The following is a 114797-nucleotide window of genomic DNA, read 5'->3' on the forward strand; positions in this document are numbered from 1 at the left end:
AAATACAAACACTACCTTTCTAAAGAGATTCGATTGTCTATTATTTCACACTTTTCCATCATATCCAAGAATAGTTCTAATATTCTAATATTTATCTATCACTCATTATTGTCAGAAGGAAGGATCATCTACCTCATTTAATATTGGGTGAATTATTCTCCTTATTTACTTTAATGCCATATATTATGATTTATTGCTCAACATTCTCCAATCATTAATCATCTTGAAACATTGAATGCACACCGCATTTAATCTCCTACTAATACTGTTCTACGTTATTTGTGTTAATCGATTATAGATCTAAGATTATTAACACTAGCTAAGTTTAACCCCTCGTCATATAATATTAATTAGTTTAATCAAGGATTTACACTTTTTGGTCAAATAATTTGGCACCGTCTGTGGTGATTTTTTAGTTAAAATTTTAGTTTTTTTCAGATCTATAACGGGCACACTTTACCCAAAAAAAGGGTAAAAACAAAAAACACAAAACCCGTACTTTCTTGTACACACGGATCTGACATGGCAGGTAACGAAGAAGAAAGGATGAAGGTAGTGGACGACCTCACCACCAACCTCTTAAACACCATCAATGAGATTTTCGAAACCGAAGGCGAAGATGTAACGCCTAATGCCTATCCGAGACGAAGTGGCTCGCCCCTCCCTTATGGCAGCATCATAACATCCCGCGATAAAGGAGCATCCACGTCTACAACAGAAGAGGCGCCACCATCAGTGAAGAAACTACTTGAGGCTTGGCTGATAAACACACTGACCAACATCCTCGACAAGCCCGCCCAAGAGGCGATCAGAGAAAATGCAAAGACTTGCATTACACCAGCAACGGCCGAGCAGCATGGCCCTCCCCCTCTAGTAACAGGGATCACTCACAATGCTAATAATGCAGGTGACGACACCCTCACAGCCATTCTGAGGAATATGGAAGAAATGGAAAATGAAAACAAAGTGCTGCGAGACCAAATGAGAGAGCACCAAGAAAGAGTCGATAATATACCGGGTGCCCCAAAACTCTTGCCAAAAAGAGATGCCGGTCGATTCGTTGAGCAAACCTATAGTGATGAAGCCGCCCCACACGCCATATCCAAGACCTTCAAGATGGTGCCTTACCTGAAAATATACGACGGCACGACCGACCCCGAAGACCATGTGACTCACTATGTCACTGCGGTAAAGGGCAACGATCTCACCAATGAACATGTGTCTTCCATATTGTTGAAGAATTTTGGCGAAACCCTCACTGGATGAGCATTAACTTGGTATTCACAGTTGCCCGCGTGCTCCATCGAAACATTCGAAGAAATAGCCGACAAGTTCGTAACGGCCCATGCCAGGGCTAAAAAGGCGGAGGCAAGAGTGAACGATATATTTACCATCAAACAATATCCTAGAGAGGGGCTTCCTCGCTCGATTCAACCGAGTGAGGATGACCTTGCCAAATGCATCAGAAGGCATGGTTGTAGCAGCTTTCCAAAATAGACTGAACAGGAACGGTTCGAGGGCGACGAAAAAATTATTAAGTTGGCTCATGAAATATCCCCCAACCACTTGGGATGAAATACACAATGCCTATTGTGTCGAAGTCCGTGCCGACAAAGACGATCGGAATGGGCCAACCCATCGGCTGACCTCGGTATAGGCTGAATCTAGGAAATATCGAAGAAACGATGCCGGGAGGGATCTAGCAGCTCCACGACCCAACCGAGAAAGGCATTAGCCATATATCAGGAGCGCCATCATGCCCCCCTCCCGCCACGAAGAAGGCCCATCTAGGCCAAGGACAAGGACTCACCGGAACGAGAAAGGTATGTCCCCTTTACTATCTGCTCACACTTTTTGTGTCTCACCTTCACAAATAGTCTACGCGTTGGAGAAGCTCGGACCAAAAGTGAAATGGCCACAAAAAATGAGGTCAGACCCAAGCACCAGGAAGTCAAACTCCCTCTGCGAATTCCATCAAGAGTAAGGTCACAAACCGAGGATTGCATCGCTCTAAGGCAGGAGGTCGTGAACATGCTTCATTAAGGACACCTCAAAGAATTGTTGAACGACCGAGGGAGAACCAACTTCGCCCGAGGACGTGAACAACACCAAGGACTACCGAAACAACCCTCACCGACTCGTACCATTCAAATGATCACCGTAGGCGGCGGCGATGCCTCGATCAACACTGTAAAATTCACCAATATCCACAAGCTCAAGCGGTCGATCACTCATGAACGGTATGATGAGCTCGAAGAAAGTATCATCTTCGATAAGTCATATACCCACAATTTGGTTTTCCCTCACTATGAAGCCTATGTTATTACTTTATGAATTCTAGACACGGATGTAAGAGGCATTATGGTGGATGATGTGAGTAACGCGTGCATTATCTACCCTCGAGTACTTGCACATATGAAACGCGAGGATAAAATAGTGCGACGCTGAATCACACTAATAAGTTTTAACAATGCAGTTGAACGAACGTCCGGAGAAATCATGCTCCCTGTTCTGGCCGGCGGCGTCACCCTGGAAACCACATTCCACATCACGGACTAGGATACGACGTACAATGCCATAATAGGTCAACCCTGGATATTGATATCCCCCAAACTTACACCATAAATTTAGGTTGCGAGGCGGTCGATGCAATAATAAAAACCCAACGCGAGTCGGGGTCGATTTCACAGGGAGCTTCATGTGGGATTAGGTATATACCTAGTGTGAATGTATGACGTGCCTTAGATTACACTTCCACATTTTTAATTGTTGTTTCTACTGCTACTTTTACGCTAATGCCTGTAATTATAAAGCTAAGAGACAATATTTTTTGGATTTGGTTGTTTTTCAAGTTATACAAGATCTAGGGTTGCTACTTCTGCCTAGTTAGTTGCCTAACGGATTTAGAGCTTTAGGGAATATTTGGTTGATCGGGATATAATATAGCAATCACACGCAATTACTCACTCTATACCTCTTGGTAGTTTGAGTAATTTTGCTAAATTTGGTTTTCTCAAGTCCAAATGGGTATCTCACGAAACAGGTGATAAATGCTCAAGTCGGGTCTTACTATCTCTAGATTCGATCCTTTAATTGGGGCTATTAATTTCTTGAGTTCACCTTAATTTCTTGTTAGCCAAGTTTTTCTAGACTTAGTCACACTTTCTCAAGTATGGAATAAGTCAATTAGGCATGAATCAATGTTTGCAACCATCAATTCCCAAATTCAAGCAAGAACTAGGCTAAATATCATATACCCAATCATAAATAAGCCATAAATCAATGACCCATTAAGTACCCATACTAGGATTGGGTCACAACCCTAGCTAAGGGTTTAGTTACTCATGGAAAATGAAGAAATTAAAGAAGAAAATAAGATAAAATGCATAATAATTGATTAAGGAAAGAAATTCTAATGTTTAAATGCTAAACTAGTACTACCTCCGTTCCAGTTTATGTGAACCTATTTCCTTTTTGGTCTATTCCAAAAAGAATGATCTCTTTCTAAATTTGGAAATAATTTTCCTTAAACTTTCAATTCTACCCTTAATGAGAAGCTTTTATAACCACACAAATACTCTAGGCCCCTTTTTGAATTGTTTAGGACCACAAAATCCAAAAGTCTTCATTTTTTCTTAAACTCCGTGCCCAGTCAAACAGGTTCACATAAATTGGAACGGAGGGAGTACAAAGTTACCCAATACAGTAAATAAAAATGGCTCTAAGTGTTCAGGTGCACCAAACTTAAGCTAAAAATTACAAAAGATCTATTTATACCGAGCTAAAAATATCTGACAAAATTGCCCCTGCGAAGGTTGTGCGGCCGCACAATTTTGTGTGTGGTCCGCACTTTGAGACTGACTGGTCAGGTTGGCTTTCTGCGGTCGCATAAAAGTGAGATGCAGCCGCACTTCCTATAATTATGGGGGCCGTACATTTCTGAGTGTGGCCACACTCTTTCTCTTGGACTGGATATGGGCTTCATTCTACGGACCGCACATTTATGAGTACAGCCGCATTTTGGCATCCTGCGGCCGCACAATAATAGTGCGGTCCGCACATCTTCAAGCTCCCAAACTACAAGTCTCTGAATCTAGTCTTCTGCGGCCACACAATAATTGTGCGGTCCGCACTCTGTTAAGAAATTCTATCAGTGCATCTTCAGAGTTTACGGCTGCACACTGTATTGTGCGGTCCGCATTGTAGCCCTTTTTGCGTTGTTTTGGTTCTTGTCCAATTTTACTCCTTTTTGAGTTGATTTTCACTTCTTTGGCACATTTCATTCCAATTTTAAGCATTTTTGAGCTAAAACGTAAGTAAAAGAGAGCAAATAAGCGGTCAAAATCCCTACTTATCAACACCCCCAAACTTAAGCTTTTGCTTGTCCTCAAACAATTAAGGCAATTTCCCACCTCCACTAGAAAAGGGCTATTTTAGTTTTAGCTGGCCTAAGTTGAATCAAACATAAATCAATTGGCACCAACAATTACCCACACGCTCATGAATCATTAACATGCCTATGATTTGAATGTTAAAGCACAAATGGCTCTAATATGACGCTTGAGCATCAAGGGTTGACTTTGTTTATCAAGGAAGCTCGCACTTTCATGTAGGTCACTGTGGATCCCAAACTCCTCCTCATATACTTTCCGAAAGCTCATCTCACTCACGAATGAAGAATTCAATTTAATGACTCGAGAAAGATTCGCTCATCACTCTCAAAAGAATGTCACAAGCCCGGCTCTAAGTACCATATTCTTGCCCCTCATGTAGATCACCACTAATGTAAGCTTGCTCGGCTAGAAATCACGTAGGGATTTTTCGGCATGTAATGAAGGCTTTTGGACTAAGGAGGGAAATATCAGAATAGAATTGGTTCATCTTTCCTTTAGCACTTCATATTCGCCTTTTGGCTCTTACTTTGCTGATTCTTTGAGTCATTTTCTTTTCCCTTAGGGGGATTAGAGAGATTTGACATCACTCTTTCTTTGTCATGCTATTCATACTTTCCTTCTTTGTTTTCTCCATGCTTTGAACTTTTGCTTTCTTTTGCATTTTTTCAACCCTTTCACATTATTCACTTTCTTTTTGTGTTTTTCTTTTGTTCTTCCTTTCTTTTTCTTTGCCTTTCCTCTTCTTCATTTCTTTTCTCTTTTTGTGCCTTGAAACCATCATTAAACTCCTTGCCTCTCCCCCAAACTTATGTTTTTGCCATTTGAATCACATAAGTGCTAAAGAAAGTTCGGGTGCGAAGAGAGAGTCACTATAAAACGAGTAAAGGCTTGTAATGTGGTTATCGAATAAAAAGGCTTTAGGCTCAAAAGGGTTTACTAAGGATGATATCATTGGTGGGCCATGGAAGGTTTCAAAACGGGTCAAGGAGAGCCTACAATCACTTCTCAAGCCAGGCTAACTTAGAGTTTTGCCTAAAAACACATTTGGGGCAAGTTCAAAACCACTCGCACGGATACTTGGACTTGTAACAAAATACCTCACCTCTCACACAACCGGATTGTCAAAGAGAATAGAGTCGAGGGCCCACAACAACCGCATTCAAGATTGAAAATCGTTAATGGTTCAACTAAACCACCCGGTGATTATCTAAGTTAACACAAGAGTCACAAGGTCACTAACTAGGGCTATATCTGTACAAAAACTTATTTTTAACCATAAGCACGTAGTTAAGTGTATTGGTACCGAGTGAAGCATGTTTGACCCTTATTTATTCATTAATACTACTTGTTTCTACCTAATCATCAAACACTGACTCGATCCCTTAAGAAGGTTGTCGCGTCATCCATCGTTGGGAAGAGCCACCCAGTTCACACAAGACCCACCTTTTGAAAGAACCGTAGCATTAAGAAAACCAAAAGCTTATTGTTCACTAAAACATAAAAAGAAGCTAACAAATCAAAAAGAAGCTATAATATTAAGAAAACAAAATGAATAAGCTTTGAAATAAGGTACTGAAAGTAAGGCAAATGAATATACAAACCGAGGGAAATAGAATATATACATGAGGGATGAATATATACATAATGAGGGAGAAAAAAAATAAAAAAATAAAAAGAGTATTAAAGTCATTACAGGCCCAAAAGTAATCAAATGTCATCAAAATGTCATCACAGTCATCCAAAATGAACCAAAATAGACCACCCTCCCCCCCCCAAATAAGAACAAGCATTGTCCTCAATGCTTAGCAAAATCAAAACAAAAGAGGGTAGAGAGTAAATAAAACTCCCTATGTGGTCTTAGGGTGACTGGTAGCATCACCACCCTCAGTCTCCTCCAAATGTATCTCATCATCACCGGGCTGAGGGACAAAAGGGTTGGTGAACATCTGAAGCATCTCCTCAGCAGTGGGGGCAGTGAGATTTGGATCGTCAGACTGGCCAACTGGTGCCTCTGCTGATGGTGCTGTTGGGTCAGCTGGTACTGATGGATCTGTCTCCATCAGTAGGTCAAAAGGCAAATCACCTGCTGCTGCTATCTTCATTACCTCCTTTTTCAAGCTCTCCACTACTTTCTTTGAAGCCTGGGATTTCCTCATCTTCTTCACTTGCTTGGTCAACTCCTCAATAGCACCCCCGTGAGATACAAGTGTATCCATAATAGTCTTCTGGTTGTCCAGAATCTTCTTCAATGTTTTCTCCACTGACGGAGGGACCTGTGGTGCTGCTGGGGTAGAGGACTTTGCTGCAACAGTACTGGATATGTCAGACATGTTAGAAGTGGTTGTCTGCATCCAGTTGTTCAGGCTCGCCAAAGTCTGGGAGACTCGCAGTGCAGTGAGAGGTTAAGTGGATGAGGCTGGTACTGGTATTACAACTGATGGCCCAGAAGATGAAAGTGTGGCATGGCGGCTATCCCGGTGGAAGGCCCGCCTACTGTGGAAGGCATGAGAGCTGTATATAGCTCATCAGCAGCCTCGGAACCCACCACCGATGGCTCGTAAGACTGACTAACGGTGGTTGTGACCTTACCCTTGAACTTTGGGTTGTCAGCTCCCTGCAGGTGGTACCATGAGAAAGGCTTCTTGGCCTTTACTTTTGTGTCATATATCCTCGGCTCCACCTTGGCATCATTGAAATACTCTGTGAGGGTGTTTGGATAAGGGTAGTAATTTTCACTTTTTTGGACCGCCAATATGATGTTGGTTGACATGATGGCATCCACATTGATCGGGTACCCCGCCATAATAGACGCCACCGCAACTACCCGGGGAAGTGGGAGGTTGTTCTCATTCAAACTCGGATCAATCCGGCTACACACAAAGGTTTGCCACCCTTTAGCTTCAAAATTGAGGGTGGCCCGGAGGATAGGAACTCCTACTGTAATCCATGGTGGTGGTGGTCCTTGGGCGGCCAAAATCTCAGCTAGCCAAGGGCGAGCTGCATCACCCAGAGCCAACTGCTCTAGGTACTGGACTGCTTCCACTTCTTCGAATCCCACATAAGTGTTCAAAGAGCAGGTGTCGAAGCGAACTTTCAAATTTCTCACCTTTGTCACCTTTGTCCCTTTCTTGATGTGAGCCACATTGGCGTAGAACTCCCTGACCAAGTGCTCATTTGCATCGATGACACTGTGGGTGAAATACTTCCACCACTTGTGCTCCCGATACTGTCTAAGGACATTTGGATAATGAATATCCAAATCCTTTATTAAGAACTGTCGCTCATATGTGAGCGACCTTTGGGGCCACAATTCCCGGAACATATTGAAGGATGTCAAGCTCACTAACCGATCCTCCCATATTTCCTTTTTCTTCGACCTCTGAAGGCCGCCCACTTGAGTGTCCCCCCCTACCATCATCCGGGACATCATCATCATCGACATCAATAGCTATTGGTACCGGAGGGGTAGGTGTAGAGGAGGGCTCGGAACCTTGGCTTCCCGCATCAGAACCCCCAGAAGAACTAGATGTAGGTTCGTTGTGCAATTAATAACGCCCAGTGGGTTGGGATGGTTGGGACTGGGCCTCAGGTTGGACCTCCATTGAATGACCCTAGGAGGCTTCCCTGGATGGGGCATAGGAACTGGATTCTGAGGGCTCTGTGGCCGTTCCTCTCCTGGTGGTCGGCTTTTTAGCAATAGGCTTCGATTGTACTCCCAGATGGTGAGTGCCTTTTCCTCTATCTCGGGAGGATTCACCTCTCCCTTTTAATGTATCGCCTCTACCATGTGATCTAACCATTGTCTGCAATACAAGGTACATAGTTCAGTTGAGTTCAAAACAATTCAAACATTTGCAGAACAATTGCAGCACAACAGTCATCAAAGGAGACAGTGCGGACCGTAGAATTCTAAGTGCGACCGCAAACTGTCTAGTGCGGACAGCATAATTTTGAAGTACGGTCTCATACCCTGAAGTGCGGACTGCATAATTGTGAGTGCGGCCGCACATCCTGAAGTGCGGACCGCACAATTTTGAGTGCGGCCGCACAAGTCCAATCCTGAGATATTGATTCTCTGAAATTCAAACGTGCGGTCGCACGCATTTTTATGCGGCCACATAATTTTTCTGCGGACCGCACAATTTTGAGTGCGGTCCACACTTTTCAAGCACAATATTTTCCCTAATCAAGTGGTCTGCAGACCGCACAAATTTGTGTGCGGCCGCATAATTTAAACATTAACGACAGTAAGGTTAGGGTTCATGCAATTTTTCATAATTTAGACATGGCATGCACAAATTAACATGATTAATGATCTACCCAGTTCATAATAAATATATATGAAACTACCCACATGAGTTTTAAGCACATATTAAGAACATTTGACATTTTTAGGCCTAAAAATAACTAAACTAATCAAACAAAACAAAAACAAAAATTAAGAAAAATGGACAAAAATCTAATATGGATTGATCATACCAGTACTGAATGATGCAGGTGAGAAACTAACTTGATGAACTGAGTGTGATTTGTGAACTCTTTTGCGATGCACCGTGTTTTCTTTGGGCTTGGGAATTCAGAGAGCATAAAGTGTGAATAGTGTTGAAAAGCCCTATTTATAGTTTGACCAAGTCGGTCAAAAAGTTAGATGAGTGTGGCCGCATAATTTTGAGTGGGGTTCGCACTCTTTACCTGCTCTTTAAACTAAACTTCTGCGGTCCGCACAAAAGTGAGTGAGGCTGCATAAATTTGTGCGGTCCGCATAATTTTGAGTACGGCCGCATTTTGGCCAATTTTCTGCAAATCCAAACTTCAGAGAGTTCTTGTTTTTTTGGTCTCCAGTTATGCGTCCGCACAAAGAATTGTGCGGCCGTAGAGCCTTCTCTGCGGTTGAAATCATTTTTAGGCGGTCCGCACAATTTTGATGCGATCTGCATAATTTCAACACTTGGCCAATTTTTTCACTTATAGTCCCTGCAATGCACACTTATTCCTGCAATCACTTCAAAACCAGTTAGCTCAATACAAAACCTATCTAAAAAGGAAGAAAATGAAAAACAATGAAAAGAAACATGGGTTGCCTCCCAAGAAGCGCCCGATCTAATGTCGCGGCACGACGCAGGTTACCATTAATCACTTGAAATGAATCAACGCCATAACATGGACATCATCAACCTTGCCAAGATAATATTTCACCCGATGACCATTGACTCTAAACACTTCATCATTCTTGTTCTTTAAGTCTAATACACCAAAGGGTGTCACATGTACAACCTCAAATGGACCACTCCACTTGGACTTCAACTTTCTCAGAAACATCCGCAACCGAGAATTTAACAATAGCACAAGATCGCCTTCTTTGAACTCCTTGTTCCGGATGTAATTGTCATGGAGGTACTTCATCTTGTCTTTGTACAAGGACGAACTTGAATATGAATGGAACCGGAATTCATCAAGCTCATTCAATTGTCCCACTCTTAAGTTAGTGGCGACATCCCATTCAATATTAAGCTTCTTCAATGCCCACATAGCCTTGTGCTCAAGTTCTATCGCTAGGTGACAAGCTTTCCCGAACACTAACCGATATGGAGATACCAATCAGTGTTTTGTAAGCCGTCCTATAAGCCCAAAGAGCATCATCAGGTTTCTTTGACCAATCCGTCCGGTTGGCATTCACGGTCTTTGACAAAATACTATTGATCTCCCAGTTGGAAACTTCAACTTGCGTGCTTACTTGAGGGTGATAGGGGGTCGACACTTTGTGAGTAACACCATACTTTGTAAGTAAGGTATCAAAAGTTTTGTTGCAAAAATGTGATCCCCCATCACTAATAATGGCCCTTGGAGTACAAACCTTGTGAAGATGTTCTTTTTCAAAAATGACACCACACTCCGAGCTTTATTGTTGGGCAAAGCCACGGCTTCAACCCACTTTGACACATAATCCACAACTACCAATATGTAAGTATTCCCACAAAGGCTCACGAACGGACCCATGAAATCAATACCCCACAAATAAAAAATGACAGTCTCCAAGATGGTGGTGAGGGGCATCTCATTCTTCTTAGAAATCCCACCAGCCCTTTGGTATTCATCACAACGCTTGACGAGATCGCTAGCGTCCTTGTAAAGAGTAGGCCAATAGAATCCACAACTCAACACTTTTGTTACCGTTCTAGCTCCACTATGGTGACCACCATATGGCAAAGAGTGTCAAGCCTCAAGAATTTTCAATTGTTCCTCCTCCGGTACACATCGTCGAATCACACCATCGATACAAATCCGGAAGAGATAAGGCTCATCCCAATAATAGCCAAGCCAATCCCGTTTGAGCTTCTTTCTTTGGTTTGAAGAGAACTCATTCGGTACAATGCCACTCACAAGATAATTGGCTAGGTTGGCGAACCATGGCATCCCGGTCATAGAAATGGCTAGGAGTTGCTCGTCGGGAAATGAATCATTTATCTCAAGGCCATCATGTGGCCACCCATCCTCCTCCAAACGAGACCAGTGGTCCGCCACTTGGTTTTCACTACCTTTGCAGTCTTGAATCTCTCTCTTGCAAAAGAAGCACCCACCGCATTAGTCTTGCTTTAGAATCGTTCTTGCTCATCAAATATCAAAGCGCCGCATGGTCGATGTGAACAATAACCTTTGTACCCATCAAGTACGGACGAAACTTCTCCATAGCAAATACAATAGCAATGAGCTCTTTTTCGGTCACTGTGTAGTTGACTTGGGCATCATTCATGGTCTTACTAGCATAGTAGACCGGATGGAAGATTTTGTTGATACGTTTCCCTAACACTGATCCAATCGCCACATCACTTGCATCACACATGAGCTCAAAAGGTAAGCTTCAATCCAGTGTAGTGATAATAAGAGTAGTAGTCAACTTAAACTTGAGCAATTCGAATGCCTTCATACAATCTTCGTTGAAATAAAACTTGGCATCCTTCTCCAAAAGTTTGCACAAGGGGTTTACCACCTTAGAAAAGTCCTTGATGAATCGGTGATAGAACCCCGCATGACCCAAAAATCTCCTCACTCCTTTCACGGATATAGGGGGAGGGAGCTTGGAGATCACCTCAATTTTGGCCTTATCGACCTCAATACCATGCTTTGAAATTTTGTGGCCAAGGACTATGCCTTCCTCGACCATGAAGTGACATTTCTCTCAATTCAAAACCAAGTTTGTTTCCTCACATCTTTCCAATACCTTGTCGAAGTTGTACAAGAACTCATCAAAAGAATTCCCCACTACGGAAAAGTCATCCATGAAGACCTCAAGAAAATCCTCCACCATATCGGTGAAGATGGCCATCATACACCGTTGAAAAGTTGCCGGTGCATTGCATAACCCAAATGGCATCTGCGAGAATGCGAAAGTTCCATAGGGACAAGTGAAAGTAGTCTTCTCTTGGTCCTTAGGAGCAATAAGAATTTGATAGTAGCCGGAGTATCCATCAAGGAAACAATAAAAAGCACGTCCTGCCAACCAATCAAGCATTTGATCAAGAAATAGAAGTGGAAAATGATCTTTCCGAGTGACTTTGTTGAGCTTCCTATAGTCCATGCAAATTCTCCACCCAGTGACCGTCCTTGTGGGGATCAACTCGTTCTTGTCATTTGTTACCACAGTCATGCCCTCTTTCTTTGGGACACATTGCACCAGAGAGGTCCACGAGCTATCGAAAATGGGGTAAACAACCCCGGCATCCAACCATTTAATGATCTCCTTCTTCACTACCTCTTGCATTACTTCATTTAATCTTCTTTGATGTTCAACGGAGGGTTTGGCATCCTCCTCCAAAATAATCTTGTGCATGCAAAAGGCAGGGCTTATACCCCAAATATCCGCCAGTCTCCATCATATAGCTTTCTTTCTGTTTTGGAGCACCGCCAAAGTAGAATCTACATGCACGTTAGTCAAGCAAGAGGAAAGAATAACAAGTAAAGTAGAACATGGGCCAAGAAACTCATACCTGAGATGTGAAGGCAAAGGCTTTAACTCCAAAGTGGGAGGCTCCTCGATTGAGGGCTTTGTTGGAGAAGTCTTTCGGTTCTCAAGATCTAAGGACAATTTTCGGGGTTCAGAGGTGTACGACCCCATTCCTTGAAAAGCATTTACACATTCCACAAAGTCTTCCTTCTCATCATCATCATGATTAAGCAATACGGCTTCCAATGTATCATCAACATTCATCACAACACTAGCATCATTAACAACCAATTCGGTCACTAAGTCCACAAACGAACAAACTTCATTGCTATTCGGTTATCTCATAGATTTGCACACATGGAAAACCACCTATTCATCGCCCACCCGGAAGGTGAGCTCAGTGGATTCTATATCAACAAGAGCCTTCCCCGTAGCAAGGAAAGTTTACCCAAGATAATAGGCACCTCATTGTCAACCTCGCAATCAAGAATCACAAAGTCCGCCGGAAGGATGAACTTATCAACACGAACTAACACATCATCAATAATACCCAGTGATCTCTTCATAGTCCGATCCGCCATTTGCTACCTCATAGATGTGGGTCTTGATTACCCAATTCCCAAAGTTTTGAACACCGAGTAAGGCATCAAGTTGATTCTTTCCCCTAAATCACATAAAGCTTTGGCAAAGTCGGCGCTCCCAATAGTGCAAGGGATTGTGAAAGTGCCGGATCTTCCAATTTCGGAGCCATTGAGTGCACAATAGCACTCACTTAATGTGTCATCTTGATAGTCTAACAATTCATTGATCTTTTCTTTGTCACCAAATCCTTCATGAACTTTGCATAACCGAGCATTTGTTCCAACGCCTCAACCAACGGCACATTAATGGATAAACTCTTCATCATGTCAATAAACTTATTGAATTGGTTCTCACTATTTTGCTTGGCGAGCCTTTGAGGGTATGGAGGAGGAGGCCTTGGTTTGGTACCTTGGCCTTTAGCACTACCGGTTCTGGTATGTCAATCACGTGCTCCCTAGACAGGTTCATTTCATCTTGGGTCTCCTTCACACTTTCGTCATTATCAATCCTCACTTCTTCATTAGCTTGAACCACATTGCTTGGAGTCTCATCTTCTTGAACCAACACATCATCATCACAATTCTTCTTTGAGTTGAGATGGTTGCAACTCCACCTCTTCCACTCCTTGTGGTTACAGCCATGGCATGTACCGTGTTGTTCCCACCCTTCGGGTTCACTGCCGTATCACTAGGTAGTGCCCCCTTAGTGTTGTGGGAGGCTAATTGAGCATCGGAGTCGGCATTTTTCTCCATCATTTATATGAACATATTTTCAATCCGTTGCATTTCATTGTTGGAAGAACTAGGACCTTGAGATGGATAAGAATGCGGGTTGCTTGGTTGTTGACACATCAGGGGCCTTTGAAAGCCTGACCCTCGATTCCCTTGGTTATTATTATTCCAACCCCTTTTATTGTTGCCACCCCAATTGACTTGATTATTGCCTCCCCAATTGCCTTGGTTACCTTGATTATTCCAATTGCCTTAATTATTGTTATTCCCCTAATTACCTTATTTTTGTTACCACCACTCCAATTGCCTTGGTGCCCTTGATTGTTCCAATTTCCTTGATTTCCTTGTGATCTCCATTGTTGTTGATGTTGGCCTTGAGCATTATTTCTTTGGTCTTGATAATTGTTGACATATTGTACTTCTTCTTCTTGCCCATTGTATGAATCACCTTGGTCATACCCACTACCATCTTGCACAAATTGTTCCGAACAGTTTTGCACTTGTTGACCTTTTTTCCATCTCTTGTTCATCATCATATTCACACCTTCCATCGCATTCACTTGCTTCGGCCCTTGAACTAGTTGAAGCTGAGTTTTGGCCAATGGATTCATTGTGGTTGTCAACACGGCAATAGCTTTCCCATGATCATGTAGTTCCTTGTGTAGGTGAATGACATTTGGGTCACCTTGAGGAACATTGGATCTACTTTGCCATGCCTATGAGGTATCTGCCATTTCATCCAAGGTTTCACACGCTTCGGCATATGGCGTGGTCATGAAGTTCCCACTAGCGAGTTGATTTACCACACATTGATTTGTCGTGTTGATCCCCCTGTAGAAGGTTTGTTGGATCATAGGCTCAGTCATATTATTAGTAGGGAACTCTTTAACCATGGTACGATATCTTTCCCAAATCTCGTGCAATGGCTCATTAGGTTCTTGCTTGAACGCTAGAATCTCATCCCGAAGTGTAGCCATATGCCCCGGAGAGAAGAATTTGGCAATGAATTTTTCCGCCAACTCATCCCATGTATGGATGGAATGATTGGGCAATCTCTCTAACCAGTTCAATGCCTTTCCCAATAGAGAAAAGGGAAATAGCCTCAACCGCAACGCATCCTCAGAAACATTGGTTTGTTTGCTCCCCCAACAAGTATCTACAAACCCTTTGAGATGTTTGTAAGCATTTTGACTCGGAGCCCCGGTGAAAAATCCCCGTTGCTCAAGCAGTGTAAGCATCACATTGGTGATTTGGAAGTTGCCCGCCCTAGTGCGGGCGGGACTATGGCACTTGCATAACCCTCGTTCGGCATCGCCTATTTGCTTGAGGTTCGGGATGAACCTCATCACCTTGATCATCGCCCACTTCCTCCCCCAATGGCAAGTTCCCGAGAGGCTCATTGTTGAGAGCCATTCTTGTACCTATAATCAATTCAAAAACAAAATTAGTGACTCGGAAGGAAAAGAAGACAAATCACACACAAACCTAGATATATAGCTAAATCTGTTTAGCTTCCCCGGCAACGACGCCAACATTGATATCGCCCAAACTCACACCATAAATTTAGGTTGCGAGGCGGTCGATGCAATAATAGAAACCCAACGCGAGTCGGGGTCGATTCCACATGGAGCTTGATGTGGGATTAGGTCTATACCTAGTGTGAATGTATGACGTGCCTAAGATTACACATCCACTTTTTCAATTGTTGTTTCTACTTCTACTTTTACGCTAATGCTTGTAATTGTAAAGCTAAGAGACAATGTTTTTTGGATTTGGCTGTTTTTCAAGTTATAAAATATCTAGGGTTGCGACTTCCACCTAGTATGTTGCATAACGGATTTAGAGCTTTAGGGAATGTTTGATTGATCGGGATACAATATAGCAATCACACGCAATTACTCACTCTATACCTCTCGATAGTTTGAGTGATTTTGCCCAATTTGGTTTTCTCAAGTCCAAATGGGTATCTCACGAAACAGGTGATAAATGCTCAAGTCGGGTCTTAATATCTCTAGATTCGACCCTTTAATTGGGGCTATCAATTTCTTGAGCTCACCCTAATTTCTTGTTAGCCAAGTTTTCCTAGACTTAGTCTCACTTTCTCAAGTATAGACTAAGTCAATTAGGCATGAATCAATATTTGCAACCATCAATTCTCAAATTCAAGCAAGAACTAGGCTAAATATCATATACCCAATCATAAATAAACCCTAAATCAATCACCCTTTAAGTGCCCATACTAGGGTTGGGTCACAACCCTAGATAAGGGTTTAGTTACTCATGGAAAATGAAGAAATTAAAGAAGAAACTAAGATAAAATGCATAATAATTGATTAAGGAAAGAAATTCTAATGTTCAAATGCTAAACTAGTACAAATTTACCCAATACAGTAAATAAAAATGACTCTAAGTGTTCAGGTGCACCAAACTTAAGCTAAAAATGACAAAATATCTATTTATACCGAGCTGAAAATATCTGACAAAATTGCCCCTGCGAAAGTTGTGCAGCCGCACAATTCTGTGTGCGCTGCACACTTTGAGACTGACTGGTCAGATTGGCTTTTTGCGGTCGCATTAAAGTGAGATGTGGCCGCACTTCCTCTAATTGTGCGGACGACACATTTCTGAGTGCGGCTGCACTCTTGCTCTTGGACTAAATCTGGGCTTCATTCTGTGGACCGCACATATATGAGTGCAGCCGCATTTTGGCATCCTGCGGCCGCACGATAATAGTGCGGTCCGCACATCTTCAAACTCCCAAACTACAAGTCTCTGAATCTAGTCTTCTGCGGCCGCACAATAATTTTGCGGCCGCACAATTATTGGGAAGAGATAAGGCTCATCCCAATAATAGTCAAGCCAATCCCGTTTGAGCTTCTTCCTTTGGTTTGAAGAGAACTCATTCGGTACAATGCCACTCACAAGATAATTGGCTAGGTTGGCAAACCATGGCATCCCGGTCATAGAAATGGCTAGGAGTTGCTCGTCGGGAAATGAATCATTTATCTCAAGGCCATCATGTGGCCACCCATCCTCCTCCAAACGAGACCAGTGGTCCGCCACTTGGTTTTCACTACCTTTGCAGTCTTGAATCTCTCTCTTGCAAAAGAAGCACCCACCGTATTAATCTTGCTTTAGAATCTTTCTTGCTCATCAAATATCAAAGTGCCGCATGGTCTGTGTGAACAATAACCTTTGTACCCATCAAGTACGGGCGAAACTTCTCCATAGCAAATACAATAGCAATGAGCTCTTTTTCGGTCACTGTGTAGTTGACTTGGGCATCATTCATGGTCTTACTAGCATAGTAGACCGGATGGAAGATTTTGTTGATACGTTGCCCTAACACTGATCCAAACGCCACATCACTTGCATCACACATGAGCTCAAAAGGTAAGCTTCAATCCGGTGTAGTGAAAATAAGAGTAGTAGTCAACTTAAACTTGAGCAATTTGAATGCCTTCATACAATCTTCGTTGAAATAAAACTTGGCATCCTTCTCCAAAAGTTTGCACAAGGGGTTTACTACCTTAGAAAAGTCCTTGATGAATCGGCGATAGAACCCCGCATGACCCAAAAATCTCCTCACTCCTTTCACGGATGTAGGGGGAGGGAGTTTGGAGATCACCTCAATTTTGGCCTTATCGACCTCAATACCATGCTTTGAAATTTTGTGGCCGAGGACTATGCCTTCCTCGACCATGAAGTGACATTTCTCTCAATTCAAAACCAAGTTTGTTTCCTCACATCTTTCCAATACCTTGTCGAAGTTGTACAAGCACTCATCAAAAGAATTCCCCACTACGGAAAAGTCATCCATGAAGACCTCAAGAAAATCCTCCACCATATCGGTGAAGATGGCCATCATACACCGTTGAAAAGTTGCCGGTGCATTGCATAACCCAAATGGCATCTGCGAGAATGCGAAAGTACCATAGGGACAAGTGAAAGTAGTATTCTCTTGGTCCTTAGGAGCAATAAGAATTTAATTATAGCCGGAGTATCCATCAAGGAAATAATAAAAAGCACGTCCTGCCAACCAATCAAGCATTTGATCAAGAAATAGAAGTGGAAAATGATCTTTCCGAGTGACTTTGTTGAGCTTCCTATAGTCCATGCAAATTCTCCACCCAGTGACCGTCCTTGTGGGGATCAACTCGTTCTTGTCATTTGTTACCACAGTCATGCCCTCTTTCTTTGGGACACATTACACCAGAGAGGTCCACGAGCTATCGGAAATGGGGTAAACAATCCCGGCATCCAACCATTTAATGATCTCCTTCTTCACTATCTCTTGCATTACTTCATTTAATCTTATTTGATGTTCAACGGAGGGTTTGGCATCCTCCTCCAAAATAATCTTGTGCATGCAAAAGGCGGGGCTTATACCCCAAATATCCGCCAATCTCCATCATATAGCTTTCTTTCTATTTTGGAGCACCGCCAAAGTAGAATCTACATGCACGTTAGTCAAGCAAGAGGAAAGAATAACAGGTAAAGTAGAACATGGGCCAAGAAACTCATACCTGAGATGTGAAGGCAAAGGCTTTAACTCCAAAGTGGGAGGCTCCTCGATTGAGGGCTTTGTTGGAGGAGTCTTTCGGTTATCAAGATCTAAGGACAATTTTCGGGGTTCATAGGTGTACGACCCCATTCCTTGAAAAGCATTTACACATTCCACAAAGCCTTCCTTCTCATCATCATCATGATTAAGCAATACGGCTTCCAATGTATCATCAACATTCATCACAGCACTAGCATCATTAACAACCAATTCGGTCACTAAGTCCACAAACGAACAAACTTCATTGCTATTCGGTTATCTCATAGATTTGCACACATGGAAAACCACCTTTTCATCGCCCACTCGGAAGGTGAGCTCAGTGGATTCTATATCAACAAGAGCCTTCCCCGTAGCAAGGAAAGTTTACCCAAGATAATAGGCACCTCATAGTCAACCTCGCAATCAAGAATCACAAAGTCCGCCGGAAGGATGAACTTATCAACACGAACTAACACATCATCAATAATACCCAGTGATCTCTTCATAGTCCGATCCGCCATTTGCAACCTCATAGATGTGGGTCTTGATTACCCAATTCCCAAAGTTTTGAACACCGAGTAAGGCATCAAGTTGATACTTTCCCCTAAATCACATAAAGCTTTGGCAAAGTCGGCGCTCCCAATAGTGCAAGGGATTGTGAAAGTGCCGGATCTTCCAATTTCGGAGCCATTGAGTGCACAATAGCACTCACTTAATGTGTCATCTTGATAGTCTCACAATTCATTGATCTTTTCTTTGTCACCAAATCCTTCATCAACTTTGCATAACCGAGCATTTGTTCCAACGCCTCAACCAACGGCACATTAATGGATAAACTCTTCATCATGTCAATAAACTTATTGAATTGGTTCTCACTATTTTGCTTGGCGAGCCTTTGAGGGTATGGAGGAGGAGGCCTTGGTATTGGTACCTTGGCCTTTGGCACTACCGGTTCTGGTATGTCAATCACGTGCTCCCTAGACAGGTTCATTTCATCTTGGGTCTCCTTCACACTTTCGTCATTATCAATCCTCACTTCTTCATTAGCTTGAACCACATTGCTTGGAGTCTCATCTTCTTGAACCAACACATCATCATCATAATTCTTCTTTGAGTTGAGGTGGTTGCAACTCCACCTCTTCCACTCCTTGTGGTTACAGCCATGGCATGTACCGTGTTGTTCCCACCCTTCGGGTTCACTGCCGTATCACTAGGTAGTGCCCCCTTAGTGCTGTGGGAGGCTAATTGAGCATCGGAGTCGGCATTTTTCTCCATCATTTATTTGAACATATTTTCAATCCGTTGCATTTCATTGTTGGAAGAACTAGGACCTTGAGATGGATAAGGATGCGGGTTGCTTGGTTGTTGACACATCAGGGGCCTTTGAAAGCCTGACCCTCGATTCCCTTGGTTATTATTATTCCAACCCCTTTTATTGTTGCCACCCCAATTGACTTGATTATTGCCTTCCCAATTGCCTTGGTTACCTTGATTATTCCAATTGCCTTAATTATTGTTATTCCCCTAATTACCTTATTTTTGTTACCACCACTCCAATTGCCTTGGTGGCCTTGATTGTTCCAATTTTCTTGATTTCCTTGTGATCTCCATTGTTGTTGATGTTGGCCTTGAGCATTATTTCTTTGGCCTTGATAATTGTTGACATATTGTACTTCTTCTTCTTGCTCATTGTATGAAGCACCTTGGTCATACCCACTACCATCTTGCACAAATTGTTCCGGATAGTTTTGCACTTGTTGACCTTTTTTCCATCTCTTATTCATCATCATATCCACACCTTCCATCGCATTCACTTGCTTCGGCCCTTGAACTTGTTGAAGCTGAGTTTTGGCCAATTGATTCATTGTGGTTGTCAACTCGGCAATAGCTTTCCCATGATCATGTGGTTCCTTGTGTAGGTGAATGACATTTGGGTCACCTTGAGGAACATTGGATCTACTTTGCCATGCCTATGAGGTATCCGCCATTTCATCCAAGGTTTCACACGCTTCGGCATATGGCGTGGTCATGAAGTTCCCACTAGCGAGTTGATTTACCACACATTGATTTGTCATGTTGATCCCCCTGTAGAAGGTTTGTTGGATCATGGGCTCAGTCATATTATTAGTCGGGAACTCTTTAACCATGGTACGATATCTTTCCCAAATCTCGTGCAATGGCTCATTAGGTTCTTGCTTGAACGCTAGAATCTCATCCCGAAGTGTAGCCATATGCCCCGGAGAGAAGAATTTGGCAATGAATTTTTCCGCCAACTCATCCCATGTATGGATGGAATGATTGGGCAATCTCTCTAACCAGTTCAATGCCTTTCCCCATAGAGAAAAGGGAAATAGCCTCAACCGCAACGCATCCTCAGAAACATTGGTTTGTTTGCTCCCCCAACAAGTATCTACGAACCCTTTGAGATGTTTGTAAGCATTTTGACTCGGAGCCCCGGTGAAAAATCCCCGTTGCTCAAGCAGTGTAAGCATCACATTGGTAATTTGGAAGTTGCCCACCCTAATGCGGGCGGGACTATGGCACTTGCATAACCCTCGTTCGGCATCGCCTATTTGCTTGAGGTTCGGGATGAACCTCATCACCTTGATCATCGCCCACTTCCTCCCCCAATGGCAAGTTCCCGAGAGGCACATTGTTGAGAGCCATTCTTGTACCTATAATCAATTCAAAACAAAATTAGTGACTCGGAAGCAAAAGAAGACAAATCACACACAAACCTAGATATATAGCTAAATCTGTTTAGCTTCCCCGGCAACGATGCCAAAATTGATATCGCCCAAACTCACACCATAAATTTAGGTTGCGAGGCGGTCGATGCAATAATAGAAACCCAACGCGAGTCGGGGTCGATTCCACATGGAGTTTGATGTGGGATTAGGTCTATACCTAGTGTGAATGTATGACGTGCCTAAGATTACACATCCACATTTTCAATTGTTGTTTCTACTTCTACTTTTACGCCAATGCTTGTAATTGTAAAGCTAAGAGACAATATTTTTTGGATTTGGCTGTTTTTCAAGTTATAAAATATCTAGGGTTGCGACTTCCACCTAGTTGGTTGCATAACGGATTTAGAGCTTTAGGGAATGTTTGATTGATCGGGATACAATATAGCAATCACACGCAATTACTCACTCTATACCTCTCGATAGTTTGAGTGATTTTGCCCAATTTGGCTTTCTCAAGTCCAAATGGGTATCTCACGAAACAGGTGATAAATGCTCAAGTCGGGTCTTAATATCTCTAGATTCGACCCTTTAATTGGGGCTATCAATTTCTTGAGCTCACCCTAATTTCTTGTTAGCCAAGTTTTCCTAGACTTAGTCTCACTTTCTCAAGTATAGACTAAGTCAATTAGGCATGAATCAATGTTTGCAACCATCAATTCTCAAATTCAAGCAAGAACTAGGCTAAATAGCATATACCCAATCATAAATAAACCCTAAATCAATCACCCTTTAAGTGCCCATACTAGGGTTGGGTCACAACCCTAGATAAGGGTTTAGTTACTCATTGAAAATGAAGAAATTAAAGAAGAAACTAAGATAAAATGCATAATAATTGATTAAGGAAAGAAATTCTAATGTTCAAATGCTAAACTAGTACAAAGTTACCCAATACAGTAAATAAAAATGACTCTAAGTGTTCAGGTGCACCAAACTTAAGCTAAAATGACAAAATATTTATTTATACCGAGCTGAAAATATCTGACAAAATTGCCCCTGCGAAAGTTGTGCAGTCGCACAATTCTGTATGCGCTGCGCACTTTGAGACTGACTGGTCAGATTGGCTTTTTGCGGTCGCATTAAAGTGAGATGTGGCCGCACTTTCTCTAATTGTGCGGACGACACATTTCTGAGTGCGGCTGCACTCTTGCTCTTGGACTGAATCTGGGCTTCATTCTGCGGACCACACATATATGAGTGCGGCCGCACAATAATAGTGCGGTCTGCACATCTTCAAACTCCCAAACTACAAGTCTCTGAATCTAGTCTTCTGCGGCCGCACAATAATTTTGCGGTCCGCACTCTGTGAAGAAATTCTATCAGTACATCTTCAGAGTTTGCGGCCGCACACAGTGTTGTGCAGTTCGCATTGTAGCCCTTTTTTCCTTGTTTTGGTTCTTGTCCAATTTTACTCCTTTTTGAGTTGATTTTTATTTTTTAGCTTGTTTCCCAATATTCTTGCAAGAAAGCACATTTCATTAGTTCTTGGGAATACTTTTAAGCATTTTTGAGCTAAAACGTAAGTAAAAGAGAGCAAATAAGCGGTCAAAATCCTTACTTATTAGATACACGCCATGAAGGCCATCCCTTCCAGCTTGCACCAAGTTATCAAATTCCCTACCCCGTGGGGGGTGTTCATCATACGATGAGAGCAACGCACATCCCAAGAATGTTATCGCATCGCCTAAGATTGCACATATACCCAACAAATGAAGGGCAAAACAAAAGATGCATAGCATTTAATAAGGTCGAGGTAGAGTTGTGACGAAAGATCGGACGTTATCAGAGATCACGAAACAATAGAGGCCACAGGATCAACTGTAGAGGACCTTGACCCCGTCCAAATTGATGATAACGACCACAACAAGAAAGCCTACATTGGATGCAAGCTTCCGAAACCAGGTAAATTCCGTCAATTCTTAACTAATAACGCACACTTGTTTGCTTTTTCCCATGCAGACATGCCAGGTATCCCGAAGGAAGTCGCGACACACAAGTTAAACGTCGACTCATTCTACCCCCCGGTAAGGAAGGTTAGGCGGAAGTTCAATTCCGCAATAAATGATGCAATCCGCGAGGAGGTCGAAACATTGCTGGAAAATAGCTCCATCAGGGATTCAAAATACCCTCAATGGGTCGCCAACGTGGTCATGGTAAAAAAGAAGAACGGAAAGTGGCGGAGGTGCATAGAATTTACAGATTTAAAGTTACCGCCGGGCACGAATTGCTGAGCTTCTTGGATGCCTACTTGGGCTATAATCAGATCTTCAGGGACGAGGAGGACCATGAAAAGACCACCTTTATCACTTATCAAGGAACGTACTGCTACAAAGTGATGCCTTTCGGACTGAAAAACGCAGGGGCGGCATACCAAAGGTTGGTGACCAAAATGTTCAAAGACCAATTCGGCAAGACCATGGAGGTCTACATAGACGATATGTTGGTCAAATCCAAAAGGAAAGAAAATTACATCGATCACCAGAAAGAAGCCTTCAATATAGTCATGCAGTATGGGATAAAGCTGAATCCTGAAAAGTGTGCATTCAGCGTGACCTCAGGAAAATTCTTGGGCTTCCTAGTATCACAAAGAGGCATCGAGATCAACCCCGACCGAATCAAAGCCATAGAAGGAATACCTGAACACTTAACCAGCAAAAGAAAGGTTCAGAGGCTCACCGACAGTATTGCCACCCTGTTGAGATTCATCTCATGATCGTCTGACATATTCCATAAGTTTTTTGGCGTACTCAAGAAGGACAAAGACCTCCAGTGGACTTTGGAGTACGTCCAAGCCCTGAAAGAGTTAAAGGCTTATCTATCATCACCGTCGTTGCTGTCCAAAGCAGAACCCGGTGAACGCCTTCTCATCTACTTTACCGTATCTGAAGTAGCAGTGAGTGCAGTCCTGGTCCGAGAAGATAAAGGTACGCCAATCTCCCATCTATTACATCAACAAAACTTTAATCGACGCCGAGACGAGGTACCCCCCACCTCGAAAAGTTGGCCTTGGCCTTGGTCGTAGCTTCACGAAAGCTTAGACCCTACTTTCAATGACATCACATCTCGGTTATCACAACCTTCCCCTTGAGGAGTATTTTGCATAAAACCGATCTATTGGGCAGGTTAGCCAAGTGGGCCATAAAGTTAAGTGAGCACGATATCACATATCAACCGCGGACGGTGATAAAATCACAAGTCCTTGCCGACCTCATCGTCGACTTCAGTGCAAAAATAATGCCCGAAGTCGAAAAAGAAGCCGCCCATGCTTCTCCACAAACACAAGATTTATGGATTTTGTACACCGACGACACTTCTAATGCGTCAGGGTCCGAACTGGGACTTGTGCTCCAAGTCCCAACAGGCGAAGTAATTCGCCAGTCCATAAGATGCCCGGACATGACTAACAACAAAGCCGAGTATGAGGCCGTGATTGCATGATTAAGGCTAGCACTCGAGTACGAGGTGAGATGGGTCATCCTACGCTGTGACTCTCAACACGTTATCAACCAAGTCACAGGGACTTTCCAGATTAAACAGCAAAGGTTGCAAAAATACTAGACCGAGATCTGAAAATTACTGCCCGAATTTGAGGAGTGCCAGCTTGACTAGGTCCCTAGAGCACAAAACATCGAAGCAGACGGCCTCGCCAAATTAGCGGCGGCCACTAAAAACATAACCAAGGAAGGAAACGTGGTCACCCTTCTCCACTAGTCGATAGATCAAACCGAGGTAAGGACTATAAATCTAACTTAGGACTATTGCAACCGTATTATTACATACTTGCAGGATGGCGTACTCCCAGATGATAAAAAGGAAGCCAAGAAGTTTCGGATGCAAGCGGCCAGGTATAATATCATTCACAACAATCTATACAAGAGGACGTACGGCGCCCCCTAGAGAAAAGCTTAGGCCCGAATCAAACGGGACGCGTCCTAGAGGAAGTCCACGAAGGCTACTGCAGGGCTCATTCCGGCAACCGAGCGCTGGTCAGATGACTCATACGGGCAAGTAACTACTGGCCTACTATGAAAAAAGAGGCCGCAGACTCCGTGAAAAAATGCGAGCAATGCCAAAAATACGCCCCAATGATCCATCAAGCGGGCGAGCACCTCCACTCGGTCACTTCCCCTTAGTCTTTCATCAAGTAGGGAATGGACATCGTCGGACCCCTCCCCGCGGGGCGAGGTAACATACGTTTTCTTTTGGTTTTAATTGACTATTTTTCTAAATGGATAGAAGCAGGAGCATTCGCCCAGATACGCGAACATGAAATGATCGCCTTCATATGGAAAAACATTGTGTACCGCTTCGGCCTCCCCAAAGAGATCAGTTGCGAAAACGGACCCCAATTTACTAGGAAAAAGGTCGCCGAAGTTTTTGGAGAAATGGCATATCAAAAGAATACTCTCGACCCCATATCACCCCGCGGGCAACAGACAAGCAGAATCCTTTAATAAATCAATACTGAACATCATGAAGAAAAATCTGGAGGACGCCAAGGGACTATGGCCAGAGATATTACTAGAAGTACTCTAGGCCTACCGCACAACGCCAAAGACGAGCACAATAGAGATGCCTTGCTCATTAGTCTATGGGACTGATGTGGTAATACCAGTCGAAGTCGGAGAGCCCAGTTTAAGTTACTCCCATGAGAGCGGGTCGAGGAACGACGAAATCAGAAGGCAGGAGCTCGACGAAGTCGAAGAACGAAGAGATATGGCCTACATAAGGATGATCACCCAAAAACAGTAGACCGGACGCTACTATAAAAAAAAAAAAAAAAAAGGCCAAGTTCAAACCACTCAAAGTCGGGGACTGCGTGCTCAAGGCCAAAACACAAGCAAGCAAAGACCCGCGGGAAAGAAAACTAGGAACGAATTGGGACGACCAGTACAAAATCACGGCAGTAGCAAACAAAGGGTCATTTCAACTAGAAACAATGAAAGGAAAACTGCTACCAAAGAACTGGAACGTCGCCCACCTCAAGTACTTAAACTTTTAAGAATAAGCATCCTCCAAGTCGTACTCTATTTCCCGCACTTGCGTTTTATCCCAATTGGGTTTTCTCAAGGAGATTTTTAACGAGGCGATTAGGGGGACACTTCAAGACGGAGTACGGACAGAAAAAGGCCTCGGACGATCAATTCATTGCCCCAACTCTCGACATGTCTTCAGGTCGCCCAATGAAGGGATTAGATAGACTGGCATTGGAATACCAGCCCGAAAAACATGTAAATTTCTCAAAATATACGAGAAAAACACAAATGTATATTCGTCCATGTTTCCTCCAGAGCAACGTTGTCTCAACATCTATTCGACCCCGACCATCGTTAAGTTTTAAGTTACATTCGACCTCGCTTGAATTATCCACGGTTTACATTCGACCTCGTTCGAATTAACACCCATACAACCTCTAACCATATTAAGTTTAAGTTACATTCTACCTCACTCGAATTAACCATGGGTTACATTCTACCTCGTTCGAATTAACACCCATACGGCCCCCGACCATGGTTAAGTTTAAGTTACATTCGACCTCACTCGAATTAACCATGGGTTACATTCAACCTTGTTCGAATTAACACCCATACGACCCCTGGCCATGGTTAAGTTTAAGATACATTCGACCTCATAAGAATTAACCACGGGTTACATTCGTCCTCATTCGAATTAACACCCATACGTCCCCCGGCCATGGTTAAGTTTAAGTTACATTCGACCTCGCTCAAATTAACCACGGGTTACATTCGACCTCGTTCGAATTAACACCCATGTGGCCCCCAACCATGGTTAAGTTTAATTTACATTCGACCTCACTCGAATTAACCACAGGTTACATTCGACCTCGTTCGAAGTAACACCCATACGGCCCCCGGCCATGGTTAAGTTTAATTTACATTCGACCTCGTTCGAGTTAACACTTACTGGCCCCAAGTTTAAGTTACATTCGACTTCGCTCGAATTAACTACGGGTTACATTTTGACCTTGTTCGAATTAACACCCATACGGCCCCCGGCCATGGTAAGTTTAAGTTACATTCGACCTCGCTCAAATTAACTACGGGTCACATTTCGACCTTGTTCGAATTAACACCCATACGACCCCCGACCATTGTTAAGCTTAAGTTAAGTTCGACCTCGATCGACTTAACTAACTTGACCTCATTCGAATTAACACTTACTGGCCCCCGTTCATAACCAAAACTAAATTCGATATTCAACCTCGTTCAACACACATAAACCAAGCTTCTACGACTAAAGCAGCCAAACGGCAGAACAAAAGAAAGAAGCATATATACCCGAACAGAAAAGAATAACATTTCATACTTCAAATATATTCCTTACAAGGGTTAATACATACGCCCGCAAAAGTATACACAAAATTTACAAACAAAAAGAAGAATAATTACTCGCCACCTAACCCAGCAGAACCATCTCCACCATCGTCGTTGCCATCGGGATACTCATCCTTATACCAGGTGTCCTGCTCAATCCTAGGCACATCTTCCTCACCATCACTGGCCTCAGGGGTAGAAGGATCATAGCCGCAAGCGACTCGAGCTGCACGCATCTTAGTACGAGCATCCTCAAAGTCGGCTTCAAGAATTTTCCCCGTCGTCATCAAACTTTTAAATATATCCAGTTGGGCCTCAACGTGGATCAACTTCTCATATAAATCTCGCTGAATATCAGGGAAAGCAGAAGCGTGAGAGAAGGACGGTTATGCCGATAATTGCGCCTTGTTGGCCTCAAGAATGATAACTTGGTCGCCAAGGCTAGAAACCTCTATTTCTAGCTCCCCTATCCTCTCATCAAGCCGCTCTTCTCTGAGTTTAGCCATCTCCAAATCGTTTGCCCGCTCAAACCGAAGAACGCGGATCACAGTCTCCAAAGCCTCCATTTTTGTCCAAGCCTCCAGCCGAGCCAACTCAGCCTTCTCCAAGTCGGTTGTCTTCTCGGAGACCTCGCCACTCAAGGCATCAGCCCAGACCAAACATTGCTCGAGCTCAGACCGCCGAGAGATCACTTGGGCCTGAAGGTCCGCACATTGGGCCTCAACTCTCTTTCTCACCTCGAGCTCCTCTTCTCTGTCCCTCAACGCCTATTCAAGGACGATGCACTTGCCGATGACCCTCACTAACTCGTTATCTTTCTGCTTCAGCTCATCCCTGATAGCTTGGAAGTTGCCACTATCGCCAAACCGCCTACAGATCTCACAATATTTGTTGTGGTATTCACGATACTTCTTCTCCATCATCTTGAAAATGGTTTTGCTCCTCTCCTCTCGCCGAGCACTCTCAATCTCCAAGATAATGGTCTGAAAAGAAAAAAGGAAAAGAGGAAGAAAATCACTCAATCAAAAATATAGTGTGCAAGGCACGAAAACTATAAAGGTCGGAATACATACCCTAAGGGCGAGGCCGGCTATGCCCGTCGATAGGGCTGCATCGTTCAATGTCTCTAGGGTCCTGCCCTCCACATCAGAGCAAAGAGGACCTAAGGAAGGAACCACGTCTTCCCTGTTCACTAGCAGGTCCTGATACATAGGGACCATGATGGCACGAGTGGACCTTTCCAACCTTACTTACACTCGAGTGGACCCCTCACTCAGTATCCGCACCTCATTAGCATCAATGTCAGAGCCGGTTTCGTAGTCATCCTCGGCAATGACCTTATCTTTCCCCTAAACCGATAAAGGAACGTCAACCGGTCTCGAGGATGACAGCTCATCTCTCAGCACGGTACCCACAACCTCCACCGGCGATCTGCCAACTCCAACCTCAGCCTCAGGAAAAAGTGTACTTTCCACGGCCCCCGTTGATAGCAGAACTCCAGATGACGTAATGAATATGAGACTTATTAATTATGATTTAAATGATTTTAAAGTCATAATATGGCTATATATGATGTTTGGATAGAAAATATGAAGTTTGGGAAAAATCGGACTAAAATTGTAGAAACACCGACTAAGGATATGCCATGTAACAAAGCTTTTTGAGAAATATATTTCGTGTACTATATAAGGTATTTTTGAGACATATTATATACCAAATTGAAGGTCTTGGAATTTAATTTCCAACGCACTTAACCGTTCATTCATACGACACCCGGATAAAAAGATATAAGCATCGGAAAACGGGCGAATGAGAGGTGACAAGATAGCACCTTTTGACTTTTCAAAAGTTGATATATATGTCTTAACTCGTCTCTCTCTCTTCATTTCTACATAGAACCTGACCAGAGAACACCATAAAACTTATCCTTGATCTCTCTAATAGTGTTTCAAACAAGATTATCATCCCGGGCACGGAATCAAGAAGCGAAAGCATTAAAACGATCCCTACGACGTAAGTATCGCTATATCGCCTCTTTTTTTCTTTGTAGTTTGAATTTTGGAAGGTACTTCATATTTAAGAAAACGTGTACTTTCTGTATTTAAGTGTTTAAATATCAAGTAATGTTGATAAATTCATTTTCTAATAGTTAGAACTCACGAGACGGTGATCGAAAGCCGTGGGTTTGAGTTATTTGACTTGTAGTAGACTATTTTGTGGGTTGTTTCGTGTTGCCTTTGGGCTGTATATTTTTCTACTGTTTAATGGAGTTTTGGAGGACAAATTGTGAGGAAAAACACCACATAATGACGGAATGGTGGGCTGGTCGTTTGTCCTTACATTTTTTTAAAGTTGTTTGACACTACTTTGGTGTCGTTTTATGTATGAAGTGATTAGGGTGTGTGGGCTGTTTTGTGGTATATTGTGATGGAGATAAGGTTGGGAAATGCTGCTTACATGTTGTTATTGTTGTGTTCTTATTGTTGGCATATGGTATTGGAGGAGGGCTTAGTTACACGGGAGATGCTGCCCAAATTTATGTAAACGAGCTACTAGTTTAAGTTGCGGACTTAGCCTTTACTCAGCACTGATTTTGAATCTCCTTATGATGTGGTAGATTGAATTGAGTTGTTTGAAGAATTTCTTGGAAGGTATTAAGGACTCAACTGAGTTAAGGTATGTTAAGGCTTTCCCTTCTTTCTTTTTGGCATGATCCAAATGATACAAACGAAACGAGCAAAATACGTAACTTTCATAAATGACTCTATTCATAGAAATACTAGGGGTGTCTATATTCTTGATTCCCCATGTGAATTATTATTATATCCTCTGTTCATGGGTCTCAGAAAAATACGTATTTGATAAAGTTTGTCCGAAAGGCATATTGATTTTATGATAGTCGAGAAATCTTATTAACGTATTTCTTATGCATTTCATGCATTTATACATGTACATTGACCCATGATCAGAAGGCGTTATATACGCGTATATTATATATAGATATATGGGATATGGGAAAAGGTTATTGCGTTATATACGCACCACCACCCGATCAACTGGTATATGTTGATGATTTTGTCCACAGTGGCCGAGATGATATGATGGGATGCCCTCAGAGGCTTGACGATGTTATGTACACCTATACCTATACATGATACGGCATTTACATGCAGGTGCATGACATTATAAATGTTCATGATTCATAGAGCTATTCAGAATTTCAGATTGAGTTCTTTACTCCATGTTTCTTTCATGTCTTTTATATACTACTATCATGTCTTACATACTCGGTACTTTATTTGTACCGACGTCCCTTTTGCCTAGGGACGCTGCGTTTCATGCCTGCAGGTCCCGATAGACAGGTTGACATATCTCCTAGTAGGCTATCAGCTCAGCAGAAGGTGTTTGTGCACTCCACTTGCTCCGGAGTTGCCTATTTGGTCAGTATGATTTGAATATGTATTGTTTGGTATGGCGGGGCTCTGTTTCAACCTTTATGATATTTATTTACTCTTAGAGACTTGTAGACAGATGACATATATACGGATACTGGTATGGCCTTATAGGCCAGTACGCAATATGTATAAGTCGGTATATCAAGTTGGGTCACCCTATATTGAGTATTTCCTCATATTTGGTTCTACTTATCTCACGACAGCCTCTCCGGCTCAATTACCTATGATAGTATGATACGAAAGATACATTACATTGGTACTCGATTGAGTAAGGTACCGGGTGTTAGTCGCGGCCCATCGGTTTGGGTCGTGACAGAAGAGGTGCTTACGGGCGTAGTTCCAAATCTCGGGGAACCCGATTGCATTAACCACCACGTCCTCATTTTTGATGTAGAAGTAATTGAGCTAAAACTGGCGGTTTGCCTTGTCATCCATTTTCACCTCTAGACATTTGCTGCCTTGGTGGCGAAGATATAACATCGCCCCCTATAAAAGTTGGGAGCGAAGAGATGCATCAAGTGACGAAGGGTCACCTCGACCCCGGCTAACTCCGCATACTTCAAGATCATACGGATGAGTTTATAGATGTATGGGAAAAGTTGAGCCGGGCAAACTCTGTAATACCGGCGGAACTCTTCGTCCAAGGGGAAGATAGGGAAAGAATTACCTACATGGAAGGGGTATGTGTAAAAGGCGCAGTACCCAGGGCGGTGTATTTGCACCACATCATGCCCTACATGGACTAGGTCTATTTGAGCAGGAATTTTGAATTTAGCCCTAAACTCGGCAAGGGGCACCTCTTTCACCAACGACTCCGAGATCTCGGGATCGTCCTCAGGTATCTTGGAGAAGTCAGACCTAGCCTTCTCACTACGGGGAATTATTTTCTCCACCGTAGGGAAACTGTCATCCTTAGCAACAATGGTCGCCCAATCGTCATAGGAAGGCGCGCGCACTCCCAACGGAACAGGATCAGATACTCCCCCAAAATTAGAAGATGCATTAACTATCTTTGTTTATATGTGAAGAAGATACAAGCACGGAAGAATCGTGAGTAGCAGAGATCACCAGAATCGGTGAAAACAGGGATACGAGAGTAAAGGTAACGAGAGCAGAAATTCTGAATGAAAAAGGAAGAAAGAGATATAGGGATTTAATATTTGCGAATGCAAAGGATAAAGCAAAGGGTCTCCTATCCCTATTTATAAGAACTTGGGCATCAGTATCGAGAAAACAAACCGTCAATGCCCAGTGCAACTATCGAAACTGCAGCCGACGTAATACATCGAAAAAACGCATAATAATGACGTATGATGTCGTGACGTCATTCAGAATCGACGTGGCCATAGGTTTCGGCTCACAAAGTGTCGCGTTACCATCTCGTCAAGAACGTTACTACTCGACCTACTCGCCTAAATCTCCCACCCACGACTAGCAGAGTCCGCTCATCGAGGTCGTCTGAGAGTCGACCTCAATAAGCGGAGGGACTAATTGTATTGGCCAAAATCTTCCTCAAGGAGATTCAACATGAAGTGGTATTACGAAAAGTAAATTGGCCGAGGTCGATTAGTAAACGACAGGGCTCAAAGCCGAGCAATCAATAACGGCTGAGGTCAAGTATTAGGGGCAGTAGTAACGGCTAGTTTTGTAATAGGATCTTTAGGAGAATATCTCATTGAATATTCTCTGTACTTGTGCTTTTATGGTTAACTGGAGATATGTCACATATAAATAGAGAGAAAAATAAGGTGTAAGAGGGGCAAGATTCTCTGATAAGAACACTCGTTGAAAAGAAGACTTACTCCCGAGATAAAATACAAACAGTACCTTTCTAAAGAGATTCGATTGTCTATTATTCCACACTTTTCCATCAGATCCGAGAATAGTTCCAATATTCTAGTATTTATCTATCACTCATCATTGTTAGAAGGAAGAATCATCCACCTCATTTAATATTAGGTGAATCATTCTCCTTATTTACTTTAATGTCATTTATTGTGATTTATTGCTCAACATTCTCCGATCATTATTCATCTTGAAACATTGAATGTACACCGCATTTAATCTCCTACCAACACTATTCTACGTTATTTGTATTAACCAATTATAGATCTGAGATTATTATCACTAATTAAGTTTAACCCCTCATTACATAATATTAATTAATTTAATCAAGAGTTTACACTTTTTGGTCATACAGCGACAAAGAGATCATTCATTGCTAACATAGAGATTCTTCCATGGCTATTATAAAATACTATTGTGGAAATCTAGCAAGTAATTAAGAAGGAAGAAATGTTGGAGTTGTGGCATGTTCCGAAGAACCAAACAGATTTTGACTCGACAAAAAAATAATAATTTAGTCTATATTCATTTCACATTACTCAGCAGTCAATCCTGATCTGAATCAAGAAACTGCCGATAATAAGTATTTTTTTTCTAGTATTCATGTGCTTTACATGCGTGTTTCAGTTTTTGTGTGTATGTATTTTGACAAGGCATGTGCTCTAACCTGAGAAATAGTTTATAATGCAGAAGACATGTTATAATTAGCAATTTATTTTATGAACCTTTTTTTTAGCGTAAACATTAATAGTATATCTTATGGTACTCTTGAATGGCATGTTTTGGCCACCCACTTTTCAAGTCAGCTAATCATTTTCACTCTATAACTTATCTTTTCTTGTTTCTGGAGAAACAATTCCGGACGCCATTTCCAACAATAGTTACCTTCGACCGCAATTGTTGGGCGAAAGCAGATAATATGTGCGTAAGTCAGCTAATCATTGTGTTTAATTTAGTTAGTAGTCGAACAACAGCCTCAATTGACTTAACGAGGAAATTTAGAAACGTCTAGTAGTTATTCAAATTAACTTGTGTTTTTTATAAACTGTCGGATTTGATTATTGCGACCTCTTTGTCAAGAAACACCCCTTATCTTAAAGTTACGGGGCTATTTTGCCGAGTTTTGAGAGTTATCTTGCGCCATCGATGCTTGCTCATGATGATCGATGACCTTCAATTTTAATTTTTGGAGAAAATGATACTGTATAACCGCTCTCAAAATAATAATCGAAAAATATATATATATATATATATATATATATATATATATATATATATATATATATATATATATATTACAAAAATTGTACAAATTTTATACATTTTTTCTACTTACAAATATAAATAGTTTCTGGCACATGCTAATAGGAAAAAAAAAAAAAAACCCTAATTTTTAAGCCCTTGAATTGGTCCCATTTATTTCAGGTTTCCACTAACGTATGAGACATTTGAAATTCTCAAATTTGGACCCCGTCTTGACCCAATTTGCCTACTTCAGTGGAGCTAATTCATTTGTCCTCGGCACATGGGACGAAAGGGACCTTTTTTGTGCTCATTGCCCTTGTTTTTTTTCCTAGGGAATGGTATACTAAAATAATATTACCCAACTGTCCCATGGAAATTCAACATGATTTTAAACTGTTTAAGCGCCACTTAATAAAGAAATTTATATAATCATCCCAGCAAAGCAGTGCCTTTTTGTCAAAGCAAAAGCAAAATGGTCTTGCCTAACTCGTTGATCCTTTACTATAATTTAGAGTTTGGATTGGAAATTAGGCATCGAAAAGTAAAGTAGGTAAGACTTTACGAAAGAGTGCACTATCATGTTTAACTAACACTGTTGCATTTGAATTGCTTAATTCTCAAAGTTCCCATTTTCAAGCAAATATGATTTCGTTTTTGTTTATTGCTATTTATCCTCAATGCATATATTTAAAGAGACTAATTTGGAGAATCTTTCTTTCTTCTAATAAAAAGGTAGTCCACACTTCAAGCTATGTCCTATGTTTTCCCCGTCTAAGAAATATACTCAACTTGGAAGCAAGATATATAAATCCCACAAGTAGAATTAAGACAAAGGTAATCATGACCGTCCACTTAATTAGTGATACTAGCTAGTAATCTATTAGTTTTGAGACATGATTGCTATACCGACTAAACTTTTAATTATATAATTGTTATATTGTGTACGCAAGGGTGTGACCTAGTGGTCAATAAAGTGAGTGAGAATCATAAGGTCTCATGTTTAAATTTCATTGGAGGCAAAAACATTAGGTGATTTCTTCCCACCTATCCAAGCATTGATAGTAGAGTTACCTAAAACCAGTTGAATTGCTGGTGAGAGGTGACAGATATCCCGTAGAATTAGTCGAGATGAGCGCAAACTTATCCGGACACCACAATTATAAAAAAAAATTGCTATATTACGAGCACAATTAGCAGCTTTCAAGTTGTTTTAATATGCAGTTGGTTTCACTGAGTTTTTAATTTTAATTTTTTCATTCTGCACAATGCTCGTGTACAGCCATATTATCTTAGTTTCCTTCTTCATCCCACGCCAGTCTCTAAGCATGCAATATTTATTGAGTTCAATATTTTGCAACATTAAATATTTATCGGAACTCAATATTTATATCAAACCAAGCAATGCAACCTATACATCTAAAAATTAAAGCTAGAACACATCTTACTTAACCTTAGCAGTTATAAGTTATAGTAAATGTTAGTATGAAAGACAAACGTCTTGTATACAGTGATTTGATGTTAACACAGCTACGACTAAGTATTTGCCGCAAAATGAAATATTGTTACACTAATCTAATCGGAAGCGGAGCCAGAATTTTAAGTTTATGAGTTCGAGGGCCGATTCCTTTTAAGTTACTGCCTTACTGAGTTCTAAATTAATAATTTGTACATATTCAATGAACTTTCTAAGATAAATACATAATTGTAATCAAAGTTATTGGGTTAGGTCGAACTCATAGTCGGCACTATGGCTCTACCCCTGTATCTAATGGATCATCAGCGGCTGCTTACAAGTTTATTTTACATTGCCATTCATATGGATGTACAAAAAAGGCAGACTCCTAAAAACCATTTATGATTTATAAAAACCAATTAAGAAGAAATTAAAAACCATAACAGGTCGGGTAAAAAGAAAAGAAAAAAAGAGAGTAAAGAATAGGCGACGATTATAAAAGCCCCACGTAGCATATGACCAAACACCTTGAAAATGGAGGATGTTAAGTTGTCCTAAACCTTTGTATTACTGAAGTGTCAGATTAGATATACAGGAAAGGCCAAGTCCAACATTTGTGTCAGATTAGATATCCAATACAAGGCACATATCCAACATTATCAGAATGGGTTACAATAATTTGCTCAGGCGTTTTTGTCGTCGTCTTGTTTGCCTCTCTTATTACAGCTAGAATTTGAATATAAAACGTGGATTCTACATTCTAGATCCAATTTCTGAAAGAATTGCCATAGCCATGCCCCCTGCTATCATTAAATACTACATTTCATCTAACGCAAAGTCTCTTATCCAGTTGAGGGGTATCAATAAACTTATGGAATCAATTTTTTCTATTTAGGGATCTCTAGTTTTTCTTTTTTCTTTTATTTGGTATCCGAAATTTACTGATTCAATTCGAAACCAAACAGCATGTTCAATAAGTGAAACTATTAACCTAGACTCCAGACCAGTGTATTGTATATTGGGCACGCAATTTTAGATTCTGACATTTTAGGCCCTGTACATAATCGATCATGTCTAACTCTTATGACTTCTTCACTAAAATATACTCTTGGATAGCTGTTCTTAGTCCTTGGACCTAATGGATCCGGATAAACAAGATTTATTTGATAACCTGTAAAATATAATTAAACCGCTGTATAATAAGTACGTGTAGTGCATGAAAGAATTGACTGAGCTGGTTGGGTGACTGGTTTCCTACATGGGAGACCTTGGGTGATTGGTTTCCTACATGAGAGACCTGAGATCGATTTTCCTTCACTAACAGTCTTCTCAGTCAGAGCTCGTCGCACCGAATTTGCCTAGTGCAGTTTATATCTTATGTGTGGTTTGCGAACTACTACATAGTGAGCCAGTGGCGGAGCCGAAATTTGAAAATTATGGGTACTAACCTTGTCAGTAAATTCTAACTCGTTTTAGTTACTGGGTTTGGAATTGAATATTTTTACAAATTTAATGAACTTTCTAATAAAAATATAAAGTTTAAACAAAAGCTAATGGGTTCGCTTAAACCTATAACTATCACAATATCTCCGCCGGTGTACACAATGATTGTGAGTTTTCCCAAAAAAAACATATAGTATGTAATAAATTTGGAGGACGTGTTCATTTAGACACAAGGCATCTTTTTTGAATAAGAGAAATGGAAAAACATCCAAATTTATCCTTTCACCATATGATATATATTAGTTGACTCTCCATTATACTTAGAGGTTGTTCCTGAATTTGACATTTCTTATCCTTGACTTTAGTAGGGCTTCACGGTAGAATAAGTGAATTTCACATGTCAAATACTTCGAGTTAAAGGTTCAAATTTACACATGTACTTTAGATGATTTAAAATTATAGCATGTCACCTTCAGGGCTCACCGGCTTAAGCTGTAGCTCTCGTTAGCATTAAAGGCAAATATAAGATGATTTACTAGGGTGAAATTCAAAAATAATCAAATTTACAAGTGGTAATTGATAAATAGTCACAGTTTTAAAAGTAATCGAAATTTAGTCACTTTACATGTAAAGATAAATCTGAACGAAAATATTATTCAAAATCCCGAAAATATTCCAGCATAATATACTGGAGTTCGAAATTTTTACGTGTGAACTTCCAACATAATATACTGGAGTTCCAGCATAATATACTGGTCCAACATAATATGCTAGAAGTTCATACACGGGTGCTCCAATCTCCAGTATATTATGCTGGAACTTACTGTGTGTTGGAGTTCCAGCATAATATGCTGGAAGTTCATACAGAGGTGCACAATCCCCGGTATGTTATGCTGGAACTTTCCGTGTTGCAGTAGAATAGTAGCTATTTTTAATGACTTTGCAAACGCTGAATATTTTTCAATTACCAGTCCGAAAACTGGCTAGTCCGTGCTATTTTTACGATTTACTAACATGAAAGGTACAAATAGTACAAATGATTCTTATAGTCATTTTCAATTAATTTAAGATCCCCAAAAAATTAATTGATTGAATATTATTTATTTCATCTCAAACTCATCCTTGGAGTTCCCCTTTAAGTACACTTGTCCGGACTCTGCAACACAGAAAAAAAGAGCACAAAATTCCTTCTGGCCCATTTGAATATGGCCGAACACGATGGAGCCCAACTAAATAAACAAAGTACCGTTGACAGTTCTCTTCATTCCTTTACTTGAAAGAAATTGGGTCCAATGCAAGTGCCAAGTATTCTTGCATAATGATCCATTATTGGTTAAGAGACACATATGCATTACAAATAATGTATGTTAAGGACTCATAGATTCATATGAACGAGTTCAAAATCAGTGCAGACAAAGATTTTGGATTCAGATCTCACTATCTGTTATTCTTGTATGGTCAAAATCCAATTTTAGTCGAAATGGTGCTAATGAAACATTCATGCGATGCCGCGCGTCAAAATGATCTAATTATCAACGAAGGCCATTCGAAGAGTAAGCGGGAACGTGATGAAAGAATGAGCGAGATCGAAGTCGCAGAGTTGTCATCAAGGTCGAGGTCGAACACCCTTAACAGAGTTATAACGGCTAGTTTCAAGATAGGATAATAAGGAGAATATTCTAGTGGATATTCTCTGCACTTGTACTATTAGGGTTTCTTAGGAGCACGTTTCTTATAAATAGAAAGATACACAATGATAGGGGACATGTGATATTCATTTGTAAAAGAAACACTTTGACTTGAAAAAGAGAATCAGATCTTCTTTGCTAAGATACAACCATCACATTTTCATTGAGATTCTTATCTATACCTTTCCACCATATCCGAGAATAACTCGAATATTCAAGGGATTGTCTATCATTTATCATTGTCAGAAAGAACATTTATTTATCTCATCCTTTTTTGGGTGACTCATTCATTCTATTTATTTAAATATCATTTATTGTTATCCATTATCATGGAATGCTACATTATTGCTTATGATTTCTAGAATATTTATTGTATGTCACTGCCACTGTTCGAACATATCTACGTATTATCTGTTGCTTCTTTAAGAACTTCATCTAGGAATATTATTATTAGCTAAGATTAACCCTCGTTTATATAAATTTAATTATTTGAACCAATATATATATATATATATATATATATATATATATATATATATATATATATATATATATATATTTGGTCAAACAATGCTCGGTCCATGGGAATGGAGCATGTGAAAGATATTTTAAAGACATAATTAATTAAGTAGAAGTGTATTGTATGTAAATCCTCGAGACCAAGTTGCAATCAAAGCTCTTATATCATACATTTGGATGAAGTAGAATTAAAATGTTACATAGCTCAAACATGAAATTTATCTTGTCATAAATCAGCAATTTTGAGAAATTAACTATGAATACGTTTCATTAGATACTCTCGTGGTCGTTATGAATATATCTAGTTATTGGATTTTTGGCTGATATTGCTATCTGTAATGTCAAGTTGATGAAATAGTTCCCTGTCATTTTAATAGTCTTATTAGCTTGTCTTGCCCGACATGTTAGGCAATATTGAATGCAATTTGACAAAAGGAGGGTTCTTCTTCCAAGAACCAAATACTCCAGTACGTACAACATGTCATTATTAAGTCAAAGGTTTAGCGTAATAATTACTTTTTTCCTCTTAATCATAGGTACGAGTTCGAATTTGAATATAAACTCATTTTTGGTAGGAAGCGTTTTATTCCGAAATTGAGATTTTATAACGCGAATCCAGATTAGTTGGCCCCAAAAGCGGAAACCGGACTCAGAATTGAAAACCAAAAACAAAATTAACTCACGGGTTTTAGCCGACTTAACAAGTATGCGCCAAAAATGCAATAAAAAAGTGGTGCTGCACGTTTGCCCACAAATTAAGGATGACCCTGACTGTCACGTGAGTTAAAGACAGAAGAAAAATGTTTAGGCCTATTATTAGCATAATGAAACGAGATCTTATAGTTGTCTATATGTTTGTCTTTGGTATTTGATCATACGTTTTAATAAATGCAACATTATGGAAACTAGGCCACGTGAAATTCAAACAAAAATTGGAATTAGAGATTCATTCCTTATAGTAAATAGAAGAAACTGGGGAACAATGCTCGAGTGAGCTTCTCTTGTTGTCACCTTAGCAAAAGGGGAAAAAGCAGAAGATACTCCTCTTGTTTTCTGCGAATAGGGAAAGAAAGAAAGGGAAAAGAGCATCAGATTCGAAGTGCATTTTAGTAGTTGCAATTCTACTTTTATTTAGAGGTAGAATTTTTTATCACACCAAAGTTTTTTTTCTTGTTTTATTATTCACGAGTTCATATAGTTCCAAAAGAATTGAGAAAAAAGTGGACATATTCAACAAATAATACCAGCTCTACAAACTACTAACTATTCCTCCTAGTGCAGTCCGGTGCATTAAACTTCTGTTATGTGCAAGATTCGGAATAGCACTGGACCACAAGAGTCTATTGTACGCTACATCGAATAGAATCGGTTGCATGCTACTCACATTTTGCCATCTGTTTCACTTTTGATATGTTCATATCATGTCTTCAATAAATTGTCTTATATTTACTCTGATAATTAACTTATCTTTATGCGTGAAATGGGTAGACTCCACCTGTCTAAAATGTTCGAAAAAATATTTTCTAATTTATCTCTTAAAATTTTATTAGAATTTATATTTACCATTATGTTGGAACTCTGTAGGAGTCAATAATAGAATTGAAGCATATTTGTTAACGACATATTAGACCAGAAGTTCAACAGAGGATGATCTTACTTAATTGTGGATAGTATATGAGTCAAATTTGACCTTTTCCCTTAAATAAATTCCAATGCATGGTCTAAACTTGAAAGTTTCCAACTTGTTACCCTATTTACTCCGTAATTTCCATCTATTTATCTCGAGTGATTAACTGATGCAGATTCCCAAGAGGTATAATATTCAGAAGATATATATAACAGGGGATTTCCTAATTATAATTTGTAGCAACTTTCTGGGGCAAAAGGAATAAAGCTCAAAACTTCAAAGTGCAAAGTAAGTTTACCTCTAAAGCATTCCAAAAAGAAGAGTAACCATTTGAATAACAGCTCTAAAAAGAAGGAAAAACTGTGGTTTCAGTAACGAGGATGATTCCAAGTTGGGAGGTCAGAATCTGCTTTTAACTTTGACAGACTTTACTAACAGCACTTCAACAAAGAATGGGATTACCAATACGTATTAAATTCAGATTGGAGTTTGAATTTGTATTAACTTACTTAGGTACCACTGGGTCCTTAGCAATATTAAACAAATAAGAAGTATTTGTGTCCATCTTTTCATATAAGATAGGATTGCATGTCATTTTGCAATAATAACTAAAAGATGACAAAATTAAAGATATTAATAAAAGAACCCCCATTCCCAAGATTTTCTTTTAGACCCAAACATCCCTATGTGACTATGTTAGCAAGCGCTCGTCGGTGTGTCCTAGTAGTCAATCAAACAAATTGAAAATTATGATATATTTTTAAAAAAAATCAAAAGTCCATTATTATGATGGAGATAAATAATGATGTCTTAAATTTAAATTTTAATAAAAATAAAAATATTACATAATTTTTTTATCTGATCTGGTTTTGATGGATAAAGTTAGCTAATATTTATGATGAAAAAAGATAGTAATAAATATCTTGTAAAATTAATTATGGACTTTTTTATTTTTAGTCTGTTTCAGAAATTATTTATATTCGATAGTCGAAAAAATGTATATAACATATATTTTTTTTTATATATATACACAAAATATATTTAAAAAAATTATTTTTTCGATTATTTTCTCGTGATTTGATTATGTCAAGAAGGCCAAGTTGATCTCTACAGCGTAAACCTCGGAATCAGAACAGGCTGTTGAATGGGCCCTGCTATGGGAAGGATGTCCTTTTCCAGTCGGCCCAAATTCCAACACTTTGCACCTTCCCCCTTCTCTGTAGTAAACCCAAAAAAGGATAAGATGATCCTTATATTATGTTCTTCTTTCATTTTCTTTCTTTTTTTTTATAGTAATAACAATGTGATTTATGATCTCAGTCACTATCCCAAAGATATTAAGTAACTTTTATTATGGAATTTATTATACAGTGTGTTTCTTTTAGGGATTTGAATCTCAAACTTCACACTTAACGAGTAACAATCATGTGCTATACCACTAATCTACAAGATACAAGACTAGTAACTGAAAAATAGTTTTATCTTTGAGCATGGTGATTGCACTTCTTTCAATAATTAAAATAGAAATATATAGAGCAAAAAAGAGAAATTCAAACATCTCAAGAGAAGTAATAAATTACAAGAAGTGGTAACTATTTCTCCAAGAGAAAAAGGAAATTATAATGGTGAAAAAGAGGATGCAGTTACTTACTCCGTTCACTTTTACTTGTCCAATTTAGACTTTAGAAATAATAAATATAGTATGTATTTTATCATACAACCCCTAATAATGCGCCTTTAAAAAAGTTTTAGGAAATAAGTTTGAAAATGAATAATTAATTATAAGGGTAAAACAGGAAAAAAAGATTGTCTTTCTCTTGATTTAATATAATGAATAAGTAGAAGTGAAAATATATTTTAATATAATAGACAAGTAAATGTGAACGGAACAAGCATTAAAGAAGAGAAGAAAAAGGCCAAGCATATATTACCAGTCACCACCACCTGCGTTGGAACTTTACTGGGAATAGGCTTTTAAAAGCATCACGAGAAAATTAAAAAACTTAAAAAATAAATAGAAACATAAAAGAAAGCAGTCGATTTTTCTACAAGCGACCTAAAATTTTCGAAAGCATATGCACGGACAAAGGGAATTCTTTGATGGGTTTTTGAAGTGATTCACGGGGTGTACATGGATCGGGTTGGTTTAATTTTTATCAAAATCAAATCAAATTAACTATATCAGTTTGGATTGGTTCGGTTTTATCGGGTTTTTGAGGTTTCGGGTTTTTTGTTACTTAAATATTATTTTAATTTTACTTTGTTAAATTTTTGGTAAGTAAATATATGTTTAGTAAAAATATAAAAAATAGACAAACATATTATCTATTAAAATATTCTTATGGGAAAATTTTCTTTGTAACACATAATAGTTAAATTTTTTTGTCGCATTATAATAATATTTTTTGATATACACTTTCAAGGTTAACTAAATTTAATAATTAAACATAAAAATCAATATGATACCTAAATAATAATAATCACTTCACATTCCAAAAAGATATAAGAATTTAATAGATCTTATCATATGATATAAATATGGAAGAACAAAGAGACTAACACATTTCAATAATACTTGATGAGAAAGTGATAATACAACTCATTATTTAAGGTTAATAAATATGGAGTACTTCATACACTCTTAAATATTATCTCCCGCAACAGAATCCCAAATATTTCTAGATATTTTTTAAAGAAATTTCTATATAAAATCTTAAAAATATATACAAAAATTATATGTTTATATGTCGGTTTAGTTCTGGGGTTTTTACTCAATACCAAACCAAACCTAATCGGATTTTTTTAATCGATTTGATTTGACTTTTTGATTTGGTGCGATTTTTCGGTTCGATTTGTACACCCCTAACTCACACCATCAAATATTCATAGAGTAACAAAGCAATAGATTCTAAGCTAGAGTCTCTTAATGTCTCTACACAATATAAAGGAAAGATTTCATAAGTATTTTTCTTTTTGAATATTCGAATGAAATATGGAGTGTGTTGAACATGAAATTAATTAATAAAAGCGTTTTTCTAATAGTTTAAAGGAAATTTTACCTCTATAGCAAACTATTACACTATTTTTATTATAAACCAAAATAATTTTAAAATATTATTATTTGTAGCTACCTTTTCTATTTTATAACAAAATAAGTATTTATTCTATACCCTACCATTGAGGCGTGAAATATGTGAGTTATGTTCTCTCTCTATCATCAAGATTTTCAATCATCTTTCTTCTCCCCTCAAATCTCTCTCCCTTTTCCGTCAAGTCAGCCGTCGTAGCAGCCATTTTCGGTGGCGATGGTAAACTTTTTGAAGCGAAGAGAATATATTTGAAGCAAAGAGGGAGTAGGCGAACATATCTGGCCATGACTACAAATTGAGCTTTTGAAAATCTGAAGAAGAGTCGCCGGAGAAGATTTGAGTGCTAGATTTTTGTTCGTCTCCATTTTTAGTTTTACAATGTATACAGTCTTTTTCTTGGTTGAAAAACGCCATCTCCGACGAACTTTTTTCTCTTCTTTGCTATTGGGTCCCGTACAATAATACAAATACACTCAAATACAATGTGTTTTGTATAAATATATTATATTTTTACCTATATTTATGTATTTCGAAGGTCTGTATTTTTTTAATGCAGCCGAATATCACTGTTCTTATGATTTTTTATTATTTGAATACAGTCGAATTGTATACGGTGAATTGAATACAATGTACAATAGTGAATAATGAATATCGGTGAATTGAATACAATGTATACAGTCAAATTGAATAGAACGGTATACACCATATTTCTTGATTTTTATTGTTTGAATACAATTTAATATTGCGCTTTCTGTTATTAAACACCTGTAATCACTATTTTTAGGCGGATTGCCCCACTATATTTATAAATACATTCGCGCGAATACATGCAATACAAAATTAAATAGTCGTAATCCATATTTTTAAGGTAAATTACCTTACAAAATTAATAAATACAGTCGCACGAATACGTGGAATACATAATTAAATAGTTGCAATCACTATTTTTTAGGCGGATTACCTCATTATATTTATAAATAAGTCACGCGAATACCTGGAATACAACACAATAGCAAAGAAATATTGTAGAGTTGATTTTGTTGAGTTAAATTAGGAGTGATATATGCTAATTGATCCTATTTCGTTATTAAACAGCTAGACTCCCTACTTATTAGGCGATTCCGCGAGTGAATTCATGAATATAATAGCGTGAATATAACGAATAAAGTGTGCAACAACGAAATATTAGCTCTAGAAAATAAATATATATATGGTAACTATAGAATATTAATAATCACTACACTCATTTCTAAAAATTCCTCATTTCTCAAAATGAAGCGATTGACGCAAGTACGCAACCTCTATACTAGAAATTCATGCCCTTAAAATTTTATTAACGGCAAAAGGGTTCTTATATTTAAACTTTTTTTTTAAATAAAGAATATTTGTGATTAATATTTTTTTTGGTTTCTCATCTGGTGTGCAGTACTCGCGTTAGAGTTCGACTATATTCGGATTCGCACTTTCGGGGGAAACACTTCATATCAAGTTTAACCCGATACCTCTCGGTAAACAGTTTAAAATGACTCTCAAGTCCATCTTTGAACTCTTAGATTTGCTTTACAACAGAACAGACCCGCCTTGTTCGGAAGAGCTGGTCTTTGACCTCTTTGCAGTTAGTTTCTCGTGGTTTAACTTTGAAAAGATTTACTCATTGAGTTAGTTTTGAAATTTTGGTGATGCTTAATCAGTCGTTAAACTCATTCAAAAGCTAAAGAAGATAATTAAACAATTAAAACTTGCTACAGTATTTAATAGCCTTTAAGTAAGAAAATATTTATACATTAATGAAATTATCTATAAGAGAATTACAAGTAAATTTTTGTATTTGATAGTAAATTATATCAAACTACATTGACAGTAAAAATTTACTTTACGTCGTATAAATTAAATCTTATTTACAACAAAAAATTAACCTATATAACTTGAAAGTGTAAATAAAAGTCACATTATTAATGTATTTTAACGTCGTGTAACAAATAACTGCCTTATTCTATACTTTAAGCGTATAAAATTTAAACTCTTAGAGGTCTCTAGGTTATAAGGATTAAGGATAAGGGTTAATATAAAACATGAGATTATTTTATCCTTCGGTTGAAATTTTTAATTCTAGCATAAGCAACATGGAGTTACTTATGCCATAATTGTGGTATTACTTTTATATGACACTTTATGCAGGGACAAAGATAGAGTATCGCTTGTGGGTTTGAACGAATCAAATAGTTTTTACTTATATTTTATATTTATATTATGAAATTCATTAAATATGCATACATAATTAACTACAATGGTAGTAATTAAGATATGCTAGGGGCTGGATGTCAAATTCATAATTCATAAACTTTAAATTTCCACTCCACCTCTAACTTAATGTGAGATAATAATCTTGAGATTACGAATCCCGATGTAAAATAACAAAATGGTATTTATCCGGAATCTTTTAAAGCTAAGGTTAAAATTAGAAATACATTTTTTATTTTATCAGTGCAAAATCAAACATATAGTTTATTTATACCTCACATATTAAATTTTTAGTTAAAAAAATTAAACTATCGTTCAAAGTTCAAACTAATTCAATATTATAATCTAACCATAAGTTGTTCACAAAATAAAAAAGGAGGTTAGAACTATCGTACATGAGAATAGAAGGAAGTTTCCGATAGGCAGGGGTCTCCAAATTTTGGTAAGTCGTGAGAAATAGTGGCAGTGGCACACTGCTTCTTTCAGTGTGTGTGTGTGTGTAAAAAGAATCGTCACCATTAAAGCCAAAAACCTCTCACGAAACCTACTTTGGTCCCCCATGTTCTTTCTCCTTGACTGCATGCAGCTTGCACTAAATGCTTTCGCTCTGTCTCGTACTGTTTTGTCAACTACCTTCCATTTTTCTCTTCTAATTCCAGTTTGTTAGCTACACACCCCATTTATTGCTTTCATTTTATAGTCCTTAATTATTTTGGTTCTCTTTCCCATGTTTTGGTCTGTTCCTCTTCTTTTTAATATTCTCCTTCTCCCAAGAAAAAAAGAACATTCCTTTAATTTGCCATTATAGGCTATTTATTCACATTTCATAAATGGGGTTTTGGCATGATTCAAGAATGTCAAAAAGTTTTAGTTGACTAGCTAGTATTTGGAAATTTCAGTCCATTTGGAGAACTGTAAAATGGGTTTCTTGAAGTTTTTTGTGATAGTGTTAGTTATATGGGGTTTCTTTATAGCAAATAGTTACCAGTTATTACAGTCCTATGAAACTCAAGCTTTACTTCAGTTGAGAAAGCATTTAGAATATCCAATTCAGCTTGATGTTTGGGAGAATTACAATGGAGACTTTTGCAGTTTGACTTCAACACTGCATATGAGTATTACCTGTCAAGACAACTCTGTTACTGAGCTCAAAATTAAAGGCGATAAGTTGGTTAAGTTAAATGAATTTCATGGATTTGCAGTTCCAAATCAAACATTATCTGAGGTTTTTTCAATTGATTCTTTTGTTACAACTTTGACAAGGTTAAATAGTTTAAAGGTTCTTACTTTAGTTTCTCTTGGTATTTGGGGACCCCTACCTGATAAAATTCATAGGTTATCTTCACTTGAACTTTTGGATATGAGTTCAAATTTTCTCTTTGGTTCTGTTCCTTTTCAAATGTCAAGATTGATAAAGCTTCATACTTTAACATTTGATGGCAATTTTTTCAATGATACTGTTCCTAATTGGTTGGATTCGTTAACAAATCTTACTATTTTAAGCTTGAAAAATAACAGATTGAAGGGTCAGTTTCCAATTTCAGTGTCTAAAATTACAACCCTCACTGTCATTGTTCTGTCACACAATGTGATTTCTGGTAAATTACCAGATTTAACTGCCTTGTCTAAATTGCTTTTATTGGATTTAAGGGAAAATCATTTGGATTCTGAACTGCCACCTTTGCCTAAAGGAGTTACCACAGTTCTTCTAAGCAGTAATGCTTTTTCGGGTGAAATCCCGGTAGAATTTGGCACACTGAATCAACTCCAACACCTTGATCTGTCGAATAATTCGCTAGATGGAATGCCGCCTGCTGACTTATTCTCTTTGCCAAACATCAGTTACTTGAATTTAGCATCAAATGTTCTAAGTGGTTCACTTCCTGATCATCTTAGTTGTGGGGGTGAACTTGGTTTTGTTGATATTTCTGATAATAGATTGGTTGGTAGGCTTCCTTCTTGTTTGAACACCATTTCGGATAAGCGAATTGTTAAGGTTGGTGGAAATTGCTTGTCTCTTGAAACTCAATATCAGCATTCAGAGGGCTATTGCAAACAAGCGAAGAAACATATCAAAGGACAAGAAATAGCATTATTGGCAGGTGTTATTCTGGGAATTGCAATTGTTGTGGTGTTTCTGTTAGTTGGGTTTCTCATCTTTTGTAGAAGAAAAAATGAACGTAACACGGTGGATCAGCACATCTTTCCGAAAGTTGTGCAACGTAATACACAACCTGGGATTCCCTCTGAATTCCTAGCAAATACCAGTAAGTTGATTTTTTTCATTTTTTATCAGTTCAATTCTATATGAAGGTCCGTGGCTTGAACTCAATCTTCGAATCATCAGGAATCATTTCTCACGCGGCAAACTTAGGATCACAAGGTGCTTCATCGTATCGGGTGTTCTCCATGGAAGAATTGTTAGAAGCAACAGAAAATTTTGATCAGTCGGCATTACTTGGTGAAGGGTCAATTGGAAAAGTATGGCTTCAAAACAAAATTTAATGGTCTTATTGATAGTTATATATCTTTATATTTTCCATTCAATGGTCAAAGTAGATTTTGCCTCAAAATTAGATACTTGCTCTAAACCTTGATAATTACTAACAGTAACAGTAACTTTTCTATGTTAGTAGTTTTGTTGCATATACCATGCCCAATGATGAAAATGCAATGGATGCACTCATGCACAAGTCCACCAAAGTTACAAAATGGATTTAAGAGTTGCTTCTCTTTTTAATTTATTGCCTATTTGATTTATATTCGTATTACACATGTGCATCTATGACATCCTTTGATGATAAAAACTGGTGGTCACCATTATTTGATTCGGTATCTAGTCAACTCATGAAAATTCATAGCAATATATAGAATCCCCTTAAGTGCAAAACTAGATATAATCGCATACTTTCAATTTTGAGTGACTTAAACAGGTTTAAGCCGTATTCTATCTTGCTAGAAAAAGAGACTTATCTTAGTTTTCAACAACTCCCTCAATATTTATCTCCATTTCAGATATACAAGGGAAGATTAGAAAATGGAGCTTACATTGCTGTGAGGTCATTAAATGTGTACAGAAGATACTCTAACCGGAACCTCAAACTCCGATTGGATTTACTGTCAAAGTTTCGTCATCCCCATTTAGTTAGCCTTCTGGGTCACTGCATTGATGGTGGAGCCCAAGATGATTCAGCTGTGCCCAGAATTTTTCTCATTTATGAATATATCTCTAATGGAAACTTCCGTGCTCATCTATCAGGTCAGTGATGTAAACCCTTTAGCATGAACATTTTCATGTGTTTCGATGCTTGGTTGAATATGGAAATAGTATATGCACATATGGAGTGCTAATTTGATTTTTTCTACGGTAAATGATTGGGATATCCTTGTTGAAGAATCTCTATGGTGAGGAATTGGTCGAAGAAGTATGCGAATTCATCTTATACCCAAGCATTAGACATCTGATTCATCATATTGACTTTACAGATAGTGGTATTCATTTTGCAATTAGTAGTTTGATTGAGCAACAACGTAATGTTTACTTTACATCTGGAGAAAAACAAGATGTATGCTCAGCGCATGTTCTGTTGGTTGAAATTCATACTGAAAAACAGTTGAACCTTTGATTTTTATCGTTCCTTTTGTTATTATACACTTTCATTTAACTCTGCATGTCTATTAAGCTACAGAAAATACGAGCGCCCTAAAAAATGAGACTACATGTTCAGCTCATCTCAAACAACATTTGTATTTGTAGAAACTAGTCCAAGAAAGGTCCTCAAGTGGTCAGACAGGTTGTCAGTGCTGATTGGTGTTGCCAAGGCTGTGCACTTCCTTCACACAGGCGTAATTCCTTCTTCATTTAGCAACCGCTTGAAGACAAGTAATATATTGCTTGATGAACATAACATGGCAAAGCTAAGTGATTATGGGATGTCTATCCTTATGGAAGAAACTGAAAAGGTTAGAAATATATTTAAATATTTTGGTGAGGAAGGTGAAAATTCAAAATCTCTAGGATAGACAGTAATTTCTCATACTCAATATGTTTTTTTTCAGGCAAAAGGAGATGACTTCACCTCCTGGTAAGAAACTTTTTATTCATATATATTCCTCAGCGTCTCTTGGCAACTTTCTTTTGCTAAACCAACTGGGATAGATTTTCACTACATTCTATTTCGAGAATGTCAAATAGATGCATGTATCATCTATTATAGCTGTTTGCGAGGTATAGATCAGTGGTTTTCCTTTTCTTGTGTAGGCGTATGACAAAGAAAGAGGACGATGTTTATAACTTTGGTTTCATATTACTGGAGTCACTGGTTGGCCCTACTGTTAGTGGAAAAGGAGAAGCATTTTTGCTTAATGAAATGGTATGAAACTGCTAAAATTGTTATGCAACTCCTGTGTTATTGACAGTAATCTTCAGCATTTTGTTCATTTTAGGATCCTAAACTTTCTTGACATCTCTTGCAATCTTGGATAAGTAAAGTAACAAAATTTTCTTTCTCTGCCACCTATACTTTACAATCACTACGAATATAGATTAACAGAACAGATATTGAGCTACATAGTATTCAACTTTTATAAGGAAAAGGAGTAAAGTTGTACTTGTCAATAGCCACATGCCTACAGCAGTCAAAAGGCTTGATTTTTTCAATGGTGTTATACTAATATATGTCTATGACACGTAGTTTGAGTTGGAAGATAAACACTTGGGTCTGCTCTTTGAACAGCAGGCATCCTTTGGTAGCCAAGATGGTCGACGCAGAATTATGGATCCAGTAGTGCTAACCACTAGCTCCCAAGAGTCATTGTCAATTGTAATATCCATCACAAACAAATGCATATCTCCCGAGTCATCAAATCGCCCCTCGTTTGAGGATGTTCTTTGGAACCTTCAATATGCAGCTCAAGTCCAAGCCACATCTGATACTGATCAGAAATCCGGTCCTACTTCACCGTCCTGAGCTATTTCAGAAGTCCAACTGCATTAGCATGGGAGAAAGTTAGCTGATTTGATGATGGTTATAGGCGTACAAAACGGTATGCTAGCCTAAAGGCTTATGTTTAAGCTACTAGTCCTCATTTTCTTTGTTTTGCATAGATGTGTAAATTTGTCGATTCTTTAATTCTAGTAATAAGTGAGAATTTGCATAGCATAGACCTTATTCGTACAATTGGAACAATAGTAGTTAGGTGAATTTGTTGTTTCTTGTGAGAGATCAAGTTTCTGGTACAGACATCATTGCAAATAGGCAATTGAACTCGCGGAGATTTAGATATAGGTGTCAAGGGTCCGGTCCGGTCAGGGGTTGAGGAAAAGGGAACCGACCGGTTACGTTACCGGGCCAGTTCCGATTATTTTTTACCGGGTTTACCGGGCTTCCCCGGAGCAAAATTTAACCGGAACTGTTCCGGGTCTAATGGGCCGGGCCGGGCTTTTTTTTTTTTTTTTTTTGTATTTTGTATTTTGTATAACAATAGTCAACTTTATAAAATTAAAAAAATATCAAAAAATAGCCATTGAACCGGTCCGGTTAACCGGTTCCTATGTGACTTGACCATAACGGGTCGTACCGGTCCGGTTAACCGGTACCAAAAAAACTACCCGGCACAATCCGGTCCTTGTCCCAACCCAGCCCTGCCCGCCCCTTACTACCGGGCCGATCCGGGCTAAAACCCGTCTGGGCCGGTTCGACCCGTTTGACATCTCTAATTTAGATTCAGAGAAAGTCAATATTTTTGTCATCACGTTTTTGGTAAAGCGGAAAGCCAAAGTATGGATATCGCAGATACAAGACATGTAAGAGATTAGGGGTCGTTTGGCATGATTCATTAGAGAAAATAATGCATGCATTAGCTTTTGGTATTACTAATCTCTTGTTTGGTACACTTTTTCAACTTATGTATTACTAATGCAAGTATTAGTTATATAATCTACTTGGTAATTAATTCCTATGTATAACTAATACATAGCAAACCATGGTATTAGCAATATCATGGCTATTAATGTATGCATTAGCATGGTTTAAGACAAAATTGTCCATAAAGAATGTGGAGGTCATTTTTGTAAATAACTAATTTTCTTAAAAATTATGCAATGCATTTTAATTTTTAATATACCACATCAAATAGTGGTAAGAAATAATCTCTGCATAACTAACCCATGCATTACTAACTTATGCATTACTAATTCCTGCATTATTAATACACCTTATTTAGCACTATTCTTATACATCATACAAAACATTCCCTATGACTATGGTACATGATAACATAATGGTTGGAGATTTGTTATACTGTTTTACTGGCTCAACTAGTTTTGATTTATCCCCTAGAGCCCACTAAAACTGCCTGTGAGGAATTTTTTTATTTCAGGCTAAAACTCGAAATCTCTAATTAATGGTTTAAACTCAAAATTTCGAGAATCCCACCTGGTGATTTATTGGTGGCTTGCTGTTTGGAGCAATTGGTTGAGGGACAAGACTATGTAACTTGCACACAGACCAACAAAGTAGGGCGAAAAAGCAATATGTTTAAGATGGGTCGCAGGAGAAATTTTATTTTGTGCATACACAACTGATATTAGTTGTTTGAGGTATTTTTTTGTCTCATAATTTTGTAGTCCCAGAATTTCGTAGATTCAGATGTGTAATATATGAGTTCACAAATATGTGAGATAAAAAAAAGTCTCACACAACTAATATCAGATGTGTGAAGCACACACTAAAATTACTCGGTCGTGGGGCCATATTTCGTTTCATCATCCTTGATATAGACGTGCCAACCAACTAAAACCTTGAACCAATTTACACCTTTCATTTTCCTATTTCGTGTGTTTGCGGGTTGTATTGCGTTTCACAACTTTATCACTGTTCTTCACAAGTTATATATCAATATATAACTCAAATTCCGAAAACACGTAACGTGAAATATATTTGATTGCAATTCCATCCAAATAGTGTTTGGTCTCGAGCTTGGACTTAGGAGCAGTAAATAGGAGTAGTTGGCATATGACCCCTCAATCCCCTATAGCTGTTTGATAATGTCGGCGGAATCATCCAAATGCCCAATTTCATTAGTAATACAACCTAAAGCACTACCCCACCTTTTGTCATGCAGTGTAACTCCACGCGCCTTTCAAATTACATTAATCGCACTCCCTTCTCACTTCAGCCTTTAGCTGAAAAGAGATAAATATTTTTTAATTTTCTAATGCAACATTTATATTAGATCAAATTGATTTAGGTATAACAACACTTATTTTGAACCAAAAAGAATTCAAATTTTATAAAAAGCAAAGTTTGATTTACATACTATAGTACTTCTTATTATTATTATTAAACTTTGACATAAAATATAGGTTGAAATATTAATTTGAGGTGAATTTCAAGTGAAATAATGATTTTCACTCATAAAATTTTAACTTATTCCAAAGAAATTTTATATACACAAACAATTTTAATAGTACTAAGTATTTTTCAACTTCAACATCAAATTCTCATTTTCTCAATTTTAACCAAACGGGTCGTAAAGGTTTGTTTTATAACTAAATCCATTTTATTTATTTTTTTCCTTTTATAACTAAAAGAACTATTTTTACATGTTAACGGTATTAGTGTTTGTTTTGCACCTTCTCATTTGCGAGTTGGCTTTCTATTCCGGACAACCGGAAAGCACCATAGATTCTAGAGCACAAAAATAGTAGTCTCCACCACTCGACCTTTGCATTTTTTAAGCTCATTTTATTTCAATTTATGTTGTCCTGTTCCCAGTTTTCAATTAGAAAAGACATTCTTTTCTCTGCCCAATGCTCAATGACCAAACCGTCTGCTGAAAATTCGCACCCCTTTGGCCTTATGCCTTTTTCCTATATTCCCAGTATCTAATTCCTCTGTAAGTCTGCTAAATCTTTGCTAGCATTTGTTTGTGTATATTTTGTTTTGTAATGCTTCATTTTAGTAATCTGATTTGGCTTTGTTTCACTTTGATTTTCCTTCTAACAGGTTAAGATTCTTATTCTACAATATGTTTCCTTTCTTTTTCATGAGTTATTGATTGGCTTAAGCATTTAAAGTGAGTGTTAAAATGTTTTAAAAGTACACTATAATTGTTTCCTGAATGAAAAAAGGAGCTTTGTAGAAAAGCATTGAGCATGTGCAAGCATAGAATAGTATGTCATGGAATATGAAATTAACTTGATATTCTTATCACGTGAAGTCATTTAATTCTGGAAGTTCTACTCTCACTTACTAATGCTACTTTCTTTCATTATCCAAGTTAGGTTTTCATTTATTATTGCAAGCCATTGTAGAAAAAGATAGAGTTAATGTGCTCTCTAGCTATACTGTAGTTCAAGTCTCAGAGGATTTTGCTTTAGCATTTGCAGGATTGTATCGTTTCACCGAAGATCATTTGAAATCATGGTTTCGGGTCGGGCGAAAACTAGGAAAGGCCCCTCAGTTCAAGTTGATTATCTAATTCATATTCAGGAGATTAAACCTTGGCCGCCCTCACAGTCATTGAGGACGGTCCGCGCTATTCTAATCCAATGGGAACATGGAGATAGGAGTGGCTCTACTAGTCAAGTTGTTCCGTCTTTAGGCTCCGGTGTTGGTGACGGAAGCATTGGGTTCAATGAGTCCTTTAAACTTCCTGTGACACTATTGAGGGAAATTTCCGTTAAAGGTGGAGATGGAGACACTTTCCAGAAAAATTGCATTGAGTTCAACTTGTATGAACCACGCCGTGATAAGATGGTGAAAGGTCAACCATTAGGAACAGCTATTATCAATTTTGCTGAATATGGTGTTGTTAATAAAGAGGGTTTGAATGTTAGTGCCCCTATTAATTGCACGCGGGCTTATAGGAACACTGTACAACCCCTTATCTTCCTGAAAATCCAGCAATTTGATAGGAGTCGCGCGAGCTCGTCCTCAAGGGACGGATTAACAAGAGGAGCATCGATAGACCGTACTGGTGTTGAATCTGTTTCTACATTGACGAGTGAAGAATACGCTGAGGAAGCAGAAATTGCCTCGTTCACTGATGATGACGTTTCCTCACACTCATCTGTTGCTGCTAATGGATCGAACTGTGGTTCACTACCACAAGGAGAGGTATAATGCTTACTTTCCAATTTAGTTTTTGTCCTCTCCAATTGCTTCCAAATTGCATGATGCAAAGAATTTTCCTTTGTGTTGTGTTTATTGCAGGATGAAGCTGAGGGAGTGAAAAGTAATCCTGGACAAAATGAAGATGAACATGTCCTCCTATATTCAAAGAACAAGTCTGCGGATTTGGATGAGAAGCAAGTGGTGAAGTCATTATCGAATTCGAAGCCAAGTTTGCCTCACTCTCCAACTGATTTGTCTTCTGATCTGGCATGGCTCTCAAGGAAAATTGGTGGTAATGGTAGCAATAAATTGGCAATGTCAAATGCGGATGAAATAACTGAAAACACTCAGAATCCATATGTGATAACCGAACACGTCGAACCAGTACAACAAAGGGAAAGAATACTGGCTAATAGTGAAAGTGGTGGTGAAATATCTACTCAGCAATGTTCTGATGAAGAGAGGGTCAGTAGTCATCTAGATCAAGCAGGCCTTCCAATTTCACATATAGATGAGAGTAAGAGCTTTATGAACTCAGCAAGTCATTTCTCCAGCTCTGAGAATGCTGAGAATGCTTCGACTCCGGTTGGGAATGGGCATGAGGATGCGAGAGCTGTTGTTGCCGAGAATGGGTCTAATGAGGGTGAAAACAGTGAGAAGTATCAGGAGAGGAGACAAGAATCTAGTGCCAATAACAGAGAGAATTATCAGGAAAATGAACAAGTAAAAGAAATTGTGGAAGAGGAAGAAAGTGAGGATGCTATGAAGAATGACTCAGAAGAAAGTGATGTAATTTCTGCTTACACGGATAGTTATGGAGCAAAGAGTAGTATCCAAAACAATGAGAGATTAAAGCATGTAAAGTCAGTCAGGTCATCAGCAGAACCTAATAGAGTAAACGGGTCTGTCAAAGGCAATCAGCTTTTAGCACAAGACAAACAGATTCGTGCTCGAGGTTTAGCAAACGAGAGGAAAGATCGAAAGGCACAGTCAACTGACACATCAACAATTCTTTTGGAAAGCAAACTCCATAAGTTGGAGCAAAGAGTAAAAATGGCGGAAGGAGAATTGAGAGAAGCTGCTGCAATTGAAGCTGGCCTTTATTCCGTTATTGCAGAGCATGGAAGTTCCAAAAATAAGGTCCATGCTCCTGCTAGACGCCTCTCGAGGTTCTATTTCCATGCCTGTAAAGATGACTCTCCATTGAAAAGGGGAACTGCTGCTAAAAGTGCCGTCTCTGGATTAATTTTGGTTGCAAGGGCATGTGGAAATGATGTTTCTAGGTACTTCTTAGTTTCCAATCATTTTTTTGCATTCGACTAGCAGTCTTGCTTTTTTCCTCTCCACATATATGATGATGCATTTCTTTCTTACTGGAAGAAGCTGTTCAATAGCAAGTATGTTTTTGATATGAAAACCTAGCTGCAACCATATCACAGTTCCTTGAAATTCTTCTATCTAATCATCTTCAAGCAACTTTGCAGACCTGTGATGGCTCATCTCTTAGTCCTAAATCCAGTACATGAGTACACAAAAACCTATTTTTCGCTCAAAGCACTGTAATATCGACGCCTTTTGTGAAAGGCAGCTAAGTTGTATGCCTAAGAAAGTATTTACCATTTCCCCGAACTTATTCTTATATTAATTCTGCGCACAGGTTAACTTTCTGGTTATCAAATTCGCTGGTGCTGAGAGCAACTATAGGCAAATTCCAGCGGCAGCAGTATTTGCCTCATTCTACTGAAACTATGCTTGGAAATGCCTTTTCCAGGGACAAGAAACAGATATCTTCTCCGCTTAAGTGGGAGTCTTTCTCCAGCAATGGTATTAGGGATGATATTTGTGAAAGTTTTGGCAATTGGGAGGACCCGCGTACATTTACAAGAGCACTTCAGAGAACAGAAGCTTGGATATTCTCCCGTATTGTTGAATCTATTTGGTGGCAGGTCTCTCTTCCAGGTCCAATCGAACTTTAAAATTGAAGAATCATTATCTGATTGATTAATACGACTGCCCTTTTTTCTTTTTTCAGACTCTCACTCCACATATGCAATCTGGTGCTGCAAAAGAAATTCGTGAAATTATGAGTTCTTTGATAAACAATGTCCATAGAAGGACAGCAAGTTCAGATAATGAAGAGCGTGGAAGTTTCTCTTCAGAGCTTTGGAAGAAAGCCTTCAAAGATGCGTGTGAAAGGATTTGCCCTGTTCGAGCTGGAGGTCACGAATGTGGTTGTTTGCATTTTCTATCTAAACTGGTACTAGCTGGCACATTGTCCTTCAATATCAAATTTCCCTAATTATTACATGAAAATACTATCAGTCTGAGAAGAACTTCACAGGCAATTTTTGAAAATTACTACATTTGAATTTACCTCATAAACACTGACTTATATGACACTGCTCACGTAAGATAATTTTGGATAAGAAAATCTATGCTACAACAAATGTGAATTCTCCTTAACTTCGTTTGCATCTTTTCTTATAATGTATGAAAATGTTGTTGACTGAGATTGTAGTCTACTTCTAGTTCTACTTTTACTTTGGTTGAATTATGATATTTTGGCATAAGTGGTTGTTGTTATGCTTTACGGTTCAGCATCTAGTAAAGCTCCAAAAATTTTCAGCAGTGCCTTTCCATTGAATTGTTTTAATGTGCATCATGCTTGATATTCTAAAACATTTCTATCTTGTTGCTAAGAATGCCATTCTTGTAACCAGATAATGGAACAATGTGTGGCTAGATTGGATGTAGCCATGTTCAACGCCATCCTTCGAGAGTCTGCTGATGAGATTCCTTCAGATCCTATATCAGACCCGATTAGTGATGCTGATGTTCTTCCCATTCCAGCTGGAAAGGCTAGCTTTGGGGCGGGGGCACAACTGAAAAATACGGTAAGAATTATGGTTGGATTTTGCCAAGTTAGATGGAGTACTAGAGTCTAGACGTGACCTTGGATAGCTAATACTCTTCATGATACATGGAAGAAATTTTGCCTGTTACAGAAAAATATTGTGTCATAGCAGCCTTTGATGGATGGAAAAACTATTTATTTCAATAGACTTCTCTTTTTACTTATTCAGCCACCTCACTTTCCCCCTCTTATCCAAGAAAAAGGAAAATTTTCCTTCCTCATCTTTTCCCTATTTGTACATTCAACCCCTTTTCCTGCAAATACGTTCTAATGCACGTTGCTTAGATGTCATTGGTAACATTCATGAAAAATTAATACTCCATTATTTATCTTTTGATGGAGATACTGTATATGATTTTTTTCATGTGGATCACAGATCGGGAGTTGGTCCAGATGGCTTACTGACCTTTTTGGCATTGATGATGGGGAGTCACTAAAAGATATAAAAGGGGCAGATAACAATGAAAAGGATGGGAGTAAAGAACTTGACACCTCTGCAAAGGCGTTCTATCTCCTTAATGCATTGAGTGATCTTATGATGCTTCCAAAGGATATGCTTTTAGACAGGACAATAAGAAAAGAGGTCAACCTCAGAACCCTAAGCATTAAGATGTATTCTCTATTTTCTCGCCCTTGATATATGGTGCTATTTGCTTCTTCAGGTTTGTCCGGCATTTGGTCAATTGCTAATAAGAAGGGTTCTTAATATATTTGTCCCGGATGAATTTTGCCGTGATCCAATACCTGAAGCTGTACTTGGAGCTCTTCACTCTGAGGTAAGTTCATTTCTGTCTTTGTTCATTTTTACGTAGTAGAGTTTATCTTGTGTATTCACGGAGCTAGATTTTGAATCTGAAGTATGATGTCAGCTAAGCTTTAAACGCGATGAAATAACTCTTGCAAGTCTGATCTGCTTATGGATTTTTCTTGGTTAGGATCCTCTTGAGGCTGAGGATGATTCTGTTACAAACTACCCATGCGCAGCAGCCCCAGTAGCTTATATTCCACCTCCAATTTCTTTAGTCACTGATATGTTGGGAGATATTTCTAGCTATTCTCAATTGACACGAAGTGGATCTTCATTGCTCAAAAAGTCATACACAAGTGATGAGGAGCTGGAGCAATTAGATTCGCCTTTGAATTTTATAATTAACGATGGCTCTGAAGCTTCACAGTCTTTAGCAAAACCTAGTTGGATGACAAAAGGAAGTGGTAGGCAAAGGTATCAACTCCTTCGAGAGGTATGGATTAACAGCGAGTAAACTGATTAATTGTTGTGTTAAAATACCGTTCTTGATTTGCTTCTGAAGGAAGGTAGGAACAGCAATGAGAGTATGATTTGTGGATATGAGAAGTATTTGTTCCGGATCTTGATGTCTAGATATTGAAGGAGTTAGGTGTCTGTAGAAATGATTAATAAAGTTGAAAAGAAATGCAGCCTTTTCCGTTCTACTTCATCTTGTGATTGAGTTATCACAGTCAACTGTAATTTATTTTTCTTCTGCCTCGCAATCTATAGTAGTTTTCATAGTTCTCCACCATATTATAAAAAGAACTTTCCAAGAATCGTTCGTATTAACAATAAAGGGGGTTTTAGAAGAAACCAGTTGTGTTGTAAAGCTGGACTAGTTACATCCTTAAAAGGACGAGCCATGACAACATACTCTATCAGTCTACTGTGCATATCAAAGTAGGAATATAGCTCCAAATCATGCCCGATCAAGGCACGGGTTCAACCTACCTGACTTGAATCTTATGTATGTATATATATGGTGAAAAACAAGTACAGATATGAATGAAAATATTTCAGGACCTACATTTCAGGCTATCTAGAAAACACAGGAGAATCAAATCAGCATCCTGCAGTCAACTGAGTAGAAACAACTGCACTTATGAAGACAGAACTTGATCTACAAATTTTTAAAAAATGGGACAAAAATCCATCTAAATTGTTGTTACATGAGGAGCCGATGAATGTTACGTCTTTCAAAGGGGGTTTTTGAGTCGTTTGACGTTCTGCAAACAAGCAAGAGATCCTCAAAAATATACAGATAATACGATTATGCTCTTTTCTGCTAGAGCTGCGTTGCTAGAACACAGTTACACTCACAAACAAAACTGATTCTGTTACACTCATACCACTTTACCTAACATGCATTTGCAAAAAGGAAAATGCACTCATGTGCTGAAGATGCAATGCAGCCAAAAGGCCTTGCCATGTTTCTGCAGGTCCTCCTCCTACTTGAAAATCGACGAGCTTTTTCTGCTTCCTATAGTACTCTTCTAGGGGTTTGACCTTCAAATGAAATACAAAATAATGACATGTATTGGCTGCCGTGCGTTGTTGTTCAACTGAGAAATGAAAAATAACTTTGCTCTAATATCATCTTAAGATACTACCCATAATCAACATAAGATACAGACAAACCAAAATTTATAGTTGAGACTAGATTTAGATGCAATTATACGTGAAACATGCAATGCAATAAGGTACAGAATAAGTGTAAACGCAAAAAGAATTGAGTTATAACCAACGAATGCTAGAATTGAACAAAAAAATATGACATTGATATGTAAACTCTATAGCATGGTTAGTCCAATTAAGGATCAGGAACTCACTAAATTAGCTTTCTTACCAAAATCTTTTATTTATGTATCTAGAGTAGAAATTCTACTAAAAAAGAATGAGTCATGCTTGTTGGTTTTTTTTGGGAAATGGAAGAGGCACCTCTTGGATTGCACCTCTTCATTTCACCCTTTCATTGTCTATAAATTTAGAGGCTTGGCCTCATTTTTACACATGAAAAATTCTGAAATTACTCTCTTTTTCTTTGCATTGTTTTTCCAAAATAAACATTAGTGTTATGTGTGATTTGCTCCGCCTTATTGCGTTCGCTGAAACACTGAGATTTGAAGTACCGCTACACCAATGTAGGTAATTCCGTTCTATCCTGGGAGAAAATAATCCTAAACCTCGGGTACTAGGAGGGGATTAAGTTCCTTAAGTACACACTATGAATTCGGTGGGCTCGGATCTTTGTTCTTCATCTGCATTTCTATCTCTTTTTTTGTTTCTGTTTTTTACCTTGATGAAATTTATTTTCGAACACGAGTTTACCAACAATGCTCAGCATACGGGTTTGCCTCTGTGTAATTGAGCAAGCAACAGGATTAGATTTTAGTCCTATTTATCTCAAATTTTCAAAGCTACTGCTTTTTTCAACTTCTAAAATTAACAAGATTTCATATACATACCTGTTCAGCATGCACATTCTGCTTATCTGTGGCCGTTGAAGACCTTAAATTATCACTCTCTGTCTGCTGACCAAGATTAATCCTGGAAATCCCTCTTCTAAGGAACTCTACAGGTGAATAAATTCTGTTGCCTCCATTGGAACACTTGAGATTGAGAACTAAATCTATGTCCACTACTTTGTCAAGGATTTCCTGTATGCACAATAAACCTTAACTTCAACATAAACCATCGTGAAATGAGAAAAAAAGGCCTAAACTTTTTGGAAACAACATCTGAGAGTAGAAAACAATTTCCGATGCTCTTAACAAACAACCTTCTTGCGATAAAAGATAAAAGAGAAAGAGGGAAACAGATAAGAGTTTAATAGCTTTTGTGCATAGACAGTGTGTAACAAGCAATTTTCTATGATAAGCTTCATCTAGTAATGTAGAAAACAAAGTAAATTACATACTATAACAAGTTAAAATACACTGAAAAAATCAATAACACGCATAGTGTATATACTAGTCCTAAAGATAAAGCTAAGTGAAAAGAGAGAGCTTTACATACAGCCTGAAGCTTTGTACGAGGAATCCCATCCAAGATGAATCCACTTTCGCCCCTGCAGTAACCTTCTTCTAGCCTCTTTGATAACAGACCAAAAATAACTTCTTCCTCTCGGTCACAGCACCCGCTATCTTCATAAAAAAAATACAAGCATAATTAATTTAAGCAAAGATAAATTCATCATGCCACACACTCACACTAGTGTGCTCTTTTTTCTTTTTTCTTTTTTTCAAAACAAGTCTTTTGATGCTAAAGTAAGTACACACAAACCCAAAAAATTGATTTTGTGACTTTGTAGGTCATGATAAGGAAAGTGTAATTTGGGTCTAACACAGCTTAAAAAACTGAAAGATTGGACCAAGAAGGATATAGTATCACATTTCATCAACAAATTCCGGAAAATTAACATGTTCGTACATCCCTGAATATTTGGAGCGTGGACAACAATGTTATAGGCGCTCAATATTGGGTAAAAGTAAAGATAGGTTTGGCTTTGATATCATGTTAAAAGAACTGACATTAAGCCTAATTCAACTCATCTGATCAAAATTGTCCAACATCATATAAGCATAGATAGTTAACCATCAAAAACAGAAGGGTAAAAGAGACCTTGTTGTAGAGAGTATAGTGAGGGTGGAGTTCTTGACGGACTAGAGAGCCCATGGAAATATAGGGGACGTCAAGAAGTTCAGATGGCCATCGGGCATACACGTGTCTGTTGGTCATTGGGTCGCCCATGATCAACCACCGCACTCCTCTCCTTGGAATTGATCCTGCTGCTTTCGCCATCATCCAGTTCCGCTTTTGAGCCTCCTCATATTTGTAATAATCGAGCTGAGCTGCAGCAGCTGACCCGTAGGCCCGAAGCAACTTGCTGGAAGTGATACACGATTATAGAAGGAGCTTAGCTTGAGCAGCTCAAGTATAGAAGAAGCAGTCGTGCAAGTTATCAAAAGTTAGTTACACAGAGGGAGTTAGTTAAAGTTAGTTGAGGTAGTTAGAATAACAAAATCCAGTTACAAAAGAATCTGCTGTAGCTTTATCATTTTGGATACAATGTAATTGGTACAAATAATGTTGTAAGCTACATTTTTATTTTATCAATCAATACATACAACTTTATCCTAAATTCTCTCTTCTTTTCTTCATCTTCTTCTGCAAATTCCTTATCTCTATTGCTTTTCTCGAGTATTCCTGAGGTAGTGCTGCGATCCTCGAGTTCAAATCGAATTCCTGCAATTGTGTAACAGTGGTATCAGAGCCCTTGATCCTTGGAATCATGGCAAAAGGCACACGATCGACTGACAATTCGACTGAAGAACCAGCTAACCTACGTGAATTGATGCAGAAATTGATAGCTGATGTATGAGCTTTATCTGGTGAAGTTTTATATATGAAGCAGTTAGATCAGGTAGTCCTCGAATTGAAGGAACATATGACTAATTCAAGGGAACACCAGAAAGACAAATCTCCATTACCAGATGAAGGTGAACCTTATAAAGGAAGGTCTCATCGAGAGAGAAGCCCTACTATAACGACTCGACTTATCGTTTTAAGAATTTAAGCCCCGTCTGGCGGCATAAGGCCCTGAGCAGCTTCTTATTATGTGTATTGACTTGCGTGCGTGATTGAATTCAGTTACCGGATGATTTGGAGTGATTTGGGACACTTGGTCTCCAAAACGGAAGCTTAAGTCTTAGAATTTTTACCGTAGTTGGAACTATGTGAAGACGACTCCGGAATGGAATTTTGATGATGTTAATAGCTCCGTATGGTAATTTTGGACTTAGGAGCGTGTCCGAAAAATTATTTGGAAGTCCGTAGTGGAATTAGGCTTGAAATGCGAAAGTTGAATTTTTGGAAAGTTTGACCGGGGGTTGACTTTTTGATATCGAGATCGAAATTCGATTCTGGAAATTAGAATAGCTTCGTTATGTCATTTATGACTTGTGTGCAAAATTTAAAGTCATTCCGGATTGATTTGATGTATTTCGGTACAAGATATAGAATTTGAAAGTTCAAAGTTCATTAGGCTTGAATTGAGGTGTGATTCGTGGTTTTAGCATTGTTTGATGTGATTCGAGGCTTCGACTAAGTTCGTATAATATTTTAGGACTCGTTGTTATATTTGGTTGAGGTCCCGAGGGCTCGGGTGAGTTTCGGGATGGTTTCGGACCATTTCTATGCCATTTTTAATTGTTGATTTCTGCCTACAAAGGTGTGCATCGCGATCGAGAACTTTTGGTCGCATTCGCGAAGAGCAAACAACAGTTTGGGGCCTTGTGAATCGCGATCGTGGAAGCTCTTTCGCGATCGCGTAGAACAAATCTCTGTTGCACTCACCCGACTTTGGAAGCTTATATCTCGCAATCTATAAGGAATTTGGAGATAATCCAAAAATTAAAGTTGTAAATCTTGATGTCTAGTTTTCAGAAAAGTTAACCATTTGTCATTTGGAATTATGTACAAAAAGTTATGGTGGATAAACTATAGGATGTCTGGGAAGAGTTTGGAAATCTCTGTTGCACAGGGCTGATTTTGGAAGCTTATATCTAGAAATCTATAAGGAATTGGGAGATGAGCAACAAATAAAAGTTATAGCCCTTGGTGTCTAGTTTTCATAAAATTAAACCATTTACAATTTGGAGTTTTGTACAAAACGATATGACCATTATACTAGAGGCTGTCTGGAAGAGTTGGGGGAGTTTGTTCTTCGCGATCGCGATTGGTTTTCCGCGATCGCGAAGAGGAATTTTGGGGCTGAAAATTTTTGTGCTTTGCGATCGCGAAGAGTAAATACCTGGACAGTAGCTATATTTCGAGGTTTCAGCCATTTTTGACATATTTGGAGCTATAGAGCTCGGATTGAAGCGATTTTTGAGGCGATTTTCACCATATGGATTAGGTTAAGTATTCCTAAAGTGTTTATATTTCATGAATATATGATTATATTCATCGTTTAATTCGGATTTTAATGGAAGAAATCAATATTTTTGTAAAATCTTCCAAAATCAAAAATTTAAGATTTGGAGGTCGAGTTGTTATTGGAATTCAATAAAATTGGTATGGTTGAACTCGTATCGGAATGGGTGTTCGAATTTCATGAAAATTATCTGTTTTATGGTATGGTTGAACACCTGTTCGAAATGGGTGTTCGAATTTCATAGAAAATTATCACCGTATTCTCCGCACCATGGGTATTGTGGAGGTGAGCGGAGTTGCCTTTACTACATTTCAACTGTCAGGCGCAGCGTATCGATGGTGGAAAATCTATGAAGAAGGTCGACCAGCCGATGCCACACCACCAACTTGGGCTCAATTTTCGAAAATATTCTTGAAAGAGTTTGTTCCCCAGACTTTTAGAGATACATGGCGCACAGAGTTTGAACGGTTGCGTCAGGGCACTATGACAGTGTCAGAATATGTTATCAGGTTCAGTGAGTTAGCCCGTCATGCACCTATCTTAGTTCCTACAATCAGAGAACGGGTCCGCAGATTCATTGAGGGTGTTTTAGGCGAGGAAAGGGAGTCTAAGGAGGCTAAAAGGTCTCGAAGTTCTGGAGGGTTCAGTGGATTTTACTCTTCAGCTAGAACCCATTATAGCGGAGGCTCGAGCAGCCGGTCGGCTCAGTCCGCACATCAGATTATTCGGGGTGCTCCAGTTTATAGTGCACCACCGATACAAGATTCTTACAGTGGTTATTCCAGTTATTCGGCACAGACTTAGTACGAGCAGCCGCGACCTCAGAGGGGTTGTTATGAGTGTGGTGATACTAGGCATATCATGAGAGATTGTCCCAGATTTGGGAGGGGTGGATTTCATCAGAACACTCAAGCTACAAGCTTTATTCCAGTTGATACTCCACATGCACAGTCAGCTAGAGGTGGAGGACAAACGGGTAGTGGACGCCTAAGAGGTGGAGGCCCGACCCGTTTATTTAATCATTATGATTTGACTGAGGCCAATACACCAGATGATGTCGTTACAGGTACGATCCTGATTTTTTTTTAATTATAAAAGGATATTTTCCTTAATTTGATTCGGTTCTGAATATTGAGGTGAGTCCTCCTATTATGCTACCCTTATGGGTGAGCTTCGTAAATTTGTGACCCACTTATATATTTATCCCTGTGGGGAGATTTAAAAATGTGAGCCCATGTATGTTATTTTATTTTTGGTACACCATTGAGGGCTATAAGTCCAAAAGTAATTTTTATTATTCATTACAACGGGTTTAATGTGTTTCGGAATAATTGATTTCAATTTTTATGAATTATATGCCCTACCGGTATGAGGGTTCATTATATGTTGTGAAAATTGATTATGAAATATATTGAAAATAAGAAAGAAAGGAAATTGAAAATTTCAGTTGGCACAATGTGCAACATACTTGTGATTCGGAGTTGAGGATGAGATCCTCGTATTTTTACATGATGTGAAATATTTAAACCGGGCTGCAAGGCGCGGTGAAAGTTATATAAGGATGAGGTCCTTGTGGTGAAATATTTATGAGTTTATAAATTTTTCCTTTATGAAATTAATTTGTACAATAATATTAATAGAGAGTCATGCCTGTTAGGCTTATTTGATAACTCTTGTATATTTTTCTGTTCATATACAACCATTTTTGTGTTGTAAACATTGAGTTTTAACCTATGAGATGAGTGCCCAGGTGGCGTTAAATATGACTCATTAATCCGAGTAAGCAATCATGAGGTCTTCATGCCTCACATTCTGTTGTCAGTATTGTAAAAATTCGAAATGAGGTGGTGGTTATTATGAGATTAGTTGATGATGCTGGAATTAATTATGAACAACTTTTAAGACCAAAGATGTGGTGATGAGCATACATATGATGTGCTTCATATCCTAATATCATTATGATAATACAGTGCCTGTAATGCTGAGATTGTGTTATTGATATATACATTGTGGATGTGTTGTTAGGAGTTATTTTGGTGTTACTCTGGCAGGTGGTTAGGCGCAATTACAGGGGAGCCTCTGCCGAAATTTCTGAAAAATTTGGGAGTTAGAAATTTTTTTTGGGAGATTGAGACGTGCAAAGAAGAGACAAAATTATGTTATGTGTTTGAGGGCGAATGATCCTAAGCAGGGAAGAATCTAACACCCCGGAAAATTTTTGAAGTACTTCAACATTATCAAGAAAGTTGTTGTGTGCGTAGTCACGAGTTGCTACAGCCAGTTGAGACTAATACCGTGCGTTGATGAAAAATCAAACTTTCTGAAAATGTTTGGAGTGTAAGAAATTGGTCTTAAGGTTCACAAATATGGATAAAAGAAATAATCTCAAATGAGATGGTGTTGCCTGGCTTACCTACAATGCAGTAACGTAGGACCAACCGTGAGTATATGTGTAAAAGTAAAAATCATCAATTCGGTAACCTCAGAATAATTATTAGCATGTTCGAGGATGAACGTTGTTTAAGAGGTGGAGAATGTAATGACCCGACTTGTCGTTTTAAGAATTTAAGCCCCGTCTGGTAGAATAAGGCCATGAGCAGCTTCTTATTATGTGTATTGACTTGCGTGCATGGTTGAATTCAGTTACCGGATGATTTAGAGTGATTTGGGACACATGGTCCCCAAAACGGAAGCTCAAGTCTTAGGATTTTTACCGTAGTCGAAACTGTGTGAGGACGACTCCGGATTGGAATTTTGATGATGTCAATAGCTCCGTATGGTGATTTTGGTCTTAGGAGCGTGTCCGGAAAATTATTTGGAGGTCCGTAGTGGAATTAGGCTTGAAATGCCGAAGGTTGAATTTTTGAAAAATTTGACCGGGGGATTGACTTTTTGATATCGAGGTCGGAATTCGATTCTGGAAATTGGAATAGCTTCGTTATGTCATTTATGACTTGTGTGCAAAATTTGAAGTCATTCCGGATTGATTTGATGTATTTTGGCACAAGATATAGAATTTGAAAGTTCAAAGTTTATTAGGCTTGAATTGAGGTATGATTTGTGGTTTTAGAGTTGTTTGATATGATTCGAGGCTTCGACTAAGTTCGTATGATATTTTAGGACTTGTTGGTATATTTGGTTGAGGTCCCGAGGGGCTCGGGTGAGTTTCGGGATGATTTCGAATCATTTGTAGGCCATTTTTAATTGCTGGTTTCTGCCTACAGAGTACAGAGGTGTGCATCGCGATCACGAACTTTTGGTCGCGTTCACGAAGAGCAAACATCAGTTTGGGGCCTTGTGAATCGCAATCGCGGAAGCTCTTCCGCGATCGCGTAAAACAAATCTCTGTTGCACTGACCCGACTTTGGAAGCTTATATCTCACAATCTATAAAGAATTTGGAGATTATCCAAAAATAAAAGTTGTAGCTCTTGATGTCTAGTTTTCAGAAAAGTAAACCATTTGTCATTTGGAGTTGTGTACAAAAGGTTATGGTGGATACACTATAGGCTATCTGGGAAGAGTTTAGAAATCTCTGTTGCACAGGGCTGACTTTGGAAGCTTATATTTAGAAATATATGAGGAATTGGGAGATGAGCAACAAATAAATGTTATAGTTCTTGGTGTCTAGTTTTCAGAAAGTTAAACTATTTGCAATTTGGAGTTTTGTACAAAACGATATGACCATTATACTAGAGGCTGTCTGGAAGAGTTGGGGGAGTTTGTTCTTCGCGATCGCGATTGGTTTTCCGCGATCGCGAAGAGCAATTTTGGGGCTGAAAAATTTTGTGCTTCGCGATCGTGAAGCGTTTTCCGCGATCGCAAAGCGTAAATACCTGGGCAGTAGCTATATTTCGAGGTTTCAGCCATTTTTGACATATTTGGAGCTATAGAGCTCGGATTGAAGCGATTTTTGAGGCGATTTTCACCATATGGATTAGGGTAAGTATTCCTAAAGTGTTTATATTTCATGAATATATGATTATATTCATCGTTTAATTCGAATTTTAATGGAAGAAATCAAGATTTTTTGTAAAATCTTCCAAAATCGAAAATTTAAGATTTGGATGTCGAGTTGTTATTGGAATTCAATAAAATTGGTATGGTTGAACTCGTATCAGAATGGGTGTTCGAATTTCATGAAAATTTTTTCGGGTTCCGATGGGCTGGTCCTGCGTTGACTTTTGTTGTCTTTTTGGAGTAAATTTTTAAGTCGACGTATTATTATCTAGAATTGTTTTCGACGAATTTTAATGGAGTTATATAATTAATTTGGATGTATTTGAGCTGTACGGAGGTCAATTCAAGCAAGAAGGCTATTTTGGAATATCGGTCTAACTTCAAAAAGGTAAGTGTCTTGCTTAACCTCGAGTGGGGGAATTACCCCTTAGGCATTGAGTCTTATGTGCCATTTGTAAAATGTGAAAAGCCGTGTACGCGAGGTGACAAGTACGTACTCGGGCTTATACGTGCAAAAATTCATTAAATTAAAGTCTTAGGCATTATTGTGTAGTAAATTGAAAAATTGTGAAAAATTATTAAATCATCTGTTTGCCATGCCTAAATCCTTATTGTTGAATTTGTTTTTATATGATAATTTGATGTGATTGTTACTTGAAATATTTATGAAATTTCGTGAGTATTGTTGGTTTAATATTTCTTGGAAATTAATTCCAATATGAATTTTCTTATGCAAATAATTAATTTAAGCGAGCTTAAGAATAAATGTTAATATAATTATCTAAATTTACATTAATGAAGGCTTTGCTTTATGCTGAATAATTTTTATCTCTATTGATTATTTTTGGGTGTTATATATCTATCGAGCTTAAGAATAAATGTTAATATAATTATCTAAATTTACATTAATGAAGGCTTTGCTTTATGCTGAATAATTTTTATCTCTATTGATTATTTTTGGGTGTTATATATATATATATATATATTGTGTGGAGCCTTGGGCTATTTGTTGTGAAATTAATTGATTAATTAATTTGATTGTGGCCATTGGGCAAATTGTGATATGAATTGATTTTATTATGTTGCGGTGTTAATTTCCCGTATAAATTGTTATGTTGTGTAAGTTATTATTTTGGGAAAATAAGGGTGGTATTGTTGAAATTATGTGGGTATAAGGGTGACATTTCACTGTTGTGTTTATTGGAATATTGTCTGGGCGAAGCGATAATGGTGGCTTTAGGAGCGATAAGGGTGGCAATAGGAGCGATAAGGGTGGCTATTGATATTGTCTGGGCGGAGCGATAAGGGTGGCTATAGGAGTGATAAGGGTGGCAATAGGAGCGATAAGGGTGGCTATTGTCAGGGACAATATGTGATGATGTGGGGTTGTGGTGTTGATGATTTTTATGCGATATTGTGATTTTTCTTGTGTTTATTTTTATGCCTTGTACAATTGGTCTTGTTGATAGTAAATTGATAACAATCTGTTTTATGTTAAAATTGAGAGCCTGTCGCTATTGCCAGGCGGATTATAAAATAAAATCTGGGCACGAGGTGCCGTGAGTAAATAATGAGGATATTTGGCACGTGAATTGTCCGTGCAGTTGTGATATGAAATGTGGGCACGAGGTGCTGTGATGAAATGATAATGATAATTGGCACGTGAATTGTCCGTGCAACTGTGATATGAAATGAGGGCACGGGGTGCCGTGGAAATATGATGATTTAATTATGGGCACGAGGTGCCGTGAAAATATAAAAATGGGTTGAGACCCGTGTTTAAGAAAAATATGAAAATGGGCTGAGACCCATATTTTTATGATTATGAAATGAGGTATCACATGGTGACTTTTTAATTGAAAGAATTATATTCAAAATATTTATTTGGAAGGATTTTTACTTACAAAGTATTATATGAAAGAATTGTATTTGAAAGATATTTATTTGAGGAAATTATATTTGAAAAGATTTATTGAAAGGATTATATTTGAAAAATAATTATTTGAGAAAATTATATTTAAAAGAGAGTTATTTGGAAGAATTATATGTGAAAGACATTTATTTGAAGGACTTGATTTAATTGGGTGTAATCGTATTTATTAATTATTGAGTTATATTAATGGTACTTGTTGTCTGTTGTGCATATAACTGATTGTTTTATCCTGCCCTTATTATTATTTATTTCCTATTATTTTGTATATTATATTGCACATGTTATTAGACTAGTGAGTGTCTTGACTGTACCTCGTCTCTACTCCATTGAGGTTAGTCTTGATACTTACTGGGCACCGACGATGGTGTACTCATACTACACTTCTGCACATTTTTGTGCAGAGCCAGGTATTGGAGATATCGTACTTGAGCAAAGTTAAAGCGGGATCGTAAGGATTCAAGGTAGAGCTGCTTGGTCGTCGCAATCCCTTGGAGTCTTTTCATTTCATTGTATTGTTAATTTGTAATCAAACAATATTGTATATTCGGTCCTCGTGATCATTCTATGTATTCAGTTAGAGTTCGTGACTCAGTACTACCAGTCTTGGGAGGTTGTATATCGTAATTATTTTCGTTGTTAGTTTTGATTACTTAAAAAAAAAATGGCTTCAAAATGTAATTGAAATCAGCTTACCAAGTCTTAGAGACTAGGTGCCATCACGACGCCTGTGGTGGGATTTTGGGTCGTGATAAGTTGGTATCAGAGCTCTAGGTTCATAGGTTCTACGAGTCACGAACGAGTCTAGTAGAGTCTTGCGGATCGGTACGGAAACGTCTGTACTTATCTTCGAGAGGCTACATAACTGTTAGAAAATTTCCATTTCTTTCATTCCTGTCGTGCGGAATTTGTTGAATTTGGAATTTGAACCTTTGTATCTCCATTCTCTCACAGATGGTGAGGACACGTGCTACTAGGTCAGCTAAGCAGGCATCCGCACATACTGCTAGGGCTGTAAGAGGTCAGGGCCGAGGTAGAGGCCGAGGTCGAGGTCGAGGAAGGGCACGTGCTGCGACTAGAGCACGTGTCAGAACAATAGTTGAGGAGCCACTAGTAGCTCCAGTTAGGGGACAGGTACCAGAAGCACCTGTTGTTACCCCCGGACTTCACGAGACTTTAGCATAGTTCCTGAGTATGTTTGGTATATTAACTCAAGCAGGATTGATCTCTGTTGCACCAAACATTCCGCAGATTGGGGGAGTAGCTCAGACTCCTATCTCAACTCCAGAGCAGCAGGTTCACGTTGATTAGGTTCCGGGTGTAGTACCGGTACAACCTAATTATATCGTAATTATTTCCGTTGTTAGTTTTGATTACTTAAAAAAATGGCTTCAAAATGTAATTGAAATCGGCTTACCTAGTCTTAGAGACTAGGTGCCATCACGACGCCTATGGTAGAATTTTGGGTCATGACACCTACGAGCTGCAATCATCACAATTCCAATTTCTCTATGTGGTCTATGATGGAGTTTTTACAGTTTAATGGTGACTATCTGAGGTCATGGTTGTTCAAAATCTAATGATTTTTCTCTACGGAAAAGGTAACTGCTGAAGAAAAGGTTGAAGTAGGAAAGGGGAAGCTATACAATGGCATCTCTCTTTCATGAGGTACAAGCAGTACCTATAACCTGCTACATGGAATGAGTATGTGATAGCATTAGTTTAATGGTTTGGAGCTAATTTCTTTGATCCAATGGAAGAAATTAAAATATTAAACAAACTGGAAGTGTGAAGGAATGCCAAGCCATTTTTGAAAGGAATCTGAATAGGGTGAGACTATATCAAGAAAATGCAATCAACTGTTTTCTTGGTGGTCTGAAGCATGAGTTGAATATTGCTGTCAAGTTCACCAATCCAACAACTCTATCTCAAGTGTACAGAACTGCAAGGATGCAAGAAGCATACCTGGTTGCAACTAAATAACCTTCCTACACAGCCAACTCTGCAACTAAGAGATATGCAGGACAAGGCAATAATGGTAAGTCACTATTACCAACTCCTAATTCTATTAATTCCTCTTATATTAGAGGGTTTACTAAAAAAAACACTAAGCATAGATGAGATGAATGAAAAAAGGTAACAGAGATTATGTTATTTCTGTAATGAGAAATATACACCAGGCCATAAGTGTAACTGTTCAAAACAACTATATCTATTAGAATTGGAGGAGTTAGAGGAAGTGGCCCCTACAGATGAAGAACAAGAGTTAGTAACACAAGATGGAGGGATCGATCAGCTGGAACCATCCCAATGTATGGAACGGATGAAAATTTCTATTCATGCTTTGAATAGTTCACTGGGATACAGGACCTTAAAGGTCACTGGTTATCATGCAAAAAAGGCTTTAAGTATACTGATTGATACTGGGAGTTCTAATAATTTCATAGAACCCGAGTTGGTCAGGCATTTAGGGTGTACAGTCAAGTCTACAAGACCTCAATTGGTAGCTGCTGCTAATGAAAATTTGATGGTAGATAAGGTATGCATAATCACTTGGTTACTGCAGGCTGCTGAATTCTCAGCAGAATATTTACTGCTACCTTTAGGCTCTTGTGGGGTAGTGTTAGGAGTACAATGGCTACTAACACTTGGAGACATTAAGATGAATTTTAGAAAGTTGACTATGGAGTTTTGGTACAAAGGAAGGAAACACCTTTTCAGAGGCGCTGGTAGTCAAGTTAAGGTTCAAGAAACTAAAAAATTAGTCAAACATGCAGGGGATCTATCTCAACTATGCATGATAAAGGTGGTACCTATGGGCAGTGCAGAAGAGCAATGGTATGCTTTTAAAGTTGAGGAGGAACCTGAGGCAGTGTCACGACCCCAAATTCCCTCCGTAGGAGGTCGTGATGGCACCTAGTCTGTAAGACTAGGTAAACCTGTCAATGCGGAATAATCATAAATATCTGAAATAAATAAACTACAATTCAAATAATTACAACTCCCAAAACCTGGTAAAATAAGTCACAAGCTTCTAAAAATTTATTCTCAATGTCTCTACGTATCAAGGTCTAAAGAAAAATAAGGAAGCAACATAAAAATGATAGAAGGGGACTCCGCAGTTTGCGGACGCTAGCAGATATACCTCGAAGTTTCCGTGCACAGGTAACTACTAGACTGGTAAGATGTACCTGGATCTGCACAAAAAGATGTGTAAAAGCATAGTATGAGTACACCACAGCGGTACCCAGTAAGTGCCAAGCCTAACCTCGGTAGAGTAGTGACGAGGTCAGGTCAGGCCCTACTGGAGAATAGATAATGACATGGAAAAATGTTTAAACAATTTAATAAGATAAAATGATAATGGAAATGAATCAACTAGTATGTCACATTTAATTACACCAAATAATAGCAAATAAATACCTCGTGGAAACAAAACAGAATTTCTTTTCAACTTTAAGAAAAATCACAATAAAAATCAAAGGCAACTACGACCATAAATCGATATCAACAAGGGCACTACCGAGGTACTACCTCGTAGTCCCAAATCATAATTAAATTCACAATATCTCATTTCCTTATATCACCGCAGGATCCTTCACAATTTATTTTAAAGAAAATATTTTTTTCGAAATAGCATCCCGCGTTTCAGCCATCCTTATCACACCGCATTACTTCTAGTAGTTCCCCCTACTAGCCACACGTATCAAGCCACCCTTATCTCATCGCATGCGTTTCAATACCCAAACCTTATACCACCGCATGCGTATCAATATCACAATATATCATAATTTGCACCTCAAGTGCTCAAATAATTTAACGTGCCAATATAATTCAACAACAATGTGTTCCAAAATAAAGAGCTCACAGCTCATGCCAAAATAAGTCATCAATAATATTTTTCACAATAAAGAGCTTACGGCTCCATCACAATGAGTACAAAAATCTTACACAAATATTCAGGAATAAATAATTCAGCAAAATAATATTTTAAAATCTTTAATACGTTGCTTCAATACCAAATTTAAAATGTCAAGTATCTCCTATTAATAATATTTAAATTTAAGAAAATCAATTTCAAATAATGCACAGAATAAAAGGAACCAAGTTTCAACTAAACAGGTAAAACAATTAGCAGGAAAAGGTCAAGCAAATATTTAAAGTATACAAATCAAATCAATGATGGAAAATATAACAAGATTTAATAAATTAATTAATATGCAACAGTGATCTTCACAATTTAAAAACATAATCCTTCACATTTAGTCCGTGTACACACTCGTCACCTCGTGCACACGACTTTCATCACATTACAATTAATACCAATCCTAGGGGAAATTTTCCCCACACAAGGTTAGACAAGTCACTTACCTCGACTTGCTCCAATTTAACCAAATAGTATGTTTTTCCTCGATTTTTCGATTCCGATTGACTCGTATCTAGTCATAATTAATTCGATATAGTCAACAAAAATTATAGAATTATTTCTGTAAGAAAATACTCATTTTTCAATAAAAAATCCGAAATTAACTCAAAAATGGCCCGTGGGGCCCACGTCTCGGAATCCGACGAAAGTTACGAAATATGAACGCTCATTCAACCACGAGTCTAACCATACCAAAATGACTAAATTCCAATAATAGTTCGACCCTCACATCCTCAAATCTATCCAAGAGGGTTTTCAAATTTTTTCAACTTAAATCATCAATTAAATGTTAAAAACAGTGATAGATTCGGGTAATCTAACAAAGATTGAGTTAAGAACACTTACCCCAACGTTTTCTCTGAAAATATCTCAAAAGTCGCCTCAATCCGAGCTCCAATTCGTTCAAAATGGAGTCCCATTTTTTGAACTTAAACATTCTGTCCAGTGGTTTCTTCTTCGCGAACGCGACCCTTGTCTCGCGTTCGCGAATCACAAAAATGTGCTGCCCAACTTTCCTCTTCGCGAACGCGACCAACGCTTCATGAACGCGAAGCTTTGCAAACTCAGACCTTCGAGAACGCATCCCTTACCTCGCGAACACGTAGAACAAAAGACTGGGGTTCCAAGCTGCCTCACTCTCCTTCGCGAACGCGACGCCACTCACGCGTTTGCGATGCACACACTGCCCTACTCTTCGCATTCACGTCCTCTCCTTCGCAAACACGGAGAACAAAAATTTCACCAGCCCAGAACACTCTTCGCGAACGCGAAAGAGGAAACCAAAAAAATTGCAACAACAGATATCAGCCATCTCACCAAGGCCAAAAATGACCCGTTAACCATCCGGAACACGCCCGAGCCCCTCAGGACCTCAACCAAATATACCAACAAGTCCTAATATATCATACAAACTTAGTCGAGTCTTCAAATCATATCCAACAGTACTAAAAACACGAATCACACATAGATTCAAGCCTAATAAACTTTGAAACTTCCAATTTCTACAAACGACACTGCAACATATCAAATCAAGTCCGATTGACCTCAAATTTTGCATGCAAGTCATAAATGACATAATGGAGTTGTTATGATTTTGAGAAATGGATTCTGACCCCGATATCAAAAAGTCAACTCCCTGGTCAAACTTCCAAACTTAAATTCCTATTTTAGCCATTTCAAGCCTAATTTCACTACAGACTTCCAAATAAAATTCCGATCATGCTCCTAAGTCCAAAATCACCATACGGAGGTGTTGGAATCATCAAAATTCTATTCTGGGGTCGTTTGTACATAATTCGATATCCGGCTACTATTTGAATTTAAACTTTTAATTTTTCTTCAAAATTCTATATCTCGGGCTAGGGACCTCGAAATTTAAATCCGGGCATACGCCCAAGTCCCAAATCATGATACAGACCTACCGAAACTGTCAAAATACTGATCCAAGTCTGTTTGCTAAAAATGTTGACCAAGGTCAACTCATTTGAGTTTTAAAGTTCTAATTCATATTTTAATTCATTTTTCGCATAAAAACTTTCAGGAGAATTTTACGGGCTGCACACGCAAGTCTAGTAATGATAAATAGTACTTTTCGAGGTCTTAGAATACAGAATTAATTATTAAATTTAAAGATGATATTTTGGGTCATCACATTTTCCACCTCTAAAACAAACGTTCTTCCTCGAATGGAGTTAGAAGAAATACCTGAGATGGTGAATAAGTGTGGATAACAGCTGCGTATATCATGCTCGGTCTCCCAAGTCGCCTCTTCGACCGGATGACCCTCCACTGAACCTTCACGGAAACAATGTTCTTTGACCTCAGCTTTCGAACCTGCCTATCCAAAATAGCCACTGGTTCCTCAACATAAGATAGATCCTTGTCCAACTGAACCGAACTGAATTCTAACACATGAAACGGATCGCCGTGATATTTCCGCAGCATGGAAACATGGAATATCGGATGAACCGCAGAGAGACTAGGTGGTAGTGCAAGTTTGTAAGCCACCTCTCCAACTCTCTCAAGAATCTCAAAAGGCCCAATATACCTAGGGCTCAATTTTTCCTTCTTCCCGAACCTCATCACACCCTTCATAGGCGAAACCCGGAGCAATACCCGCTCACCAACCATGAATACAACATCACAAACCTTTCGATCCGCATAACTCTTCTATCTAGATTGGACTGTACGAAGTCGATCCTGAATCAACTTAACCTTTTCCAAGGCATCCTAAACCAAGTCTGTACCCAATAGTCTAGCCTCGCCCGGTTCGAACCAACCCACTGGAGACCGGCACCGCCTACCATACAAGGCCTCATACGGAGCCATCTGAATACTTGACTGGTAATTGTTGTTGTAAGCAAACTCTGCAAGTGGTAAAAACTGATCCCAAGCATCCCCAAAATCTATCACACATGCACGAAGTATATCCTCCAGTATCTGAATAGTGTGTTCGGACTGCCCGTCCGTCTGAGGGTGAAATATTGTACTCAACTCTACCCGAGTACCCAACTCACATTGTACTGCCCTCCAAAACCGTGAGGTAAACTGTGTACCCCAGTCAAAGATGATAGATACCGGTACATCGTGAAGTCTAACAATCTCGCGAATATATACATGAGCCAGCTGCTCTGAAGAGTAAGTAGTAATCACAGGAATGAAATGAGCTGATTTGGTCAGCCTATCCACAATCACCCAAACTGCATCAAACTTTCGCTGAGTCCGTGGGAGCCCAACAACGAAATCCATAGTGATCCGCCCCCATTTCCATTCTGGAATCTTTAACTTCTGAAGTAATCCACCCGGTTGCAGATGCTCATATTTCACCTGTTGACAATTTAGACACCGAGATACATACCCCACTATGTCTTTCTTCATCTGCCTCTACCAATAGTGTTGTCTCAAGTCCTGATACATCTTTGCAGCATTCGGATGAATAGAGTACTCCGAACTATGAGCCTCCTGGAGAATCAACTCACGCAAACCATCTACATTGGGTACACATAGCCTGCCCTGCATCCGTAGTACACCGTCATCTCCAATAGTGACTTCTTTGGCATCACCGTGCTGAACTGTATCCTTAAGGACAAGCAAATGAGGGTCATCATACTGACGCTCCCTGATACGATCATAAATAGAAGACTGAGAAACCACACAATCCAAAACTCGGCTTGGCTCGAAAACATCCAACCTGACAAACTGGTTGGCTAGGGCCTGAATATCCAAGGCTAAAGGCCTCTCTGCTACCAGTAAATATGCTAAGCTGCCCAAACTCTCCACCTTACGACTCAAGGCATCGGCCACTACATTGGCCTTCCCAGGATGATAGAGAATGGTGATATCATAATCCTTAAGCAACTCCAACCATCTCCGCTATCGCAAATTAAGATCCTTCTGCTTAAACAGATGCTGTAGACTCCGGTGATCGGTGTAGACCTCATAATGGACACCGTACAAATAATACCGCCAAATTTTTAAGGCATGAACAATAGCTGCTAACTCCAGGTCATGTACACGATAATTCTTCTCTTGCACCTTTAACTGTCTGGACGCGTAGGCAATCGCCCTACCATCTTGCATTAACACTGCGCCTAGACCAATACGCGACGCATCACAATACACTGTATAAGACCTTGTACCTATAGGTAATACCAATACTGGGGCTGTAGTTAAAGTTGTCTTGAGCTTTTGAAAGCTCTCCTCACATTCCTCGGTCCACCTGAACGGAGCACCCTTCTGGGTTAATTTGGTCATAGATGCATCAATAGAAGAGAAACCCTTTACAAATCGGCGATAATACTCTGTCAAACCAAGAAAACTCCGAATTTTCGTAATTGAGGATGGTCTGAACCAATTCTGCACTGCTTCAATCTTCTTCGGATCTACCTTGATCCCCTCGCATGAAACTATATGACCTAAAAATCCTATCGAATTAAGCCAAAATTCACACTTTGAGAATTTTGCATATAACTTCTTTTCTCTCAAAATCTGAAGCACAGTCCTCAGGTGTTGTTCATGATCTTCCCGACTCTGGGAATACACCAGAATGTCGTCAATAAACACAATGATGAAAGAATCAAGATAGGGCTGAAATACACTATTTATTAAGTGCATAAATATTGCTGGGGCGTTGGTCAGCCCATAAGACATCACAAGGAACTCGTAATGACCATACCGAGTCCTGAAAGCAGTTTTCAGGATATCTGGCTCCCGAATCTTCAACTGATGATAGCTTGAACGCAAGTCAATTTTAGAGAATACCTTGGCACCCTGAAGCTGATCAAATAGGTCATCAATACGTGGCAATGGATACCTGTTATTCACTGTAACCTTGTTCAGCTGGCGGTAATCAATACACATCATCCGCATAGAACCATCCTTATTTTTTACAAATAAGACAGGAGCACCCCAAGGCGATACACTAGGCCGATTGAAACCCTTATCAAGCAATTCCTGTAACTGTTCTTTTAATTCTTTCAACTCTGCTGGGGCCATACGGTATGGTGGAATAGAAACAGGCTGAGTACCTGGTAATAAATCAATACCAAAATCAATATCCCTGTCGGGTGGCATACCCGGAAGATCTGCTAAAAATACATCAGGAAAATCCATTACTACAGGAACTGACTCCACAGTAGGATTATCAATACTAACATCTCTCACATAGGCCAGATACGCATCACACCCATTCTCAACCATTCGTTGAGCTTTAAGAAATGCAACAACCCTGCTAGGAACATGATCTGAGGTACCTCTCCACTCTAGCCGTGGTAGACCTAGCATAGCCAACGTCACCGTCTTGGCGTAACAATCAAGAATAGCGTGATAGGGCGACAACCAGTCCATGCCCAAAATAATATCGAAATCCAACATACTGAGCAATAATAAATCAGCTCTGGTCTCAAAATCACTGATAACAATTAAACACGGCCGATACACATGGTCCACAATAATAGATTCACCTACTGGTGTAGATACATAAACAGAAAAATTCAAGGAATCACGTGATACGCCCAAATACGAGGCAAAATAAGATGACACATAAGAGTAAGTTGAGCCTGGATCAAATAAGACTGATGCATCTCTATGACAGACCAGAATAATACCTGTGATAACAGAACCGGAAGCAACGACATCTATCCTAGCAGGAAAGGCATAATATCTGGCATGGCCTTCCCCTCTAGGGCGACCTCTACCTGCCCGACCTCCACCTCTAGCTGGCTGTGCAGGTGGAGTGGCAACTGGTGCAGTAATCATGGCCTGAGAAGCCTGAAGACCCTGTGGAATAGGTGGGGCCTGAGAAATCTGTGGAGGTGCACCCCTCCTAAATCTGGGGCAATCTCTCATAATATGACGGGTGTCACCACAGGGCCTGGTAAGATGTACCTGGATCTGCACAAAAAGATGTGCAGAAGCGTAGTATGAGTACACCATAGCGGTACACAATAACTGCCAAGCCTAACCTCGGTAGAGTAGTGGCGAGGTCAGGTCAGACCCTACTGGAGAATAGATAATGACATAAAAAAATGTTTAAACAATTTAATAAGATAAAATGATAATGGAAATGAATCAAGTAGTATGTCACATTTCATTAAACCAAATAATGGCAAATAAATACCTCGTGGAAACAAAACAGAATTTCTTTTCAACTTTAAGAAAAATCACAATAAAAATCAAAGGCAACTACGGCCATAAATCGATATCAACAAGGGCACTACCGAGGTACCGCCTCGTAGTCCCAAGTCATAATTAAATTCACAATATCTCATTTCCTTATCTCACCGCAGGAGCCTTCACAATTTATTTTAAAGAAAACATTTTTTCCGAAATAGCATCCCGCGTTTCAGCCATCCTTATCACACCGCATGACTTCTAGTAGTTTCCCCTACTAGCCACGCGTATCAAGCCACCCTTATCTCACCGCATGCGTTTCAATACCCAAACCTTATACAACCGCATGCGTATCAATATCATAATATATCACAATTTACACCTCAAGTGCTCAAATAATTTAACGTGCCAACATAAATCAACAACAATGTGTTCTAAAATAAAGAGCTCACAGCTCACGCCAAAATAAGTTATCTATAATGTTTTTTACAATAAAGAGCTCACGGCTCCATCACAATGAGTACAAAAATCTTACACAAATACTCAGGAATAAATAATTCAGCAAAATAATATTTCAAAATCTTTAATACGTTGCTTCAATACCAAATTTAAAATGTCAAGTATTTCCTATTAATAATATTTAAATTTAAGAAAATCAATTTCAAATAATGCACAGAATAAACGGAACCAAGTTTCAACTAAACAGGTAAAACAATTAGCAGGAAAATGTCAAGCAAATATTTAAAGTATACAAATCAAATCAATGATGGAAAATATAACAAGATTTAATAAATTAATTAATATGCAACAGTGATCTTCACAATTTAAAAACATAATCCTTCACATTTAGTCCGTGTACACACTCATCACCTCGTGTATACGACTTTTATCACATTACAATTAATACCAATCCTAGGGTAAATTTTTCCCACACAAGGTTAAACAAGTCACTTACCTCGACTTGCTCCAATTTAAACAAGTAGTATGTTTTTTTCTCGATTTTCCGATTCCAGTCGACTCGTATCTAGTCATAATTAATTCGATACAGTCAACAAAAATTATAGAATTCATTCTGTAAGAAAATACTATATTTTTCAATAAAAATCTGAAATTAACTCAAAAATGGCCCGTGGGGCCCACGTCTCGAAATCCGATGAAAGTTACAAAATATGAACGCCCATTCAACCACGAGTCTAACCATACCAAAATGACTAAATTCCAATAAGAGTTCGACCCTCAAATCCTTAAATCTATCCAAGAGGGTTTTCAAATTTTTCCAACTTAAATCATCAATTAAATGTTAAAAACAGTGATAGATTCGGGTAATCTAACAAAGATTGAGTTAAGAACATTTACCCCAACATTTTCTCTGAAAATCTCTCAAAACTCGCCTCAATCCGAGCTCCAATTCGTTAAAAATGGAGTCCCATTTTCTAAACTTAACATTCTGTCAAGTGGTTTCTTCTTCGCGAACACGAGCCTTGTCTCACGTTCGCGAATCACAAAATTGTGCTGCCCAACTTTCCTCTTCGCGAACGCAACCAACACTTCGCGAACGCGACCAACGCTTCGCGAACGCGAAGCTTTGCAAACTCAAACCTTCGCGAACGCGTCCCTTACCTCGCGAACGCGTAGAACAAAAGACTGGGGTTCCCAGCTGCTTCACTCTCCTTCGCGAACGCGACGCCACTCACGCGTTCGCGATGCACACACTGCCCTACTCTTCGCGTTCGCTTCCTCTCCTCGGCGAATGCGTAGAACAAAAATTTCACCAGCCCAAAACACTCTTCACGAACGCGAGGATCCTCTCGCGAACGCGAAAGAGGAAACCAGAAAAATTGCAGGAGCAGATATCAGTCATCTCACCAAGGCCAAAAATGACCCGTTAACCATCCGGAACATGCCCGAGCCCCTCGGGACCTCAACCAAATATACCAACAACTCCTAATACATCATACGAACTTATTCGAGTCTTCAAATCACATCCAACAATACTAAAAACACGAATCACACATAGATTCAAGCCTAATAAACTTTGAAACTTCCAATTTCTACAAACGACGCCGCAACATATCAAATCAAGTTCGATTGACCTCAAATTTTGCATGCAGGTCATAAATGATATAACGGAGTTGTTAAGATTTTCAGAACTAGATTCCGACCCCGATATCAAAAATTCAACTCCCCGGTCAAACTTCCAAACTTAAATTTCTATTTTAGCCATTTCAAGCCTAATTTCACTACGGTCTTCCAAATAAAATTTTGATCACGCTTCTAAGTTCAAAATCACCATACGGAGCTGTTGGAATCATCAAAATTCTATTCCGGCGTTGTTTGCACATATTTCGACATTCGGTCATTATTTGAATTTAAACTTTTAATTTTTCTTTAAAATTCCATATCTTGGGCTAGGGACCTCAGAATTTAATTCCGGGCATACGCCCAAGTCCCAAATCACGATACGGACCTACCAAAACTGTCAAAACACTGATCTGAGTCCGTTTTCTAAAAATATTGACCAAGGTCAACTCAGTTGAGTTTTAAAGCTCTAATTCATATTTTAATTTATTTTTCGCATAAAAGCTTTTCGAAAAATTTTACGGGATGCGCACGCAAGTCGAATAATGATAAATAGTAATTTTTGAGGTCTTAGAATATAGAATTAATTATTAAATTTAAAAATAACATTTTGGATCATCACAGACAGATGTCAGACTGGTACAATTACTAGCTGAGTATTCTAGACTATTTGAAGAGCCTGCTGAATTACCTCCCTCTAGGGGTGTTTTTGATCATAGAATTGTTCTACAAAATGAAACTGGGCCTATGAATAAAAGGCCCTATAGGCATCCTTCAGTTAAGAAGGATATTATTGAAGGTCTTGTACATCAAATGCTGGACTAAGGAATTATTCAGCCCAGCTGTAGTCATTTTGCTTCACCAGTGGTTTTAGTAGGTAAGAAATATGGTTCATGGAGGTTTTGTGTCGACTATAGGGATTTGAATAAACACACCGTGAAAAACAAGTTCTCCATTCCCATTGTAGAAGATTTGCTAAATGAACTTGGAGGTTCTAAGATCTTCTCTAAAATAGACCTAAGGTCTGCATATCATCAACTCAGAATGGCCAAGGAAATGTGCCTAAAACTGCTTTCAGAACTCATTCTGGACATTTTGAATATCTGGTAATGCCATTTGGTCTGACGAATGCTCCTACAACATTTCAAGGATTGGTGAACTTTATTTTTTCCAGGAGTTTCTCAGAAAACATGTGTTGGTCTTCTTTGATGATATTCTCATATACAGCAGCACTATAGAGGATCACTTAATTCATTTGAGGTCTGTTTTTGTAGAAATGAGTAAACATCAGTTCTTTGCTAAAAAGAACAAATGTTTCTTTGGGGTTCAGAGGATTGAATACTTAAGATATTTCATTACAGCTGAAAGAGTATCTACTGATCCTCAAAAGATAGAAGTTGTACAGAACTGGCCTACATCAACAACTCTAAAACAACTTAGGGGATTTCTGGGCCTAGCTGGTTATTATAGAAGATTTATTAAAGGTTTTTGGGTGATTTACAAACCTCTAACTTATCTCACTAACAAGGATGGGTCCAAATGGTCAACTTCAGCAGATGCATCATTTGCAACTTTGAAAAAATACTCACCCAAGCTCATGTTCTAGCTCTACCAGATGCTATCAAAACCTTCATTGTGGAAACTGATGCCAATGGTAATGGCATTGGAGCAGTACTTATGTAGGAAGGGCATCCAATAGATTTTATTACCAAGGCTTTATCCCCCAAGCATGTAGCTCTAACTGTCTATGATAGAGAGTTACTGGCTATGGTACATGCATTAACAAAATGGTCACAGTATTTGTTGGAACAGAAATTCATCATCAGAACTGACTAAAAGGCCTTGAAGTAGCTTATGGAGCAGAATTTACACACTAACTCCCAGCTGTTGTGGCTAACCAAACTAATTCCATTTGATTATTCAATAGAATACAAGAAGGGGGTGGAGAATAAAGTAGCTGATGCACTTTCTAGAGTGGCTGGAGCTGAATTATTGACATTGATGGTTTTCCCTGGTGATACTGATCTTTTTCAGGCTATAATTGATAGTTGGAACTCTGATCAGGAGCTGAAGCACCTCATTGAAGAACTCCAAGCTGATCCACATACTCACAAACATTTCACATATTTTCAAAGTCAGCTAAGGAGAAACGGCAAATTGGTGATAGGAAAGGTGCCAGAATTGAGAAAATAATTATAACTTTGTGACATGCAACTCCTCAAGGTGTCCGTGTTGAAGCTACTCTAAGGAGGCAACTAACATTGTTCTATTGGAAGAACATGAGGAAAGAGGTAAGAGATTTTGTGCAAAAATGTGATGTGTGCCAAAAGAACAAATCTGACTTAGCTGCTTATCCTGGCTTGTTACATGCATTACCCATCCCAGATGTAGTGTGGTCTCAAATCAGTATGGATTTCATTGATGGCCTCCCTAAATCCAATCGTTATGAGGTAATACTAGTAGTGGTGGACATACTTAACAAGTATGGTCATTTTATTCCACTTAAGCATCCTTATATCGCTCAATCAGTTGTTAAATTGTTCTTAGACACTGTGGTGAGATTACATGGCCTACCTGATACCATTACTAGTGATCGAGATGATGTCTTTATCAGTACATTCTAGCAAGAACTGTTCTCACTGCAAGGAGTTCAATTGAACACCTCTTCTGCATATCATCCCCAATCTGATAGACATACTCAAGTGTTGAATAGAAGTCTTGAGACCTACTTAAGGTGCTACTGCAATGAGGATGCTGCTAAATGGTACTCCTGCTTGCCTATGGCTGAGTACTGGTATAACACCTCATTTCACTCAGCCATAAAGACCACCCCTTATGAAGCACTATATGGTCGACCACCTCCCTTACACCTACCCTACTTGCCAGGGGAGTCAACTTCAGCTGAAGTTGATAACACTTTGCTCAATAGAGAACTAAAGTTGTAGTTGCTTAAACATCATCTAAGAAGAGCTCAACATAGAATGAAGCAACAAGCAGATTCATACAGAAGTGATATGCAATTTGATGTAGGTGATTGAGTCTATCTAAAAATCCAACCCTATAAGCAAAAGACTATATCCAACCATTCATCACGCAAGTTGGATTTTAAATACTATGGACCTTTTCAGATTCTCAAACGAGTGGGTCCATTTGCCTACACTCTATTACTTCCTGGTGGAGTTAAGATTCACCCCACAATGCATGTTTCACTGTTGAAAAGATGCTATGAAGTTCTATCTCAGATTTCTTATCCTGTAGAAATTGATTTGGCCAGTCCTTATTACCTTGATCTTGAACTAATCTTGCAAAGGAGAATGGTGAAGAAAGGAAATAAAGTTATTGCACAAGCCTTAGTTAAGTGGCAAAGACTTTTTGCTGATGGTGCTACATGGGAGTTTGTTATAGTCCTACAAACGAGGTTCCCTTCTTTTGATCCTTATGGACAAGGATCTTCGATTGGGGGAGTACTGATAAATTATATAAGGAGGTTAGCTTGAGTAGTTCAAGTATAGAAGAAATAGTTGTACAAGTCAGCTCAAGTATAGAAGAAACAGTCGTGCAAGTCAAAAGTTAGTTACGGGGAGGGAGAGTTAGTTAAAGTTAGTTGAGATAGTTAGAATAATAGAATTTAGTTAGAAAAGAATCTGTTGTAACTTTATCATTTTGGATACAATGTAATCAGTACAAATAGTGTTGTTTGCTACATATTCATTTTATCAATCAATACATACAATTTTATCCTAAATTGTCTCTTCTCTTCTTCATCTTCTCTCTTCTTTCTCTTCTTCTGCAAATTCCTTATCTCTATTGCTTTTCTCGATCAATTCCTCAGGCAGTGTTGTGATCATCGAGTTCAAATCGAATTCCTGTAATTGCGTAACAGGAAGCCAGGGGCGAATTTACTTTATGAGGTAAGGGTGTCATACTACCCGCTTGCTTCGCTAATATTCTTACTATATATAATATATCTGTGGAAAATGCGTATATATTGATAAAGTGTCACCCAACAATCACAAAGTGAACGTGGGTGCCACTTGTTCAGCGTCCACCTTAAAAGGCTCTCATGACCTTATGAATGCAAGTTGGATTCCCAACTAGAACATCTTCTTTGTTTTTCCTTTTTCTCTTTCTACTTATTAAGATTAAGATTTCCTTTGTTCCCAGTTGGGTCCTAGGGCCTCACCTCTTTTTCGTCGTGTTCTTTTCCTCCTTTTCTTACTTTTATTTGCTAAGTCTTTTTTTTTTCTTCTTCTGTTATCTCCTTCATTTATTTTTAACTTTCAGTCTTTACTTCATGAGCAATTATTTTTGATAGGTAATTTGAATTGATTTTAGTTAGCATATAATTTTTTTTTGTTTAATAAAATAATATTAATTTATATATTAGAGTATAATGTGAACAATATCTTCTATTGAATTTTGAAAAAAAAAAGTAAATGGCTTGATTGATAGTCATTTTGGGTCGATTATCATAGATTGAACGTTGAAGATTTTTATTTAGAAATGATTATCATATAACTTTACAATTAAGATGAAAAAATTAATCTAAGAATAATATAAGTAAATTAATTTAGTCAAACAAAGGATATGTAGTAGTTAAGCTACTCTTCAAGCAAACTTTTATATTAATGCGCTCTTTCATGAAATGTTATTCTTCTTTTGCATTTTCATTTTAAATTAAGAGTAAAAAAGCTGAACCAAAATTGAACTTATTTTGTTTCGCGAATGAAAGACCTAATCGAATTAACCAAAAACTAAGCGAATCGATCTATTATTCTTATTCTGTCTTTGTAGCTATTGGCATGTATATTGTATGCATAACGTAGTGACACCTGCACCTTTGAATCCTGAATCCGCCTCTGCTGAAAGTCCGAAGAAGTAGTCGGGTTGAAACTCCCAGGAAGCTCAGCACTGCCATGGCCGGTGGATAAAAAAAGGAATGCAAGGAAGTCCTGTAGAGGGATTCTGAAGGAGAAGAGACGGTGGCAGTTGATTAAAATATTGATGCTGAAAATGTGTTGGATTTACATGGAAGACATGACACTTAATGAGAGGCGTTGACCAAGAAATGGGGTGGATATTTTAATGAGACCGCGTCCTTTTACTCTTATACTGGGCATTGAACCAATGAACTTACAAAAGTTTTGAACTCCCTTGACCACTAAGTTATGCTATGTTATGGGGATTCAAAATATAATTATAAAGGTAAAAAACATATTTTGTCATATATATACAATGTAATTTTTTGGGAAGGGCGTTCGGGTGAACCCCACTTCGCCCATGACCGAGGTCTATGAAAATAACTAAGACCTGGTAGGGGAAAATAGGATAATGTTGTAAATGACATGTGGAATCCGCTACACATTGTGGCGAGACGCTTTCACCATAACTAGTGGTGGTACCCGTGCGATGCGCGGTCAATATTAAAAAATATTAATTAAATTAAATTGTGATCGGGTTTGTTTGAACATATTAGATCGTATTGCTTTAATAAATTTCAATTGTCATCTTATTTGTCAATATGATATACCCAATAATAAAATCGCCAGTAAATTAAAGGGACTTATATAGTCATTGAATAATTCTTTTCTTCTATATTTTTCTTTATTCTATTATCCAATGTTTAGTATTTTTACATTGTTAATAGAAATTTTTATTAGCATATTACTTTGTTTAATATTTTTGTATGCTCGCTTTCTTTTTATAATATAAGAGAAGATATATATATATATATATATATATATATATATATATATATATATATATATATATTAAAATATTTTTTATTTTAAATTTTATTCTGTTGTTGTCAATAATATTATCTAAATTTTAATGAATAAAATCTCTATTAAATTAAAGGGACTTATATAGTCATCGAATAACTTTTGTTATTATGTATTTTTCTTTATTATATTATCCAATATTTAATATAATTGCATTGTTAATAGAATTTTTTATTAGCATATTACTTTGTTTAATATTTTTACCTACTACTTTCTTTTTATAATATAATAGAAGATATATATTTTATTACTCTTGAAATATTTTTTTAATTTTAAATTTTATCCAATTGTTCTGAAGAATATTATCTGAAATTTAATAAATAATTTAAAAACTCCAACTTGAAACTACTCTCCAATTTGAATGGACAGTTTTTTTTACTTTTCATTTTTTATTATAAAATATTTTATTTTATTATTTTATATATATTTAAATTTAAAAAAATAATCAATAACTAATTATTAACTATAATTATGCGACTTTTTTCTAGGCTGACACTTGGCTTAAAGTTTCACTCGCCTTTTAATAATAATAATATATAGAAGATTTGACATGGCCTCACTCGTGTGCTATCTGTTTCTCCATGCAGCCCAGAAAAAATGAAAGGCGCCAAGGAAAATGAAAAGAAAAATCACTACGCCCACCGTGGGGCTCGAACCCACGACCACAAGGTTAAGAGCCTTGCGCTCTACCAACTGAGCTAGACGGGCTTGGTGATAAGAAGCACGAACTTACGATATATGATTGTTTGAGTGTTGAAATTAACCCGCTAATTAATAGTTAAAGTTGTATTTTGGCTTCAAGGACCCTACCCCACTCAAACGGAAAATATTACTCCTATTAGTAGTCATAAAGAGCTTCGAGAAAATAGAAAGATAAAAAAATAAAGAGCTTAGACTTGGAAATAGTATTCCCGGTTTGGCTTTCCTAGTCTCCTTCCCAATGACTTGGTAGATGATCAGATTCTTCTAGGTTGGTTCCTGTATATCTGGAAGCCCAATTCTTCATTGAAAACTGATCAACGGTACACACCTGAAATTCCCGCGCGCTTACAATTTCCCCGGTTGCTTTACGCAGGCCACACGTATTCTGCCGCTCTTGATATACATATATATAGGGGTCAAGAATTTGGTTTTATAGCAGTTCAACTCTTGCCTCTTGGTTTTTACTTTTAATTCTTGCCAAAGTACACCCTCTTTGATATTTGTTAATTTGATGGCAGAATACAAGCAGCACCTACGTCTATTTGAACGCTTTGATGAGAATAGAGATAGGAAAATATCAGCAGAGGAGCTACAACAGTGTGTCCACTTGATCGGCAAAGACATGTCGTATGAGGAAGCGAAGGCTGCGGTTGAGTTAAATGACTCAGATAACGATGGCTTGTTGGATTTCGAAGACTTTGTGAGATTAATTGAAGATGGAAGCGAAGAAGAGAAGGCGCACGAGCTGAAGGAAGCATTCAGGATGTATGAGATGGAGGGATGTGGATGTATTACGCCTGAGAGTTTGAATAGAATGCTTGCCAGATTAGGAGAATCAAGAACCATTGATGAATGCAGAGGAATGATTTGCCGCTATGATATTGATGGCGATGGTCTCCTTAACTTTGATGAGTTCGAGATTATGATGCGTTGTTAGTTTTTTGTCCTTGCCACTGCTTACTTTGCTTTCTTTCTGCTTTCTTTGTATCTTTGATTCGTTCATTGATCTTTTGTTGAGGATTGCTCATTCTTTCTGTATATTAGTACAACATTGCACCTTATTGTAGACTAATGGTTCTAATATTTGTAAAGTTTTCATCTTGACATATTTTTATGTTTTTGGATAATGCAGCTTTGCTTAAAAACTTATGTATTCTCATTAATAATTTATACATATTCAATTGATTTTTTAAGACAAATACAGGGTTCGAACTAAAATTACTGGGTTCGGCCAAACCCGCTCGGAGCACTCTAGCTCCGCCCCCGGATGTCATATGATGTGTTCTATTCCTTTTTAGTGATGAGTGCCTGCAGTTTTACTCTACTTCGACTTGAGGAACCAATCAATTTTAATTATTCTTGCAAATGTCTCCTATTGGTATTTGAATCTTGTAAAAGTATTCTGTACTTTACTTTAGTGAAAGACTGTTTCTTCTTCAATCTGCTATATATGATCTGTGATATCCCTTTTGTTCTACCTTTTGGGTTGTCTTTTGAATCTAGGGAACGAACTTAAGGTCAGTCAAGAAAACAATTTTAATGAAAAGTCAAGACATATTTGGGAGATGAACTGAAAATTGATTGACAGCAGTAGCTACATAAGAAGATCACTATTGATCAAAAGTAGTTGCTGCATACGTACATATTTACAAGTTAATAATATGCGGCATAAAGTCTCCTCTTGTATTTTGCCGTAAGTGCAGAGGAGATCAAGATCTTAGGAGCCATAAAAACCTTACAAGTTAAACACCTGGAAACTTAATCACTTACAATTCACAAAAGCTTGCTATTTTGGTTATCACATGGTACTGGTGGCCGCAGCCTTGAACAAAGGTTTGCAAGAACTTTCGGAGGTTATGAGTTGCTCTTCCCCTTCCAGTAATTCTTCAACCAATCTTGACAACTTTTCCACAATCTCACCAGCATTTGGTCTTAACGAGGGCTCGTCCTCCACGCATGCTCTAGCCAGATTTGCCAATGTCACTGCTGCATCAAATAAATAATTCTCTCCTAATGCACTGTCTATCCATTCCCTTAACTCATCCGCGTTCTCTGACTCCAAAATGACCTTTATTTTATCAGACAGCCTAATTTCATCTTCTCCTCCTTTACCATTGCCACTGGTTATAGGTGTTTGGCCTGATAACACCTCCAGCAAAATCACCCCAAAAGCAAAGATATCAATGCTCGGGGTAAGGATTCCTCGTTCAAGATACTCTGGCGCCAAATAACCTATTGCAACATCATCTTCAACACATCGAGCCATGCCAAAATTACCAACTTTTGCCTTGAACTCTTCATCAAGAAAAATGTTCCTGCTCTTTATATTTCGATGGACATAAGCAGGATCCATGATATGGTGCATAAATTGCAAGGCGGTCGCTACATCTAGACAAATCCTTAGCCTCTGATTCCATGTCAAGAAACAATAGCACGAAGCAATGAATTGATTCTTCATTGCTCGACCACCATGAAGCCAGTCTTTTAACGAACCATTTACAGCATATTCAAACACCAAGAATGAATCAGGACTCTCTGATACGCATGTCCCTAAGTGCCTGATAATATTTGGATGATGATGAATTGCATCATTGAATAGCCCAAAATCTATTTTTGAGATATTGCAAGTCTCCATCTTTTTGATTGCCAAATTTTTTCCATTGATCCGGCCATGGAATACAGAATCCTCGATAAGATTGGAGGAATCAAAATCCTCTGTAGCCTTCTTTATCTCATCAATAGTGTAGGTCTCAACCAACAACTTATGTGGTGTGGCATCAATAATCTGACTGTCAAGTTCATTTTGAGACCCCTCGAATGAAACTTTCTTTTCGCTGGTAGTTCTCACACTTAAGCTTAACTTTTGTAGCTCCAAATCTGCTTCCTTACACAAATCTGCATCCCTCTTCCTCTTGTGCAGGATAAACAAGAAAACTGCTGCAAATGCTACCATTGACATAAAGGCAACCACAGCAACAGCAATATAAACTCCCATCATCCTCATTTTGGACTTTCTTTTATGTTTTTTAGTTGACGCAACGCTTGCTGCTGGATATCCCAAATCCGGCTGTTGTGAGTTTGTAAATGAGTTAAGTCTTGGTTTACCTGTTGACACATAATATAACTAACATAAACTGTATGCTCTCTCTCTAACAACTTAAAATTTTAAATGAGACGGTCATACTAATCAATTTGGTATCAGGGCAAGCAAGGAAACTTAGATTCAAATCTCACCACCACTCAAAAAGCAAAAAACATTTCAACATCTAAATCTCACCACCACCCAAAGAGCAAAAAAAAACATTTCTTCATGGATAAGGGCTAATATAATTAAATAAGTAACTAAAAATGTGATCTTTCTAATTATTTAAATTTTCAGATGAGATAGTCACACAATTCAACGTTACCTTCGAGTGGAATCAGAAGAGTTGAAGCTGGTGATAGGCTTTCAGGTCTAAAACTACCTCCTTCTAATCTGTGATTGGTAGCAATTATTCTTTCAGCACTAGTATTGAAGCCAATTGCTAAGGCTGCAATTGTATCGCCTTGCTTCACTGGATAAGAGACCAAAAGTTTTGTTTGCGGACTAATTTCTTCTGGAGAAAGACAAGCACATCTCAGTGGAATTGACAGCAGAAGTTTCTCAGACAGATCAAAAGGAGTAATATTTGGATTTTTCTCCTTAATAGCTTTGCAAGTCGTTAAACCTTCTAAAGATTGAGCAATGCTATAAAAGCTCTCTCCTTTAATTGTTGTTTTTGTCAATTCAGCTTCAAAGAATCCGCCAACGCATTTACAATCTAATGGAATTAATAAAGGCTGGTCAATTGTAAGAAATTCTGTATCAGCAGAAAAGCCATTTGCTTCACCTAGAACGTATCGATTGATACCCAAATAAGAACTCAGATTGAAAAGAGACGAGTAAAATGAATTGGTGCGAAGAATTGCGAATGTCCCGCATTGCAGTGGCTGCAAATTACGTTCACATCGATAGCCAGAAGCAGCTGGAGATTTCGAGTCGCAGCTTAATAAGTCCTCTAGTCCAATAGCAGAAACTGTCACAAATAAGAAGAAAACCAAAGAACAGAACTGAAAATCGAGTGTCATAGTAATGAATTAAGTGAAGGACCAGTCAACTCCACGTGGTTTGCTTAGTAGAATAAAAAGGTGGTTTTTGTAGGAGGGCAAAGGAGATGAATATATTTTGGATCTGTACAAATCGGCGTATGAAAAGGTAGAATTTCTTGGACAAGAGTCTTGGTTGCTGCAATTCTTTTAGTATATTTTGAGTCTAACTGTGGACTAGTGCAGTTTTCTGGGCAACTCTATTAATTCTAAGATTTTAAATGGCTAACGGTCATGATTAACCCCTCAACCATCTCAACGAATTCCTTTTGGTTTTCTAAAATTGCATTGTTTGTTTGTGGTCATAGAAGCTCATACATGCACTTGAAAAAGGACATATCTTTCCTAGGAAGAATGAGCAACAACAAATGAATATACATGCATTGGGGTGAGTAGAGTACATATATTATGTGTTAATACGAGGATGCGAAATGGGCATAACCAATGAAAATCTGCCAGAAGTGCCTAGAAAACCAAGTTACGAGTTTAAAAATTGGCTAGTGGGTTGGTCTCATAGACCCCTCGTACGGCTAAATATGTTTAGTTATAGGAGAAGAGAGGGGATAGAGAGAGAGGATGAGAGGCAGCTCTTAAGGGAGATGGAATTTCTATATTGAACATAGCAATGTGCTCACTTGGGAACATTTTTATATGAGGAAATAAGAAGAGTTAATCACACTTTACAGGTAGACACAACTCTTTCGGCCTGACAGTCTATGTTGTTCGGACTCTCTGAAAATATTGTCGGTTGCGTGTTGAATCCTCCAAAAATAATGTATTTTTTGAGGATCCATTCAGAGGTTGATCCAGCCTATTGGCTACGGGTTCGACCGAACCCAGTAGCTTTGGTCCAAACTTTATATTTGTCTTAAGAAATTCATTGAATATGAACAAATTATTAAGTTAGAACCTAGTAACTTAAAAGAACTTGAATCATGAACCCATAAGCTTCAAATCCTGGCTCCCTCTGAATCCAACACGACTGCGATAACATTTTATAAAGTCCATGCAACATAGTTGCAAGTAAAGATATAAACTATACATGCTGAATGGATGGGGAAATGTTATTTCCTCTTAATGATGTAAATTAGTATGTGCTGCGAATATTTGGTGAAAGTTGGAAAAAGAGAAAAGTTTTTAAAATTGAAGTTGAAAAGAAACAATACTCTTCAAACGAGTTAATTAGTTATTATTTCACCAGTATTTCAGATACTAAAGTTCGATTCTACAAATAGGGCTTTTAATACATTTGGTTGGTCGGTCAAAAATAATTACGATCCCTAGCCAAATATACGAATAATATATACTAGTTACGTATAAAATATGTATATTATATATTAATATACAAAAAATATATATTTTTTGATTATTATTTTTTACGGCGGCTATACGGATAGATTTCCTTTACCAACAAGGCAACAGATATAAGTGAAGGCATAGCCGAACCCCAGTATATTCGGGGAAAAGCTACTAACTTTGTGCACGGTTGATGATTTTTAATTCCTTAATTCAATCAACAAACATTTAGCAAGACATAACGAATTTCATCAGGCAAACCACAATATTAACTCTCTTAATATTCACCATTAAGCGTTACACACAGAGTATATCCTAATCATATATATGACTACCATATGCAAAAGCATAAAGTACCTCCATTATCACACACCAAGTGTTCGACATATTTCCATGCGCAAATTAAATCGAAATGATGTTTTAAAAAAGAAAGATGTTTCACAAAGAATTAACTTGTGATGGTCTCTTGTCTTGGTTCATGACTTGGGGGAGGATAAGAGATCCGTACAATGGACAAGCAATATATGCCAATAAGAAGTTGCATTGACGAGACCTTCCTTGCTTGCTAAAGCTGAGGCATTTATAGGACGCTTCAAGTTGAAAGATGGATGACTCGAAATTCCATCTACACCTGGGTCCTAGCTACAAGCTATATAGCCAGAGGCGAATGTAGCTAATAGACTTTGTGTTTAACTGGACTCACTAACTTTAATGTATATATATATATATATATATCATAATTTGAATAAATATTGGAATACATATTTTAAACTTATAATTTTAAATGTCCAATGAGTTCGATGGTAAAAATATAATAAGTTAAAATGATTAATCTTCTTCTGTATAAATCCTACATTTGACATGGACTATTTCTGAGATTAAAAGAGTTTAATTTTTACCATGTTCGTTAAGTTGTTTTTTCATTTACAAAATCATCTTTCATTGACGATTCTCTGTTTTTTTTTTTTTTGGGTTGCTGTGGGGATATGGAGCAAAAAGAAAGAAAAGCACGTGAGACCACGTGCCCAGCACCGTTCAGCAGCCTCCATAGATAAACAAAGAAATGAAAGAGGGGTACAGAGGTGAAAGTTACGAGAGCTGTCCGATTTCTGAGGACAAAAGTTTGTCGATAAACCACATGAGCTATAGAAATATAAGTTGGAATTTGTAAAAACGCTTTACTTCGCCATTATAAATCTTATTCTTCTTTAGTATTTACACTAATCTAATAAATACATACTATATTCTTTTGCATACACTTTTTTGTGTGGACATATGTACTCGCATCACTATATCATTAGTTAATAATTAATACCATGTGTGTACAAATAAAACTCACAAACCGCACTAACCCGATAATTCGAGTCAAACAGAGAAAAAAAAACTCGATTATGATTTGGTTTGAAAAACAAAACCCGACCATATTTGGTTTGATTTGGTTTTAACTAAAAAAAGTCAAACAGAAACCAAATCAATCCGACATTATATGTATGGAAGCTTTAAATGTATTTAATACATAAAAATATTTATTATAGTTTATAAATATTTCTTAAATTAAGTTTTTTTATAGTTTTATCTTTTAACGTATTATTTCAAGTTTGGGCTTATAATTTTTGGATGCTCCAATAAGTTTTATAGTTCATAAATATTAGTAACTCAAATAAATCTTAAACCAAAATCAAATCAATACTAATGTTAATAAAAGACATTCAATTCAATTGTACTATGAATGAAAATAGTGTTGGATATATATTTTTTAGTTTTTTCATGGTTTAGATAAAATGTATAACTTATTTTTTTAGTGGTTCGTCATGTAAATAATAGTACTTATTAGTCGTAATTTTAAATTATATTTATTTTCATTATGGCTTATTAATAATATTTATTCTATGCGATTTTATTATCTTTATCGTTGAATATTTTAGTACAATGCCATGACTCATCTCATATTTATGTTATTTTATTAAAAAATACCTTATATAGTTCTGTCTTTCTAGGGTTAAAGACATATTTGGAACACAAATTTTACGTTTTGTGCTATGAAGACTTTATGAAAAAAAATTAAAAAATTCGAAAATCGAGATTAAAAAATCCGACTTTTATTGGTTTGGTTTGATATTTAGATTTAATAACCCGATACAATTGGTTTGGTTTGGTAATTAGAAAATCTGAACCAGCCCGACCTATGTACACCCCTAGTTAATACATATTCTCTTTGTTAGGATCGGGAACCCGGGTAGTGCGAAATTTAGCCAAACAACGGTATAATGACAATAACAAAGACAATGGAAGTTGATAATAACGACAATTAAAGAATATAAAGAAGACACAAATTTAATGTGGTTCGGTCAAGGTGACCTACGTCCACAAGCAGAGATGAGCAATTTCACTATACCAACAAGAGTACAAAATTAGAGTAAATACTCTAATTAGTCTCAAATACCCCAAGAGAATAACTTCACAAGATCACTCCAAAGAAAGGGTTCACACAAGTGTTTCCCAACACTCACTCTCTTACAAAATACTTCATAATGAAATGAAGGAGGAAAAAGAAAGACAAGAGTGAAAAGCTCTTGAATTGGTGTGTTTGCAAATGAGGAGAAGCTCCTCTATTTATAGCAAGAAATTCTTGGCCTAATAATGGATATTATGCCATGGCAAATGTCATGATTCACAAATTTTATTATAATGGATATTATGTCATGGCAAATGTCATAAAAATTTGGCCATATTACAAATCTTCACCTTGGCCTAATTTCGGCTTATATATAGTAAATTTGCTTCACCTTCTCCGAAAAAACCCCAATGGGCAAAATCATTCTTCGTAAATGCCAATCAAGTTCAGGCAAAGCTGAACTTGGACACTGGAAGAGGTTTTGTGAATATGTCAGCAGGATTGTCTCTAGTGTTGATCTTCTGAACAGAGACTTTTCCTTTAGCAATAGTTTCTCGGATAAAATGATACTTTATATCAATGTGCTTCGTCCGTATGGTGATTTTGGACTTAGGAGCGTGATCAGAACTTTATTTGGAAGTCCGTAGTGAAATTAGGCTTAAAATGGCTAAAATAGAAATTTAAGTTTGGAAGTTTGACCGGGGAGTTGACTTTTTGATATCGTGGTTGGAATCCAGTTCTGAAAATTTTTATAGCTCTGTTAGGTCATTTATGACTTGTCTGCCGAATTTGGTGAGAAACAGAGCTGATTTGATGTGATTCGGTCGTCCGGTTGTAAAAATATAAGTTTTAAAGTTTTCTTAGAAATTTCCTTTGATTTGGGGTTCGTTTCGTAGTTTTAGGTGTTATTTGGGCAATTTGATCGCGCGAGCAAGTTCGTATAATATTTTAGGACATGTTGGTATATTTGATTAAGGTCCCGAGGGTATCGGGTTAGTTTTGGATGGTTAACGGATCAAATTCGGACTTAGAAGAAATCTAGGAATTTTTTTGTCTTCTAGTGTAATCGCACTTGCGAGAAATTGGCCGCAGGTGCGATGCCGCAGATGCAGCTCATGTTGTGCAGGAGCGCTTGCGCAGTAGCATGAGGAAGGGCGCAAGTGCGGGCAGGCGCGCAGGTGCGATGCAACTTTCCGCACCTGCGAAGGCGCAGATGCGATCTAAGGCTCACAGAAGTGAAGGCAGCTGGGCTGAGCAATTTTCGCAGATGCGGTATTTCACCGCAGATGCGGAACTGCATGTGCGAGAATTTTATCCGCGGATGCGAAAACACTGGGTAGTGTACAAATCAGAAGGGTCCGAAAATTTTTGTCAGTTTTGACATTTTCAAAAGCGGGTGAGGCGATTTTTGAGCGAGAAATCACGAAAAATCTTAAGGTAAGTCACATGTGATCATTGTTAGTCAATTATATTGAATTATCATTGAATATTTCGAATAGATTACATATTTTTGGGGTGAAATTAGAGGATTTGGGCCTAGGGATTTCAAAATGAGAATTTGAAATTTGGATGTCAAGTTGATGTCAGATTTTAGTAAAAATGGTATGGTTGGACTCGTTATTGAATGGACGTTCGTATTTCATTACCTCCGCTGAATTCCGAGACGTGGGCCCCACAAGACATTTTTGAGTTAATTTCGAATTTTATTGAAAAATATAGTATTTTTTATGAAATTGATTCCTATAATTTTTGTTGACTGTATCGAATTAATTATGACTAGATACGAGTCGATCGGAATCGGAAAATCAAGAAAAAGGCATACTACGTGATTAAATTGGAGCAAGTCGAGATAAGTGACTTGTCTAACCTTGTGTAGAAAAAATTTCTCCTAGGATTGGTATTAATTGTAATGTGATGAAAGTCGTGTACATGAGGTGACGAGTGTGTACATGGGCTAAATGTGAAGGATTATAGTTTTTTAAAATTGTGTAGATCACTGTTGCATATTAATTAAATTATTAAATCTTGTTATATTCTCCATCATTGATTTGATTTATATACTTTAAATTTGCTTGATCTTTTTCCTACTAATTGTTTTACCTGTTTAGTTAGAACTTGGTTTCTTTTATTCTGTGCATTATTTGAAGGTTGATTTTATTTAAAATAAATATTATTAATATGAAGTATTTGACATTTTTAAAATTGGTATTGAAGCAACGTATTAAAGATTTTGAAATATTATTTTGCTGAATTATTTATTCCTGAATATTTTTGTAAGATTTTCGTACTCATTGTGATGGAGCCGTGAGCTCTTTATTGTGGAAAAATATTATTGATGATTTATTTTGGCATGAGTCGTGAGCTCTTTATTGTGAAAAACATTGTTGTTGAATTATTTTGGCAAGTTAAATTATTTGAGCACTTGAGCTGCAAATTGTGATGTATTGTGATATTGATACGCATGCGGTGGTATAAGGTCTGAGTATTGAAACGCATGCAGTGAGAAAAGGGTGGTTTGATACACGTGGCTAGTAGGGGAACTACTAGAAGTCATGCGGTGTGATAAGGATGGCTAAAACGCGGGATGCTATTTCAGGAAAAATAATTTTTTTAAAAAAATAAATTCTGAAGGCTCCCGCGGTGAGATAAGAGAAATGAGATATTGTGACTTTATTTATGATTTGGGACTACGAGGCGGTACCTCGGGAGTACCCTTATTGATATTGATTTATGGCCGCAGTTGCCTTTGATTATTTGTTGTGATTTTCTTAAAGTTGAAAGGAAATTCTGTTTTGATTCCACGAGATATTATTGCCATTATTTTGTGTAATTAAATGGTGACATGCTACTTGATTCATTTCCATTGTCATTATATTTTATTATATTGTTAAACATTTTACCATGCAATTATTATTTTCCAGTAGGGCCTGACCGGACCTCGTCACTACTTTACCGAGGTTAGGCTTGGCACTTACTGGGTATCGCTGTGGTGTACTCATACTATGCTTCTGCACATCTTTTTGTGCAGATCCAGGTATACCTTATCAGACCAGGCATCAGTAAACTAGTTGTACGAGGAGACTTCGAGGTATATCTGCCAGCGTCCGCAGACTCCGGAGTCCACTTCTATATTACTATATTGTCTTCCTTATTTGCTTTAGACTCTGATGTATAAAGTCATAGAGAATTAATTCTTAGAAGCTTGTGACTTATTTCTACCGGGTTTTGGGAGTTGAAATTAATTGAATGGTAGTTTATTTATTTCATATATTTATGATTATTCCGCATTGATAGGCTTACCTAGTCTTAGAGACTAGGTGCCATCACGACCTCCTACGGAGGGAATTTGGGGTCGTGACAAGTTGGTATCAGAGACATCTGTACTTATCTTCAGGAGGTTATGGAACTGTTAGGAAACTATTCACTTCTTTGATTCCTTATCGTGCGACATTGATTTAGCTTGAAACATATATCTCATATTCCTTTGTATCCACTCGTGTATGACATTGCGCACTCGATATCAGTTGTGCATCGACGGTTCGTGATGCCACAGATGGACTGTGAGGGAGCCAGAGATGCTCAAACATTGCCTCAACATGTGGTTCTAACTGAAGATGCGGACGTATTGAGAGATCACCTAGTGAATCATGTGAGGGGAGGTGCAACGGACGTTGGCATCTGGTTGGTTTATACGAGCTGTGAAGGTTATTATTGTGGATCATCGGACGTTGTGACCTATGACTTTGCACCGAGTGGGGGGGAGTCCACTATCAATGGATGGACTGCGAGGTCATGTGTTATATCCATTTTTGCCTGAAATGTAAATATGTAGTACTGAAAGGTTCCCTAAAATTTACACATGTTTAAGACCTGAGATTTTGTAGAGGATAAGGTTGGGACTTGCGGTATGTCCGCCTCCTTAATAATCCTATACTTCAGTACCAAAGGAGTTAGAGAAATAACTCTAAATTTATAGAAGGTCTACTCAGCGTGGACGTCACGGTTATAGATTTTGGGGTGCTTCGGAGGAAGTACAGTTGTTGACGAGATTCTGGACTATATGGTTCGTGCCAAGATTTGTCTGTATGGAGCTCCATTTTTGTGATCGTTGTGTATAAATAGGGGTAAGGGTTACCCCAAAGAAGAATCGAAGAGTATGTTAATAAATGGGTCAGCTCAACAGTGTTGAGTCGGTATAACAAAAGAAGAAATTGGCCTTGGGAGAGATAATTCTCCACCGGTGTTCATGGCAAGCCTATGAAGAGGGAAGACCAGCCAATGCAACACCGCCCACTTGGCTCAGTTCCCAGACACGCTTTTGAAAGAGTTTGTTTCCCGGACTCTTCGTGATGTGTGGCGCATAGGGTCGAACGGTTACGTCAGGTCACCATGACGGTGTCAGAATATGCCATCAAGTTCAATAAGTTAGCCCGTCATATTCCTACTTTGCTTCCTATAGCCAGAGAGCGAGTCCACTGACTCATTAAAGGACCCAATTATAATCGTAAAATTTTGTACGACTCGAGAGCTACAGGCTGATACTTCATTTTCGCTAATGGTAGAAATTGCCAAGATATTAGAACGTGTTCGGGGTGAGGAGGAAGGAAAACTAAGGAGACCAAGAGGTCTCGAGGTTTTGGAGGATTTAGTGAATTTTACTCTGCAAGTATAAATCATTATGGCGGGGGCTCAAGCAGTCGGCCAGCCCAGTCCGCACATCGGATTACTCGGGGTACTCTAGTAAGTTCTTTTAATGCACCACCGACATGAGTTTCCTACAATGGTTATTCTAGTTATCTGACACAGACTCAATATGAGCAGCCAAACCCGCAAAGGGGTTGTTATGAATACGGTGATACTAGGCACATCATGAGAAAATTATCCCAAACTTGGGAGAGACATATTTCATCAAAGCACTTAGGCTACGTGCCCCATTGCAGTTACTACACCACCCACACGACTAGTTAGGGGTGGAGGGCAGGCGGGTAGAAGGTGTCCTAGAGGTGGAGACCCAGCCATTGATATATTTATTTTACGGTACGACGGAGGTTGCTACATCAGATGGTGTCGTTACAAGTACGACCTCGATTTAATATAAAGGAATAATTTTCTTAACTTGATTCGGTTCTCAGTATCGAAACGAGTCCTCCTATGGTGCTCCACTTATGAGTGAGCTTCGTAATTCTATAATCTACTTATGTGTTTATTCCTGTTGGGAGATTCTATAGAGATAACTATGCCTATCATTCCAAGTTGGTCACTATTAAGAGCTGTGAGGCTAAATGTGGCTTTCTGTTACTCATTTCGGTAAGTTTTGATGTAATTTACGGATAATTAATTACAAATTATGAATTATATGCCCTACCGGTGTGGGGTTCATTATGTGTTGTGATTTTATTTAACAAAAATTATTTAAAAGGAGCAAATGGAAAGTTTCGATTGGCACGATGTGCATATTACTTGTGATTCAGAACTGAGGACGAGATCCTCGTATTTTAAACTAAATTGATATGTTTAAACCGGGCTACGAGCTGCGGTGGAAGTTATATAAGGACGATATCCTTGTGAGGAAAATTCTTGTGTTTAAGTTCTCCCTTGTGAAATTTAATTTGTACTATAGTACTAATAGGGAGTCATGCCTGTTAGGCTTATTTGAACATTCTTATATGAAATTCTCTGTGCATACTTGCCAAATTTGTGTTGTAATTATTGAGTTTTAACCTACGAGGTAGGTTCTTGCCCAGGTGACGTTAAATGTGACTCATTAATTCGGGTAAATAATTATGAGGTCTTCATGCCTCGTATCTCATTATTAGTATTGTGAAGGTTTGAAATGAGATTTTTGTTAACATGAAGTTAATTGACAATTCTGTAATTGATTATGAACAACTATTAAGACCAGATTGACCTACAAGGGTGCCCCATTCAGATGGACCGAGGAATGTGAGAAGAGCTTCCAAAATCTCAAGACAACTTTGACTACAGCCTCAATGTTGGTATTACCTATAGGTTCATGGTCTTATACTATGTATTGTGATGCGTCTCGTATTGGTCTCGGCGCAGTGTTGATGCAAGACGGTAGGGTGATTGCCTATGCGTCCAGACAGTTAAAGGTACATGAGAAGAATTATCCAGTCCATGACCTTGAGTTAGTAGCTATTGTTCATGCCTTGAAGATTTGGCGGCATTATTTGTACGGTGTCCATTGTGAGGTCTACACCGATCACCGGAGTCTACAACATCTGTTTAAACGAAAGAATCTAAATTTTGCAGCAGCGGAGATGGTTGGAGTTGCTTAAGGATTATGATATCACCATTCTCTATCATCTTGGGAAGGCCAATGTAGTGGTTGATGCCTTGAGTCGTAAGGCGAAGAGTTTGGGCAGCTTAGCATATTTACCGGTAGTAGAGAGGCCTTTAGCCTTGGATGTTCAGGCCTTAGCCAATCAGTTTGTTAGATTGGATATTTTTGAGCCGAGCCGAGTTTTGGCTTGTGTGGGTTCTCAGTCTTCTCTTCATGATCGTATCAGGGAGCGTCGGTCTGATGATCCCCATTTGCTTGTCCTTAAGGACACAGTTCAACACGGTGATGCCAAGTAAGTCGCAATTAGAGATGACGGTGTATTACGGATGTAGGGAAGGCTATGTGTGCCTAATATATATGGTTTGCGTGAATTGGTTCTTTAGGAGGCTCACAGTTTGTGGTACTCCATTTATCCGGGTGCTGCGAAGATGTATCAGGACTTGAGGCAACATTATTGGTGGAAGAGGATGAAGAAAGACATAGTGGAATATGTAGCTCGGTTCCTAAATTGTCAGCAGGTGAAGCATGAGCATCAACGGCCAGGTGGGTTGCTTCAGAAGTTAGAGACTTCAGAATGGAATTGGGAGCGGATCATTATGGATTTCGTTGTTGGGCTCCCACAGACTCAGAGGAAGTTCGATGCAATTTGGGTGATTGTGGATAGATTAACCAAGTCAGCTCATTTCATTCATGTGATCACTACTTACTCTTCAGAGCAGCTGGCTCAGGTATATATTCGCGAGATTGTCAGACTTCACGGTGTACCGGTATCTATCATCTCTGACCGGGGTACACCATTTACCTCACAGTTTTGGAGGGCTGTACAGCGAGAGTTGGGTACTCGTGTGGGGTTGAGTACAACATTTCACCCTCAGACGGACGGGGCAGTCCGAACGCACTATTCAGATACTGGGGGATATGATTCTTGCGTGTGTGATAGTTTTTGGGGGTGCTTGGGACCAGTTCTTACCACTTGTGGAGTTTGCTTACAACAATAGTTACCAGTCAAGCATTCAGATGGCTCCGTATGAGGCCTTGTATGGTAGGCATTGCCGGTCTCCAGTGGGTTGGTTTGAACTGGGCGAGGCTAGGCTATTGGGTACAGACTTGGTTCAGGATGCCCTGAAAAAGGTTAAGTTGATTCAGGATCGACTTTCGTACAACCCAATCTAGACAGAAGAGTTATGCGGATCGGAAGGTTCGTGATGTTGCAATTATGGTTGGTGAACGGGTCCTGCTCCGGGTTTCGCCTATGAAGGGGGTGATGAGGTTCGGGAAGAAGGGCAAGTTTAGCCCTAGGTATATTGGGCCTTTTGAGATTCTTGAGAGAGTTGGAGAGATGGCTTACAGACTTGCACTACCACCTAATCTCTCTGCAGTTCATCCAGTATTCCATGTTTCTATGCTTCAGAAATATCACAATGATCCATCTCATGTGTTAGACTTCAGTTCAGTTCAGTTGGACAAGGATCTATCTTATGTTGAGAAATTAGTGGCTATTTTAGATAAGCAGGTTCGAAAGCTGAGGTCAAAGAACATTGCTTCAGTGAAGGTTCAGTGGAGGGGTCATCTGATCGAGGAGGCGACTTGGGAGACCGAGCATGATATGCGCAGCTGTTATCCACACTTATTCACCAGCTCAAGTACTTTTTCTAACTCCGTTCAAGGACGAACGTTTGTTTTATAGGTGGAGAATGTGATGACCCAAAATGTCATCTTTAAAGTTAATAATTAATTCTGTGTTCTAAGACCTCAAAAAGCACTATTTATCATTACTCGACTTGCGTGCGCAGTCCGTAAAATTTTTCGAAAAGTTTTTATGTGAAAAATGGACTAAAAATGTGAATTAGAGCTTTAAAATCAAACTGAGTTGACTTTGATCAATATTTTGAGGAAACGGACTGCGATCAGTATTTTGATAGTTCCGGTAAGTCCGTATCGTAATTTGGGACTTGGGCGTATTCCCAGAATCAAATTCCGAGATCCCTAGCCCGAGATATGGAATTTTGATAAAAAATTAAAGGTTTTTAAAGCTTAAGTCAAATAGTGACAGGAGGTCGAATTATATATAAACGACCCCGGAATAGAATTTTGATGACTCCAACAGCTCCGTATGGTGATTTTGGACTTAGGAGCGTGATCGGAACTTTATTTGGAAGTCCGTAGTGAAATTAGGCTTGAAATGGCTAAAACAGGAATTTAAGTTTGGAAGTTTGACCGGGGAGTTGACATTTTGATATCGGGGTTGGAATCCAATTCCGAAAATTTTCACAGCTCTGTTAGGTCATTTATGACTTGTCTGCCGAATTTAGTGAGAAACGAAGTTCATTTGATGTGATTCGGACGTCCGGTTGTAAAAATATCAGTTTTAAAGTTTTTTTGGAAATTTCTTTTGATTTGAGGTCTGATTCGTAGTTTTAGGTGTTATTTGGGCAAGTTGATCGTGCGAGCAAGTTCGTATAATATTTTAGGATATGTTGGTATATTTGGTTAAGGTCCCGAGGGTCTCGGGTGAGTTTCGGATGGTTAATGGTTCAAATTCGGACTTAGAAGAAATCTTGAAAAATTTCTGTCTTCTGGTGTAATCGCACCTGTGAGAAATTGGCCGCAGGTGCATGTTGCGCAGAAGCGCTTGCGCAGGAGCGTGAGGAAGGGCACAGGTGCGGGCAGGCGTGCAGGTACGATGCAACTTTCCGCACCTGCGAAGGCGCAGATGCGGTCCAAGGCTCGCAGAAGCGAAGGCAGCTGGGTTGAGCAATTTTCGCAGATGCGGTATTTCACCGCAGATGCGGGACTGCAGGTATGAAAATTTTGTCCGCAGGTGCATAATCACTGGGCAGTGTACAAAACATAAGGGTCCGAGAAATTTTGTCATTTTTGACATTTGCAAAAGCTGGTGAGGCAATTTTTGAGCGAGAAATCACAGAAAATCTTGAGGTAAGTCACATGTGATTATTGTTAGTCAATTATATTGGATTATCATTGAATATTTCAATTAGATTACATGTTTTGGGGGTGAAATTAGAGGATTTGGGCGTAGGGATTTCAAAATGAGAATTTGAGATTTGGAGGTCAAGTTGATGTCGGATTTTAGTAAAAATGGTATGGTTGGACTCGTGGTTGAATGGATGTTTGTATTTCGTAACTTTCACCGAATTCCGAGACGTGGGCCCCACAGGCCATTTTGAGTTAATTTTGGAATCTATTGAAAAATATAGTATTTTCTTATGAATTGATTCCTATAATTTTTGTTGACTGTATCGAATTAATTATGACTAGATACGAGTCGATCGGAATCGAAAAATCGAGAAAAAGGCATACTACGTGATTAAATTAGAGCAAGTCGAGGTAAGTGACTTGTCTAACCTTGTGTGGGGGAAATTTTTCCTAGGATTGATATTAATTGTAATGTGATGAAAGTCGTGTACACGAGGTGACGAGTGTGTACATGGGCTAAATGTGAAGGATTATAGTTTTTTAAAATTGTGTAGATCACTGTTGCATATTAATTAAATTATTAAATCTTGTTATATTATCCATCATTGATTTGATTTATATAGTTTAAATTTGCTTGATCTTTTTCCTACTAATTGTTTTACCTGTTTAGTTGGAACTTGATTTCTTTTATTCTGTGCATTATTTGAAGGTTGATTTTCTTTAAAATAAATATTATTAATATGAAGTATTTGACATTTTTAAAATTGGTATTGAAGCAACGTATTAAAGATTTTGAAATATTATTTTGCTGAATTATTTATTCCTGAATATTTTTGTATGATTTTCATACTCATTGTGATGGAGCCGTGAGCTCTTTATTGTGAAAAATATATTATTGATGATTTATTTTGGCATGAGCCGTGAGCTCTTTATTGTGAAAAATATTATTGTTGAATTATTTTGGCATTAAATTATTTGAGCACTTGAGGTGCAAATTATGATGTATTGTGATATTGATACGCATGTAGTGGTATAAGGTCTGGGTATTGAAACGCATGCAGTGAGATAAGGATGACTTGATACGCGTGGCTAGTAGGGGAACTACTAGAAGTTATGCGGTGTGATAAGGATGGCTAAAACGCGGGACGCTATTTCGGAAAAAATAATTTTTGTTTTTAAAATAAATTGTGAAGGCTCGCGGAGTGAGATAAGGGAAATGAGATATTGTGAATTTTTTTATGATTTGGGACTACGAGGCGGTACCTCGGGAATGTCCTTGTTGATATTGATTTATGGCCGCAGTTGCCTTTGATTATTTGTTGTGATTTTCTTAAAGTTGAAAGGAAATTCTGTTTTGATTCCACGAGATATTATTGCCATTATTTTGTGTAATTAAATAGTGATATGCTACTTGATTCATTTCCATTGTCATTATATTTTATTATATTGTTAAACATTTTACCATGCAATTATTATTTTCTAGTAGGGCCTGACCTGACCTCGTCACTACTTTACCGAGGTTAAGCTTGGCACTTACTGGGTACCGTTGTGGTGTACTCATACTACGCTTCTACACATCTTTTTGTGCAGATCCAGGTACACCTTATCAGACCAGGCATCAGTAAACTAGCTGTACGAGGAGACTTCGAGGTATATCTGCAAGCGTCCGTAGACTGCGGAGTCCCCTTCTATCTTACTATGTTGTCTTCCTTATTTGCTTTAGACTCTGATGTATAAAGTCATAGAGAATAAATTCTTAGAAGTTTGTGACTTATTTCTACCGGGTTTTGGGAGTTGAAATTAATTGAATGGTAGTTTATTTATTTCATATATTTATGATTATTCCGCATTGATAGGCTTACCTAGTCTTAGAGACTAGGTGCCATCACGACCTCCTACGGAGAAAATTTGGGGTCGTGACAACCACCCTGGTGTAAACTGAGTTCCGCAAATAGACCCTTCAACCATAAAGATTCTTTGATCGCCTCGGTCACTGCCATATATTCTGCTTCGGTAGTAGATTAAGCTACTACATGTTGTAATGTAGCTTTCCAACTAATAGCGCAACCACCGATGCAAAATATATAGCCTGTCAGTGATCTTCTTTTGTCAAGATCACTTGCATAATCTGAGTTTACAAAACCAATCAAAGTGTTAGTATTTCTCCCAAACTCCAAACATGTGTTTGAAGTACCTCGCAAGTATCTGAGAATCCATTTCACAGCATGCCAATGTGCTTTACCAGGACAAGCCATATACCGGCTTACCACGCTCACTGCTTGTGAAATGACTGGACGTGTACAAACCATTGCATACATAATACTGCCGACTGTACTGGAATAAGGAACCTGTGCCATATACCTCTCTTCTTCCTCTGACTGTAGGAACTGAGCAGCTGATAACTTAAAATGAGCAGCAAGAGGGGTACTAACTGGTTTAGCATCTTTCATGCCAAACCTCTCCAAGACTTTCTCCAAGTACTTCTTTTGGGCCAGGAATAGCTTGTTGGCTTTTTGATCTCTTTTGATCTCCATGCCAAGGATTTTCTTAGCTGCTCCCAAATCTTTTATCTCAAATTCACTTTTCAGCTGACTTTTCAAGTTGTGAATTTCTGTTAAATCGTTAGCAGCAATGAGCATGTCATCAACATATAATAATAGGTACACAAATGAACCATCATTTAACTTCCAGAAGTAAACACAACTATCATACATGCTCCTCGAATAACTATGACCCAAACTAAAGGAATCAAACTTTTTATACCATTGTCTTGGAGACTACTTTAATCCGTACAAGGATTTCTTCAACAAGCAAACGTGATCTTCTTTTCCTTCAATTTCAAATCCTTTGGGTTGATGCATGTATATTTGTTCCTCAATTTCGCCATGTAAGAAAGCTGTCTTAACATCAAGTTGTTCTAATTCCAAATCATACATGGCAATGAAGGCAAGCAAGACACGAATAGAGGTATGTTTAACAGCAGGTGAGAAAATATCATTAAAATCAACTCCTTGTACCTGACTATAGCCCTTTGCAACTAATCGTGCCTTATACCTCGCATCTTCAACCCCTAGAATGCCATCCTTTTTCTTGAAGACCCATTTGCAACCAACAATTCTTTTTCCTGATGGCGGCTTCACAAGAGACCAAGTACCATTCTTGTGGAGAGACTCAATTTCTTCATTCATTGCAATCAGCCACTTTGCTGAGTCAGCACCAGAAACTGTTTCTGAATATTTTGATGGTTCTCCAATTTCTTCAGTTTCCTGTGCAACTGAAAAAGCAAATGCAACATAATCTCCAAACCTTAATGGTTGTTTACCTTCTCTTCTTGGTCTATGTTTGGTTATAAAATACTCCTCTTCTTCTGGTTCAACTTCAGGAGTTTCAACTTCAGGAATTTCAGCTTCTGTCTCAACTTCAGAAGTTGTCAACTGTATTTTGCTCCAAAGTTGATGAGCTTGGCTTAGAAGGAATGCCAATCTCAATCTCCACCTGGTTCTGTGTACTCTTTCCTTTATCTGTATTACAAGAACTAGAAGACTCTTTTCTGGAATGTAACATAGAGGATTCATCAAAGGTTACATCTCCACTAAATATAAATTTTGGTGCTGTGGGATCAGGATACCATAGTCGGTATCCTTTCACCCCAGCTGCATACCCAAGGAAAATGCACTTTTTATCCCTTGGCTCAAATTTTTCATCATTTACATGCATGAATGAAGAGCAACCAAATATCTTTAAATCAGAAAAATTAGTAGGAGTACCTGACCACATTTTCTCTGGAGTCTTAAAGTTCAAAGGTGCAGAAGGAGCTCGGTTGACAATATAATAAGCTGTAGAGATAGCTTCTGCCCAAAAGGCGTTTGTCAACCCTCCATTTGAAATCATGAAACGAGCCCTTTCCAAAAGAGTTCTATTCATCCTTTCTGCCACACCATTTTGCTGAGGTGTCATTCTCACAGTATGATGTCGAGCAATTCCTTCATTCTTGCAATATTCGTTGAATTCATCATTAAAATATTCCAACCCATTATCTGTTCTAAGCCGTTTAACCCGTTTTCCTGTTTGCTTCTCAATCAAAACTTTTCATTGTTTGAAATTTAAGAAAACATCACTTTTATTTTTCGGGAAATAAACCCAAACTTTCCTTGAATAATCATCAATGAAAGTTAACATATACCTGATACCACCTTTTGATGGGGTACGTGAAGGACCCCAAAGATCTGAATGAATGTAATCCAAAGTACCTTTTGTTCTATGAATCGCTGGAGATTTGAAGCTGACTTTTTTCTGCTTTCCGAACACACAATGTTCACAGAACTCCATATTTTCGGTACTTTGGCCACATAAGAGACCTCTTTTGTTGAGGATAGAAAGACCTTTTTCACTCATATGCCCCAATCGCATATGCCACAATTTGGTGATGTCAGAATATGATTTATCTGATATTGAAACTGCAACAGCACCTGTAACAGTAGATCCCAAAAGAGTATACAACGTACCAAATCTGCGTGCTTTCATGATCACAAGAGAACCATGAGAAATTTTCAGAACTCCACATTTACCTGTGTACTTGCACCCAAGATATTCTAGAGTGCCTAAAGAGATGAGATTTTTCTTCAAGTGAGGAACATGTATAACATCGGTGAGAGTTCTCACCACACCATCGTGCATTTTGATTCGGACAATACCTTTTCCAATAACTTTGCAGGCAACATTGTTGCTCATCAAGACAACTCCACCTCCAATAGATTCATATATGGTAAATAAATTCCGGCTGGGACACATATGATAAGAACAACCCGAATCTAAAATTCACTCATTGTTAGATTTGAAACTATTATTAGTTGCTAAAAAAATAGTTCCCTCAGTCTCATCAGCAGCTACACTTGCTTCGGCAGTGTCAGTATTTTTGTGTTCATTTTTCTTTTCTATATGCTTTTCTTTGTTTTTCAATTTAAAGCATTCAGAAATAATGTGACCTTTCTTATGACAATATTTGCACATGATATTTCTGTATCTAGATTTTGACCTTGATTTAGGTTTCTCACTACTTGAATCTTTCTTATTGGATCTACCTCTTATGAATAAACCTTCCCCTTGGTTCCCGCTAGTTTCTCCAGTAATATCTCTATCTATTTGTTCATTTGATTTCAAAATAGATTTGATATCTTTATAAGAGATATTATCCTTTCCATAAAGTATAGTATCTCTTATATGTTTAAACGTCTGGGGTAAGAAAACAAGCAATAACACAACTTGATCCTCATCTTTGATTTCATTATCTATGTTACTTAAATCCATAAGAAGAGAATCGAAAGTATCAAGATGTGTAAGTATAGAGGTACCTTCAGCCACACGAAAAGTGTAGAGTTTTTGCTTTAGGTAAAACTTATTTTCTACTGTTCTTTTCATATATAGGGTTTTAAGCTTTTTTCATATGCCTTTGGCTGAGCTTTCTGCTGCAACTTCACGCAAAACCTCATTTGAAAGATTTAAATTAATACCTGCTTTTGCCTTTTTGTCTATGACGGCAAACTACTCCTCCGTCATTTTATCCAATATCTTCTCTTTTCCTTGCAGTGCCAAACCTAAGCCATCCTGAATTAGGATAACTTCCATCTTTAATTGCCACACTCCGAAGTTTGCACTTCGGTCAAATTTTTCAACATAAGACTTTGTTAGAGTCATTTTGGCTATTTGAACTAACCCGGTTAGATCTGGCTCTGATATCAATTTGTTAGGATCGGAAACCCGGGTAGTGCAGAATTTAGCCAAACAACGGTATAATGGCAATAACAAATGGAAGTTGATAATAACGACAATTAAAAAATATAAAGAAGACATAAATTTAACGTGGTTCGGTCAAGGTGACCTACGTCCACAAGCGGAGAGGAGCAATTTCACTATACCAACAAGAGTACAAAAAAGAGTACAAAATTAGAGTAAATACTCTAATTAGTCCCAAATACCCCAAGAGAATAACCTCACAAGATCACTCCAAAGAAAGGGTTCACACAAGTGTTTCTCAACACTCACTCTCTTACAAAATACTCTATAATGAAATAAAGGAGGAGAAAGAAAGACAAGAGTGAAAAGCTCTTGAATTGGTGTTTTTGCAAATGAGGAGAAGCTCCTCTATTTATAGGAAGAAATTTTTGGCCTAATAATGGATATTATGTCATGGCAAATGTCATGATCTACAAATTTTGTTATAATGGATATTATGTCATGGCAAATATCATGAAAATTTGGCCATATTACACACCTTAATTTATAACTTAACCATAATACCATAATAAATTAGTATAGTTTGACATAAATACCGAATACAGTTCATATATTCATAAATCCAATAAGCTATCACCCCAGATTTCGAGTTTGTGAAAGCTAGTCTTGTTGAAAAGTTAGCTGCGTGTTGATCATTGATCAATTTGCCTGATCTCCGTATAAACGTAAACTCATGATACATGAAAGTAAAATAGTAAATACAAGTTTAAAACAAAAACATTTATGCACATTAATTAAAAAGTGGATCTACTATCTTTAAATTCTGAATTTGCACCTATTGCTCTTTTGATATCGGCTGGATCTACCCACATCATCGTCGTTGATTACACATTTGAAGATCCAATGATATCACGATTGATCACTTAAATTTTTACGTTACTGTACCAAAGTTACTAAACTTTTTTGGACATCTGAAAATTGTGTATTCAATTTAGATAGAGTGCTTGAATTTCCAGAAGGAAGCACATAAACTGTTAAGGATCTGATTTCATTGGAAACATACCAACTAGGATCGAAATATTACCATCGAGTGTATCTCTTTCAACTCCCATCTAGATTTGCACCCAAACCCTTATTTGAATCTCTAATAAACTATGAGTCTCTAGGAGTTTTCACCTAATTATAATTTAAAACAGGCAGACTCAGCTTCATTTTCTGAAACAGTTATTGCTTTATTTATCCAAGGGACTCCTCGTACTTTTTTGACATCAAACACAAGATATATTACTATAATGCTTGCAGTTTGCTTCGCATTACTAATTTTTGCCATAATTTTTATTTAGGAGAGTTAAATATAAAGAACTAGACGCACGAAGAAATCAAGGAATTCAACATATAATATATTTATGTTAAAAAATTATCTAACTATACAATAGTACAATTAAACTCCTTCAACAAAGGTGACTCCGCCTCTGGTTACAAGCACCAATCACCTACAAATTAAAGGTCAAGCCGTCAAGGGTATCAATGAAATCCGAAACGGACGATTTGCTGACATCTTTGGTACAGAGATCCATCAATTCAGCCCATGAATCCAAAGGAAGGGCCATGTCACTGCTCCTCTGTCTATTGTCGTAGCCCACGGAAATAAGAGCAAACATCTTGACAATTAGCAGCCCGTGACAAAGTATAAATATAAATATTTTGGATGATATTTTTCTCATATCGCATTTGAGCTAGTTTGAACACAACTAGCCCACTCTATTAACTATCAGCTAAAAAATCAACTATCTTTCATAATTTTTAGTCATTTCATTGATAGTAGATCGCACCCTTTAGGCCCTAAAGTTTAGGGTGAAATGACTAAGATTATCTTGACCCGTTCTAGTGTTAATCAAGGAAAGCCACAAAGGAAAGCTAGGAACTTGCCGTTACATCAAGGCATCAACCAATTAAATAAAACAGACACGACACGTCCACTTATTTTTTGTTCTGTCGATTGATCAACGCTGTTTGTTTTTCCCATTAAAATTTTCTCTGTATTAATAATAGAGCTGTCTCTTTTAAGTTTTAACCATCTTAAACAATGCTTCTAATTATTATTAAAAGGCTTAAATGTAGACTACCACAGCTTATAGTTCACAATTTATGTATTAGACACACTTAAAAGAAGTTCAGTGTGTACGAAGTATTTAGTATGAGATGTGTCAAAGGAATTTGGTCTTAAATTCAGATGTAAAAAGATTAAGGGGTTTTCTGTCCGACTGTAAAGTCCAAGGAAACCAGATGATAATAAAATAACGTGCATAAACAAAATAGTCATTTTCAATTTCTGATAAGTCGTCGAATTTCCTCTCTAAATAATTTATTTAATCAGTGGGTGTCAACATCAATGGTAAGTGTTAGCATTAGCATATGAGACTTGCTCTTTGTGGGGTAATCCTACTCTCTTTTTTGTCAATTTAGTCGCCTTACATTTTGTCCTTTTCAAAGTTCACGATAATGACATTAACAAATTAACCATTACGTTTTTTAAATGTGATAATCCAAAATCCTTACACTTGTTTAGTTACAGCTAGTACTAATTAGATGACCTCTCCTTCCAAACTCGCCAAACATCGTAAATAAAGTTTATTTTGTTTTGCATGTCTCAAGGCAAATCTATCCTATGCTTTTGATTTTCCAATATGAAAATTGAGTAACACAGAATACTTACTCCACACACTAATACCAAAAAACTATAGTTGGTTGTATTGAGATCCGAGAAACAGACTGCGATTCTAAAGAATTTTAATCATTCAAAAAACTTTATTCATTTTATTTCTCTTTTCATGGATAAATCCGTCGAGGCCAATCTAAGAAGAATATTTAAAATGAAAAA

General features: G+C 38.1%; 6 protein-coding genes and 1 non-coding gene across 10 annotated transcripts; 4 read left to right on the forward strand and 3 right to left on the reverse strand.

Annotated features, from left to right (window-relative positions):
* The first annotated feature begins 46269 nt into the window (after positions 1-46269).
* On the forward strand, positions 46270-51100 carry LOC104098128 (probable inactive leucine-rich repeat receptor-like protein kinase At3g03770). 2 transcript variants are annotated; one of them, XM_009604795.4, is made up of 7 exons: positions 46270-48146; positions 48227-48360; positions 48895-49138; positions 49637-49842; positions 49939-49964; positions 50141-50252; positions 50616-51100. In XM_009604795.4, the coding sequence occupies exons 1-7, from the start codon at positions 46799-46801 to the stop codon at positions 50847-50849; spliced, it is 2304 nt and encodes a 767-aa protein (XP_009603090.1). In that variant the 5' UTR covers positions 46270-46798; the 3' UTR covers positions 50850-51100. The 2 variants fall into 2 exon arrangements, with proteins under 2 accessions (XP_009603090.1, XP_009603098.1); XM_009604803.4 differs by having other exon boundaries at positions 50619-51100.
* Positions 51101-53542: 2442 nt separating this feature from the next.
* Positions 53543-59364, forward strand: LOC104098110 (uncharacterized). Of its 3 annotated transcripts, none has more exons than XM_009604774.4 (9): positions 53543-53778; positions 54263-55001; positions 55098-56281; positions 56656-56944; positions 57031-57255; positions 57719-57892; positions 58289-58495; positions 58575-58688; positions 58848-59364. In XM_009604774.4, exons 2-9 carry the CDS (start codon positions 54306-54308, stop codon positions 59172-59174), a joined length of 3216 nt encoding a protein of 1071 aa, XP_009603069.1. In that variant the 5' UTR covers positions 53543-53778; positions 54263-54305; the 3' UTR covers positions 59175-59364. The 3 variants fall into 3 exon arrangements, with proteins under 3 accessions (XP_009603069.1, XP_009603073.1, XP_033512574.1); XM_009604778.4 differs by having other exon boundaries at positions 54272-55001; XM_033656683.2 differs by lacking the exon at positions 53543-53778 and adding an exon at positions 53872-53888 and having other exon boundaries at positions 54272-55001.
* Positions 59365-59676: 312 nt separating this feature from the next.
* LOC104098142 (probable adenylate kinase 7, mitochondrial) lies at positions 59677-62635 on the reverse strand. Its single transcript, XM_070195901.1, is given in 5 exon segments — positions 59677-60208; positions 61168-61359; positions 61718-61818; positions 61821-61845; positions 62324-62635. Coding segments are annotated over 5 exon segments (654 nt in total). The 5' UTR covers positions 62507-62635; the 3' UTR covers positions 59677-60055.
* A 10017-nt stretch (positions 62636-72652) lies between these two features.
* On the forward strand, positions 72653-85586 carry LOC117277249 (uncharacterized). The gene is made up of 5 exons (XM_070193822.1): positions 72653-72662; positions 72746-73364; positions 83869-84125; positions 84569-84813; positions 85266-85586. The coding sequence occupies exons 1-5, from the start codon at positions 72653-72655 to the stop codon at positions 85584-85586; spliced, it is 1452 nt and encodes a 483-aa protein (XP_070049923.1).
* Positions 85587-89059: 3473 nt separating this feature from the next.
* TRNAK-CUU (transfer RNA lysine (anticodon CUU)) lies at positions 89060-89132 on the reverse strand. The gene has a single exon. It is a non-coding gene; the product is annotated as a tRNA-Lys (tRNA).
* A 227-nt stretch (positions 89133-89359) lies between these two features.
* Positions 89360-90217, forward strand: LOC104098103 (putative calcium-binding protein CML19). Its single transcript, XM_009604762.4, has one exon. The coding sequence runs from the start codon at positions 89638-89640 to the stop codon at positions 90061-90063; it is 426 nt and encodes a 141-aa protein (XP_009603057.1). The 5' UTR covers positions 89360-89637; the 3' UTR covers positions 90064-90217.
* Positions 90218-90721: 504 nt separating this feature from the next.
* Positions 90722-93860, reverse strand: LOC104098095 (protein LYK2). The gene is made up of 2 exons (XM_009604752.4): positions 92534-93860; positions 90722-92231 (listed from the first exon to the last, which is right to left on the reverse strand). Exons 1-2 carry the CDS (start codon positions 93231-93233, stop codon positions 90925-90927), a joined length of 2007 nt encoding a protein of 668 aa, XP_009603047.1. The 5' UTR covers positions 93234-93860; the 3' UTR covers positions 90722-90924.
* Positions 93861-114797: the final 20937 nt, after the last annotated feature.

This window comes from Nicotiana tomentosiformis, chromosome 2 (genome assembly GCF_000390325.3).
Source record: "Nicotiana tomentosiformis chromosome 2, ASM39032v3, whole genome shotgun sequence".
Lineage (NCBI taxonomy): Eukaryota > Viridiplantae > Streptophyta > Magnoliopsida > Solanales > Solanaceae > Nicotiana > Nicotiana tomentosiformis.

Bases quoted from the DNA above. Each gene is read 5' to 3' on its own strand.
- LOC104098128 (XM_009604795.4), top strand. From the start codon at position 46,799: ATGGGTTTCTTGAAGTTTTTTGTGATAGTGTTAGTTATATGGGGTTTC. The intron at 48,147-48,226 runs GTAAGTTGATTT...TCGAATCATCAG, and splicing joins TGAATTCCTAGCAAATACCA to GAATCATTTCTCACGCGGCA. The intron at 50,253-50,615 runs GTATGAAACTGC...CTCTTTGAACAG, and splicing joins CATTTTTGCTTAATGAAATG to CAGGCATCCTTTGGTAGCCA.
- LOC104098110 (XM_009604774.4), top strand. From the start codon at position 54,306: ATGGTTTCGGGTCGGGCGAAAACTAGGAAAGGCCCCTCAGTTCAAGTT. The intron at 55,002-55,097 runs GTATAATGCTTA...TGTTTATTGCAG, and splicing joins GTTCACTACCACAAGGAGAG to GATGAAGCTGAGGGAGTGAA. The intron at 56,945-57,030 runs GTCTCTCTTCCA...TTCTTTTTTCAG, and splicing joins TTGAATCTATTTGGTGGCAG to ACTCTCACTCCACATATGCA.
- LOC117277249 (XM_070193822.1), top strand. The intron at 84,126-84,568 runs GTTTTTGGGTGA...ATTATTCAATAG, and splicing joins TTATAGAAGATTTATTAAAG to AATACAAGAAGGGGGTGGAG. The intron at 84,814-85,265 runs GTGCCAGAATTG...AGTACATTCTAG, and splicing joins GCAAATTGGTGATAGGAAAG to CAAGAACTGTTCTCACTGCA.
- LOC104098103 (XM_009604762.4), top strand. From the start codon at position 89,638: ATGGCAGAATACAAGCAGCACCTACGTCTATTTGAACGCTTTGATGAG.
- LOC104098095 (XM_009604752.4), bottom strand. From the start codon at position 93,233: ATGACACTCGATTTTCAGTTCTGTTCTTTGGTTTTCTTCTTATTTGTG. The intron at 92,232-92,533 runs GTAACGTTGAAT...ATGTGTCAACAG, and splicing joins TCTTCTGATTCCACTCGAAG to GTAAACCAAGACTTAACTCA.